A 141,047-nucleotide genomic window follows, 5' to 3' on the forward strand; every position below is an offset into this window, starting at 1 on the left:
TGGGCTCCAGGTTCCCAATCTGCTTGTCTCCGTTGCCTTTAGAGGGTTCAGCTTCTCTGTCCTTTCCGCTCTGGGAGGCCCAAGGACACCTTGGTTAAAATACAGCTCTTCCCTTGGGTCAAGCATTCTGGGCAGCTCTGCAACCAAGGAAGACGTGTTCTCCCCCTGTTGCTTTCCCGCGTCTCTTCTCCCCCCTTTCCCTCTCCCCTCCCGCCTTCTCCATGCTTTGGCCACCTGCAGGAAGGCAGCAGCTGCCACACACATGCACCCCCTCTTCCTTCGCTGCATTCCCCGGTTTACTGCCTCCGGCTGAATTCCTCAGGAGCTGCAAAAGATTCTTCTTGGCCTCCAGGAGGGAAGGAAGGACCTATAGGGCGAAGGGGGTTCCAAGCTGGACTTCCTATTCACAGGCTGCAATTGATTTGCAAAGCAGATTCATCATTTATATGAATATCCACTTGTTAACCCCTCTCCCCCCACTGATAGGCAGCCACCTCTGGAGTGAAGCATGGCAGTAGCTTAGTGCAGGAAGTGAAGAGTAAATGTATCCAACTGGAGCCACAAGGCGGACTTTGGCTACACAGAATGTAATTGCTCGTGTTGGAGTTTGGCCAGCGTGCCCGGGGCTAATCCCCCAGCCACAATGACAATTGCTGCTGGCTCTTTACTGACCCCAAGTGACCAGAGGCTTGGCTTGATGTCTCTTCTGAAAGATGGCACCTCCATCTGCACGGTGTCCTCTCCCCATGGGCTGGGGGCATTGATTCATCAGACTTGCCATCAGCACTTCGTGTAGCGCTTAGGAGCTCTCTGGAGATCTCCATTCAATTTCCAGTGTGACCCACCCATCCTTGTGAAAAAGGGCAGCCTATTCACGGGGGAGAGAATGGCCACTGGGAACTGGATGGTGTTGTCAAAACCACTGGAAAGAGGAGTGCAGGGGGTGGGGGAAAGAATTAGAAGTTAGAAAGTTTCTGAAATTCGTGGCCTTGCTTCTCAGTGGGTATCATGCAGCCTAGCTCTGCTGAATTCAAGGGAGCAATGTCATGTTTCCCCTGCTGAAGATCTGGCCCAGAGAGATGTTTCTCCTACATGAAGAAACGGTGAGCATAGACAGCAGTTTAGGAATGATAACCATGCTTTTTCACCCGTTGCCCCTTCTTGCTGCTCAGCCTGCAGCTCACCCTCCCACCACAAGTCAGACCTGCCATTATGTGCCACCTGATCACACAGAGAGCAAGTAGACAAAAAGAGAATGGGAGGCTTGGTGGAATCTCAATAAATCTGGCCAGTCCACATAAAGAATGCTGTCCTCTGGCAATTAAACACTGTATCCTGTGGGGTACATGGCGCAGGCTTCTTATGCTCATGAGACAAGTAGTCGGAGAAGGAGCTTGGCGATATTGTGTTTGGAGTATCCATCTGTTTGTCTCCATATATACCTTTCTATCTAAGTGTGTAGCTAGCTAGCGAATCTACCAAGCTGATCTCCAGGGGTACCCTATGAGGATTATTATCTGCCGTGTCCGAGCTGACAGTAGCTGCCACAGGGGGAGAGGAGATTGCTGAGCTAGCTGGGTCCTTTACCACTAAGATCTATGTTACGTCATCATAGCTAAATCACTGCGGGATGCCAACGCTGCAGTGTCCCAGGGTCAGGCACAGGCAACAGCTTGGCACCTGCCACACATACTCGCAACTCCTACTCTCAACTCTGGGGATAGGATCAGGGATGAGGGAAAGCGAATGGTGCCCCATGTCCCTCGTGAGCAGCAGGGCTTGAGAAGGAGATGACTTTTGCCCCTACCCTCAAACACATGCCCTGCAGCAATTTAGGGCACCTGTAGATAACAAGACCAGCTCTGATCTCAGCGGTGGGTGGAGGCCCTCAATTGTGCTAAGCGGGTCAGCTGGTGAATGCAGAGACTGGAGTAGGAGCGCTGCCTGCCATCCATCTTGCTGGGCATCTCTCCCCATCTTCCTTCCCACCCTGCCAGTAGCTGGGTCGCATCGTTCCACCTCGAATGGAAGTTTCCTTCTTGGTTGGTTGTTGTGGATCCCATCCTGTGCAGAGTCAGGTGGAAAATCCCCTGTCGTCTGGTTTTACAGCCTGGAGGGGGAGGAAAACAACCTGGGGTTCGAGGAGGGAAGCCGCTTGATATTCCCGCACATTGGGATTAGCAGCTCACTGGGGCGCAGGGGTGTGGGACTGGGTAGAGAGCGTGGGGGGGGGGGGAAATGCCCTCTTGGGCTCAGTCTCCTTTCACAGTTGAGACCTGGAAAACAGCAGAGGGGAAACCTCATAAACAGGCAGGCCCTACGGCCTGCTCTGTCTTTTTGAGTAACTGGCCTTTTGCCTTGTGTGCAAGGGGGACTGGGGTGGGTGAGAAGGCTGCTTGTTGGAGGTGGAAAAGCATGGGGCAGACCTGGTCCCTCAACACCATGATGCCAGCTTTTCCTCTGCATTTCAGCTGCTTCCATTGTAGGCGGCCTAACTTGTGACCCTGGGGGCTTGGGGAAGTGGCTGCCTCTATTTTATGGGGGGGCCCATTTTCAGGCCCCGGAGAGGGTCTTATGTTGAGAGGTGCTGAGCACCCACAGCTCCAGGTGTAGTTAATGGATGTCGGGGTACGTGGCACCTCTGACAATCAGGCCTCTGGTGTTTAAGTCAGGTGGCCCCAGGTGGTCATTATGAGGGAAATATGGCCTTCGGTACTAAGCTGAGGTATACTATGTTGTATGGATACAGGCTTTCCCCAGGACTGTAACCCCCAGGCCTGGTGGTAGTATTATTTGTAAGCACAGATGTCAAGACCCTCAATGCTGGTGGTCAGTAAGGTTTGTACTGAATATTTGAGTACCTAAAGGACCCCTAAAATTACGATGATCTCCTGCTGGGACAGAACGTCTGTGCAGGAAACCAGCTGAGGAGCTGCCGCAAAGGCCTTACAGAGATCGTTACAAAAATGAGCATGATCATTTGTGTGCAGGATGAAAGACAGAGTGGTGTGGATGGAGAAGTGAAGGGCCGGCATGGGGATTGGACCCAGGCAGATCTATCAGAAGGTGCTGCAGGGAAAGGGACCTCTAGCACCTGAGCTAAAGAAGCCACTCCTGGAGCTGGTAAGAGCAGTAGGCTGTTATCCTCGGTGTGTACCAGCCATTAGAGAGGGACGCTATCCACACTTTATCAATGAGTTACACAGATATTGTGCTCACTGCTGCACATAACTCAAAATGGATGGTCTCTGCCCCACATTGTTCACAGTCTAAGGCTTGAATAACTAGGAGAGTGATGGTTTGGAGGATGCGGAAGGATCACCCTGCATAGAACCAAAATGTTGTCTGGTAAAAGGCCTGGAGAAGGGAGTAGGAGCAGGAAATGAACAAGGCAGTGGAGCTAGCATGTTGGAGGGTTCAGGTTAGGGAGAACGTGATGTGAGATGAAGTCCAAGGGGTAAGCTGGAGAGGGTCTATGTAGGGGCTTTAAGACACTAATGACCAAAAGCACAATGAGGCAGAACTTGGTTGACTCCTGTGCCTTCCGCCCCCCATTCTTGACTTCAGTGCCCCTTGCTGACGGTGACAGATTGGTCTATTTCCCTCTCTCTGCCCACTTTTCTGCAGCACGTCCTTGTAGATGGGAGAGACTCACACCTATCCTGTCTGTCTGATCACCATGCTGGCCCAGCACAGGAAATAATCAGAGGTTTCCTCCTTTATCTCTCTCCCTCCTTCACTCCTCCATCCTGGCCCCTCTCTCTCTTTCATCCAGCACACACATCCATGCTCATTTGTGTAGCAACCTCTGTGAGGTCTTTGCTGCTGCTTCTCAGCTGGTTTCCTGCATAGACGTTCAGTCCCAGCTGAATTTTAGGGAGCCCTTAGGTGCTCAGAGACTAGTGGGATGAGCGTATTATAAATGCGTGGATAGATGGGTACTTTGGAACTCCACTCAAGCAGAGGAATTCCAGGCGGGGCTCGGTTTGTCTGAGTTTGGCTGTTAAAGCAAAGCTTGTTTAAAAGACTAGGCAGAGATTAATGAAAGGCTTTTCATCTGCGAAACAAAAGGGTCCCCAGGCAAGCCTGAGTCTGAAATGGTGTCAACAAGATGAAAACAGAGGCCTGGACAAGTCTGCAAGGGCCACGCATGGATGTAATGCCCTGCTTGTCCCTTTACAGTTCAGCTTAGGGTGCAACTAGGTGCACCAAGAGAGAAGCTGCCATCATACAGGGTTGTTCCCTGTTAGGAAGAGAAGGACCAAACATGGCTCTGTGGTGAAGGGAGGTTAGAGACAGGTAATAAAGGATGGGTGAGTTACATAGAGAAAAGGGGAGTGGGATCCACAAAGATGGGCTGAGAATTGTGATCGCTGTTTTACACAGAGGGAAACTAACTTACTCAAAGCCAGAGGATTAGAATCCAGCTCTCATGATGCTGCTTTAACCACCAGACCGCACTGGCTTCCTCAATAGAGTCTCACTTTCCGGCCCTCCCCTCCTGTAAGGTGAGGGGGCAGGTCACAGTCCCTACCTGGGTTCTGCATTGGCCAGGAGTGCCCCGATCCTCCTGCTGTCCCCAGGGTTTCCAGTAATCGCAAAAGAACTAAGGCAACCCTCCAGCTCCCAGTGCCTTTCGTTAACCCTTTTAGGCAAGGGCACGACTTCCCTTCGCACCCCACAGACAATAATCCGGGTCTTTGGGTAACAGAGACCATCCTCTCACTACAAGATGCCTGAGGACAAGGGACCGAAATCAGCCCTGGCGTGAGCAGGCATAGAACCAGGACTAAAATTGGCCTGAGGAGTTAAAACTATTCCCTAAAATGCTGATGGAGTGAGAGAAAGAATGTGAGACCAGCCGTTCTGGAGAAGACGAATGGTCCGTCCATCAGTCCCAGCCCGGACACAGGCCAATAGTGCAGCATCGCTCTCCCCAAAGCCTTCCTGTATGGGGTCTTCCTGACTGGTCATCACGTCCCACCTCAGCCTGCTCCGAATGAAGATGTGAACTCAACATCTCTTTGCAGGGAGAGCGCGGAGATCGGATCCCCTGACGCTGCTTCTTTGTATCCACCCAGCGGGAGACAAAGGGGTCTTGGTAAGCGCTTTGATTCACAGCAGCTAATGCAATGTAGGGAGGAGGTAAATCTGATCCTTCAGTGGTCCCTGTATGGCATGGCCTGACGGGAGAAACTTGCCCCAAAATCAATCCTCAGAAAAGGCACAGAGGCCTCCTTTGCCAGGGATAATCCCTGGTGGTTGATACGCCTCCTTCTGGCCCCCTTGTGTCAGCCTGGCTGGTGTAAAGGAGCTTCAGGGCAATGGTGAACCAGACCCCCAATGAACAGGCAAGTCAGTGCAATGGAGTCCAAAGTAACATAGAACTACGAAGGGCAGGGTAATAGCTGATCTTCCCATTGACTTCAGCAGGAGTTGCACCTGAGTGATGACTGAGTAAGGACTTCAGGATTTGGCCCAATATGCACAGTAGTCACTTAGCCAACCACTAAAATGCAGTCACCTCTGGGATGGAACATGGCACTGGGATGGAACAATAACACTTTAGGATAAGGAGTGAAGGAGAAGGTGGGCGGATTTTAGATGGTGGAATGTAATTATGCGACCCGGAATCTGGCAGCGTTAACACCTGGTCTTGCCTGAAGTGCCATGAGACCTTGAATGACCACAAGTGCTCAGGGTTTCAATTTTATGTCTCACCCAAAAGACAGCTGGGTTGAGGTCAGCTCGTGGGAGGGTCTGTGTGCAAGTCAGAACTGCAGGGTTTCTGGGAGGTTCAGATCCGGAGCGTCTCTGAGGGAGCTGGGGAAGGTAGTCATCCAGTGGCTGGGGATTTACAGTGACTAACACAAAACAGGTGTTTGAGGTGAAGAAGGGAGTGGTGTGGGCTAGTGTAGAGGTTCTCAACCTCTTTCTTTCTGAGCCCCCCCCCAATATGCTACAAAAACTCCACAGCCCACTTGTACCACAATAACTGTTTTTCTGTATATAAAAGCCAGTGCCAGTGTTAGGAGGCAGCAAGCGGGGCCATTGACCCGGGTCCCACACCACAGGGGGTCCTGCAAAGCTAAATTGCTCCGGCTTCAGCTTCAGCCCTGGGTGGCGAGGCTCAGGGCCCCAATCTTCAGCCCCATGCAGTGGGGCCTTGGCTTTCTGCCCTGGGCCCCAGCAAGTCTAATGCCTGCCCTGCTTGGTGGACCCCCTGAAACCTGCTTGTGGCCCCCCCAGGGGGTCCCAGACCCCTGGATGAGAACTACTGGGCTAGTGGACTGAGACCAGACCTGGGAGCCAGGAGCTCCTGAATTCTAATCCCTGCTGCTCTTCCACTGACTTACTTAAGGCTTTGGGCAACTCACTCCTCCTTCACCATCTGTAACATGGGAATGATGTGGAGACTGTAACAAACTGGCTACCTGATACGTCAGTGGCACCTCTTCCCAATCCCGGTTGGGATCAGAGCCGTTCAGCTCTATCATAGGCCCCGTGCCACTAACAGAGATTCTCTTTTGCCTCAAGGCCTGTGGTTTTCGAAGGGCAGGAATTGAGTTCTCCCTCTGGTCGTGCCATGAGGTTGTGTGTGGCCACAGTGTGCAACATAGCAACAGATGGGAAATTCGAGGGGGCCCTGAATGTTACAGTGCTGCGTACCACACATGAGTTTGTTAGAATTAATTAATTCGTTCGTTGGCTAAATTCTGCTCGTACTTACTCAGGTGTAAATCTGAAGCAACTATACCTGCAGTTGCTCCAGATTTTCATGAGTATGAATGAGAGCAGAGCTGGCTCCAGACTTTGTCAAGTGTCCAGAAAGATCACATGCGATTTGGCCTAGTGGGTACTGGGGTTCTCCTCCTGGCTCTGACACGCTGTGTGACCTCGAGCAAGGCTCTGACCTCTGTGTCTTCTCCCACCCTTTGTCTTTCCTTTCGATTTAGATTGTAATCTCTTTGGGGCCAGGGCTGTCTCTCTGGGTTTCTAAAGCATACAGCACAATGGGGCCCTGATCTTGGTTGGAGACTTTATGGTAATGCAAATAATAACCATGAATTGCTTGCTAGCTCCTGCAGGTCCATGCATTGATTTAAACTGGATTAACCCATGAACTATCCTGGTACAGACGTTCTCTGTCCCACCCTGTCTTAGAGAGAGGAAGCTTCCAATTTAGCATCAAGTTGCCTCCTTGCCTGTCCGCCCTTACCCATCTCCTACCCTCCAACGCCCCTAATGTTACCATCCCAAATGTTTAAAGAGAGTTTATAAAAACAGGAGCCCTTTGTTGTCAGAAGGGCAGCCTGCAACCTAAAGCCATCTGAAGTGAAAATCAATCCAAGCTTTGGGAGCTGGGGTGTGTGGATTGGCTCTGGGATCCAGCTAAGGTGCAGGGCCTCCTTTGCCTGCAAAGCTGATGGGCCAGGGGATCAGCCTGACTTCACAAGAACAAAGAGCAGCTTTAGGGGGCTTTATCTGCCAAGCTCCCCTTGTGGAGCTTTGGAAAACTTGTCTGGATTTAAAGAAACGTGTAGTTTTTGAAGAGGGAGGTCCTGTAGTGGAGCAGTGCAGGCTGTTCTCTATGTCTGCGTGTCTGTATACGTTTACACATGTCTGGACGGGTGGGCATGTACATCTGCACATGTGTGCACACACATGTAGGTTTGTGGGTACAGTATATGTTTACTGGTGTTTGTACATGCAAATCTGACTGTGCAAGTGGGTTTACATGTGTGTTTATATGCAGGTTTGCTGTGTGTGTGTGTGGCGGGGGGGGGGGGGTTGCATGGGTGTATGTGCAGGTTTGCCTGTATATATGGGTGTGCATGCCCGTGTATCTGCATGCCCGTGTTTGCATGTGTGTAAGTGCATGCAGGTATTTAGCAGCTTCCTCTGTACACATCGCACAGTTTTACATGGGCAGGTTTGACTGCATACACCTGCATATACAAACACACCATATTCTACCTGAATGCTCACGATTTATAGCAGGTTTCCTAACAGCTTGGAGTGGAAACAGAGTGGGTGATCCTAGAGACCAGATTTCTAATTGGCCGCTGTCTCTGAAATGAAAGCTCCCTGCATTCCCACCTTAAACATAATGCCTTCAAATGTGGCTGTTTTCTTCCTTTCCGCAATACAGAGAAATGGAAACTCTCCAGACAACCCCACCACTAAGTGAAACGCAGCACAAAGGGGGACCCTAGCGCAGAGAGTGGGTTTTCCCCCTGCCTAGCCTTGGAATCGGCAGTGAGTCCACTGTGCAGCACTGCAAAATATAATCGGAATCATCCAGCCGCTTCACTACTGCTCCAATGCAGGGAGTTCCTTGTAATCGCTCCTGGAGGTGACAGAAAGGTCATAGTGAGATCTGAAGCTGTAGGCAAAGGGGAAAGAATTATATTCGCCTGGATCATGTTCGTGATTTGTTGCTGGCAATAGCTTTTTGGGCGGGAGGCAGGGAACAGGATGAGGGAGGTCTGGAATCCATTCTTTTTTAAAAGAAGAACGGCAACAACACTGACCGTCTGCCGCACCTGTCCCTTGTAAATCTCACAGGACTTTTACAAACAGAAATGAATCAAGCTTGATGGTGGCTTCCACAAAATGGGGAAACTGAAGCACAGAATGGTTAAGTGCCTCATCAAGTCAGGCAGAGTCCGGAAGAGAACCCAGAAGTCCTGACTCCCAGTTTGGCGATCACTGGGCCATATGGGACCTATTAAGGATGGGGTGGCCATGTGGGACCGGTTACAATAATTCTAAGGGTAAGTGGAACATGGCCTTGGGGCTTATGTTTTGTAGGGTGCCACTCGGATGGGCTAAAGCCTTCTGAGGGGGTTGTGGGGAGGGAGGGAGAGAGAGAAAGCCCCTGTAAGGGGTCATGGGGGAATAGGCCCCCTGTATGTGGAGGTATCCGTCCCTCACCCCACAGATAAAATACTATAATACATGCCATGTGGTGCCACCTGGTGAACTCCTAAGGCAAATATTTGCCCCATCCCCAAGTGTATCCCTTTCCCCCTCCCCCCCCCCCCCCCAGCTTCATCAGACCTGGCTTGCAGCAGCTGCCCCCTCCCCATTGCCCTCAATACCAGCTCCCTGTGTCTTGAAGGACAGCGGAGTGAAACAAGACCGCCAAGGTGGAATCGGATTGGCTGGATGGTAATAAATATGCAGATCAGCTGGGCCTAGGTACTGTCCCATTGGTGAAAGGCTAATGGTTATGCAGATTAGCTTGGTCTGGCTCTTTCCCTATTTGCTGGAGCTTCACATTTGGAGCTGCCCTCTCGGTTGGAGGCAATTGACTATACGAATTTGGGGGCTGAGCTTTCGGGCCCATTGGTGGCAGGATAATGAATATGCAGATTAGCCTGGTCTGGCTGCCTTCCCATTGGCTGCAGCCTTATTAAGATGCAGATCGCCGGTCTCCCTCTGCGGCTCCCTTGGCGGCGCTGGGGTGAGGGAGGCGGCGGCCGGACCCCGCAGTCTCTCCCCGGCCGGCGGACGGGGCAGCTCTGCTCGGAGCTGGAGGCTCCCGGGCCGATGGCTGGATGGTTATGGGGCCAGGCAGCCTCCCCCCGGCGGCTGTGGAGCGGCTCCGGGGGCCGCGGCGGCGGCCTCTGCTCAGCATGGTGCTGCTGGTGTCCGTGTGCCTGGCCCCGCCGGCCGCAGGTAGCGGGGGAGCCGGGCCGGGGAGCAGGGCTGGATCGGGGCCAGTGGGAGGGGAGCCGAGCCGAGCCGAGCCGGACCGGGGACACTGGGGGGACCCGGGCTGGAGAAGCTGGGGAGCGGGACTGGGGCTGGGGGATGCTGGACCGGGGCAGGTGGGAAGGGGGCCCCGGGCTGGGGATGGTGCGGGGAGCTGGACTGGGGATGCTGGGGGACCCGGCCTGGGGAGGGGGCAGCCAGACCGGGGATGCTGCGGGGCGGTGGGGGGCTGGCTTGGGGATGCTGGGGGGGAGCTGGACTGGGGCAGGTGGAGGGAGGGAAAGCGGGACCCGGGCAGGGGATGCTGGGGGGTAGGGGGAGCTGGACTGGGGATGCTGGGGGACTCGGCCTGGGGAGGGGGCAGCCAGACCGGGGATGCTGCGGGGCGGTGGGGGGCTGGCTTGGGGATGCTGGGGGGGAGCTGGACTGGGGCAGGTGGAGGGAGGGAAAGCGGGACCCGGGCAGGGGATGCTGGGGGGTAGGGGGAGCTGGACTGGGGATGCTGGGGGACTCGGCCTGGGGAGGGGGCAGCCAGACCGGGGATGCTGTGGGGCGGTGGGGGGCTGGCTTGGGGATGCTGGGGGGGAGCTGGACTGGGGCAGGTGGAGGGAGGGAAAGCAGGACCTGGGCAGGGGAGGCTGGGGTGGGGGTGGGGGGAGCTGGACTGAGGGGAGCTGGATTGGGGGAATGGGGGAGATGGACCAGGGAAGCTGGTTGTGGGGCTGGACTGGAGCAGGTGGAGGAGAGAAAGGGGGAGCCGGACTGGGGATGCTGGAGGGAAGGGGGGAGCTGGACTGGGGCAGCGAGGGGAAGGGGCTGGGTAACTGGAGGGGAGCTGAGCTAGAAAGGAGGGGGTCGGAACTGGAATGGAAACTCAGGGGAGGGGCTGGGGAGAGTCAGCTGACGGGAGCAGCTGGAGATGGGCTGGGGGTGTTCCTGGGAACTGGGGGTGCTCATGCCTTGGGTCAGGGGGTACCCAGGCAGGTGTCTCATTTGAGGGGCTGCAGGGAGCACCCGAACACGTGCCTTGGCTGAGGGGCCCCCATGGGGGAAAGGGAGAGCCCAGAGCACATGCCTGGTGGGAGAGGTGCCTCTTTTGGGGACCCTGCTGTCTGGGAGCTGGGATCTCTTCCGGGCCCCCCTTGGTGGTGGAACATGGTTGGAAGGGGGAGTGCGGTCCCAAAACACATGCCTTATTGGGGGACAGTATGGGGGGGCTTCAGGGTGTGCCTGAGTTGGGGACCCCTCTGTGGGGTGTGCTGAGGAGAAGCCTGGATGCTCAGCTTAGTTGGGGGGCGTGTTGTGGGGGTGGATGAGCCTTTTCTGGGAGGTTTGTTTTTCTATGAGGCGCGAACGTGCAGCTCCTGCCAAAGCAAACAAGGCGGCTGCCTGGAGCACAGAGGCGCCTTTCTGCTGCCGGCGGGCCAGCCAGGGACAGCGGCCCAAGGAGGGCTGGGTCAGCTCCCTCTCCATCCCCTGGGCTGGGGACCCCCTTCCCTGGCAGGGGCTGCACAGCGCTGTCTTCGCCACTGCCTGCTTCTCCGGACCCCAAGGCACTAACCAATAAAACCTCCTGGGGCTTGAAGGTCCAACTGGGAGGCCAGGACTTTCCCAGCCTTCCCTGCTTCTGGGCCCAATTCTGTTGCCCATGGGCGTGTGGGCACTGCCATTCCTGGTGGGCAGAGGAATGATCCGCCTGATAGCTCCTGCTGTCCCAGGGGATTTCTGCTAACTAAACATGAAATACAGCCCAGTAGGTAGAGGGTTTGCACAAGACACTCTTGCACCCTGCGTGAAGACTAATGATGCGGAAAGAGAGCTGGGGCTTCATTTGAGCCCTCCACCCTGCAATGAATTTACCCCACAAAGGGGCTGTGTATGTGTAAGATGTACTAACTTTGTTCTTTACAAAGCATTAAGATGTGGTTTAAACCTAAAGTGAGAGGGGGAAACAGAGGTCATTGTATCTTTGTGGTTCTATCTATGAACTTGTAGTTTTAATAGACGTCAGCTGTTTCACCCGTTGCTGTACCTATGAAAATCCCTAGGCCATTGGAATGAAGCGTCTCTCTTTAGTATTGGCTTTTAAGCAAAAAACAGCACAATATGCTGAGCAGAGTCTTTAAAATACAATTAATTGTGCTTGCGCGAAGCCATCAAAGTGCAAACGAGGCAGACTTAGGTGGGGAATGCAGTGAATGACGCACGTTCGCTCCTAGCAGACTTCGCATGTGGCTCAGAGCCCTTAGGAAGGTGGATAATTATCCCTATTTTACAGATGGAGGCAAAGGTCAAAAATATCAAATGTGCACTAATTTTGGGTGCATCAGTTCTTGGGTGCTCCGAGGAGATGCCTAGGGCCTGACATCTGAGATGCTGAGCACCCAGTGCTGTTACTGAGTTCGTTGGAAGTTATGGGTGCTCAGCATTTCGGAAAGTCAGGCTCCAATTGGGCATCCAAAATGAGTGGGTGATTTTAAAAACTTCAGCCTGAGTGATTCCTTCCCCCCCGAGCAGACAAGATGGTGGCAGAATTGGGAACAGAACTCGGGAATCTGAACTCCCATATTCCATCCACAGTTCTTGATTCTAATTGCCGAGAAGCCTATAGAAAGTAACTTTTCCCTGAGAGTATAGAAAGTATAGCTAAAGAAAGTAACTTTTCTTCTTTTCCCTGAGTTGGAGGGAGAGCTGTTTTGTGCCTTAATGTAAAACTTAGCTAAATCTGTGACAGCAGTGTGTTCACACACGGCTGTGAGATGCTTCCAGGGAGGTGGATATTGTGTGTTTAAGATCTGCAGCTAATCAGTACAGATTTGCATGCTGGGTCTAAAATTGCTGCATTGCTGATATCTGCCTCCAGGGAGGATACTGGATGAATTTAATAACTCACATTTTGTCCTTTAACATTTGAGTGCTGATTCAGGGTAGCAAACAGCGGAGCATTGTGTGTATAAGAACACAACACACACACAGTGCAGTGATATTTCTGAATATATGTAGGAAGAATAACAGTAGTCTAGCCGCCTTGAAGATCGTTACAGGCTTGACGAAATGTGGGTGGATATAAACCAGCCTTTCAAAATTCTGTTCACTTGAGGCGTGGAACTTTATTTTGAATAGCAAGTAAACCCTGATTTATTTTCTTTCTCTTCATAATGGCAAAAGCAAGCAGTCAATCTTGTGACTTGGCTGGTAAATTTCAGTGATAGTTTTGCCACTTTTGTATAGTATGTATATGAAAAGTGAATGCAAGTCATTGCATTGCATTGCCTGATGCTGTCTTATGTATGTTTGTAGTATGTTTTTTGCTCTGTCCCACCTTGGGGGGGGGGGCAGGTTATTTAATAAAAAACATAAGAAAATGCTGGTGACACTTAACTCTTGACTTAGTCCTTGTCTGTCTCAGGAGTACTGTGATGGCTGAGGTTGGTAAAGTGCTTTGGAGATGGCGCGCTGTCTTAAGTGCAAAGCAGTACCGGCGTTGATGGGTCACAAGAGCCGGTAGGCAGCATCTATATCTCCGTAAAGCTGTCATGAAGAGTTTGGCTTCTGTGTTTTCTCTACCTATAGGACTTCTGTTTTAAGCCCCTGGATAGGAGCTTTCATTGCAGTGTCGGGAGGAGGGAAGGATCCGTCTTTATATGACTTGTGCTTAGGGCAGACCTTAGATCTCTAGTTGCTAGTTAGCGGGTGGATCGTTGACACCCATCAGCTGCTTGCTGTTGATCAGAATGACCTTTTCTCCTTGCAGTGCGTTGCCAGCAGTGCCGAATCCAGCGCTGTAATGCAGACTACGTGGCTTCCACATCTCCTAACCATGCCTTGCCAGAGGAGACACCGCTGGACGTGGATTACTGCATTGCCTTGCGGGCGTATTCGGTGTGCACCAGAAAGACAGCCAAATCCTGCCGGGGAGACCTGGTGTATCACTCGGCCGTCTTCCGGATCAAGGAACTCTTTACGCAGTACAACTGCTCCAGCGACGGGCCGACCTCCTCAGCGAACGCCCCTGGCACACCGGACCCTCTGGTTTCAGAGCTCTGCAGCTATGAGAGCAGATCTGGCTTTCAGAAGAAATTTGCCCACTGTGGATTATTTGGGGATCCTCATTTAAGGACCTTTAAAGATGAGTTTCAGACGTGTAAAGTGGAGGGAGCTTGGCCGCTAATAGACAATCAGTACCTGTCAGTCCAGGTCACCAACGTCCCAGTTGTTCTGGGATCCAGTGCCACTGCCACCAGCAAGGTAATCAGACCACTTTTTAAACAAACAAACAAACCAACCAGCCCCCCAACTCCCCACCCTTCTCCTTTAGCTTGTGTTAGGAGGGACTAAGTTGCTGTGGTCATCTGCTACCCCCTTGTGGTCATTGGAGGAAGTGAATTTCAGAGCGTGTACTTGAGAAACAGCCTCTGCTAGATGGGGGCTTAGAATTGTGTGTTTGTTCTGTACCTTTCTCGCAGGTCTGTCATGTTACCATGGTCTTCCGTAATTACAGGACTGCATTAAAGGTTCAGCTGGTGTCCTTGGGCCCCGTGGGATGGTGAGGGCCTGCCTCCATAACAGAGCTGTGCAAACCTTCCGTATGTAAGCGCCCCAAACCTGCCGAGTTTTGCGACAAACTCAGGACTGGTTCCCAAACCTTCAGGCAAGCCTGGCTTCACTTCAGGGTTTTAAGTGACGGATGGGAAAAGTGAATCTGATTGCAACTGAGTTTTGTTTTGAGATCTCTAGATCTCTCAGCTCGGGCCCTGACTTGGGGTGTGAATGTGGGCTAGTTAATCTGAAAAGGAGTACTTGTGGCACCTTAGAGACTAACCAATTTATTTCACGAAAGCTCATGCTCAAATAAATTGGTTAGTCTCTAAGGTGCCACAAGTACTCCTTTTCTTTTTGCGAATACAGACTAACACGGCTGTTCCTCTGAAACCTGTAGTTAATTTGAGACACTCCTTCTGTGAAGCTCTTTGAGATCCCCAGAGGAGAGATGGGCTCAGGGCAAAGTATGATTCACTCCAGTGTCCCAGCTAACATCCCTTCTTGATCAAAACTGGCTTTCATCTCCAGCACTGTGTGTGACTGCTGCGATTGTCTAGCTGCTTCGACAACAGTTTCTGCTTGTTGCTCTGGGATAGCATAGCTTCAGTATGAAAATCCCAACAACCACATTCTCCCGTCTTGCTTCTGGAAGTGTTAACTCGTGCATGTGGGTAGCATGGGCCTGACAACATGGCACACCACAGGTTCCCTCTTTGATCTGATGGAAGGGCACAGCACCAACATTAGCCATGCAAGCATCTTTCCCTGGCCGTGCAGGCTTCTCTGCCTTGCTGCATGATCTAAGGCATGAGCACCAGGGGCTGTGGCCATGGTGAATACTGGGGTGTGGGAAGCGGCGGGTTTTGTGATGGACAAATCCGCTTTCTAGGAATAAAGCCATTCACTTGGGTCATGTTCCCTGCACACATCTGATGGAAACGACCTAAACTCTGCTCCCCAGTTTGGGATTAGAACCCATAGGGTTCTCGACCTTTTTCTTTCTGAGGCCACCCGCGCCCCCGCCCCAACATGTGATTAAATACTCCACGGCCCACCTGTGCCGCAGCTGGTTTTCTGCATATAAAAAGCCAGGGCTGGCATTAAGGGGCAGCAAGCAGGGCAGTAGCCCGTGGCTCCATGCCACAGGGCGTCTGATGAAGCTAAGTTGCTCAGGCTTCTGCTTCAGCCCATGGCAAGGCTCAGGGCCCTGGGCTTCAGCCTTGGGTGGCAGGGCTTTGGCTTTCTATCCTGGGCCCCAGCAAGTCTAACTCTGTCCCTGCTTGGCGGACCCCCTGGAACCTGCTCACGGTTCCCCTGGGACCCCGAACATCTGGTTGAGAACCACTGGCCTAAAGGCTCCATACCCCATCTCCAATCCACCGAGGCCCTGCGCCATTCTACCCCTTCTTGCATTAGTGTGTCAGGAGTCGGTAGCTTTATGCAGGAAGGGTCGCCTTTTGCACAGACTAGACCAGCAGCCTAGGAATTGTGCTCCTCTGCGTCTGTGGGCTTCATAGCTTTCTGGCCTCTCCAGCTCCCTTTGCTCTGCGCTTGCAAGGAGGCCGTTATCCGCCCCCTCTGTGGTGTTCTCTGTTTGGTCGGTGACCAGCTGTTTTCAGTAGCCGGGTTGAGCAGAGTGAAGCGTTAGAGAGGGTTGTATCTTTGGAAGTGCAATAGCTGTCACTAGCCAGCTGGGGAACGAGATGGTCGGGGCAGAGCTCAAGACACAGCTGGGAAGCTCTCCTGGCTCCCAGCCCCTTGATCAGTCTGCTAGGCCGCGCTACCTTTCCGGGGTCTCCTGTCTGACAGGAAAACAAGCTGTTTGATCCTGCCTGTGCACCATTTTCCCCCCTCTGTTGGCCATACAGAGCAAACCAAGAGCTTCTCTCCCCTGTTCGCGTGCCTTTGGTCCCGCCATAGAACTCCTGGCCACGGAGACACTCGCAGTGGCTATCTGTGTGATACCACCTCCTTGTTCAGTCCCTCGTGCCCACTTCCCTCACTTTCCTTCCCTTCTTTCAGGGCATTGGCTTTTCTTGGCCACTCGACCCGGGGTTGGTTTCTCCCTCCCTTTCAGCAGATCTTCTCCTGTTTGTATTCCCTTCCAGCCCCATCCTGCTTTCCTGTTGCTGCTGCGGCCCACGGCCACTGCTGCTACTTCTTTGGCACTCATTAAAGGCGAACTCTGCAGATGCTTCCGCCTTCTGTTTGTCCCACTCTGCTCTGCCTCCCCCACATCCTCCGTCCTGACCTCCCTTTGGGTCTCCTGCTGCCGGGGTGAGGTGTGTTTTGGTCTCAGGAAGGTGTCTGCTACCCAGCTGAGCTTGAGAGCCTGGGGGCCTCTGTTCTGTTTTGCAGCTCCGACCTCTCACCTGGGCACCACCTCAGCTGCTTCTCCACCCTCATTGCAGGGGCTCCTGCCAGTGCCGCAACATTGAAGAGTTGGTGTCGGGCACCCGCTCAGAGGGGCAACCCTCCTGTTTCCTCCTGGGTCTTCTCCAGTTGAGGGAAGCTGGGAGGTGTTTTTTTTCTTTCCGTTTTTTTTCCCCTTCTGTGCTTCAGCTTCTTGGTGGATGATTTAGACTCTGGGCCGTCTGCCTGCATTCTGGGTCCAGCTTTAACGGGCAGAGCACCCTGCGTGGACCCTGATACGTTCGGTCTCCTTGTGGCTACCACAACAAAGAAAGGATGAGTCTTAATTGTCGAGGTTAATGCTTACCCAGCAGCCGAGCGGGGGAGACAATCGCTCGGGTGTTGTAGGACAGGAGGGGAGGTCAGGGCATGCTCCATAGCAAATGCTGTTGGAGGCGGGCAGCTAGATAGGTGGTCAGGCTGGGGGAAGGCTGTGGTGCTCGGGTGCCTCACTGAGGACTGCGTCTTTCCAACTCACCTTCCCTTCATTCTTGAGTCTCCATCTTCCCTGCCACGTCTGCAGGGCGTGGCTCCCCGGGAACGGGCACTTCGTGGCAGTAGCAAGGAGGTGAGGGGGGAAAATAAACCAGTTACACGGCAGGGCTTAATTACAGTCACCATCTTTGTATGTCAGCTGCTCAGTTCTTCATGGTGCTGGTAGGGCTTTCCGTTCCTTAAGGACTGATTTCCCTTTGTGGATGACCTACCTCCCCCACCCACGATCTCCTAGACTGCTTATTTCTGCCCTCCTGTGGGTTGACATCCCCTCCTCTGCTGATTGTTTCAGCTGCCCAGCTGGTAATGGGTGAATGAACAGACACCAAAGAAGCCCTCCACCCCCCACAAAGGGAGAGAGAAAATGCTTCTTGGAGTAACAGGAAGGAAGGATTCTCTCTAGTTTAGTTGGTCAAAGTCCCTGGAAACCATGAGGCGTGGATGGGTCTAGAACCAGGAGGAAGAGTGGCTTGTGGTAGATTGTAAGCACCTTGGGACAGGACAGTAAGAACATAAGAACGGCCATAATGGGTCAGACCAAAGGTCCATCCAGCCCAGTATCCTGACTTCCGGCAGTGACCAATGCCAGGTGCCCCAGAGGGAATGAACAGAACAGGACTGGCAGTTTGTTCTGTTTGTGCAGCGCCTAGCACAGAAAGGTCCTGGCCCATGGCTGGCATTCCTAGGTGCTACAGAGACACAAATAATAAGAGGTGGGGGCAGCAGCTTGGCACCCCAGCTTGAGAACGACTAGCGTAGACTGGAGTTTGATAACAGTGTGCCGTGCTGAAGCCTTTAGGGCACTTGTTGTCCTTACCTGCCTTCCCCATGTGTAAGCCCCTTCGTTTTCAGTTTAAAGCGATTTTTATCCGGGCTTTACAGAAAGTATTCTTTTTTCTTTCTGATTTTCACCCTACTTTTGTATCTTTTAAATATAAAAAATAACTGGTTTTATTAGGAACATACAATACATTGCATGAGATATCTGTATTACGATAATACATTAGTCTGTGTGTATACGCAAAGCTGCCTGTTGAAATGAGGCTCTGTATTAGTCTGGAAGATACACACAATAAACAGGCCCGCACGCAAGCTCTGAAGTGCGTGCGCATCTGAATGTACTGATGAATCTCACACCCGCCATGTACACATTTCAAGCTGTTAGCAGATAACGGTTTAAAGATTTGACACACTAAAATGGGAAGAAAATGAAAATCTGTCTCAGAATACATTTCAGAACACAAGGAAGTATTCAAAAGTTAAAAAAAACAAAAATGGGAAAAGAATGAAGTTGAGTGTATGCGCTGCAAATTGTGTGGCCCAATTATTAAATGTAAATATTTATAGGCTAATAGTACACGTCTGGTCTACACTACAAACTTAGGTCGACATAAGCCACATTAAGTGGATCTAATAATGTACGTGTCTACACTACCGAGTCCCTTCCGCCCACCTAAGTGGCCTGTAAAGTCGACTTCTGTACTCCACCTCCATGAGAGGCGTAGTGCTTGATTTGACATCCACACGTTGACATGGGGATAGTGTAGACAAGGCATTGTGTAATTCAAATTAATTGGCATCCAGGAGGTGTCCCACAGTGCTCCGCTGTGACCACTGTGGAGAGCACTTTCAACTCCACTGCACGTTACACAGGAAACAGTCACTCCCCTGTTAAAGCCCCGGGAACTTTTGAATGTTCATTTCCTGTTTGATCAGTGTGGAGAGCTCGCCAGCCCAGCTGATCATGGAGACTCAAGGCCCCAAACACGCTCCAGCATGGAGCACACAGGAGGTGGTGGATCTTATCGCTGTGTGGGGAGAAGAGTCAATGGAGGCAGAGCTCCGATCCAGCAGAAGAAACGCTGACATCTATGCCAAGATCACGCGGGGCATGCGGGAGAAGGGCTACACCAGGGACAGGCAGCAGTACCGTGTGAAAATAAAGGACCTTCGGCAAGCATGCCAGAAGACAAGGGAGGCGAACAGCCATTCTGGTTCTGCCCCACAGACATGCCACTTCTATGAGGAGCTGTATGCGATTCTCGGCAACGACCCCATCACTACCCCAAAACGCCCCGTGGAGACCTCCTGGGCGACCTCAAGCAACAACGAGGAGGACATTGTTGATGAGGAGGAGGAGAATGTGAGGCAGGCAAGCAGAGGATCCATTCTCTCCGACAGCCAAGAATTGTTTTTAACCCTGGAGCCCAACCCTACACAGGACCAGTTGGCGGTGGAGTGTGATGCTGGGAAAGGCATTTCTGGTGAGGCCACATTTCCAGTCAAACTGTAGGGGTTACATGCTATTATATTTTATGTTTAATCTGAACAAAAACGTAGGTGTAATGGGTATCGATGGCCACTCCAGCTACGCAGAGGGTGCTCCCTGAAACAGACTGTTTATGTGCATGGGGATGGCCCGGGAATCCTCCATGGAGATCTCCAGGAAGCTTTCATAGAGGTACCCTGCAATCCTTTGCAGAAGGTTTCTGGGAAGGGCTGCCTTTTTTTGTTCACCCCAGTAGGACGCTTTCCCGCGCCACTCCAGTATTCACTCTGATGGCATCATTGCAACACAGAGCATTGCAGCATACGGACCAGGTCTGTACCCAGATGTTTGCAGCATCTGCTCCCTTGCTGCCTCTGTTACCCTCAGGAGAGTGATATTGCATAGGGTCACCTATGGGAAACAAGGGAAGCTTTCAATGCTAGCCCTTAAACCGCAAATAATTCAGCAAGTAATCCACACCGTTTGGTGAAATATGGGTCACACCACCACACTTTCCCAAACGTGCCGTGGTTGTGATTGGAAGGGATCACCGTGTATCACAAGCAGAATTGGGGCGGAAAAAGAAAGGGGGTAGGGGTGGCAGCTTCTTGTTTGTCTCCCTTCCCCCCTCAACCGGGTGCTGCTTTTGTAAAAAAAAAACCAAACTATTTGGGGGGGCTTTACCCTGGTGCCTGTCCTCAAGCACCATCCAGGTTGCTAAGGGAAAGGGGGCTTTTCTCAAGTTCCAACCTGTGATTCCAAGGATATCTTCACAAAAGCAGTAGCACAAAGCCTCTCGCCCGTGCCTCGTGGCCTTACTCACCCTAGCTGGAGCAGCGAACCAACACTTGCAATAGCCAGCGGTTGCGATTACGTTGTGGCTTGCAGTGAAGTGCATTGAGGGGTGGTTTTTTATTTAAAAACAAAACCAAAAAAGTTTACCTTGCACCAGAAACTATGTAAGCACCGTCAATGTTACCCTTGTGCTTTGCAGCAGAAACCTAGTCCGTCGGCGCATCCTCCACACTGGGACAGAGACTTTCCCAGATTAGAAGGCGGAAAAAAACTCAGGAGGACGTGTTCAATGCGTTAACGCGCGCCTCTGAGAGTGAGAAGATGGCACTTAGAGCATGGAGGGTTGCACTGTCCGAGAACATGGAGCTGGACAGGGAGGACAGGAGAGGATGCAGGAAGAGATGCTGCGGATTATGAATGAGCAGTTAGACATGTTGAGGCGTCTGGTTGAGGTTCATGAAAGGCAGCTGGATGCAAGAGTCCTGCTGCAGCCAATGCTGAACCTGCTGCCCTCATCGCCCAGTTCTACATCCTCCTCCCCCAAAAGTCCTATTAGGTGTGTGTGTGGGGGGGGGGGGCAGGGTGTGTTCTGTATCCCTTGCACTCAACACCAGAGGGTACAAGGACCAGAAGATGCCCATTCCTACACCTTTAATTGTTATTGCAGTGCATCTGTAAGCAAGCTTTCCTTGTTTCTCCCCCCACAGTGTTATCAGCCCTTTTGCCCCCAGGTTATCTTACTTTTCTTTGCTGTCTCTGTGTGCTTGTGTGCATAATAAAACTTAACAGATGGAGGAGAAAAGGCTCTTTATTCATTCAACACATGGTGGTTGGTGAGGGTGGAGTTTTCAGGGGAGAAAATGCAAGGAAGGGGACAGCTTGGTAGGGAACAACACAGATAAGTGTTACATTACTCTGGCTTATTGCTGAAACTAGTTTTCAAAGCCTCATGGAGACACAGAGCTCCTCAATGTGTTCTTTTTGCCCTGGTTTCTGACTGTTCAAAATTGGCTGCCAGGTGATCTGTCTCAACCCCCCCACCGTAGCGGAAACTTTTCTCCCTTTGTTTCACAGATATTGTGGAGCACACAGCAGACAGCAATAACAATGGGGATACTGCTTTCACTGAGGTCTAACCTAGTAAGCAAACAGCACCAGCGACCTTTTAAATGTCCAAAGGTACATTCCACCACCATTCTGCACTTGCTCAGCCTATGGTCGAACTGGTCCTTACTGCTGTTCAGGCTGCTGAACAGTACAGTACAGCAGTACAGCTTTGCGAGCCATAGGAGCAGGCTGGGTCTGCTAGGATCACGATTGGCATTTCAACATCACCAATGGTTATTTTTCAGTCTGGAAAGAAAGTCCCTGCTTGCAGCTTTCTGAACAGACCTGAGTTCCCATGTTGATGTCGGTGAAACAGCCCCTGTGATCCACTAGCGCTTGCAATACCCTTGAGAAGTACCCCTTTTAGTTTATGTACTCTTTGGCAAGGTGGTCTGGTGCCAAGATAGGGATATGCATTCTATTGCCCCACCGCAGTTAGGGAACCCCAGCGAGACAAAACCATCCACTATGTCCTGCACGTTGCCCAGAATCACTACCCTTCTTAGAAGAAGTCTGTTAATGGCCCTGCAAACTTGGATCACAACAGATCCCATGTTAGATTTACTCACTCCAAATTGGGTCCCCACTGACTGGAAGCTTGCAAGGCCAGACTGCTACCCCAGAGCTATCACCACGCGCTTCTCCGCTGTCAGAGCAGCTTTTATTTTACTGTTGCTGCACTTCAGGGCCGGGGAACGCTCTTCACCCGGTTCCTGGAAAGTGGCCTTACGCATTCAAAAGTTCTGCAGCCAGTGCTCGTCATCCCATAGCTGCATAACGATGCAGTCCCACCAGTCAGTGCTCGTTTCCCAGGCCCAGAAACGGTGCTCAACCGTGTCAAGGTGATGCTTGACTGTCACCAGCAACTGTGAATTGCTTTGCTCTGTGTCTTCCAGCAGGGTGGCATCACATTGTGCCATGTGGCAGCTCTTGTATCAGCTGTGTAAATACTGCAGGATAAGGCGCGAGATGTTTGTAATGCTCAGAACAACGGAGTACAGCTCAGCGGGGTCCATGTTTCTCGTGCTAGGGCGTCCACGCAGCTAACCCAGCCTTATGAAAAAGGCTCGATTGTTTGCCATTGATTTCAGGGAGGGAGGGAGGTAAGTGCGTCACGGGAGGTTAACGCCCTGTTCCCCTAACCACCCGTGCCAATGTTTTGGTCCCATAAGGCATTGCAAGCCCAACCCAAAATTCCCCTTGGCTATGTGCCCTGAGGATTAGCTACCCACAGTGCACTGCTCCGGGCATTGATGCAGGCCCTGCTAGTGAGGATGCACTCTGCCGCCACAATGAGCATGGTGTGGACAAGCAAGATCGACTTGCTTCAGTCGGAGGCTTAATGTCAACTTCCATAAAGTCAACTTAACTTTGTAGTGTAGACATGGCCTAAGTCTACTGCAGTAAACTGTTTATTCAAATGAAAAGTTTTAGTTGGGGGTTAGAGAAATACTGTTTTCTTAAACACAGAGGTGGCAAACCACATTGATGAACAGAATTCAAAGCCTTAATCTAAAATAAACCCCAATATTTACCCAGAAAAAATTATTAATATTTTTTTGCCCCGATTTTCACCTGTTTTATAATAAACACTGATCCATTCCCGAGAAAAATTAAATAAAATAAAAACGGAAAATGAAGGGCTCTACCCATGTGCTAGGCCTTGTTCAGAGATGAAGGCAAATATCCTGTCCTGTAGCAGGTATCCGGCTGGCACCTGGCTTCCCTTGCCGCCAGACAAGGGCACGGTGCTGACGGCCTCTTGTTGCCTAAGTTTAAACCTGTTCTGGAGCCTTGAAACAACTGCTGTCCCTAGTGAGTTCGGGGCTGGCCTCACTGGACACTGACGGTCTCTAACCGTAGAAGAGGCACAGCAGAGTCTGGGAAGCTTCCCCTCTCCACACCTCAACGTTGGCTGGGATAGCTCAGCTCGGGTCAGCCTCCGCCCGCACTTAGCCCTTCTGCTGAGTGAGCCGTTGTGAACACGCTTGAGGCCGTGGGGACATCTGCCGGCCCAGAGACTCGTCAGGTTGACATCCCGCCGGTTACCAAAAGTGACGTCGGCTCTGACGGCAGACGAGGTCGGAGTTAGAAGCAACAATGAACTTTGTGATTTATTAGCACTCGCTGTGCTCGGTAGAACCCTGTCCTGGCAGCTGGATGTGCCAGCGGAGGGTTGTGGTGCCCGGAGGAGAGCTGCAGCTACGAGCGGGTCTTTAAGGTTGTGTGCGGAAATAAGTAGTTCTGGGCCCAGTGGCCTCAGCAATCCGGCTGCCAGGTTTGAAGCGACTTGAGCCAAGGTGTCTCGAGCAGAATAGATATTCTGGGGGCCCTGGGTTCCTCACGATCCACCCCTATGGCTTTTAGAGCACAGTGGGGGGGGGCAAGCTTCAGCTCTAGTGGAATGTGTCACTGGGAAGTAGAGAACAGATGGCTTAGGGCAGAGGTCCCCAAAGTGTGGGGCGCCGCACAGCTGGGGACCAGGCCAGGCCCCATGGGGGGGCGGGAAGGGAGTGCCACCCAGGTCCATTCCTGGCCCCGGCCCCAGCTGCTGGCTCCTGCTGCCAGCCCCGTGCCCAGTGTCCCCCCTAATAGCGCTGCACCCAGGGCTCTGCGCCCAGCCTCGGCCCCCTTACCCCTGTCCACGTACCCCCTTCCCAGAGCCGTGACCCTGCTCCTGGCCCCAGCTCCCTGATCCTCGTCGGGTGGGAGGCACTGGGGTGGGGGAGAGGGAGGAGCTGATTGATGGGGCCCACCGGTGGGGGCTGAGCACCCACTATGTTTTCCCCGTGGGTGCTCCAGCCCCGGAGCACCCATGGAGTCAGTGCCTATGCCCGAAGCCTTATTATGAGCTGCCACATCGCCCGGTGCCTTTCCCTAGTGGACATAGCTGCAGTGGGAGGTGGGGACCAGGCTGCGTTTTCACCAGGCTGATCTCATTGCTTTCCGTCTCCTCTGCAGATCACGCTGATCTTTAAGAGTTACCAGGGCTGTACGGAGCAGAAGGTTTATCAGGCGACCACAGAGGACCTACCGCTGGCGTTCAGTGATGGCACAAGAACCGGAGGGTGGCAGGAGGGAGCCAGCAGCCTGCGCATCCTGGAGAAGCCGGACGCCGGCCAGGTGGAAATCCAGGCCAACTACATTGGCAGCACCGTCATCATCCGCCAAGTGGGCCGCTACCTCACCTTCGCCATCCGTGTGCCGGAGGAGACCCTGAACCTCTCGGAGGAGAGCGCCGGCCTCCAGCTCTGTCTGCATGGCTGCCCGAAGAACGAGCTGATCCAGGAGCACAGGCTGAGCCTGGCGAGCTCTAGCCCGCTCTGGCCCAGCTCTCGACGGGCCTACACGGTGGAGATGGCCACCGAGCAGTGTCGCCACATCCTGCAGGTGGAGGACGTGTATTTCCAGTCCTGCGTCTTTGACCTGCTCACCACGGGGGACCCCGAGTTCTCCATGGCTGCTTACGGGGCCTTGGAAGACTTGAAGGCGCTGTACCCCAGCAGACTCAAGTTGCATACTGTGTCCAAGGCTATTAACGTGGCCACTGGTGCTCCGGAGCCTGGGCAGCCCGCTGCCTCGTTAGTCTGGTGCGGTCTTGCCTTCCTAAAGCTGCTCTGGTGCTGCTAATGAGTGTGGATCTTTTGCCAATATTGGGCCCCAGTATAGGAAGAGAGAAGCCCCTGGTACCTCCCAGCCTTGGAGCAGAGTGGAGGGTCCAAATTCTCCTCCCACCAAGCCGGCCTGCTTGGTCCAGCTGACTCCCACTCTCCATTGCTAACTGAAGGCGAAGTGCGGCTTGCTCAGATATTCTGGTCTCCACTGAAGCCCATAAGCCACAGCTGCCCCCCCGCCTTGTGAGCAAGAGTTGGGGACCAGCATTGGCTCTTGCTTCGCCAGGGCTGCTGCTTAGGAGGTTGGCCAGACTCTCAACTGGCCAGCTCCGAGGGAAATGCTGCCCCCATCCATAGCACCTGCTTACCGACCCCTTCTCCGTCACTGATGTGCGAGCAGAAGGCCCCTCATTCCTTCCCCACCCCGTCCTCCAGATAGAACCTCCTCCAGCTTTCCCTACTGCTGGCCCTTCGAGGGATTTCTCTGCCAACTCATGGCTGCCGTGCTCCTAGGTTGACCCCATGCTGACTTGGTGTTCTTACCAAGTGCTCAGCTTCCCTGTGCCATGATGAGCAAATTGGGCGGGGATACTACACGGCTGGGGCTGTTACTGGGAGTGGCCCCTTGTTTCCTCTGCGCTCCAAATCCAGAGCGATGGCTGTAGAAACAAAGCAAACTAAGAAGCCCTCTCTGCAGGTAGCCACGTGCCTCAGGAAACTACGCCCTGAAACCTGGCTGCTTTCCAGTGCCCCTGAGGAAAGCTGCCGGTTGGGGTAGGAAGGGGCAGGGGGAACTCTCGCGCTGTTCCTCCCACAGAACTGTCTAGCCTGTGAAATGGTCACGATGGCTCATGCCCGTAGCCTGCTCCACCCCAGACACACGCTCCGTGGCTTCAGCTAGCCCAAGCCCAGATAGAACCCTTTGTGGATTTGGGAGCTGCTGACCCTGAAGAAGCAGCTTCTCTTATTATCACTGCTAAGATGTGTAGATTTGTGCTCTCCAGCCTGTAAATGTCTGTACGACTGGTGTTCCTCCACGCAGCTGTTCTTTGTGGACTTCATAAACCTCCCCCCAACCAGCTGTTAATAGCATTTTAACCTCAATTGTCATTAAACCGCTGTTTTTTAAAGGGTCAGTGGTCTCTTGCCTGTATGCAGGGAAGGAGTCAAATGGCCTGAGCCTGCAGCCTGATCCCCGATGTGCTCAGGTACAAGGGCTGCTGGTCCCGCAATATAAAGGCATAGATGTAATGCCCTCTGCAACAAATGGCATAAGAAGAAAGGCAGAGTGAGAGCTTCCCTTCTCAGCAGGAAGCAGCCTCCACGCTTGGAGCCTGGTCATTCATCGGAGGCCTTCACCAGCCCCTAGCCCAGTTTTCCCCTCTGCCGCCATGTCACTCTGTACCCTGCAGCGTGATCTAGGCCAGGCTAAGCAGGTGCCCGGGCTCAAGCTGCATTTTTGCAACATGCCTGAAGTAGCTCTGCACAAGCGGGTGGACCAAAAAGAGCAGCGGTGGCGAGAGGGGCTGCCCGCCCTGTGTCCGTACCTATAGTCTCTGGCAGGATCCGATGGGGGGGTGGCCCCCCCTGCCACTGCACTGGGCTCTCCCTTGCTACCCCACCTCCAGCCGAGGGTAGCAAAACGTTTTGCTAGGTGAGCTGGTCTTGGAATGAATGCTGCAGCAGGCAGCGTGTTGCTTGCACGTTCTTGCCTCCCCTTGCAGCCCCTTTTCCTCTGTCCTAGGCCGGTGGCTGCAGCCCTAGAGCTGTGCCCGTGTTGCTGTGTGAGGACATCTTGCCCGAGCCAGTGGGTGGAGTATTGTACCAGGCTGCATGGTAGGGCTCCAGTCTCCCCTCTCCCTCCCTCCCGCCCTCCCTTTTCACCGGGATTCTATTCAGCTGCTCACTGTCAATGGCGAAACCGCCCAGGACTAGAACATGCAAGAGCTCGGCTGGGGCTTGACCCGGCCAGTACGGGACAAGCGTCCAGCCACTCTCGGCAATAATTCTTTGCCTAAGGACCTCCAAAGTGCTTCATACGCAATCCTCAGTCTCCCCTATGAGCTCCGTGACGGTTGCAGTAAACAAAGGCATGTAGATGTGAGATAACTGACCGATGCAAGTGGTGGATTAGCCACTGGGCCAACAGGGCCAGGGGCCCTGGGCAATTGGGGGGGCCCTGGAAAAACTGGCACCCCTATGCCTCGACCCTGCTCCCTCCTCCCATCTGGCTCTCCTGCTGGGGAGCAGGGTCAGGGCACGGGGGCTTGCCCCTCTCCACCCACCCACCTGGTGCTCCTGCCCCAACCATGCACCCCGGCAGGAGTGCCGAGTCTGGGGGGGGCGGGGGGGCAGGGCAAGCCCCTACGCCCTGACCCCATTTCCCTGGCAGGAGCATGGTGGGGCGGGGGGCGGGAATGGGACTGCAGACAGAAGGGGTAGGGAGGGGGTCCCACTTGCTCTGGCCCAGGGCCCCACAAAACTGTAATCATCCTTTGAGTGCATCACACGGCGATTGGAAAAACGGTCTCCATACTGTTGCTTTTGCTGTTTAAACATAAACTAGAACAATAAGTGCACGTAGGAAGCCTCGGCCAGGAGCACCATGACTTTGAGGGGAAAACATTAAAAGCTAGCCTTATAGAGCCCTTATTTTCCCATCAGCCTTTGCTTTCCTTGCACACCTTTCATTTGAGTATCTCAAAGCACTTTATAAACAAGGCCTGCCTGGAAAATAAATGTCAACTCCATTTTCAGAAGAGGAAATTGAAACAAACATGCAACACACCGGGCTGAGCTAATAGCGAACACAAGATCCTGCTGCCCTGGTCTGACCACAGGCCCGCTTACCTTACGCTACAGATCAGAGGAGGGTTGAAATTGCTTTTTTCCCCTCTCTCTCTCTCTCTCTTGCCATGCTCAGATATTCTGGTCTAAGTTAATAGATGGGCCATCTTCGAGGTTGAGTCCTAAAGGGCTGGTCCATTTTATGTACAGAACTGCTCTGGGAAATAATCACAGTTAAAAATAAAACAGCCTTACTTTGTAACTAACAAATTAAATGAGTGAGAGAAGACAGGTTTCAGAGTAGCAGCCGTGTTAGTCTGTATTCGCAAAAAGAAAAGGAGTATTTGTGGCACCTTAGAGACTAACCAATTTATTTGAGCATGAGCTTTCGTGAGCTACAGCTCACTTAAAGAACAGCCCATTAGCCTTTTAGCTGATGTAGCTTATTGTGTAGGTCACTGAGCCTGGCCCGGTTCTGCTTCACTGGGGCATGTGTGATGCGGTTGGGTTTCAGAGGCAGTTCAGGTCCTTTTCTCCATGTCCCCAGCTCTGAAACACAAATGCTGCCACTCCTGGTCCTCCAGCATTCACCAGGGCTGGGGGCACCAATACAGTGAGAGGTGCTGGGGCAGCATGCAGACATTAGGGGGATGGTGCCATCGAACATCCTAGAGAGCTACTGCTCTTTAGGGATGCCTGTTTATAAGGAAATTTGCTGGCATACAGCCCAAGTTGGACCCTACTTTCTGTTCGTTTCCAATTCTCCAGGTCTTGCTGAATAGAGAGGGACCTTAAGTACATGCTTGACTGTAGCCGGGTGCTTAAGGGTATCGTGCCCCTGCAGCTGGCTGACGTAAAACCCAGCTTGGGGTGACACACATGCGCTAGCTTTGATCAAGTGAGTGTGCTAAAAACAGCAGAGTGGCCCTGGTGGCTTGGGCTAGCAGCTCAAGTGTAAGCCTGTTTGAGGTCCTAGGTAGGTGCTTTGGTGGCTTGCCCACATCACAACACTCCTGCTGCCATGGCCATGCTGCTATCTTTAGTGCACTAGCTCAATTAAAGCTAACGTGGGTACATCTACCTGAGCTGAGGGAATCACATCTCCCAGCTGCAGTGCAGATGTATCCCAACTGATTTGCTGCATAGGGATGGACTTAAGCCTGTATTTAAATGCTTTATTAATCTGGTGCCATCCTGTCTGTCGTCAAACCATTTGGACACAACCAACAGCCAAAAACCAGTTACTTAACAAGTAAAACTTTTATTAAATAAATTTCAGATTCTTTCAACCAGAGCGAGGAGTTTGACATTAAGACATAGCTTGAATCTCACCTGCAACACCGGATCGGTCACATTGGTAACTGTGAGGGAAGAAACTGATCTTAGACACTTAGTTCAAACCAGCTCAACCTAAAATTTCCAAAGTCCTTTTTTTTTTTTTTCCGTTTTGTTGTTTGTTGGTAATTTTTTTTGTTCAAAATTTGATTAAAGTTCAAACTTCATGAAATCACTTGTAGCAGAAATAAAGAACATCGTACAAATCACGTACATAATAGATGTTAAGTATAAAAATGGTATTTACAATCAGTAAACATGGACGATAGAAACGCACAAGCTTTCAACACTTCATCCTTTCTCTCATGTGCTCTCAGAATCAGACAGCGCGGGTTGGTGAAGAGCCACAAACGTACCTTCTTAAAGAGCATGGGGAACATCGGCACATGGGAATCTGGAGAATGACGACTGATTATAAAGGTCCCAAGAGAAACTTAGTCCTCAGAGCTCTCCTCTAAAACTGCTACATCGGTCTTTCCCCACCAACCCTCTGCTGATGTTGTTTAAACACACGCAGACACACACAAACACACGCAGACACGCACAGGAATGTTCTTCGCACATTATCAAACTCTGGAATAGTTGTTCAGAAGTTGTTTTTTTCTTTTGCTTAAACTTATTTTGGTAGAACCTTAAAGGGACTGTTTCAAGTTGTTAAATGGATGCTGCTTGTCCGTACGATCCCTACTTTAGGGGAGCTCCAATTAACCAAACTCGGACCTGGGTTCTGTGCTTAAGTGTATCTATATCTATATCTATATCTATCTATATATGCTGCATACTGTATAATTTGTCCTTGGATGGTTGGGGGGGGGGGAATGCTGAAAAAAACAAAACAACCTCTTTTACAATGTTATCCTCCGTGCATTTGCTCTGAAAAGCCTTGCGGAGGGGCTAAGAGGTCATCAACTGGAGTAAACATCATCGCCAATGGAATGTTTGGTTTGGAAATGCTAACGCTTGATAAACAGCTCTATGTTCTAGCCGGAACGTGGAGGCCATTTCAGGCTTCCATCTCTCTGCTGTAGGATTACAGCGCTCGCCTTTGATAGGTTGGGAAAATTCCCTGTTGCCATGGAGAACGATGAAAGTCAAGGGTTCTTTGCTGAGCACGGGGAAGGTCTGCTGTTGCCGGAGATGAAGGGTAAAGGTAGCTTATTTCCCATTCCAGGAGTGCTCAAGACGGGCTTCAGAGCCAAATTCCAGTGGCCTGGTCTGCAGAAGCCCTCTAAGGAGTAAGACTGAGAGCTCTCAATATCCTTAACCAAGCTGGTGCTAAGGTTGATGGGTGAGTGAATCTTGAGTTGGCCTTGCCCCATTCCTGGAGGTATATAGTTCGCTCTCTCCTCACCGCTTGCTAATACCAAGTGGAGAGAGGATCTCCCCGTGGCCACATTCTCTGACAGTGTCCAGGCCCTTGTGCAGTCCCCGTAGAGGAGGCGCTGTCCCAGCAGTAACCCTAACCCCTCTAGAGGTGAGGAGGAGGGAGTCTCTGAATGGAAAAGTTTGGTCCTGTGATTTACGTTAAAAAAAAATAGAGACTGTATATATATATATATATTATATATATATTTATATTTATATATGAAAGGGTGAAAGCCAAAATCCCGTGAGTTGCTGTGGTGACCTAGAGACGCAACAATTGTGTTTTCTTGGTCCACGGCACTCCACGCCTATCCCGAGCAGAAGGCAGCCTGGTCTTCTACTTCTCTGGCCCCTTCCTCCCCCAGTAATGGTGGTGGCGGCAGCAGCTGGGCCGATGTCAAGCCTTCCAAAGTGTCTCTTCTCTTCGGAGCATCACGTTTTCGGGGTAGGGGGCGGGGTGGGACGGAAAGGGGCGGTGTCAAAAGAGTTCTTAAATTTACTGGCCTCTCCTGAAATCAGTTTGAAGCAGAAATTCTTCTTCCTCTGGACGGTTCCTTTGCCTGCATGAAAAGAGGGTGGGAGGTTAGGAGGCTCTAGGTTAACACCAAGGCTTCTCGTTGCCCTTGCTCAAATGTATCCTTCCTCTCCATTGGAGGAACGTGACCCCATGTTATTAGGGGTCAGCTGCAGATCTCCCCACCCCTCCAGCCTTCCCTCAGCTCAGCGGTCTGAAGGCACTGAACCCAACACCACTGGATCCCTGTGAAGGGACAGCTTCATTAGCTGAAAGGCTGTACCGGACTCATAAGCCTTCATACATGGTCTAGACCCACACTGAGGGAGTATGGCTGACGCCGGGCTGAGAACCGGTTTGGCTGCCAGCGTAGACAGGGCTCCATTGCCTTCAGTCCTGTGGCAGCACGAAGTGCCCGGAACATGCTCTGTGATGGGGGTTAAACCGATCGCCCCAACCTAGTAGACACATATGACTCGAGTGTTGGAGAGGGACAGCCCCGCATGGTGCAGTAACACTAGTGCAAGTGGACGCCTCTGTGCTGGCAGCCGAAGCAATTACCAAACCCAGTATGAGAGGACGGCCAGGCATGAGTGGTGGCTGACGTCCATCATCCGCTAATCATGTCCCTGCTGAAGCTGCGGCGTCCCTCGAGTTCCTACTGCAGCGTCCCAGGGGAGAAGGGTTTCTCACATGGGAACGGCTGCAAAAACCAGCATTCGCTGGGTCCCTGATGCCAAGCAAACTCCACAGTGCTCCAAACCCTCCCACCGGGGCCCTAGCTAGCAAAACCCCTCCATCCTAGGGTAGCCAAAAGAGAAAAACAAGCTGTCACCACAGACGTTCAAACCACGTCCAAACTAAACAGCAGAAATGGTGCTTCATCCCAGCTCCCTGTTCCTAACCCAGTGTATTGCCCCAGTGTCCACAGAAAGCAGAGATGGATGATTTAGTTGGGGATTGGTCCTGCTTTGAGCAGGGGGTTGGACTAGATGACCTCCTGAGGTCCCTTCCAACCCTGATATTCTATGATTCTGTGAAGCTCTTTGTCTTGCTGGCTGTATTAGGACATAAGAACCCTTGGTCCCGTCTACTCCACACAGCTGGATTGTTCCCTTCAGTCAATGCTTCAGGCCATTTTTAAATGACCCAAGTGTTGTGGCTTCCACCACTTACCTGGGGAGACTGTGCCGTAGTCTAAGCCCATGTCACGCGCACCACCTGAAAACAATCTCTCGGGGTTCATACCCAGCTCTACGGCAGGGCAGTCAGGATGAACTGGGGCTGCTGAACAACTGAGAGCTGGTTCACATGCTTCTGGCACCGATCTCTCAGCAGCAGAATCACAGGGCCGCGGTGGAGGTGGACCTGGGTGGAGGAGCAGGAGCTGGGAGGTCTGATGCTTTACCTGTGCTGCAGCACTGACTCCTGGCTTCGCACGCTGTCAGTAGGGGTGGCTGGCGTCCTTGGGCCGTTTTAATTGAACCTTCAACCTCTTCATTCCGACCTGGAAGCCGTTCATGGCCTGGATGGCAGTCTGGGCACTGGACGGGTTGTCGAAGCTCACAAAACCTGCAGGATAAAGACCGGGGGGATGGAGAGTGTCGCAGTTTCCCACGGATCTAATGCCCCCGCGTCTGACCAGAACTGGTGGGGTGCACTGGCCCAAATCCATCCACCCTAGGGTAGCCCGGCCAATGGAAAACATCCCCCTTCCAGCTGCGCCTGGCTGAAAGGCTGCATCCCGGGCTACTAGATTTAGGCTCTGCCACAGTGATCGGCACCTTTGCGTGCTCCAGGCCTGACTGTTGAAATTCAGGCTATCTAGGAATGAGGCCGCATGCCTTGAGAAAAGGCTTCAGCTGGGGAAAAAGGCAGCAGCCTGCCTGGTGCGCACCCCGGGTTCCACTCTGCATGGGCTCCCCATTGACTACAGAGTCCAGGTCCAGGTTTCTGCCCTGCTAGTCCATAGGCTCAGCCTCTGCTGGCCGAGAGAAACCTCACGCCCGGCAGCCATGATCCCCGAGTTCCACGGACGCTGCTGAGCAGAAGCAGGAGGCTGGTGAGGGCAGCAGACCCAACGGGCGCAGGAGCTGGGCCTAGACGGTGACATCTGCCCCCAGCAGAGAGGAGAGAAACCCCCAGATGTCACCGTACGCCGAGCCACAGTCAGGGCAAGTCCCAGCCTCCCCGCCATAAATTCTGCGCACGCACAGCAGCAGAACGCCCCCCCGGCCCCGGCCAGTTCACACTCACACACAACACCGAGCACACACACACCGATAAACATAGCGACCGAAACAAGCCCCTATAAACTAACCGTGCCCTGTCTCCTCTAGGCTGGTGTGCTGACATATTGCTGGGGGGGGAGGGGGGCATGTAAGTACCTACACTGATAGCATGGACACACACCCACACCCACATTGACTCCTTATAGATACACACCTGCACTCCCATATCACCTTGCATATACACAGACACATCCACAAGTCCATACACATATATCCCTTGGTGTGTACACACACACCCACAACCAGTCTATACACAGCCCCAGTCCGCATTGGCGTGCACACACGCACACGCACACACACACGTTGCTGAGCTACTCTCTCACACTTCCGCTGTGGCCTCCACTCCACCCAGAGCCAGGGGCAGAGACTTCGGGTGCCCCAAACGCCTCTAGATCACCACGTGCCGGGCCCCAGGGGAGTTCATCCCCTTCCCACCTTGTCCCCCAGGTGACTGCTGGCTCACCCAGCCTTGCCCCGCTCCGCCCCCCCAGCGCACCCTGCGGCTGCAGGAAAGGGGCTTGCTCACCAAAGCACTTGCTCTGGTTGGTGGCTCGGTCCATGAACACCTTGGAGGAGATAATGTTGCCAAAGGGCAGGAACATTTGCATCAGCTCGTTGTCTCCAAACTCCTGAGGAAGGTGGTAGATGAAGAGGTTGCAGCCTTCCGGACCTGCAGTCAGGGACGGGGAGGGGAGGACGGGACACACAAGTGTGCACAGCCCCCGGGGAAAAGGGGAAAGAGACGGGCTCAGCTCAGAGAACAGCTTTGTAAGAGAACCTCTGATAGGCCACCTCCCCCTCCCAAACGTCCCTACAGCTCGGTTCTCACTGTCTGCTAAGCTCTGGATCAGAAGGGTGGGCGGGGGGGGGGGGCGCTCAGAGGGCTGCCCCCACAGCCACAGTTAGAGAACTACTTATCCCAGCAGGGCCCTGGGAACAACATATGACTGCAGGATTGTGTAGAGCAACTTTAGGTATCACAGCCCCCGGTTCTCCCCAGTGACACTGGACAGTCCCCTTCAGTGATGTGCCAGAGCCTGGGCACTGATGGGTTTGTTCCATTTGCATGAACTTAGCACTGGTGGAAGCCGCTGGGTTGAGAGCCCTGGGGATTCATCGTCGCGGTCTGGACCTTGGATTTGAAGTCCCAGCTGAAAGATGACCACATGGTAAACCTCAAAGATTGCGCTGAATACACCCAGGGAAGGGCTGAGCCGGCACTGCCAACTCAGCCACTGGTCCCAGGCAGCCTACAGATTACAAACCTGCTGATTAAAGCCGTGAGCCAGGCCCTCGATGGAGTCTGCTGCACTGAGCAGGGATGGCCAAGGGAATCCACCAACGCTCCTCCCAGACCAGCCAGGAGGAGCCGCTGCAGAGCGATGCTGGGGCTCTCCCCCCATGCTGGGCCAGCTATGCATGCCAGTCTCAGGCATCAAACCTTGGCACGGCAGGGCAGACCACTAACTGTGCACCCAGTGCGGGGTGATAACGATATCCTCATCCCTTTCGGGTCACATGATTGCAAGTGACAGGATGAGAAACAAATCCCCAGGCTGGGGGCCCAGAAAGTCCAAGAAGTGCAGAGACTGCTTTGGGAGTCTTCTCTGGGGGTGTTTGATGACCGATGGAGTGCAAAGGGTTAAACTCTTCTTCCCCCTCCCTCTCCACTCATCAAGGACCTGATCCAGGCTTTCGGCTGACTTCCACAGGCTGTGGATCAGGCCCTGTGTGACTGGGGACGACCCCAGAAGGGGGCTTGTGCACTTGACGTGGTTTGGTGGCACCAACGCTGCCAGCTTTGAAGCCAAGCCGTGGCTCATGTGCTGGGCTTCTCCAGAGCACTGTGTGGTGCCTGCTCACCCTCCACGGGGGAAGATCAGAGCCCACAAGGCTCAGCTCCCCCCAGGGGGAATCTCACGAGCATCAGAGCATCAGCCCCCAGACCGGAGCTTCCCGTTGTCCCAAGTCCTCACCTTCTCGCTGCTGCTGCTGCAGGATGGGATGTGGCTGGGGGATGGTCTGGGCTATCGGGGTGATGGTCGTGGTCGGATACATGGCTGTGGTCAACGAGACGTAACAAACCAGTTATCCAACGGAACGTGAACACAAGGGAAGTCTAGGGGAGGGCCGTGAAAGGGGACAGGTACCTGCATACTGCTGAACCCCGGTAAAGGCTGGGTGCAAGGTCTCTGCCACCGAGGGGCTCTGAGCTGGAGCGAGGGAGAGAAAGAGAAAGGAATGAAAAGGGAATCCTGGGAGAGCTACATATGCGCTCCCTGACTCTGCCGCAAGCCCAAGGGACCCAGAGCTGCTGCCAGGAGCTATGAGAAACTCCTTGTTTGGGAAGCCAGGGAAGGTTACTAGTTCTGGCTCCCCGAGGTCTCTGGCTTGTGACGTGTGGCTAAGCCCGGACACAGAGAGGGTGAGAGAGAGAGACCTAGAACAAGCAGGGATGGGTAGCGGGAGGAGAGAGAACACATAATGGAACAAGAGCCAAAGCATTTCATTGGGGAGATGGTGGAGTTGATCGGATCATCTGGCCGTACGAGCCAGGAAGATGGCAATCAAAGGTCCTCCCCTTCCACCGTACCTGGGTAGGGCACAAGGCCGTTGGCGTAAACTGTCTCCAAGGTGGGGTGGCTACTTGGGAAAGGCACCACCCCAGTGAACCCGTTTGTGATTGGCGCTACCAGCCCTGGAACTGCAGCTGTGCCCAGAAGAGGAGGTGAGTGTAACCCTGAGGGAAAAGGCAAACAAATCCCACATTAGCTTGGCCTCCACAACCCACCAATGACTCTGCACAGCGATTCATTATCCTCTTCCGGCTGGCACTGCTGCAAAGAAGCTCACAGCCCTAGAACCACCGGACCAGGAGAGACCTTGAGAGGTCTCCCAGTCCCCTGCTGGAGCCTCAGCTGGACTAGACAGGGCAGTGCCATGGGGAATAGGTACACAATGCCACAGGCCTAAATAGCATTGGTAGGGCACTGCTGTAAAGAAGCTCGCAGCCCTGGAGCTCTGCAAGCCAGGCATAGGCTACTGCTCTGTTGCCTAGCCCAATGGGGCACCGTTCTTGGTTGTTACCTAAACACTACGTGGGTAAATAATAATAATAGTAACTCTGCTCTACTCAGAGCTGAGTGTGATGGGCACCTACCTGAGGTTGGGGCAATAGGGGTGGCTGGTAGCCCGTTTAGACTGACCGCGCCGATCTGCTGGATATGGCATGGGGAAAAGGTGACGCCTGGACTCAGGTAGCTGCCATGAGACGTGGAGAGAACCGTTGTCTGCTGCTGCATCAGCTGTGAAATGAAGCAAAGAGACGTCCTTTCAGCCTTGGTGCCAGGGTCCGTCTAGTAAGTTACTCAGCCCCGGGCTCCAGGGCCAGACCCCGACCCGTTCACACAGCGCCCACATGCTAACCCCACCCCAGCTACTAACTCAGCCACAGGATCTGATAGGCAGGTTTCATCTCCCACCAGCCACGAGGGGGCGCCAGATTCCAACAATCCACCCCAAATTCTCGAGCTCAGAGGGCTGCTAAGGGCGGGAGCAGCCTGGCTGGCGAGGCCCTCCCTTGCGATGGGGCGAGGAGCAGCAAAGGGAGCACTGGCCATCCTTGCACCCCGGATACTCACCTGGGCGACGGCTCCTGCAGGGACAGCTCCAGGCCAGCAAGGCACCACAAACACAACCTCGCAGACAAACCCCTCTGAGCTTCAACCCCAAATTGGCACCAGTGGATTTGTTCGTGGGTCTGATTCAACAGAGGAAGGAGCCGATTCCCTGCAGCTGGGCTGGGACGTGACCGGACAAGCTCCTGGGAAGAGCCGCTCCGAAGAGGTTTATGTCAATGTCTGACCCAAACCCTGGCCTCGACTGAGCTCCCAAACTCCAGTCTCAGCCAGACCCAGCTCATAACAACCCCCCCATCACCGCCCCAGCCCATCTCTCTAGTACTGTAACAAATCCACGGCCTCCTGGGCCGTTTCTGGGCTGCACACCATGACCCCTCATGGCAGCAGCAAGGCTAGAACTTGAGGATCCTCCTGTTCTGAAAACATGGGTTCCTAGAGTTTGAGCTAAAGGAGAATCACTGTTAGCAGTATGGGGTCAATGACACACAGTTGAAAAGCTCTGATTCTGTTCCACAAAGGGCAGCGGTACCGCATACATATTCGCCAGCTCATTACAAGAGAAGCCCACAGGCACTTCGATGCGTTGTGGCGACAGAACTGCCTCCACCCCATGCTCCTCCTCCCAACCTTGTCTTCATCTACTCATGAAGGGAGACCTTATAAATGAACCAGACAAGTTAGAGATGCTAAAGGACTAGTAAGGCATTTCCTCCCAGCCCTCTCCCACCAGTGGACCAGTGCAAGACTGCTCTCTAGGAAGTATTCCTTAGTGTAGGGTCCAGTATGGTTTTCAATAGCTCAAAGGATGGGAATTCCACTAGGCAGCTCTGTGTGATCGCTCCCCTCACACCCTGCCCATTGCCAGGAGCTGGCTGTTTATACATTGGTATTTTTCTCAGACACATGCAATCCCTTTTAGACTCCACACTAACACCACACAGTACTCGCTGGTGCTAAGATCACATCACAGACTTTGCCATACAAAATCAGAGCAATTTTGCCTCCAGAAGCAGCCTCCACCTGGTGCCTCAGAGGAAGGCAAAACGCCTTGCCCTGATAATGCACCTGGATAACTAGGCAGTGATGCACATTGGGGGAGAGGAGGGGGAGGAAGGGAAAATTCTTCCTGACCCCAGCGGCCTAGAACCAGCATCCGTTGATGCTCTGAAGCATGAGATTTGATTACGTAGATCTTAGCGCAAATAGCTGCAAAAGTTATTAATGACCACCAAATTATCCAGCCCCTTTATAACCCTGTGACAGCATCGGACACCATCGTTTCGCACAGGCAAGAATGACAGTGAGTAAATTGTTTGACATTTGCAGGGAGGAAGACCTTTGTGTGACGATCCAAGGTGCCCAGGCTGGGTGCTAATGAGCCAGAGAGAACCCCAAGGTCTGTCTGTGTCCAGAAGCCTCAATAGAGAATCCCCTTATATGCACTCCCCTCCTGTCTCTTCTCAACTCTAATGGATACTGCATCAACTTAACTCACCCCTTAATAAGACTGAGCATATACAGGGCCTTTGCAACCAATGTGGCCCAGAGATCAGCAAACACAGGGGACCAAAGCAGTGAGTTCTAGAGTCAAGGGACTGGTAGCTCCTAGACAGATAAATCTAGCTTGGGCACTTCATCCGATCACTGCTGTTGAGTCAAAATAGGAGTTGGCAAAGTTGTGGCGTTAATGTCTCTTTATAGTGGCACGAGCAAGGCATGCTGGAGCAGTATTCAGCTCAGCAGGGCAGCAGTGGGATGGGTGGGAGAATCATGGAATCACAGACATGTTGGGCTGGAAGGGACCTCGAGGGTCATCTAACCCAGCCCCTGTGCTCAGGTTGGACCAAGTAAACCTCGTTTTGTAGCTCCCATGAGATCTACGGAGGATGGAAGGGGAATCAATAAAGCGTTTTGGCTTCTGGGCAGAAAATTCTCTTCCCTGAAGGTGCCTGCACCCCGCAGTGGGAGTCACATCACCCGTGTCGCTTATCCATGCAGGGCGCAATATTAGTGGGAAAGAGGGTGTCGTTTGATTGCCACACCCTCCCACCCCAAAGGGAATGCCACAGGTGAGGAGAGTGAACTCCTGCACCATGGCTACCACCCCAGGACCTCTGTGCAGATCCCTCGACATGCTAATGGAAAGACCACCGAGCCGCTGTCTGGAACGCCACATGGACACTCCCTGGAAGAAGCTGCTGGGTTGTCACTATTCCCACACGTGTGCTTCTTCCAGTGGCTCCCACTTCTAAGCAAAGCAGGGATAAGCCTTGTGGTTACTGGACTGGGAGACCTCCTAGGCCAGGCAAGTCAGGGTTGGGAGTGTCGTGGCTATCTCAGTAGGTAGAACAAGAGAGGGTATCAAACCAATACCCCAGGTTGGTGCTACGTGGCGCTGCTGTCTTTGGGAGGCGATGTTAAGCCAAAGTCTTAACCACTCATGGTCCTTACGCAGGGTCACAACTGTTTTCCTTCTCTGCCCTGTGTAGGGGATTACCATCCCCATTGTTCTAACCCGTCTGATCGCTTCGGCCCAGAGACCCAGCGAGTCACAAGCTGGCAAAAGACTGCCAGCGTATTATGGAGCAAACAGATCAAAAGAGGTTCCCTTGGGATCATGCAGTGCCCCCATCACTTGCCGCACTGATACATTCTAATAACGGCGTCCACTTGGCCAGGGGCAGCTGCAAGTGTCAAGTCTTCCACATCAGGGCTGCCCTGGAAAAACCTGTAGCCATTCCAGAGATCAGCCGAGCTCTAACTCAGCACAAGCCCTGCCACTTGAGGCTGCCCACTGGATTAACATTCGGAATACTTCTACAAGGACCCTGCTAGCAAATCCCTCCCCGTTACCACCCCTTCCGCATACGATGCGGGGTGCTTCAAAGGGTGACCACTACAGAGACTCGCGACACCCTGGTGCAGTGAGGGCGAGAACAGGCCAGGATCCAAACTTCCAGAGAGAGGAGAAGCCAAAGATCAGGACAAGCCTAAGGTCCAAGGCAAGCAACAATCCAAGATTAAAGGCCCAGGGCTGGGCCACAGTCAAAGAGAAGAGAAAGGGGAAGGATGAGTGTAAAGCCAAAGGGAAGGAAAGCAGGCCAAGCCAAGAGTCAAGGAGGAAAAGGCCAGGAATGAAGTCAAGGAGAAGGAGTGGGAGGCAGGGCCAGTCAAGAGTGAAAGAGAAGATGAAGGCCAAGACTAAAGTCAAAGACCTCTCACACCATGACCTCCCTCCACCCCCGCCCCTGCCTGCCCCACAACCTAACACACAAACCAGAAACTAGCATGGACAAAAGCCCCACTGTGCCAATGCTGGCCCCCTTGGCTAGGATCTTGTTACAGCTAAACTAGAATAAGGGTGGCCAGTAGTTGGATGGGGGAGCTTGAAGCAAACCGTGGGGTGCTGGAGAAGGCGATGCTGGTAACTCAGGACAAGGCACTGTCCCGTCCAGGTCCTTACTGAACCCGTGTCCCAGCAGCAGGGTGCTGGTGAGAGGAGGAGGAGTCGTCATTTGAATGGCACGTAACACCAAGGTCGTTATAGGTCCTGCAATCGTTTTCCATGAGAATCGTCCCATGAGCCAATCCTGGCCAAGGCCCAGCTCACTCATGTGCTGGCTCCCTGAACTCCCCACTGCAGTTCCAGTTTGACACGGATGGTGTTCTTCCTCGCATCCTGCCCCGCCTCCTTGGGCGCCCCATTCAACGGCTGCCGTATTCCCGAGCACAGGTGGCTGCGTTTGGGGGAGGGTGAGGAGCGAGTCCCACGCGGGTACAATTTGGGATCCTTTGACATGAGATCCACGTAAACGACTGACATCAATTGGGGTTAGGTCTAGGCAGCTTTTCCTCCCTCCAAACTCAGACAGTGTTCTTCCCTCATGTAGTGTTCTTCCCTCATGTGCATGGCAGGGAGGGGTCCATGGGACAAAGGAGACTGAATGAAGGTTGCACCTAAGTCCAAAGTGAAAGGGGCACCCGTGGGTACAAACTCTCTCACTCCGCTCCCAAGTGGGCAGTCAGAAGGATGACCCTACCCTGGGATTCAGGAGGCCTGGGTTAAATTTTTTGCTCCAGCGTAGCCTTGAGCAAGTCACGGAGGGGACATCTACACTGCAGTAGAAGACCTGGGTCAGCTGACTCAGGCTCATGGGACTCGGGCTGCAGGGCAGGGTGGACATTTGGGCTTGGATTTGAAACCCCACGGGGGGGCTGGGTTCCAGAGCCCAGGCTCCAACCTAAGACCAAACATCTGCACTGCAATTTGTAGTCCGGCAGCCCAAACTCCACAAGCCCCAATCAAGCCGGGCTCTGAGACGTGGCGCTGTGGGTTTTTTATGACAGTGGAGACATATGTAGTCTCTCTGGGCCTTTCTATCTTACATGAGGTGGTCAGCTGACCTGAAGATGAAAATAACCAACCAGAGTTGGATGCTTCACAGGAAGGTAGGATTTGCATTGTCAGATGGGACCTTTGGTCCCTCAGGCTTCAAATCCTGCCTCTGAGAATGGCCCAGATCCCACTGAAAATAACAGTACCGCCATCACGCAGCTCTTGGACAACAGCCTTTTGCTCTGGTAGCCCTGGTCTGCAGCCAAAGACCTGAGACCCCGTACAGTATTAGGTCTTGAGTCTGAAAACATCCACTCAATGTGCAGTGGCAATCACAAAAGCGAACAGCATGCTGGGAATCATTAAGAAAGATATAGACAGTAGGACAAAAAATATCATGTTGCCTCTATATAAATCAATGGTACACCCACATCTTGAATTCTGCGTGCAGATGTGGTCGTCCCATCTCAAAAAAGAGGTATTGGAATTGGAAAAGGTTCAGAAAAGGACAACAAAAATTATTAGGGGTATAGAACGGCTTCTGTATGAGGAGAGATTAATAAGACTGGGACTTTTCAGCTTGGAAAAGAGACGGCTCAGGGGAGATATGATTGAGGTCTATAAAATCATGACTGGTGTAGAGAAAGTAGATGAGGAAGTGTTGTTTACTACTTCTCATAACACAAGAACTAGGGGTCACTAAATGAAATTAATAGGCAGCAGGTTTAAAACAAACAAAAGGAAGTATTTCTTCACCCAATGCACAGTCAACCTGTGGAACTCCTTGCCAGAGGATGTTGTGAAGGCCAAGACCATAACAGGGTTCAAAAAAGAACTAGATAAGTTCATGGAGGATAGGTCCATCAATGACTACTAGCCAGGATGGGCAGGAATGGTGTCCCTAGCCTCTGTTTGCCAGAAGCTGGGAATGAGAGACAGGGGATGGATTACTTGATGATTACCTGTTCTGTTCATTCCCTCTGGGGCACCTGGCCCTGGCCACTGTTGGAAGACAGGATACTGGGCTAGATTGACCCTTCGTCTGACCCCGTAGGGCTGTTCTTATGTTCTTATGAGTCTATCCAGGCACAACCAGCAAGGAGAGAAATATAGCAGAGCCAGGTATGTGCTCCTCAATCTGAGGACTCTCCTAGTCGTGTTAGGCCACGTGATCACGCCAGCAAAGAGAGAAACACTCCAGATCCAACTGTGTTGGACTAGATGCTAGGATTTTCCTGAGCACTGCAGCAAAAGCTAAGAGAGAAACCCGCGAAGACCCGGATTGCTAGGACTCACAATGCACTGGGGCACAATCATTCCCAAGGGCTAAGAGAGCAATACACCCAACCCAGGGACACTCCCGGATACTAGAGAAATACATCACAACTCGAAGACTGCATATCCAGGGGACAAGTCCCAGGCATCCAAACAGCCCGCAAACCTAGGGAACGTCTACACTGCAATCCCGGGGTGTGATTGCAGCTTGAGCTGACTTCTCCAGGATAAGATTTAATCTAGCTAGGCTGGGTCCCGGAGCAGTGAAGCGACAGCACGCCCGTCAGCACGGGGTAGCCTGGAACTGCAGCATAGACAGACCCTACGAGAGAACTGCACCAGGGCACGCTTGAACTGTCTCTCAGGACTCCCAGACACTTCAACCGGTCCACTAGCTACAGCAGACAGCGTACCGAAGCAATACGTCTCAGCTCAGAAATGAGACCAGATCTCTCCCGGGGGCCTGTCGGCCAACCAGTCACACCCACTAGGAGAAACGCACCAGGGCTGGATTGTGTGTCTCTCTCAGGCCATGCAGCACACCTAGCACGACAGGCTAGGAAGGGAACCCAGGAGACCACAGCTGACCGCTCCGGGAGCTGGTTGGTCTCCGCCAGCCCTGGTCTCCGTCGTGTCACGCCACGGCGATAGGGCCCCGCGATACTCACAGCCTGCGCGTACGCGCTGTATGGGCTGAACGGCAAGGTGAGAGACGGAGTGAAAATCCCCAGCTGCCCCACCATTTGCTGCATCCGACGTAGAGTCCTCTCCTTATCGGTGTCAGCAAACTTCACGACTAGACTGGAGGAGGCACCCTAGGCACAGAGAGAGGAGACAGAGAGAGAGACAGAGAGAGAGAGAGAGAGAGAAGAGCACAGCAGTGAGGGCATCGGGCGGCGTTGGCAGGAGAGGCAGGACAGAGCGGAAGAGAGGAGGAGTGTCAGCAGAGCAGCAAATGTCAGAGTGAAAGGCTCAGGCTGAGATCTGAACCCAAGAGCTAGGGGGAGCCCTGCCCAGACACACAAGCTGGTGGACACAGCTACAGACACGCACACAAGAAAACACAGTGGCTGCAGGAGGGGTGTACAAGGGCGCCCAGCTGCAGGTGCAGCGCTGAGCATCCGGCTGTCCTCACACCTACACGACACACGGCCACAGGCGCTGGCAGTGAGGTGACAGGAAGGCACCGGTACAGCACTGACGTACAAGGCACATACACACAACTGTGTATGCAGGCAAGTAAGTGACACATGCATCCTAGAATAGCAATGCAAAGTCCCACAATACCCGGGGTGACACAGAGAGAGAATGCACAACTTTACGGCAGCCATCGCTCCGGCACTCAGAACAGATGTTGCTTCCCACCCCCAAGCATGTACAAAGCATGTACACCCATGCACACCACACCCCAGAATACTCACAGTCACACCCACTCTGGACACAATCGCACACTCCTTTCTACACCCCTCCCCCCACCCCCGGGTGACGGAAAGGCAGACAACAGGGCAAGCACACCGCCATATGTATAGGTAGGTAGATACAGATGTACTCTGTCCCCGGGCACCCCTAATCACACCAACCCCAAACCAATCACAGATACACAATTGCAAACTCTAACATCCGGGTAACGAGGCGGCACATCGGGTCACACACAGCCACATGCCTATAGGAGCCCAAATACACACACACGCCCTGCCCTGTCTGCTCACAGTCAGACCTACCGCGGCAAACACGCACCACGACCGCCACCCCTGCCTAAGATAGTCAGGATGACGGGATGCACTGGGCACACACAATTGAACGTGTAGGCAGAGCAGTAACACACACTCCCATGCAGTCCCAGCCACACAGGACACAACACACGCATGTGCTTGTTGCTCTGCTGAGCGGTGATGGGGGTTCCCAGCCACAGATGGATGGGGAGTGGTCACTTGAACAGAGATGGGGAGCAGGGGGTGTGACGGGAACCTTGGACTCATACTCACAGGCATCGTCTGGCTGCCGTGCAGTGCGTGGATTGCTGCTTGAGCCTCTGTGTGAGACGAGAACTTTACAAAGGCACAGCCTGGAGAGGGACAGAGAGCAAGGGAGACTGCAGGTGAGAGCAAACCCGCGAGGGAGGCCGGGAGCCAGGCGCCACCTGCGTACTGGGGAGCGGGCCCGAGGCTGGATCTGAACAGTCCCAGAATCTGAGATCCGGATCCTGCTGCTCAGGCTGATCCCTACAAAGCATTCCAGGGCCAGGGCCAGGAGGACAGATGGAAGCAGGCAGGATGGCTTGGCAGGTGCTCCAGCTGATTCAGGCAGACAGCTGGGCACATCAATGTCTGCCGACCCCGGGACTCGCCTCAAGCCATGTTCCCCCTCTCCAAAGCAGGCCTCTCCTCCTGCCTGCCACCCTCCGTCTCTGGCAGGGAAACAGCCCTGACATACAGACCCGCCCAGCGCAGGGGTTGAGTTGGGCACACCCCAGCACGCAGAGACAGCAGGGCAGAGTCCTACCTGTGGAGCAGGCATGACAGACAGAGGAGGCTCGCACCTTTACTGTTGCCATCAGGTCCCCGGAGCACGGTACATTCGTCAATGACCCCAAATGGTTCAAAGAGCCGGAGCACGTCATCCTCAGACTGCTGCTTATTTAACATCCCCACAAACAGCTTCCTGTCCCCTAGGGGCAAACACAGAAACATCAACCTTCTGTGAGTCTCGCGGCTCCGAGGACAAGGACACGGGGCATCTGGCCTTCGGCATGTAACACACGGGCAGGTAAGTTACTTTCTTTGGGCCACAATTCATCCCGGACATCAATCCAATGAGGTTCCTGTTACACCAAGCAGGGATCCAGTCCCCTAAGGGTTAATAACTCTTTGCGTTTCCTTAGCTTCTTCCATCGGAGGATCTCAAAGCACACTGCAGATGTTAAAGAGTGAAACCTCACAGGCCCACCCCCTGCAAGGTAGGTATTATCCTCCCCACATGACAGGTGAGGAAACATGATTTGCCCAGCGGGTCTATGGCAGAGGTAGGGAATGGAACCCAGGAGCCCTGACTTCTAGTTTCCTGGCTCTCACGATGAGGGAGGGACTAGCTGTAGCTCCCAGCCCACACAGACTTTAACCACTAGACCCCTCTCCTGCATCTTGAGACAGAAAAAGAACCCAGGTGTCCTGGCTCCCAGTCTCCCGCACTCTAGAAATGTTGCCAAAGGGTTGGCACTCATGCCAGGAAGATGGGGGGGGCAGAGGGAGTATGAAGATCCCCTCCCCTCCCTCCCTCCCACTGTCCACAGGGCATGGCTTGAGAGCTTAGCACACTCTGGCCCAGGGCGGATGAAAGGCACATGGCTACATTCACGTTAGGCAGCTAGTCGCTTTAGATTATTTAATTGTAAGGGAAAAGCTCAATTCAAGGTTACTCTGGGAGAGTGTATGTGGACGTGGGGGGAGCAGAAGTGATGACAACAACGGGGTGCCTTCTTCCTGCTCCCACCCCGCCCTACTCCCTTCTCCATCACCCCCCACAAAACGGCCCCCGATCCGGCCCGAAGTCCAGGCGCCGATCTTAACGTCTTACAGCCGGGTGTCATTAGGCCGGCGAGAAACATGGCGTCTGGTTGCGTTGGCAGCGTGGAGCTCTGGTCTCTGGATCACACCAGCTGGTTACTCACAGGGCCTGACCCCAGAGATGATCCTGACCCCCATCCCGCAGAGGGGTCGTGTCACCGAAACGGCTAAATACGGCCCCTGGAACATGCATAGGAGAAACGCCCCACAGGGAATGACTGTGTCAGGATGAGGTTTAGGAGGAGCAGCGAGGGAGGGTTCCTTATTGTTAGTGACAGGATCAGAGGGGCTGGCTTCAAACCAAACCGATTGAATGTGACGTGTGTCAGGGAAAATAGCGAGGAGGCTGCTATCTGCTTGAGAGTGCAGTGACCTGAAAAACAACGGGTCTGCAAGCTACAATAGCACAGGGGGGCAAGGGTGGGGGAGGCTTTCACGCTGTGGGCAGCACCCACCGGCTTAGAAAGTGGCTCCCCATCTAGGTAACCCAGTGCTCTGTTCCCCCCCACCACACACACATGCGCACACATGGGGACACGTGAGGGGAGGGCCCACACGTGCCGGCACACACTTACACAAGAGCGCATTGGGAGACACATGCGCACACCCATAAATAATGGACGTGACCACACACAGGCTCATGCATGCCCGGCAACATGCGTCGCACGGTGACTCCGCGGATGCTCTCAGAGCCACGTTTCCAGAGAGAGAGACGTGCAGACAGATACGCACTCCTGCCGTACGGAGACAGACGTACAGCTGTGGGCACACAAATGCATTCACTCACACAAACACACAGGTCTCATTCAACGTCAAGGTATTTTCATGGGACAAGCTGCCCTCTGATCAACTTGATTGAAAGGGTTAAAAGTCACGGGTCTGGCTCTTGATTTGCAACAGGGTGGATGACCAGAGAAGACAGCCCCATTTTTTTTAAGACAAAGGTTCCTGACTAATGCTGTTTGCAACGCTCCAGCTTCTTAGATCTGCGCAGAGTTTTAAACATTTCCATTTGCTTGTCACCGTTTTACCCTCCTCTCTGCCCTTGGACAATGAAAATAAATGGGACAGTTTCACTTTGGAGTGGCTAGTCAAGTTCATCTTATTGTGAGTATTTATTATTTGTATCACGGCAACGCCTAGCAACCCTAGTCCAGAATCAGGACCCCATGGTGCAAGGTGCTGTACAGCCAACTAAGAAGGAAGACAGCCCCTGCCCCAGACAGCTCACAAGCTAGGTGCTAGTCAGGAAGCAACAGGTGGACAAAACAAACAAGTGGGGTGTTGAGGATGAGGTAATAAAATGAACAGAGTTTAACAAACAATGGAAATGTTCAGGGTCTCATGCACATGTATTAACGCTGCAGTGTCAGGGTTGCAAACACTGCAGGGCAGATCTTCTTTAAAAACACATCCGTGCTGGATCGACCGGGGGAAAATATCAGGGAAATATTTCTATTGATCTGAGACACTGTAAAAAGTCTGGGTGTAAAACACCTAAACTTTGAGACAAAATTGACCTGCTGGAATCCCTTTCAATACATTCCTCAGACACCCAGTACAGCAGACCACTGACCAGTCCCAATTCCTGCCCACCAAGCTATGCTTCGTGCCCAGAGATGGTCAGAATGGGATGGGGCAGCAACTGGGGAGGAGATTTATATTTTTTTTTAAAATGTGTTAGGTTCATAGATTCCCAGGCCAGAAGGGACCATTGTGATCATCTAGTCTGACACCCCCCGCCCCTCTCCCCCCGTATAACATGTCCCCCAATACTTCCTGTTGAACGAGAGCAGATCTTCCAGAAAAACATCCAATTGTGATTTAAAAATTGCCAGCGAAGGAGAATTGGGTTGGGATTTGCTTTTGCAAGATGATTGGCCGTTTGGATCTGAATCTAATTTTATCCAAAGTGGGATTCTGTTTGTCCAGGGAGCGGGGAACGAATGGGGAAGGGGAGTGAGGATTTCAGATAAACTGTTCCCTTTTGGGCCTGTCCCATATTTCAATACAAATGCCTGTTGGTTGCAATTGTCCCAGCGAGAATGATCCTGGGCAAAGCGATATTCCTTTGGAACCATGAGGCACTAACTAGCGTTGGACGTGTGTCAAAAGGGAACACCATCAACTTGAAAGCGGTCAGTTTTAAAAATCAATTGCAAGTCGTTTCAGGTTCTCCACCAGCCCCCTGAGCCCACTGGATATTTTGTTATGTTTTCACTATCACAATTTCCTGTTGTTTTTTTAAAATAAATGTTCCTCTTTCTCTTGTCACTGCAGGAAAGTCCCACACAAACAACACTGAATGTTTCCCTCTCTCTCAATTTTATCACAAGTCTTGCAATATTTGCTGGGGGCATTTCTGAAATCTCCAGCTCTTGGAGTCCTGTGATTATGTGTGAATCTTGCTTTCATTTTTTTTTTAATGTAAGCTTCTATCCCTCCTAGTTGTGGCATAAAGCTTGAAAACATGAACCCTTAAAGACCCAAACATCTGAAAGCAAATAAAACAATCTCAACTTTTTTTTTTTGGGAGCCTAACTTATGAATGCTGGGAATTGGCAATATTGCAACAGGGGAAACTGACAAAGGACGATACATGGGAAATTTTATAGTCATTTTCACTCAGTGCTGTCCAATACGCAAACTTGGGGAAGGAGAGAGAAATAAATATTTTCCCCCTTTAATCCTTTTCTGTTAACAATGGTAGGTTAACAATGTGGAAGACTTTTATTTCGATGCCGTCGCTTTAATTAAAAATATTTTAATGATTAAAGCAAACCTCTCACTCCCCCTTGCTGCCCAACGCCCAGCCCCAAAGTCGCAGCTAATGTTCTTGATTGCATTTTCCTGGTAAAAGCTGCAGCTCGTCCCCCAAACTCCTCACCTGGCTCCTAGTCCCTTCCTATTATGAGGGCGTCAGCAAGCACTTTGAAGCTGAGCATCAGTGGCTGAGCTTGCACCGCCCACAGTTCTACAGCTGGCCAAGCCACCAGGAGCCCCTGGCATCTTGCAGTGGTTAGAACAGTCCCCTAGATCTGAAGCATTGAGGCTGCTGCATTATTGCCCTGGCCTGTGGAGCTATTGCAAGCCAAGCTGCAGGTCTCCCTCTTTCTCTCTGTCTCAGCCACATAGGGCTCCCCCCCTCACTTTCTCCACCTTCTTTCCAGCTCTTCTTTTTCACCCTCTGATCAGTAATTTCCCAGGCTGTCCAGCAACCACGAAAATTGTCTCTTATCCCCGACTGTTGGAGTTTGAGTTCCCATGGAAACCCATTCTCGGGCAGGCCGTCGTTCAGGCAGGTTGGGGAAGGGAGGGCACGAGGAGGGGCCTAGCACGGAGTGGATTTCTGATGGAGCGATGATGAGGAACACTGGAGGGTTTTAAGGCTGAACGGTTCAGCCATTAGAGGGAGAAACAGCAGGGGATGCTGCTCCTGTTTAAAACCCAGTGGAATTAGGTCATCTGGCCAAACAGCTGTTGGCGGGGGCGGGGGGGGGAAGAAGAGCAAGGATGGCTGTGGGAGAGGGAGGAAACCCCCTTGTGCAGCCCGTTACGGATGGGATGGTTCCCACGATAAATCTCATTGGGAACGCAGGGAGCTTCCTCGTCACTAATACAGTGCTAATGGGCTCGGGTGAGCAATGACTATCAGCTCAGAGCAGCAGAGCGTTCGGTGGCTCATGGGAAATCAAGCCGGCCCCTTCCGCTGGGCTGGGAGCGGAGGCGGGTGGGGAAGGGGCTGGGAAGTGAAAACCCATGATCCCTGCCTTGCAAAGGACCAGGTGATGGCAGTTGCCAAAGAGGGACCAGGGTGCCCCCTCTCATTCAGGGCCCTCCTCTCAGCTCCTTGCCCCCAGCAGCGGTGGGATTCAGGGGACAGGCCTAATCCCAGGTATCCCAGGCCACGGGGGGCGGCAGTCTCTGAGCCACATGAGGCAGAGAACAGGGCGTTCCTTCCCCAGCTGCATCCGGGTGGTTAATTCACTGCGATGATGGTTTTAAAGCTGCCCCAGGCCTGGCTTTTGTCCTTTTCTTCTTCATCATCATCATCATTACTATTATTTTCTAAAATCCCTCAAACTCATGTAAATTGCTGATTATTTCTCCCCTGCTCCGGCCTCCCTGTCTCGGTCTCATTAGCATTTCCCTTCTCCTCTGACCCTCTTTCCCTTTACCGTTTCTTTCCTCTTCCTCTTGCTCCCTTCTTCTCACTCTTCTCATTTTATTCCTTCCCTTTTTCATTTATTTTTTCCTGGTCCTGCAATTTATTCGCTCTTCTCCCCTTCTAGCTCTGCTCTAGCTCATCCTTCGCTCCCAATCTTTCTCATCTCTCCCTAGACAGCGTTCCTTTCCAACTTCCCCAGACAGATTATCAGCAGCTTGATTTCACCCAGCTCAATTTCTCACCCAGCCCCCTTTAACCCCTCCCCAGCCACGCCATTCTGTACAGGTTTTTATGCCGCCCTCATCACCACCGCGGCATTGGAGCACCTTCCAGCAGTGCATTAAGCACCATGACTCACATCTGTCACATGTGGTTTGTTCTCTCTCTCATCCTCTCCCCAGGGGGAGAACTGGGTGTGCAGAGGATGGCTTGCTTTGGGGGTGGGGGCGGGGGCAGGGGGTTGTTTTGAAATGCACAGGGTGCTGCTGAATGTCAGAGCAGGCAGGTCAGAGAGGCATGCGGTGCTGGCCACGTGGAGTGCAAGGTGGGGAGGTTTATGATGACCCCTAATTCCTGGGGAATTCATGCCACAGCTTTGGACTGCTTCCCAAGAAAGCCCTGCCTCCTGCCCCGACGACGAGCTTCCCCCCTGCACTAGCCCTTGCAACTCTGGAAAAGTGCCTTTCCTTTCTCAAGCTCCAAGTGACTGCCTAGAAGATGTGTTCTGTAGAGGTTTAATAACATCATCTTTGCAGTAACTCCCATCCGAATACACTGATCTAACCCATACAAATCACTCGGCGTGGGACGGATGGGTGGCCAGGAGTGAATTCAGTTCCACCAGTGGACAAAAGGTGTCCTCAGTTAACCTGGAGGGCTTGGGTATGCTCTGCAGCACAGAAGGATCCTAGGGCATTGGATGTGCCATATCCAATCACACCGCTAGTCAATCAACCCCAGCGTCCTGCTTTCTGTCATGGCGAGAGTAGGGGAAAGATTCCTCTCCCAGTCAGACTGCACCTAACCAGTTATGTAATGTTCTGGGGGCATGGCTGTATGTTTAACAGTGCACATATGCTCAGTATGTCACTCATGGCTGCGGCCCGTTGGAGTCAGGAATATAACAATAACACTTAGCACTTCTTCAAGCACTTTTTATCTACAACCCCTCGGTCAGAGAGGTAAGTATTCTTATCTTCCATTTTTTTAACAGCTGGGGAAACTGAGGTACAGAGTGATTTATTAAAGGGGCAGTGTCAGGACAACATGGGCAAAAAAAGTAGAACACCCATAGAAACATTTTGAAAATTTTTTTTAAACTTCCAGGGGGAAACTTTTTTAAAAAAAATAACAACATTCTCCCCCTCCCCCTCTTGTGTCAGAGGCTCAGACCCTATCAATATTGGGAGAGCACCAAAGAAACTGACTAAGACAAAAGTAAAATGGACAAGCCCAGAGGTGCCAGACCCTTTGCGCAGGAAGGGCTGAATGCCAGAGATGGTGGTTCAGGCTCTCGGCAGACTCAGGCAGGAAGCACTGCATCAGGTTATACCCGGTCCACACTGGGAAGGGTACCTCTACAATCATGAAGACTAGAAACTTTTTTTTTCCCCCCATGAAAACCGGGATTCTGCAGAATCTGAAAATGTCCTGAGCGTCACCCATATTCACCAGATGGGCCAAGTGTCTGACACTCCTGGACTAGTCCGTTTGCAGAAAGTGAATGAAAGGCTAAAAGTCTTAAATAATGAAAACCTCATTAGATTTGAATTAGTTCCCCCTCCCCCGCTTTAATAATCTACGGTGTTCAAAGAAACAAACATAAAACATAACCTGAGATTTGCACTTTAAGTGACTGGTCTAAAGCCACTGAAGAGCTGGGATTAATTAGAGGTAAGTGCTGTTTGGGGTAGGAATCAGTTTGTGGTGTTTGTAGCAGTGCACAACAGGGTCTTAGTTCATGACTGGGGTTCCTAGGTGCTACCATAATACACCTACCAGTAACTCAGAAGTTCCTAGCTCCTAGTCTAGAACTCGCACCGTTTACACCACACCTCTGAATGGAGGATTCATGCACACATCTGTATCAGATGTATGCAGGGAGCTCTCAGTGCCCAAGGATGGCTGGAAACCTGGGACAAAGGCCCAAACTGATAGTCACAAGGAAAATAAACAGCTGGGGAAGATTCAGAGCATAGACCTCCCTGTTTTGCAGGCCCCCGGTTCTGCACGGGTGATGTCACTAGTTTACAAGAGACAATGTGAGATAACCCCAGGCTTGCATGGGATGTGGTAAGTTACGGCTGAGTCGAAAATATGCAGTCCGAGGGCACCAGGCTAGTGGGAGGCAGAATATACTGAAACATGGTGCCTGCCACAATTCAGCCATGAAAAGGCCAATCCCTGGAATCCCATGGGGCAAGTCGGCTTTGGTGTGACCGCAGGAAAGGTTTTCTGGGGTTTCTTTCCAACTGATGGTAATAAATGAAACAAGACTGCCTGGCCCACACTCCGTGTTGCCGCAGATCTTTGCCTCTCCAAGGGGCAGCATTTCTCCATCACTGTGTAAGATCGCTCTATCCTGATCTGCAGACCTTGTTGTGTCTTCTCCAAGAATGGGGTTCCCTCAGAAGACTTGGTGCTCTGATCGCCAGTTCCTAGCTGGGATGAATCCAAGAGTGTGGCCCGGTGGGAAAGGGTCTGAGGTGCAGCTTTAACTCTGCCAACTGGCTGGATCCATGTTGCCCCAGATTTGCACAAGGAGCAAGCTGTGAGGATGTCAAGGGGCACCCACGCCTGGGGTGTTAACATGGTTAGAAACCACAGAGGTGAGATGCAGCCTTGGAACGAGAAAGAACAAGCTGGGGTCCAACAATGACCCCAGGAGCTGCCCCAGCATGGTGCTTGGGGATGCCCTGTTGCTGGGAGACACCCTGTTTAGAATGAGAATCAAAGCTAATGTCCAGATCACTTGTGGTCATTAATGATCCCCTGGCGTTCTTCAGAAGCTCAGGGCTCTTAGCCCCAATATCACGGCCAAATCCGTGTAGCAGAATCTACATCCTGCCTCCCTAGATTTCCCACGCCATTTCAGTTAGATACAATATTCATCTCCCTGCCCTACACTGCAGTGTGGCTCTTAAACAGCTGCTAAGTTCCAGAGGTGGCTGCATTTCAGTGGTGAGTGAAGTGATCCCAGGACATCATCATAATGTTTTGAGCTCCTTGCTATGGAAATGCAAGTTATTATCCCTACCCTGCAGCTGAGAGAGAAGCAGCCCAGTTCCCTGTTTCAGTTCTGGTTCCCCAGCCTTCATCCTCCTCTCCATCAAGGTCTCTTGCAGGAGGCCAGGCATATCTGGGGGTTGCTGTTTCAGTCCTTTCGCTGGGGGATGGAGTTTCTCTGGTCCCTGTGTCCATGAGGACAACAGACAGTATCCTTTGAACCCAGTTCCTGCTGTATCCATATGATGCATGATCACTGGAGAAGCAACCTCAATGGGACTGTGCCCAGGTGGGAGGCTGGAGCCTGACAACAAGTGTGAGGCAGCTGGGATTTCATTCTAAGAGCATTAGCTTTGTTTAAAAGGCCAGGGCCACGGTAGGTTATGACAAGCTGCAGTGACTTTTTGCAGAGGATTTGCATTTATATTGGGGGGCTGCTTAGTATTCCCGCCCCTCCCCCGCCCCTCACTCCCTGCAGACTTGGTAGTAAACTCCTTTGCTTGAAACCTGACAGGGAAACAATGAAGTCCATCTCCTCCTGCCGTCTGCACGAAAGGAGCTCGGGGCATCTCAGACAGATGGGAGCTCTGCTGCCCCTGGGCTGATGGGAACTTGCTCCCGACTCCTCATTTATTCCTGCACTGTCATTCCCAGACAGGAAGGAAGATTTGCAACGTAAATACAGGGAGGAAGAGGAAAGGAGGGGACATTTCTCCGCCTCCCTTGCAAGCCCATTGGCATTAACGGATAAAACTCAGGACAGAGTGGACTGTTGGACTCAGGGAACACCCCAGACAAATGTGAGACTCAGAAGGGATGAGAGCCTCCCTGGTGGGGCTGGGGGGTGGTAATAAAGGAAAACATCTAGAAAGGAAGTAGTGCTGTGCTGGAAAAGGGGAAGAAAAAGGTGGCTTTATACCAACGCTATGCCCTCTACGTTGTGGGCTGCCCCAGGCACTGGTGTGGAATACAGCCAGGGGTCAGTATGGAACTCCTAAATGAAAGCAGGACCTTGGATTAAACGGCCATAGTCTTGTAGGATGGATCTAAGTGGAACCTAAATGAGAATCACTATTCTTCTCCCATGCCACATGCACACACTTCATTGCAAACTCCTCATTACCTCTTAAACCTTGATAGCAAATTCTCCTTGTCCCAGCGAAAAGCTGCAGGCTAGTTCTTGGTCTCCATCAGCTCCGCCCCAGAAGTGGCTGTGTTTCTGTGGTGTCATGTGTATATCATTTGTAGATTTATTGGAGAAAATTTGAAACAAAATTCAGAGACCTTGAAAATCAAGACTTCTGCTTTCTGGCTTTGAATTTCCAAAAATGGTTCAAATTTTCAACAATAATAAAAAAAAGAACAGGAAAAAAATGCTAGTGAATTTCTTTTTCAGGTTTCATCTTGGAAAAACTGAAGCCTTTTGGAATGGAAATAGGTCCCACACCCAAAAAACGGATCTTGTTTCCAATGCAAAACAACTTCCAGCAGTTTTGAAATGCAAAATCCTTTGGGCTGAAAATCAATTTGCATTTAAAAATGTGAAATCTTTTTATGTTGCATTTTTCTTAAAATATGAAAAATGGCCATTTTGGCACCAATATCATGGGTGGGGGGAATCCTCCTCTGTTTCAGAGCTGTGAAATGGAAATAAACTTTTTTTAAAAATACACAAATTAAATAAACATTTTTAACTCCTTTCTCTCTTCTCTAACAGGGACGAAGATGCTTTGGGATGGAAGTTGCTATAGAAATGTTAGATAATATTAATATTTAATAAAACAGTCACTAGGATATTTTTAAAGTAATAAAGATATTGCTGTAGGGAAGGCAAAAATAATTAAGCACCCGATTGTGATACTCTGACTCCATTTGAATAGTGCTTTCGCCATGAGCACTGGCCCACCAAAGTCAGTCTTCTACTTGTGGAGTAATAGGCTATGGGTTGTAACAGGATCATATCTGGTCCTGCACACAGAAAGAAATGTCTTCTGCAAACACCACTGACAGCTTTGAACTCAATTAAATGGTCTAAGAAGCAGCACGTCTCCTTTTGCTCCCCAAGGAGCAAAGTGGGGACATTAATTATTATTATTATTATTTTGACCAGCCACCACAGCGTACTTAGTGCTTTTACAAACACAGACAGATGCACGGTCCCTGCCCAGAGGAAGTTATGGTCCAGCACAGATGCAACAAGCTGAGGCACAGATAGGCCCTGATCCTGCACTCGGATCCATCCAGGTGGATTCCTGCACTGATGGGGCCCTGCATGGGAGGGCAGCAGTAAGTCTCAGATTGCACCATCGGGGCCTTAATTAGGCACGGCAGGATTCGATTTTCGATCGGTAAATGTCAGCGATCATTGTCAGCTTCTCTCCCTACTCATGTGTTGCGGTACTTGGCAGAGATCCCTGGGCAGCTTGAGAGGAAGAGCTGGCTGAATATTAACTCCACCCTTCCCAACACACCAGCAAACAGCTCTCTAGCTGCCTAAATCCATGTGAGCTCAGTAGCGCAGGTACATGGTTCTAGGCAGTGCAGCCTAGAAGAAACAATCTTTTTCCTTCTCTCAGTAGGAATTTCCATCACTGATAAGGGACATTTACAGAGCGGGGAAGTTATTTTTTTTTTTAATATGGCTTGAGGGCTTAATAAATGGGTATGAGTTTATCTTTCTCTATATTTGTGCATGTGTATGGATGGACTTGTGAACGTAGCTATGTGAATGCACTCATGCCTACCAGTGGTGTATGTGGATGTTTTGATGTGTCCCTGTAGTGTCTGTTTGGGTGTCCATAAGCATGTGTATCTGAGTATTGCTATATATTAACTGTGTACCAGAATTTGTGTGTGGTGTCTGTGAGCATCTACACATGTTTACTAGTGTGTATTAGTGTGTAGCAAAGACTTTCATAGCCAAAACCAATGGGAGTTAGGCACCTAAAGCCCTTTGAAGATCTGGGCCTAAGTGACTTAGGTCACTTATCCCACACCTTGCTTCCTACAGGCTTAGATTTTCAGAGCGGCCTAAGGAAGTTAGATGCCTGATTCCCATTGAAATTTGGAAATCTAACTCCCTTAGGCTCATCTGAAAATCCCAGCCTCTGGTTGGAATAAATGACTATTAATAGCGGACTTTTTAATTTTGATTTTCTGCTGATGCGAACATTGAAATGAATTCAGACAAAATACTTGGAAATAATCCTCGAAAACAAAAATCAACTCCTTTCAATCCCAGACACAGTACATGCAGTGTTCTATTCTAAAGGGGAAAACAGCCCCACCCAAATTCCACCAGGCCTACTAAATTTCTTGATAAGGCAGCACAAGCAAATGAAGAGAAGAAAGGATAGATGCAGGAGTGTAGGAGGAAGAAGAAATGCACGGTTAAGGCAGGGAAAGGCAACAAAAAGGATGTGTTCATTTGCGACACCAGGGGGTTACACTTGCTCTATCTGAAGAATGGCATCTGACAGGGGCGTGATCTCCAGTGTAAATTAACGCAGCTCGCCGCATAGTCCAGCTCATAACCGCTTAGCATATGTTACTGCTGTCATGTTAATGCTCGCTAGGCCAAGGGGCTGACCTGCATCGCTGAGGAGAGCTGTGCAAATAGCTCTCGGCCGCACCGAAAAACCCGTTTCGTTCCATTTCTGAGTGTTTTTTACTTTTAAAAAAAAAATAAAAGTAAAACCAATTTCTAAACAAAAAATCATTTTGAATGGAAAAATTGAAATGTTTTGATTTTTTCAGCTTTTATACTTCGATTTTTTTTTTTTTTTTTTTTTTGGGGACTGAACAATTTGGCGAATTTGACTCAAATTCGCGAAGTGGTTTGGTCAACGCAAATCTGCATTTTTCGTTGAAAAAAAGGTTCTGATGAAAAAATTGGCCAGGTGCTATGCCTGAGCCTCCCCCAAATGCCCCATCATGCTTCCTGTTCCTCCAGGATCCTCCTGCTAGGCCCCAGGGCTGATGCTCTGCACAGTTCCCAAGTGTAGCACATGTAGCCTCAGCCTGGGCCCAGCAGAGAAGCGGTGAGCTTGGCTGAGCCTTGCAGTGGCATACTCGAACATGGAGTGTTTCACCATAACCAGGAGCTCCCAACAGTAGCCTCTTTGTTCTATCCACAACCCAAACCCAGGCCACAATCACCCGCAGGTGCACAGCAAGGGCAGGCCCGAAACACTGGGTCTCTCTGCCTAGCAAGAGCGGGCCAGGAGGGCACCTCACAACAGACCAGCTGCCAGCAAAACGACAAGGAGGAATAACAAGGAGAGATGACAACTACCTCCACGGCTCTCACTGTCCGCCGGCTTCACCTGGATTGGACGGGCCATCTGCAATGAGAGAGAAAGACAGGGAATGAGACATCGCTGCCCGCCCGCCAGTCACATGGTGGCGCCAGCAGCACCAGGGAATTCAGCAGCACTGCCCGAGGGTGGAGAGATGCAGCTAGGAATATTACCTCCTCCCCTTAGTGATGCTCTCGGACCTGCGCAGCGGAATAAGCCCTTGGGCACCCATTGCCCAAGTACTCTCCCATTAGGAGCCCCTCTTCCCGCTCTGCCAGTAAATGCCTCTCATGTCAGTGTGGAGGGGTGTCCTGGGGATGTGGAGATGGCATGACTGCAAGCCAAGACCCATGACATGATTGCAAGCCAGGACCTGCAGAAAGGAGCCAAAGCAGCTTCTTTCAGATCTTCTGGGAGGAATGCAGCCCCCACCCCTTCCTATCCTGGCAGTGCAAAGAACACACCTCCTTTAAATACATACAGTCTATACCAAGGAAACCTGCATCTTCCAGGCAGCGGATTGCTGGCTGAGAAAGACTCAGGCCCCTGAAGCAAACACTTCATCATTTCAGAATCTAATACCCAGGGGACAGTGTGGTCCAGTGGTTGAAGAACAAGCCTGGGGACCTGTGAGCTATTCCTAACTCTGCCACTGACTCAGCATGGCCTTGGGCAAGTCACTTAATTGTGTTTCCATTTCTCTCTCTCTCTTACTGTAAAATGTGGGGAAATAAGACGTTCGTATCAGACAGGGGCGGTGTTTCATTAATGCTCCTTCAGGGAATAGAGATCCATGAGGGAAAGCTCTAGAGCAGGATGATTATGAACATCTTTTAAAGACGGTAGCGACACCTCAAAGCATCATCCGCACAGGAGAGGAGGTGGTTACCTAGTGTCACAAACCCCTCCAGCTCCAAATGGCGTTTGGGCTCTGCACTCATCTTGCTAATGCTGATCTAACCTGGAGTGACCCCCTCCCAACCCCCAAAGTCAACAGGATGAGAGGACAATTAGGTTATTATGGGCACCAGGGTGGAAATTTTCAAAGCACCTAAGTGACTAGGGAGCCCGAGTCCCTTTTTCAAAAGCACATCTTGTGATTGGGAGTCTGCGCCTCACTGAAAGTGAATTCACAAGCAATATACCTTCTCCTCCTTCAAGGAGCCCCAAATCGGAGTCCAATGGCCTCCGGTGTTGGGATCTCTTGCACAAGAGGCTCATTTCCATAACTACGTGAAAAAAATTCAGCCGCCCCAGTCCTCACTCAGGAAAAGCTCCCATTGACTTGAGTCGGTAACGTTTTTTTGCCTGAGCAAGACCCGCTCACATCCTAGAGGATCGGGTCCTCAACTAAGTTCGGTGGTTTAAGGCACAAGCATGATGAGAAACGTAGAATGAAGTCGAGTGATAAAAAGTGATGAACTTTTTATAAAGTAGATGCGCGAGACTCCCCCCACTCACACCCCCCCTTTGCTGAGAGATTCCAGCTCCAAGTGACTGACTGACGGCGTCCTTCGTGACTCCCAAGAATTCAGTGTTCTGGTGCTTCTGCTCCTGGGTCACATTTCCAGCTGTGTCAATGTCCCGGATGTAACTGCAGAAGACCTCCCTTACCTGAGCAGAGAAACGGAGCGCCTGGCTGCAGGATTGTGTCCAGTCATCCAGTATGCATGCACAAATCTGATCTGTCTGCACAAAGGCTGCACGCATTTATGCAGGCGAACCTGCTGGGGCCAGTAGTGGAAACCACTGTTCCCAGCCAGCACCCCTGAGATTAGTGGTTTCAGCTAGACACGTGCACCTCTCTTTCCGGCACCTGGTCAAATCGGGGAATGAAGAGTCTGCCTCTGACCAAAGGGGTGATGATTTGGAGATGGAGACCACACAGAGGGGAGCTATTGGGCCCTTTCTCCAGGAATGGGGATTCGACCTGCTGACTGACGGAGAGACAGATGCACAGACTTGTGTTGCCTCCTCCATACCATGCGCCAGCTCCCAGTGCTTCAGCACGCCAACTTGGAACGGTGCTTTTCCCTCCGCAGGCAGCACTACCATCAAACCCCAAACGCCCCCTGTGCCAGCTGACTGGTGCAGTCCCATGTGGCATCCCAGGACTTTGTTGGCTGGTCTTTGCACTAAACCAGTGACTGGGCACCAAACCCAACCCACCCTTCAGAGGCTGTTTCTTTCCCAAGACCCCGTTCGCCATCTGCCTCATGCTGCTTTGTCATTCCAAGGAGACTTTAGCGCAAAGCTCCTTCCCTTAGCTTGGCCTGTGATTCACTCATCTCCTTATTGCGATGGATTGATTGTATTGATTTATGGAGCGCCTCTGGCCATAGCCAGCCTGCTAGGTGTCTCTTGGGTGTCTGTTCGGGTAGGCGCAGATGTAAGCGGGATTCCCAGAGTAGGACTCTCATCCAGACAGTCCCCCCATACACCCCACTGAGAGACCTGAGCAAGGCAGTGGCTGCTGCGTGCCCGTCCACATCAATAATCCGTGCAGCGTGGGCGGTGGCGTGGGAAGCTGTGTGCCGACCCGGAGCATGGTTGGGCAGCACGGTCCAGATGTGCGCTCGGGAACAGGCTCAGGGGGAAGGGCAACAGCTGTACTAGTCTCACACACACACCCCTCCTGCCCCCGCTGCAGCCTCAAGAACCAGCTTTATTTCTCGCCAGGAAGAAAACCTGGGATTAAGATAAACAGATGGGGAGGGAGATGCAGGGACTGGACTCTGAGCTCAGCCCCACCAGTGCAAATCCAGCATGGCGGGGAGGCTTCATTGAAGCGCATGGCTTTATGCCTGCATATGGGAGAATCCAGAATCTTTAACGGCAGCAGTGGGAGGGGGAAGGGAGGAGCGGGAGAGGTTCAGGAACAACCCCAAGGGGAATTCAGCACCTGAGAACATCCTGCTCCCCCCCTCCCCACCCGCCCATCCCCCCACAGGCCTGTCACTCCAGCTCGTGGCACCTTGGGTAAAGGAGTTGTCGTCATGGAAACGGTTATTCACCACATGGAACCTGACATTTGTGGTTGCCATGGTAACCAGCTCTTAGGGGCATTCCCTCCGCTTTGCACAAAAGAGACATTTTGATATGATCTTCAGAGAGGGGGCTGGCAGGAGGGAGAAGGAGGAGAGTCCCCCCTCCCCGCCATTGCGCCCAGTGACTCTCTGGGCTCTGCCAGCGGGACGCGACCCTCGCGGGATCGGCAGGATAAACTGGCGTCTCTCTAAACAGGTCCCTTTTTATTGCAATGCCTCCAAGGCCCCAGCTGCTCCGTATGGGAGCCCCAGTGGGGCAGAGCTTGGCCAGGCCCCTCTCCAGAACCAGCGCCTGGTGGGAACTGCAGAGCTGTGGCAAACAAAACCCTCTGAGCCCATCGCTCACTAAAGACGCCTGTAATAGGGGAATGGGGTGAGATGTACTAAGGCCTGCGAGTAAGCCCTGGGGTGCATCCAGAGCCGGTTTCAATGGAGTTGCACCAGGATAACTAGGAGCAGCATCTGGCTCTGGGATTGTGACCAAGATGGCCTGGGGGGCTCCCTGAGCCGCGCTGCAGACCCCAGCTCGCTCTCATCCTGCCCTCTAAGCCACACTGAGGTCTCTCCTCTGCTCTCGCTCATCCCTGGGAAGCTGACCCAAGCACTCCTCAGACTCACTCACAGTGGCTCGGGGCTGCAACCAGAACCAGCCTGACCACGAGATGACAAGGTTCTGGCCAGGCTGAGCGTCCCCATGTAGCTCACAATCCCTAGCGAGTTCTAACAAGCCCCATTTACCGCTTCCACTCCCTCCAGTTGATCTGTTGTCAGCCAAGCCTGGCTCCATGGCAGAGCCGTGAAGGGGCGGCTTGGCTTGTTCTCACCTGCTCAGGGAGACGTGGGTAGAGACGAAGAAGGCGAGATACAGAAACCTCTCAAAGCAGCGAAAGGCATTTATGTTTGGAGAAGAAATTCAGACTCCTCTGCTTAACGTTTGCAGCGAGAGGTCTCCACCACTGGCCCAGCCATGGAGGAGGCATCATGCTTATCACATTTTCTGGCAATGGCAGCACAGATCTAAGGAGGCGACATGACCTTAATTCCAGCACCACCACGGCTATAATGGCAAACAAACCAAAAAAGGCCCCACAAGCAGAGACCTAAACGCACAAATGCCAGGAAATTCTATAGCAGCTTTATCTTGGCCCAGGTGTGTGATCAAGCTGCATAGCCCAGAGACACTCCACTAGGAGGGGTGACCAGAACAATGAGCAATCTAGAATAAGTGACTTACTCTTCATACAGGGTCTCAGGTCCCAGCACCTTACGCTGACAGGTGAGCATTTGCTCCTCCCATTTTCCAGAGGGACCGAGAGAGGCATGAGGAGGGGAAGTGACTTGTCCAGGGTCACCCAGTGAGTCAGTGGCAGAGCTGGAGATACAACCAAAATCTCGTGCTCCTCATGCCTGGCTTTAGCTGCCCTGTCACACTGCATTAGACATGATGTGTCATATACATCCACACACGTACAGACCAACGGGCACATCTATGTACATCTATGTTCACGGTGCCCAAATGAACACAGAGATCCACCATGAACACATGCAGTCCAGACACATGCGTGCGCACACACACAAACATACAGAGCCAGGCACCCCTGCAGACGTGTGTATTATGCACACACATGCCCTTACACAGACATGCATGCGTCTACCACACACAGACGTGTGAATCCTCTGAAGCATCTGACCACTGGTCTGGCCCAGGATGGCCGTTCTTATCTCCCACATGCACGGACATATGCATGCATGTACCGGACCCACCCAACCAGACACATGCATGCACTACACACACCCACACCCATGTGGCTCAGAGGGTTTTTGCTAGTGATTTAAGAGGCTGAGCCTACTTTGCAGACTGAGCTTGATTTTCCTCATTAAATTATTTAGATGAGCATTAAAAATTAACCTATTTATTCATTTCTGAAGAATATCACATTAACATTTAGCACACGCTGCTGGGCCAGCAAGGGCCACGCTCCCCCGCCCCTCACCGCCGGTGCCTTGCAGCGCTTCCTACCTGCCGCTAATGATAGGCAGCGTTGTCAGCTCTGTGACCCACCGGGCAGGGGACCAATGGCCTTGCAAAGCGGTCCCAGCGACATGGTGGTGGTGTGGCCAGACACACCAGCAAGGGAACATCACCTGGTTAAGCAATCCCTCCCTCTCTCTGTCACACCACCCCCCCCGACACACCCACTGAGTGTGTCTCTCTCCCTTACCCTCCTCTCTCTCTTACACACACGCTCTGTGTGTGTCTGTCCCCTCACCCTACCTCTCACATACACACACCAATCTGTGCATGCATCTCTTGCTTTCTTTCCCCCACCTTCTTTCTCACACTGTCTCTCTCTCCAGCACTACCTCCTTCTCTGTCACATGCACACATACCAATCTATCTGTGCGTGTGTGTGTGTCTCTCTCTCTCACACACACACACACAGAGTGCCTAAGCATTTCTCTCCCCTGGGCTCCCACCGGGCAGCGCCCAGCTGGCCTGGCTAGGATTGAGGGGTGCACTGACCGCAGGTGCATTAGCAGGCTATCTGCATTCGGACGTTAGAAAGCTCGTCCTTCAGAATTCATGCCGATCCCCAAGTGGTCAGGAGCTGCCTTGTGGGAGGAGCAGAAGGACAGCCCAGAGCAGCCAATTCCTTTCCCAGCGAGGGAGACAGTAAGAGGCCTTTACGATGCGATTCTGTATAAATTACAATATAAATTGCACCCCGCTCCATGCTCCTGTGGGGCTTGGAACATGAAGCCCAGTTGGGAGAGGGATTTGGTGGCTACTCCAGCTCCTTTACTGTGACATTCCTGCTCCTGTTTTCCGATGCAATTGCTGGGAGTGAGGATGCCTGGGATGAAATTCTGCCGCATGAAGGCAGTGGGAGTTTTCCCATAGATTTCAATGGGGCCAGGATTTCACCCCTGGAGCCCCCCTACCTGCTGCCCGTCCAAGGGCCAAATCCTGAGCCAAACCAGGCAAAACTCCTGTTGAAGTCAATGGGACTAAGGAGCACAAATCAATGGGAGGTTTTCTAGTGAGCAAGGAGTGAGTAAAGCCTCTGGGCTTTGATTCCAGCTGATTACAATTTGCTCCACAAAATGAACCGTTTTCCCCAGAGCATTCCTGGGGATGAGCAGCCCCCACATGGCCACACTGATGCACAGAGTGAGCGGCCACCCCAGTGACCCAACAGCCCAGCCCCCATCCCGCAGCCATCCCCTCCTGCTTCCCGGGATGTTAGGCTGCGATGCTAGCAAACCATGTGCTGCAAAGAGGGCGAGAGTCCCAAGGGAGGAGCCGGACTCGCTCTGTATTAATTAAGTGTAAGTGATGTAAAATAGCCCCTCAGGTGCAACACAGGGTAACCTAGTGGCGTTAAGTGGGTCAGAGGCAGAGACCATGAAACAAACACAGTGTGTGCTGGCTCCGTAGGGCCCTCACTAGAAACAGGGGCACTCAGGCACTTGCCAGGATCAGGGCATGAGTCTTCAGCATTGACTCATTGGTTCACTGCTGGCCAGTTTAGAACTCCCTGCCTCCTGGATCACAGCCACTAAACATCCATTCAAAGCACCAGGGTCCGGAACCTGACTGGCACGTTCAGCTCCTATACCTGGGCAGGTGATGATGGATCAATGCCCTGGAACATGAAGGGTGAACAGTGGCAGAGTATGTATCTTTCTGCATGTCCCCACATGCTACTCTATCAATGGGGCTCAGTCCTGACCTGGCGGATGAAAGGGGAGAAAGGGAAGTTTAGTCTTCATTGATCTTTTTAGTCCTTGGTGGTTTCCGTTGAGAGCATCAATAAGGTTGGCCATTAAGATGGTACTAACCGAACGCTGCTCTGGCACCATCCAGCTGAGTATCTCAAAGCACTTTAAGAATGTTAAAGAATTTACTCTCCCAACTCTCCTTCTCAGTCACACAGGAAGTCTGTAGCAGAGCCAGGAAAAGAACCCAGGGGTCCTGACTCCATGTCTCCTGCTGTAACTGCTAGACCCAACCTTTGTGGAATAGACTGTCCTTTGAGAACCGGACTGAGAATCCCCAACTCATTTCACACGAGCCCCTTCTGAAGGCCATCGTTTCAAGCAGAGCAGGACCATTGTCTTCCTTTTCCTGGCCCAGCCGGCTGCGAGTGACAGGCAGGTGGAGAGGGAAGCTGTCCCCATGCCTCGGGAAGACAAGCACTGAGTGATGACAGACAGCAGTGTGCAGACATCCAGGCAGAGTGAAGGACAACGACATACAAGATCAGTCGCTTCGCCTCCTCGGGTGCTCTGCAGCTTCTTACTTTTTCCTTAACGCAATCAGTCACCCCCGTCTTCACTCCTGTTCCTGCTACTCCGCCAGCAAGGCGAGCTCCTTATCACTATGACTGGGAAAGTCTTTGGCTCTCCTTGATATCCCTATGGAAGTGACAGCACCATTACTGTGCATTATCATCAGATAACCAACAGGGGAGTCCATCCCATCGCAGCAATTACGAGCCTCTTCGCACAGCAGGCTCTTGGGCAGACACATCTTGAAGTGGGCTGTTTGATGGGATGAGGCACTGGCCATTCTGCCCTCACTTGACCCTCTCCTTTAGCATGCCTGAGGGCAGCACAGCTGAGACCACGGACATCAAATGAGCTCCCCAATCATTCTGGTCATTCCTTGCCCTTTACGATTGGTCTTGTTGGAGGTGAGGGTCTGAAAGCTGGTAAGAGGAGTGCGCCAACTCTCCTGGAGTCCTTTCCACATGCTGCAAAAGAAATCTAAATCACATTTCCCAAAAGAAATCTAACTCACGGAAAGAAAAATCCAGGACCAGATCCAGTTGACATGGGTGTTGAAGTAACGCCACTGACTTCAGCAGGAGTCAGTCTGGATTTACGCTGGGCTAAATAAGAGTGGAAGCTGGCCCATAACCTCTCGTCCAAGCCTGCACTGATGTAACTAAACACACTGAAAGCTTTTCTAGAGCAGATTCATTGATTTGAAGGCCAAAAGGATCCATTGTGACCCTCTAACCTGACCTCCTGCATAGCACAAGCCAGAGAACGTCATCCACTGATCTCAGCATCAAGCCCAGAACTTCTGCTTGAGCTATAGCCTCTCTTTTACAAAGACATCCCATCTTGATTCAAAGACTTCAGTTAATGGAGAAGCTACTCCATCCCTAGGTGAGGTGTACCAATGGTCAATTATCCTTTCTGTTACAAACGTGCACCTTATTTCTAGTCTCAATTTACAGTCGCCCCCCGATTTACATAATCGTTCTGTTCCGGAAAGCCTTGTATAACTCGAATTTTGCTTAAGTCGGAAACGTATACCCATACGTTACACAAAAATTTCCGCAACTCGAAAATCCTGTTTCTGGATTATGGAACTTTTTCCATAAGTGCGAATTTGCATAAGTCGGGTCTTGCGTAACCCGGGGAGCGTCTGTATCTAGCTTCAGCGGAGTTCCCAAGACCCTGTCCTTCAGGGTTTTTGTTTTGCTTTTGTGGTTGGGATTTTATTATTATTCTACATGCATATCTACAGCACCCATTGCCATGACATCCCTTAGACCACCCCCACCCAATCTTACTTGAGTGGCACCTCTGTCTCTCCTGCTCTCTGCCTGTGGAAAGGTCTTCTGAGGAAATGCTCTGGTTTAAGTCCCTGGGCTTAATATAGGGGTATTTGGGTGAAATTTCATGGCCTGTGATACACAGGAGGCCAGACTAGATGATCTAATGGTCCCAGCCTCTGTGCTGGGCTCCTGGCCACTTGTTGCCCCCTCTCCTATTTGACAGGCCATGCTCTAACCCACAGGTCTAGATCGCTGCTCAGAGCAAAATGAAACACGTCCGGCAGGACCGGAGGAAGAGCAGGCGAACTGCATTCACAAAACACTGTGGTGCAGTCACCCCGTTACTCCCAACACATAACAGAAACGAGGCGGAAGGGAGGGGCTTGGGCGCATAGCTAAGCGTGTTGGTAACACAATGAGAATGGTGCGATCTCCATCTCCATAGGTACAATGCCCTACCCTATGCATTGCAAGGGAGCAGGCATGCAAGGGACCTGAGACTCACTACTGCTCTGTGTATCACATACACTTAGTGCTCAGCCTCACTTGAGCTGGTGCACCGGAGCCCCATCGTCTAGTGAGCCCAGCTTCACACCACTCCAGGATCTGGAAGATCATTATCACCAGGCTTCTAAAAGCTCCCGTCTCATGACTGGGAGCTGCCCACAATGCCAAGTAGACTAAGGCACCTACAGCTAGATGGGCAGCGGCAGGCAACTCCAGCTCAAGTCTTCACCTGCCACTGGTACAGGTGCACCAAGAAAGTTTGTCCATCCCCCCTGACCAGGATCCCAGGCTCCCCTAGGCCTGGGGAGACACACCCCAGTCGGGTAACTCACCCCAAGTATTTTCAGGTGGTCTTTTACTCCATGCCCTTCTGGTCTTGACAGCTTAGTAAGGGGAACCAAACTACCCCTTCACCCCAACTGAGGCTCTGGGGGGCAGCAGCCCGGCCATTCCCCCATCTCCTATTTTTCAGGGTATCACTAGGTCACCTCCGCTCAAATCCAGGATACTGCCCCCATTTAGCAGAAACAGAACAAGAAAGAGTTCTCATGCCAACTTCATCTGAAACCCAAGATGTCCCATGTTGCTGCACAAGGATGGATTGGGTGTGGCGATGAGAAACCGCAGTACCTGTGCTGTTCAAATGTATTAAACTCACCCAATCCTACTGGTAACGAATAAAGTTGTCTGAGCCTGTTGGGGGACATCAGGCAAGGGATCTTCCCTAGTGGGGAATATGAACATCAAAGCAGCCTCCTGTATGAAGTTTTCCTCTGTACTCTTACCAACAGCACCCTTTCCTCCTCTCACCCACTCCTAGTCCTCCCCTCTTGGATGCTTTCCATTTGCATAAGAAGGGTCATCACCCCTTCTGGTCTTACTGGTACCCAAGAGGGGGCGGGGCATTCCTCTAGATGTGTTCGGGGCAGTCCTGCCAATGATGCGTAATGGGAGAACCCTGATACTTCCCTCTTGGCTAACTCCATCATCCACCACCTGCCCCATTTTCTCTCTGACCCTTGCAAAAGAATTAGCCAATCAGATACATTGATTCCCTCCTTCCTGGAAGGAGCCTGGATGACAGCAGGGCTAGGAACTGACTGGACAGGACCCAGCTCTCCACTGCTCCTCTAGCCTATTCAGCATCACTGACAAGTGTCGAGATGCCCTTAGACATTCCACCCGCAGCCCCTGGAGTGATGCTGAAGGTCCTGAGACCTCAGAGATGGGCCCAAGGGCCTGAGAAATTCCCCAGAAGCTTTAGTCTCAGGCCAAGAGGCTGAGATCAGGCAGGAATGGTTAGAGGATTTTTACTAAAGCTGGGAGAGGAGTGGGACCCATAGCATCCCCCTCCAGAACAACATCATTCAGACCTGTGAAGCAAAACTTGGCTCCTGTTTGTAGGTATCTGCTGTTCTCCAAAGAGTTCAAACCCGAATGGCTGCGGGACACGGCAGCACCTGTTACGCAGTCACCCCTCCCCCACTGCAGCTTAATTACAGTGATTTGGGAGAGATGGGTCCCTGCTAATTTAATGTTCTTTTGTTGTCAAGAAACAGGAGGCCGGTGGTTCTGTGCTTCAGAACTAGGCTGTGATGGGGACCTCTCCACCCAGGCCTCTGCGTACAGGCCTTAATTAACTCCCAGTTCCCATGGCAACCACTAACGGTGCCGCTCACTTCCTGACAGCCAGGCTGCTGCAGCTCCTCTTTCCGAATGATGCAAATAGAGAGAGATAGAAAACCCTCCTACAACAACAACGCACACATGGAAAAACCAGGCCTGGCTGGAAATCCTCAGCAGAGCAATGATGAGGGGCCAGGGTTTGAGTGGGGAAATTTGCAGTGGGCTGAGCACGTGTGAAGGCTGGTGTGTTCCCGCACATACGTGTGTATACGTGAGGCTGGGGAGGGCCCACATCTGTGCATGCCTGGAGAATGCATGTACTCATGTCCGTGTATTTGGGGAGAGCATACGTGCCATCGCATTTGGGAGCGTGGGCGTGTTTGGGAAGAAGTGTGTGTACGTGTGGGGGTGGGTGTCTTCGTTCACATGCGTGGGTGTGAGCCTGCTCAGAGAATGATACCTCCAGCTGAGCAATGTGCCTACACTCGGCCATAGGCACGGCATATGTACTTGTGCATTTCCGCTTGGAGGCGCGCAGGAAGAGAGCGCAGCCATGCCCTTTTAGGCAGCATGTGGAAGCTGGTGTCGACCTTCAGTCTTATGAGCTCTCCAGTTCCCAATGTGTGTCCTGGCAGCCCATTCTCCCAATGCCCGTTCTATGCAGGCTTCTGCTGCATCCTTCAGTTAAGCCCCTCTATTCCCCTGCACTCCCTTGGGCCAGATTCACCAGTGGAATAAGCTGATGGAATTCCCACTGAAGTGACTCTGAATTGCAGTCCCTTGGTAGCCAGGGCTGAATCTGGCCTATGTCTTCATGCTGTGGCACTGTCTCACTGGGCCAGCCCTGGTGTGATCCCTGCATTGCTATGTTCTAGTGCTTGAATATCTGTGATTAGCCCCCACTCTGGTGGACTCGGGGCTGGTGAAATGTACGGCAGGCTGAGGATTTCTACCTAAAAACCCCACAAAGAGGGGACAGCACAGGCGGTGGCCATGCAAGCTTCCCTCACCCTGCACCGATGCTGGTCCCAAACTATGACCTGCTGTGACCGCCTCCGGAATGGAAGATTGGAGTCCAGCCTTCATCTCCATTCAATCTTCAGGCCCTAAACCTCGCTCCTGGAAGTCTCCCCAGCAGGCACTGTCAGTTGCAGCATCCTGGATGAACACAGCGGGCTTGGTAGGTCATGCATGGAGAGGCAGCTCTGGAGATCTTGGCCAAGGCCAGATTCACCCCCAGCATTAGAGGTGAAAGTCTGGTGACCCCATGATTAGCTCCCTTCAAGCCAGCCAGTCCCACCGTATCTCTGTTAACCCCGGTGCATTGCCTTCCTCCTGGGCAGGCCTGATTCAGCTCTGCTTCGCATCAGCGCAAGATCAGGAGTGAGAGGCAAACCAGATGCTGTGTCCTTACGGTCTAGTGCTGCTGCATCTCTGCGTTAATCCTTGTGCACCATCCACAGGAGCCAGTTCTGCTGCATCTCAACCCCTGGTGCATTCCCAGCGTCTCTCTGCTCTAGTGTGGCTGCTTCCCTGTAATTTTCCGTTCTCGTGTCCCTGCATTCCCAGGCTCTCACCACGTCCATGCGTTGCTCCCCAATCTAGCAGCATCTCAATACCCCCACTGCTGATCTTCAACCTGCCCCTATTCCCAGCTTGGATCAATACCAATTTCTGCCACTTATTTGCCTACCTTTCAGCAAGCCCTTCTTTGTTCTGCATAGATATAAAACTGTAACTGTACCTTGCCAGAAGAATCACGCTTTTTTTCCCCCTTCCCCCCTTCTTCTTCAGGAGCAATTTTATGCAATTTGCAACTGTCTGGCTGCAAATGAAAAGCGACACAAAGCGTTTCTCCGAAATATTGAAAAGCTGGCTGCTTTTCCCTCAAATTTCACTTAGCGAGAAGCTTTAACTTTGGCGCGTGTGATCACTGCATGTCATTAATAACCTCTTCGGTTCCTTTCAGAAGTCTGTAAGTGAAGGCACAATCACGAATCAAAGGCATGGGTTATTGAGATATAATATCTCTTCAACCAGCCAAGGATAAGTGCACTGGGGAGCAAAGAGAGGGCAATGGACACTGCACCTACATACTGATTGGCACCCTGTGAGTACAATAGATTAAGTAGAAGGCCAAGGACCTGGTGCTCTGCTGTTTAGAACCAAAGATCCTGTCTCCATCCGGACCTCCTAGAGATACATTTCTGAGCAACATGTAACCCTCAACAGCATGATCTTGGGAAAGGAGTTTAGCTATATCAATTTCTTTCTCAGGATGATCCGCTCCCACCGGGGTTGGAGCAGAGTCCCCAGGGCTCATGGGACTTGCCTTATGGAAAAGATTCCATCTTGGCTCAGAGGTTCCCCAGTCAGTATGCAGGAACGAGGGCTGGGGAATTCTAAGTGGGAGGTTTGCAGAGCAGCTGTGGAATCCAGAGGCCAACTCCACATCTGGAATAACGGGCAGAGTTTTGGAGTGCCCTACAGCTCTGTGCCTGGCATAGATGGATGCCTTATGGGACATCCGCCTTGGCTACTAAGCCAAGGAACATGGAACATTATAGGTCAGAAGCTGTAGTGCGTGTGGGGCGTTGGGGCCAGGATGAGCTGTTTAGATCTCTTCGGTATTTGTGATGCTCCACTCACTCTAGATCCCAAACACAATCAAAGAGGGCCCACTTAGCCCATCCTGGTATTATTTGAAGTTACTCTTCCTATCTGAGCTAGCCTGCCCAATGCTGTTCCCTGAGTACCAAGTGTTGCTTTGAATTCCACATAGTCGAGCCCTGTGATGCCTTAAAAATAAACCCAGATCCTCCAAAACCTTCCACTAGCTGGAAGATGGACCTCTCTCTATATTCAGTGCCATGCCACCAGGATCTTGACTGGTTGAATCGTGTTCCACTTGTTTAGGAAGAACTAAGCACATATTTGTTTAATGACAGATTTCAGAGTAGCAGCCATGTTAGTCTGTATCCGCAAAAAGAACAGGAGGACTTGTGGCACCTTAGAGACTAACAAATTTATTAGAGCATAAGCTTTCGTGGGCTACAGCCCACTTCATCGGATGTATAGAATGGAACATATAGTAATATATATATACACACATACAGATAAGGTGGAAGTTCCCATATATCTGTATGTGTGTATATATAGATATATAGATATATATATCTTACGATAGGTTCCATTCTATGCATCCGATGAAGTGGGCTGTAGCCCATGAAAGCTTATGCTCTAATAAATTTGTTAGTCTCTAAGGTGCCACAAGTACTCCTGTATTTGTTTAAGGTGATCTAGTCTCACCTAGCTAAAGGAGTTTGAAATCATCTCTGGTTGATTTGAGATTTCAAGAGCCTAAGAGGAAAATTGAGAACCCTGGTACCAAGGGTGACTAGATGTGACTCTATGGCACAGAATTGCAAAAACTGTACAGCAGTGAGAGATGAGACTGGCTTCTAAATACTACAGAAGGCTCTGGAAAGCCATCTTGGTTGGGATTCTCAAAGCATAAGGGTCTTTGAGATATTGCCAGTTTGGATCATGGCCATGCCAGGGGACAGTTTTGAACTTTTTCCATGTAGAATGAGCTAAAATCATTCCTGGTGCAATAAAGTTGACCAGCAGGGTGTTATACCAGGGTGAAATTTAGGCTGTCACAGTGCATTGTATTTCCCGGGAGCATCTAATACAGCATCTCTCTGAAATGGTACATGTGAAAGGTTCAACTATGGGGATGAAGAAAACATTTTTATGTTGGAAATAACAGAATATTTTGCCCTTGTATAACACTTTTCTTCTAAGGATCTCAAAGCACTTTTCCTTGCAAGCCAGGCAAGTATCATCACCCCCCGCACTACAGTGGCTCCAATCCTTCCTCTCCAATGGTGCTCAGAGAGAGGCAACAGATAGTCAAAAGCCCCTATTCTGTGGCGTCCCACTGGGATCCATACTATCCCCTCTTCTCTTCAATATCACCACTGGAAGAGCTAGTGAGATGCATGCACTCAGCTACCAACAATATGCCGATGAGATTCTACTCTTGATCTCATTCTGAGCTGATGCAAACACCACGACTAATGTGTCAGAATGTCGACTAGAAATTAGCTGTTGGATGGAGAACAGCTGGCTCAAGCAGAATCCAGCCAAAACCGAAGTGATGCCATTCAGAAAAGCAAAAGAACTGGCCGAGATGTTGAACTGGTTTACACCTAAAACTTAGGCTGACCTAGCTACGTTGCTCAGGAGTGTGAAAAATTCACCCCGCTGAGAGAGTTAAGCTGACCTAAGCCCTGGCGTAGACACTGCTAGGTTGACAGGAGAACTCTCCCCGCCTCTTGGAGGGGTGGACTAACTACAGCACTGGAAAAACCCCGTCCGTTGCTGCAGCAAGTGTCTACACTACAGTGCTACAGCGGCATAGCTGCAGCCCTGTAACTGTGCTGCTGCAGCATCTGTACTGGAGACAGCCTGTTGTCTCCATTTTCCAAGGAACGCACATCGCCCCCATTCATCAAAGTGGGGTGAAAATCTCGAGGTCCCATTTGACTCCTCACTAAGCTTGGATGACCAGGCAGCACCAGTAGCTAAAAATGCCTTCTTTCCCCTCCAGCTCGCTAGGGATCTCCACCCCTTCTTCCCAGACCAGGATCTGGCCACAAGGATCCACGCACTGGTCACCTCCAGGCTGGATTACTGTGAATCACTGGATCTGAAATGGAATGTGCAGATGATGCCCAGGCTCCGGCTGGTACAGAATGTGGCTGCCGGCCTTCTCCATGGCTTAGTGCTGGCCTGAGGACGTCAGACCCATGCTCCAGGCCCTCCACTGGCTCCCAGTCAGCTCCTGAATCCAGTTTAAGGCTTTGGGTTTAATTTTCAAAGCCATTCATTGATCAAGCCTCGGCTACATTAAAGACTGCATGTTGATCATGAACCACTGCGACAGCTGCACCCCTCTGGGACAATGCAGACCACAGAGCTCAGATCAATGCTCGCGAGAGCATTCAGTCGAGGGGGATCCAGCTATGGAATAAACCCCCAGAGGAGACCACGTGAACCCACAGGCTGACCATCTTTAAGGAATGCTGCAAAGCCTTCCTCTTCAACTTGCCACCATACGAATGACACTCAGAACACTGGCTTCCCCCGCCTTCTGTCCCCAGCTAGTCACACAGAAAAAATCAAAAACCTTACTGCGAGCAGAGTTGTGACCCCAAAAGGAAAGGACTGCCAGAGACTCCAGGAAGTCCTCTGTGGACTTTGCTATTGATTTTAAAATGGAAGCTGCTCAGATACTACAGTGATGGCCAGCAGAATAAACCCCCAATAGATAGATTTTACTTATGGATAAGATGAGATACCATGGGCTGGATTCCCATTTACACCAGGAATGCCTTACACTGCCAGAGCTGTGCAAAGGGGCTTTAGCGTAAGTCAGAATAAAGCCCAGAGGGGGTTAAGTGGCTTGACCAAGGGCACAGAGCCAACCAGCAACAGAGCTTGGAATAGAACTCAGGAGTCCTGGTTCCCAGTTCACCACTCTAGCCACACCGCACTCCAGAGAGCTACAAGAAAACAAATCAAGGCCATTCCTCTTTGATTCCAACCTTATAACCCTAGCTCAGGCTGAGAAATCCACAGATTATTACTCGTGATTCCTAACGGTCAAGATCTATCATTGTTCTCTGTGTTGAGAGAGCCAATCAGGGGGCCAATTTGTGCCAGCTGTGGTGAGAAGTGGACAGCTGTCCTCAGGGAGGTGGATGGAAACCAACTAAATGCATTTTAGGCAGGCTACTAAACAGCCACCAGACAACAAAAAAATTCAACCACAACATGGACTATATTAGAACCATGGACCAGGAGGTGAAAGGTTCCATATTCTGTCCTCAGCTACCTCTCCCTTTTCATTCTGAAGCTGAAGCCCTTTGACTCTGGATTTTGGCTAATGTTAGAGGAACCCTGCACTGATGCCAGTTCATCCCAGCGTTAACCCTGAAGCCCAATGATGACATTGTAATTGTTAACCATTTTGATATTGATCAGTTTAGGGACAGCCAGCAAGTGTGCATTTCCCACAATCCCTAGCAGCTCCCTATGCCTCCCGAGTACCAAAAGATTGAAATATCCTCACATCCAGATGCCAACAACCTTCAGCTTCTCTGACAAAGCAGTTTTGCCTTGTCAATTCCAAATAAAATCCGCAGTTCTGTCAAAGCACGGGGATAGTATCAAATAAGTTGCACTTACTTTCACACTAAACAACACAGGGGCTACAGCTCATCCTGGTCTTTTTAGCTTTAATTCACTAGGAATCTCCATTTTGAGTGTAAAGAAAGCTGAAGCAGAATCCAGAGGTCTTGCTGCCAGAGCTAAGCCCAGACATTGAGCCTTGATTATACTGTATGGTGCTGCAGCTACTGTACTGATGAAGTTCTTGTCCATTGCATGTTGAGTTACCGCACTAAACCATGACCTGTATAATTTCTATACTGGTATAATGCTCCCTCACTCTCTAGATCCCATGCTGGTCTAATGCTTGTGGAAGGTTATTATGCCTTATCCTGAAATGCTAACTTATCCCCCGAAGAAAATTAAGTCAAATAATATTTAAGAATGTATTTCTCTTCGGCTCTCATCTGTGCCCTAAAATAACCTGGAACACCCACAGCCAATAACAGCAATGACAGCTTCCAAAAAAGACTCCATTAAGCTGTAATTAAGCCATGTGAGCTTTCCTGCCTATTGCAAACACAGATCCATGCAGAAAGCGAACAGTAAAAACTATGGATGGCTCTAGGGGCTGGGAGAGGTGAGGGGAGCTTTTTGGTCCTGCAGGAGTTAAAGGGGAAATGTTATGGATAAGAATTCCTAACCCCTCTCCAGAGATCCCTGGTTTACATTAATTATCCTGCTGCCTTAAGCACTCAGGGTCTCCGATGAGCTTCTGTCTATAAGTACCCGAGTCCTCCGCCTACTCACCTACAAAGGAATCTTTTCAGCGCACTTGTTCAAACCCCAGAGCAGGAAGAAAACAAGCCCCGCCTAGCCAGGTTCTTCTACCATCAGAAAATGGGGATGCCAAAATTTTTAAAAAACCCCAATAGCATCACCTTGCAACAGAGAGTGGCAATCTGTGCATGAATATGGGTGAGCTGAGGGCTGATCCCCCCACACCTCAGAGTGTATCCATGTTGAACAATCTCTCCAGTCTCTCCATAGAGGTTTCATACTGACCATAGACAGCAGAAAAGGCACAGGGTATGGACGGCTACCTATAGGAGTCCAGAATTCCCAGTCTCACCCGTTCAGTGGATTTCTCTTCTGAACGGTGGGATGGGTCTGTGTATAAGCAGGGACATGTTTCCTCCACTGTCTAGTCAGCATCGGTAATTGAACTCAATGTCATGTCAGGCTCTACACCGTGACCCTGAACAACCAGGCCAGTCGCTCTGGCAGAGGAAACGTACGAGGAGCTGTAGCTGATGTGCAAATGAGCCTTGGGGATTTAGGAAAAGGGTCCAGCATCACATGCCATATCTTATCTCCTTCCCCACCTGACTCCTCCTCACAGGCTGCCCATATAAAGAAAGTACCAACTTCCTGTGTCACATCTTCCACCCTGTAACATGACCATTTCCTGGTGATGTGGGTAAGCAGCATTAGACCCTGTTTTACAGATGGGGAAACCGAGGCACAGAGTAGCGAAGCGACTTGCTTGAGGTCATACAATAAGTCTCTAGTAGGGTCAGGAATCCAACCCAGAGGGTTTGCCTCCCAGCTCCCTGTTGTAACCACCAGATCAAGCTCCTCTTTGAGAGAGAGAAAAAGGAATCAAAGCCAATGCTCCCTCCAGTTCGCAGCCCAGCTCAAGCCAAGAAACCCACAGATCATAATTCAGCAACCACCGGGACTTACCCCTGGCAAAGTCTTCTGTTCGTGTAGCGCAGTCTGGGCTTTGATGGCAGAATCTCTGGCACAGTATGTGAGAAATGCACAACCTGCGGTGGAGACAGCAAATGCCAAATTAGACACACAATTGCCTACATGTAACAACATAAAATCCCTCACCCCAAATATCCACAATAACAACATGTTCCATGGGTTCATGGACTATGTGCCTTACCATCCCCCCACCCAGCACCCTGATCTAACTTTCCTGCACTGAGTTCAGAGAGGAGGTGTCAAGCATGGTGCAGGCAGCCCTGGTAGGCCCAAGTTTTTATTTAACTTCTTTATTAATTACCTGCAAGAAGAGTGAAGACTTGTTAATTAAAGGTGCAGATATTACTAAATTGAGAGGTGTCACAAAACACCAGGAACGAAACTAGATAAATAATATAAAGGGGCAGAGTGGCCTGGGCCAGATTTTTAAAGCTATTTAACTCAGTGTTGTAATTCCTAACTGATTTAGGAACTCAAGTCTCATTTTTAAAAGGGATTTGGCTAAATCCCTTTTGAAAATGAGACAGGCTCCTAAATCTGTTTGGCATGCCTTTAAAAATCTGGGCCTTCATCCAAAGCCCATTGGAGTCAAGAGAAAGGCTCTATGGGCTTTGGATCAGATGGATTAACATCGCAGGCAGGAGAAACACAAGCTGACACAGCCAGTGGAAGAAATAACCTGAAACACAGATATTCAATGGGAGGGTGAGGCTTGGATCAGCAATTCCAAAAAATACCTAAGGGGTCAGAGCAGGCAGCAGTTTAGAGACCAGCATGCCATGGTGTATGGGAGTGGAATGCGATTTTAGGCTGTCTGTGCAGAAGTACCTTGTCCTGGAGCAGGAAGGGAATATATGGCAGCAATGAGTCGACGTAGCAAGAGCAGTCCTGGCTTTCGGTACCATATACACATCTGTGTACTCTACACACTGATGGAAATTCAGAGAAAAGCAAGCACTACAATTCTTGCAGGGATTGATTTATGAAGAAAGATTAAAAGGGCCAAATAAGGATCCGAGCCTAAAGTCCTTACTCCAGATTTGACCCAGCATCTTTGGCTAAAATCATGACGAAAGGGGGAGAGAGGCTAGCCACCTACACTTAGTAAAAAGGTGTCACGCCCCAGGAGAGAGAGGAATTGTTTTAGGGTGCTCTGAGGTGGCAATGCTCAGAAAAACGGGATGAAGCTGAGCAAAGGAAAAATTTGGCTGGGTATCAAGAAACGTTTCCTATCAGAGAGATTTATTAGACTGTGGAATAATCTCCCCAGGGAAGAGCTGGAAGCCCTGTCACTTGAGTCATTTCAGACAAAGCTGGGCAAAGGACTGAAGAATAGACTCCAATACAGGAATGCATATCCCCCCACCCATCCCAGTCCCACTGGCATTTAATTTTTGTCCTAAACGAAGGCAGAATTCATTCCTGTGTTAGTTAGGGCTCTCAGATTGCTACAAAATGTCTTCAGGGTTAACCTGCAGCGCCAGTCAGTATCACAGATCTCCACTCACATGGCTTTGGCCTAGATAAGAGGCCTGATCTTGCAATCCAATCTCAACAAGCTTCTATACACCCCAGCATCGATCTATTCTCCCATGCTTTGCCCAGCTTAGTCGGAAATGATTCAAACTCAGGTGAGTAAGAGCTGCAGGACTGTGTCTTCTGGCAGCCACCCCAGAGTCCCACATTGACTCAGATGATTTTTCTACCAGGCGGAAGCAAACTCTGCAGGACAATCCCCACTCTTGAGTGTCTTTATCCCACATATGGCAACAAGAGTAAGCTGCCCTCCTTGCATTCTGCATCCAATAAATTGCCTCTGCTAAACAAATTATACCTGGCTCCGTAGCACTTGCTAGAAAAACAGCACATGAATATTAAACATATCTGACAGGTAATTAAGACTCCTTGCCCAGCCTTCAAATTGACGCTGCATTGTGCCAGGCTTGGTCTCAAGATTACCAACTAATTTAACTAAGGGACATAGGACTAGGAAAAACACACACACACACACACACACTCTCTCTCTCGCTTCCTATGCCAAATGCAGTATCTGGCGGGATCCTTAGTGAAAACACAAACTGACAAGTATCCCAAGGTTTTTGAATCCACCCGTTCCCCTGACAGCTGTAATGTGGACCAAAGGTGAAATACTCAAAAGTGTCTGAGTGACTTAGGCATTAAGTTCCATTTTTAAAAGTAACATAGACACTTGGGAGCCTAAATCCTACATATGTAGGCTCCTAAGCACTTAAATCACATGGACTTAGATTGCTAAAGTCATTTAGATGCTTTTGAAACCCTCCCCCCAAGTTTATGGGTGAAGGCCTGTTCAACCTGCGTGTTCAAAGAGACCCTGCGTCCGCTTGTGTCTGACGGTATTATAATTATCTGTATTGCTGTAGCAACCTGTGGCCCCAGCTGAGTTTGGGCTCCCATTGAGCAGGTGCTCTACACACATATAGCGACTTCCCCGAAGTGTTTACAATTGAGCAAGACAAGACAAAGGGTGGGAGGGAAACCAGAGGGCAAGTGACTTGCCCAAGGTCACCCAGCAGATTGGTGGGAGCATTGGGAACTGAACCTACATCTCCTGACTCCCAGTTCAGTGCCCCTACCCCCATCGGACTACTAGGAAGCTCTGGAGACAGAGGCAGAGCAAGAATTATGGAAAGTGCCAGCAGCTGTAAAACTAGATTTTCCAAGTGCATTTTAAAGGCCTAACTCCTGATCCCAGTGAAGTCAATAGGGAACTAACGGCTATAAGTCAAGGATTTGGGCCTCGGTGCCCAGTTTAGCAGTGATAACACACGGAATTCCATGCGCAAAGCCAGAAACTTATTTCTAGGGGCACAACTGCAGCACTGGATGCAGCTAAAATACGGGATTTGCAAAGCCCAGTTGCACATCCTAACCCTAATCCTAATCCTGAGAGGTGGCGAGCACCGACAACTCCCATTGACTTCAGATTCGGGTTCTTACGTCTCCCGCATTGCACATGTGCCTTACAGCCGGCTATTTATTCTATCTTAAACGTTTCAGGGATCTGTGTATGGAATTAGCACTAGTGATAGGTGTCTGGAGACTGAAGCCCTCTTTTTCTACAGAATGGGTACAGTATGGGCAGGGACCACATGAGTCTTCCACAAACTAGCCAATCACCATGTCCCAACCCCAAGCTAGAGGTGCCTTGGAGAAAAGGAAGTACAATCACCATGGCCCAACTTCTGTGGTGATTTTTGCAACACGAGTATTTGTTCAATGAGAACTGGACTGAGATCAAATTCATTTCACATAAACCCCCGAACAGCAATCATATGGTGCGTAGCAATTTCCAGCATCTGCCGGCTGGGGCTGGAATTGAACTGCCAACCAAGCGGCAAAAGACTCAACAGTCTGTTGCCAACTCCCTGAGCAATCCTCATCCAACGATTTCACGGACACACTGGTGCATCTGCAGCTGCATGCTGGCCAACACCCAATTTGATTATGAACATATATGCCCCCTTATACTCATGTTGCGGGGCAAATAGCATTGACCTCCTCTTCTATCACACAATAGCCCTATTAGCTAGATCCATAGATATCAAAGTACTTTCATAAAGGAAAGCTGGTATCATTATTTACAGAGTGGGAAACTGAGGCACCAAGCGGGGAAGTGATTTGGCCAAGCTTATCAATGGAGTGGTATAGAACCCAGGTCTCCTGCATCCATGTCTAGTGCCCTCTCTCCTGGACAGTGCTGCCTTCAAAGCTAACTGGACTTTCTAAGCAAAACACTTTGTTCAAATTAGCACTGAAACTAGCCTCTTGTTATACTTAAAATGTCTATTGATCTGGAACATTTTCATAGAGTCTTAGATTCCAGGGCCAGAAGGGAACAATAAGATCATCCAGTCTGACCTCCTTGAGACCTTCCCCAAAATGGTTCCTACAGCAGATCCTTCAGAAAAACATCCCATCTTGATTGAAAAATTGCCCGCCACCATGACTCTGGGTAAATTGTTCCAATGGTTAATTAGCTACCCTGCTAAAATTTTAACCAACCTGTCACAGCAGTATGGAGGTGTTGGATAGACTATTGTCATGCAGTCTTCTTCCCCCGCCTCCTCTAATTCCAAATAGACATTAGATTTTGTTGCTTGCCTCTTAAAGTACTCAGTTCTCTGAACCAGTATTAAAAAGCCTTTCCCCTCTACCTCTGTTTGTAAGGTAAAATACCAGCTGTTCATCTCTCCCTCCACCACCCACAAATCACAGGAGTTCACTGGAATTTATATAGGCAGATTTGGTCACCTTTTTGTATTTATTTGAACTGCAACATATAGATCAATCTCTCTCCAAAAATAAGCTCTCTCTTATCTGAATAAGTATGTGTGAGCGGATCAGACACAGATAAGGGGTTTCTGTTATAACTGTGTGTTGGATGTGCAAATCACATTGTTGGACAATGTTTCTCCGCAGCGATGACTTAATTTGCTTCCTTTCCTTCCCCTCCCCTCCCGACCACTCCCCCCACACCCATGCACTTTTTAAACTAAAGGTGCTGCACCAACCCTTTCTCCCTCTCATCTCTAGACAGAACCAGCCCCCAGACTCTGGCTAAGTTCAGAACCTACTTCAGGATCTGCAGCCCCAACTTTGCCGGCTCAGGCCTGGTGACTATTTTAAACTTAGGATAAAGGAGATTTTAAAAAGCAGCAATGAAAACATTTTCTAAACATGTTTGCAATCCAATCAGCCCCTTGGTAATTTGATTTGTAGGAAATGGCAAGTGAGGCACTGCAAGCAGAGGACTGAAGGTACTGAGGTCACTGGGAGTTTTGCCAAGGGCTTCAGTGGGAGCAGGATTAAGCCCAGATACCTAGGTGAGAGGTACTTTATACATGTGTATTATAATACTAAATAGTGAATTTTCCTACACAGATGGTCACATCCCGCCAGGGCTGCCCACTTATTGTTGCTCCCTACTCACAGCTGGAACAGATTTGGGGCTGCCTGTTGTAACCATTTACGTGCTCTTGTGCTCCAAAGTGGGGGGGGCACCCTTGCCTTTTGGGGGGCACTAGCTCAGCAGCATCCTTTTCAAAAGGCTATCCTTACCATACCTTCCACACCCAGGGCCCCTAGGAGTCCCTGATCATTTTGCCCCAACATGTGGAGGCAGGATTGACTTCTGAGGTTCAGGAGCTAACTCTACTTCGGTTGCACCTAAGTCCTGGTCAGGAACACCGAGGGGGATCTTGCCAGGATGTTATATTCCTTGCTGCTCAATTATGTAAATATTAGGGGAATGAGAATCGCCCCTTGTCCCTAGAGAGACATTGCCTATTGCAAACCGATTCTTGAGCTACACCTTCAATGCCATCCCCAGTAAAACTCCAGCTGCGTTGTATCCCTCTGTTTGGTCTCAGAGTTCGGGAGAGCCTTGGGAACACAACAAAGCCTTAGGAAAACAGACATCTGGAACAGGGAAGTTCCTCTGCCCAAGTCAGGGATCCCAGTTTCCTTGTGGAAGGCAGGAATCTCTGGCTCCTAAAACTTCAGTCTGAGATGACCACCTTGGATTTGAGGAGGGAACCACCCCCCGTCCCTGGACCGACTAAAAAGCCAGAGTCAGAGGTGATGTGTAAAGCGGTATCCGTGGGGGTGAGTCTAAGTCTAAGCCAACTGATGTTAGGTTTTCTCAGATAACATTTCCTACCATTGCTAAGGCCAATACCACCAATCCCCCTCCCCCCCCCCCCCAATCAAGGGTAGGGCTCACGCAGCTGAAGGCGGTTTTAACAGTGTGTCAGCTAACCGTGCTCAGCCATGGGCCACAGGATGTGGTGCTAAAAATGCTGTTGGCCACGGAAGCCGTTGCTGTACATGGTTTCTATGCTTTTCTCCCGTTCTGCTACCACTAGCTGAAACACTGGAGGATCCGCCAGTAAGTGGCCTCATGTAGACCAGGCTGCAGTGGGAAAAAGAGACATTACATTGCCTTAGACTCACCTCCGAATTTGACCTGGAGATTGTATAGGTAAGTCTCTGATTTTCCTAAATTAACCTTCAAACCAGACAGCTTGCCCAAACTCCTTCCACTCTTTGGTTCAGGGCTAGCTTGTGGGTGTAATAAATAGAACAGCACTTCACGTGTGGAACACGGCACGCTCTGTATTTGCCCTTAGCACCACCCACCAGCCGTAACAGCAACCACCAGCGGCTCAAATACCCCGAGCAAGTGAGGAGTGGCGAGACCAAGAAACCCTGCCCCTAGGATGCAGGAACTATTCTGGTCTTGCTGCTAGTTGTTATGAAGGCCCTAGGAAAAGAATACAGCAATGCTCCCCGTCCCCGCCCCCGGTAGCCAAACGCTCTCAGAGCATCCAACAGGAAATCCCAGTCCAGGCTATCAGCGCCCACTGAGATGAACAGAGATGGTACATCGCTGGGTGGTGCTAATGCTGAAATGTTAAGGAGTCCACTAGATGCTACTGTAGGAGTGCTTATGAATAAGGGTACTGGACCCGGCTGCCCTACAGCACCCACTGTCTAAGATCCTCAGAGCACGTTACAAACGTTCGTTAGTTAAACCTCACAGCAAGAGAAGGGGAGAAAACGTCACCAGCCAGTGAAACGCAGCAGCTGTTGGACAGCCTGCAGCAGTACACAGAAGTTTGGGGCAGCAGGTGAGGAATGGGGCATAGGCCTGAAACAGCGGGCTGGGGGCTACGCAGGCAGAACATTGGAATGCGGCCAGCCCAGAGAGGTTACCTGCCTGGCGTTTATAAAGCGTGGCATGGGATCTTTAATGATGACAAGTGGTCAGAATCTCAACTGTAGACAGAGGCTCAGTACTGATAGAGGGGAACAGTGGCCCAGACTGTGTGACACCATCAACACTTCCTGTAGTGCTGAGGTCTTCCAGGGACGGCTGCATCCCAACTCGATCTAACCTTGTCTAGCTTGCGAGCTCTGTCTGGATCACAGCAAAGGATGGCTGGCTCCTCCCGCACTGGCTACTGGAATGACGATCCCCGGCTACATCCTAACTGCTACTGCTGTCACCGATAGCCTAATGCCTGTATTAATAAAGGCTAATGGCATGTGTGAGAGTCAGATCTCCAGATCTTTGGTTTGCTCAAGGAAAGAGAGTATTCATGCCTCCATTGCTGCATAATCAATCCCACTGATTTCTTTAAAGCTCTTAAGCATGTAAACCTGGCATAAGGGGTCAGGTTTATTAGAGCAGCCCGCTCCTACCAACACATGGAACATGGGCTGAGAACACAGCGGTGGGAGGGGCTGGTAGGCAGGGTGTTGCTGCCTCCTCTGCCCATGGCCAAACCATGGCACCGTCTGCCTGTTCACACTCCCAGGTTTAGACTGTTCCTCTGCCATTTCCTCCCTGGGGTCCGGTTCAGTATCTCATGCTTCACAGCCTCTCTCCTTCCCCTCCCATAGACTCTTTCATGAAATCCACCCAGGAAAGCACGCAGCAGATGCTCTCACAGAAACCTCCGTGAGCCCCGTTCTGGAATTTAAGGCCAACGATTTTCATCGGACTCCCCCTCCTCGTTCACCTCCCCCAGCGTATGTGAAAACACTTCCCTGCTCTTCCCATGGAAATAGCAGCTTGATGACAAATATTGCCATTAATATGCAAATATATCTGCCATCATTAACATAAATAGAAAAACTGCATCATGAATAATATAAGGGGGAACTGGAGCAATATCAACTACCGAATAGGTTGCTGAGGTATTAATATTTAGCCACTAACATGAATATATAACCATTTCATAATTGCATTGACTTTAAGGCACTAATTCTTATACAGGAATGAAAGACCCTCCTAGACCAGCGAATTTGTCAGTTCTCAACAGTAAAGGAAGGTGAGGAGAGTGCTGAATATGAGCCCACAAGAAAGGTAAGGTGCCCTGCTGCTATAAGGATGGGTGATGGCCCAGGCCTTCCACTGATTGTGAGCTATGAAATCTTGGGCACCTAGCCTCCTGCCCCTACCTTTCTTTGCAGCTGCAGTTCCTGCTGGGCCCAATCCTATGAGATTCTGACTGTCCTCAATTCCCACTGAAGTTGATGGGGGTGGAGGTTCAGCAATTTGAGGGATAGCCCTGTTATTATTTGGGGAGGTGAATGACCCAACTTAAGCCATGTGAAGTCCACTCACATCCCACGCTTATGGCGACCTTATAAGCAAATGTATCAATAATAACAGAAAAATGAGTGACAGTGAAACCTGATACAAGGAAATCAACCAAAACTTTCTATTTGTATAAAACAGGGAAGGAGGAAGAACTAGAAGCTCTGGAAACAACCACAATGATAACCTGAACTTTCAAATGTCTTTCCCTGGAAAGAAGAATCGAGAGCTAAACAACATCCCGGCAATGCCTGCATCCTCTCAAAAATGTCAAAGCCAGGGGGATTTTTTTTTTTTTTGGCTACTCAAATCCTGTGTTTAGCAGCAAGTTAATGTCACAAGGCTTTGGCTAATACCAGTGCTGCCCCCCTCTAATTTCCATATCTGAGTGGCAGATCCCTGGAATCTGCCTTCTGCCTTTAGCCTGACCTCAGCCTACAAACACAGACTATATTTAACATGTCGATTGTAATGAAATGTGCGTTTGAGTCGTGCCCCCACCCCATCCACCTCCTCGCTGTGTTTTAAAGGCAGGTTGCTGTCAGATGGTAACAGGTTTGTTCAGAGGCACTCGCGCGCGCGCACACAGACATATGACAGGTTTATTCTGAAATCCTGATTGAAGACAGAAACACTCCCTGGGCTAAAGTCAGCCATCGCAGCTCCTATTGGCTTCAATGGGAGATGATTCCCCCTTTACACTGGAGCTGAATTTGGCCCTTTGTTTGGACAGATACTTGTCTTCTGTTAATAACACTTCCTTTTGTCACCCTTTCCTCTGTAGGGCTTGCAAAAATCAGATGTCCCTGAAGGAATGTTGGCACTTGCAGCTATAGGGTGTTTTGCTTTTCAGAGCTACACCGTAAACTCTAAACCAGCTGCATCAGAACCCATCTGGGCTCCCCTTCCCTCCAATGAAAACCCCCATATGATTACACCACAAACCTGTGTCAGGTCTTTCAACAAACAGGCTCTTTGATTTCTCTACCATCCCTTTAGTTGTGGTGATCCAAGTATTCTAAACTTGGAAACATCTACCCAGGGCCAGGCTTAGGGTGGACATGAATTCAAGCCACAGACCTGATACTCTGAAAACAACAAGCTTTTAAAACATCAGATTTAAAAAATAATAATAATTACAGCCTAAACATGCTTTCCAAAACTTGTTGGCATCCTAAAGCTTCTAGGATAATCAGAAGCTCAGGATGGCCTTTCATCCACTCTAGATACTGCTATGAAGAATAGATTTGCAGTTTATAATCTTTGTGGTGCAGATTTTAAAACTGCAGCATTATAGCCTGGTAGGAGGTTCAGTCCCATAGTCTAGGGACTGCTGATCTTCCCCTTTGGAGACCTGTTTCCACATCTGCTCCAGGCCTTAACTGCAATGAGTTTTTGTGATCTCAGCCTAGTCTGTCCTGTACATCTGTCCACATAAAAAATCCCACCCATGCCATTTGTCATGATTGCTTGTCACCAGGCCTGGTAGCAAAACACAGAGGGTGCTGCATATCAGGACTGAAGGGACTGGCACAGCTATAAAGAGGATGGGGGGCTAGGAGAGCAGAGGATGCTGCAGGTTGGAACCAAGGAGTGTTGGATTATTTATGTGACACAGCTTTTCCTTGCTACCCTCAGTCAGGGGAGCCTGGGACTAGAATAAGGGTTTGGCGGGCTGGGGCTGAGGTGGATGGGCAGAGCAGGGGGACAAGGGGAGCCCTGGGTACCTCCCACACAACCACCACTTGGCTGTCCCCAGCACTATCATTCCTTCATTTCCAACTCCCTAAATCAAATTCCCACAAATCCGGAAAGGGGAAGTGGGGTGAGAATCCAACTTCTCCATTTACCCTATTGTAAGAAGATGACTGTGTATATCATTCATGTACACTGAAATATCATTGTCTAGGAAAGCCCCACACATGAGCAATCAGAAGGCTATAATTGCAGACATAAGTTTGACAATAAACAGTTTTACTGGTATCTATTGAATGTACTCAGACAGAATTCCCATTATACGCATGGTGCTGTACAGTAAATGTCTATAACCGTCTATGTATAAAGAGAGTCATTTTTAGCACTATATAAATATTGCCTAGCTAGATAACATGATTTCAAAGCTATAATGTGGCTGCTATTTTCTATAAGTTTTAAGATTACGAGGGGTCTTCCACACACCCTCCTCCTTCCTCTTGTTATACTACTATATTCTACAGTAGTGGACCAAAAAACTACAGCTCACAGAAATGTTACTGCAGCATCTTGGATCAATAATATTGAGGGGGGGATTGGAATGAGGTTCATCTATGAAATCATCCAATGGTTCACCCTAAATTAACTTGAGTATAAAGGGGGAGGGGGATATTCCTCTTCTTTCAGAGGAGATCTTTGGCCAGAATAGGACCTGGGGAAAGGAGCAAGATAAACAAGGAAAGGCATCGGGCCCAGAAGGCATTTGAAGAAGTATTAATGAGATGTCACAGATTTCTCCAGACCCCATTTCTTTGTGGCTCCAACCTTGCCTAGAGCAGAGAGGGAGAGTCTGATAGTCTTAGCCTGGCAGCAAGAGGAGGGTCGAAGCCACCAGGGCCCCTTTGTGAACATTACAAATGTAATTCTGTTAGGGAGGATTAAAAGTTCCCGGGCGGCTCCTGTCAAAAGCCTAAATGAATGAAAGGAACCGGCTGAAATCTGCCAGTGCCCCAGAAAGGAGAGGAGATGGGGAGTGGAAAGGGGCTGGGGACGCAGGGGGGAAGAGGGGGCTCTAGGAGTTGGGGGGGGGCAGAGGGAGACAGGCGAGTAGGCAGGAGAAGCTGGGGGAGGCTGGAAGGAGGGAGGGTAGAAAAGAGAAGGGAGACATGAGGCAGGAGGATGCTGCGGGGGGTGTGTGGGGGGGGGCTCACCCTTGTGCATGCCGGTGTAGCGGTCCTTGAGCACGGTGAGCTCGTAGATCTTGCCGAACTGCTCGAAGAGGGGCTTGAGGTCCTTCTCCTCCAGGTTGCGGGGGATCTGCCCCACGAACAGCTTGATGGCATCCAGGTCCTTCATGCTGTCCGGCTGCGCGGGGGGGTCCGAGCTGCTGCTGCTGCTGCTCATGGGGGAGGCTCTGGGCTGCAGGAGCTGCTGCTGCCTCCTCGCCTCGCCCTCGGTGAGTCTGGCCATTCCCCGCGCCCGGCGCAGGATGCCGACGGAAGGAGCGGACGGGGGAGGAAAGAGCTCTCAGCTGGAAAGGGCTCCGCCGCCAGCGGCGGCAGCATCAGGACCACAAAGAGCCGCTCCACAGGGACACCTGCCGGGCGCGGAGCGGAGCTGCAGCCTCTGGGAGGCATGCCCCCGTCCCTGGGGAGGCCAAGCCTGCCTGGGGCTGCAAACCAGGCAGGGACCATGCCCCAGGGGCGGCCAGTGCTGCTAGCCTGCAAACCCTGCAGTCAGCGCACGCTGTGGAGGGAGGGAGGCAGGGACCATGCCCCAGCCAAGGGGGGGTGGGGAGAGGGGCAAGGCTGCCTGGGAGCACCAGGCTGCCAACGATGCAATCCCTGCAACCTATGGGATGGGGATGACGGAAGATGACTGCGTCTTCGCTCCCCCAGACTGAGAAGCATTGTACCCCCAGGGAGAATAAAACCCGCTCCTGCTTCCTAGGAGAGAAGAACTGGCACAATGCCTCTTAGGACCCAAACACTCCATCCAGTCTCCCGGGCAGGGAACAATACTGAAGATGGGGGGAGTTGGGGGGCCAAGTCCTGCCCCTCACAAACTGGGGAGAGGAACTCATGGTACAGCAGCAAGGAACAGAGATCTGTAAAGCGCAGTCCATTTCATGCCATTCTAGAGAAAGACAGATGGCTAGTGCTGGAAAAGAGGTCTCGGAAAACCCAGGTACATTGGGCAGAACAGAGATGCCCGAACCTTATACTGACTGGAGGAAGGGTACAATCCAGAACAGGCTGGAGAGTTGCATAGCCAGTCTAGAATTTTTCAGACTGGGAGGAGGAAGATGCAGTCCAGGAAGAGGATGGAGTCCAGACGCACCCTGGAAAATCAGATAGGCTGGGGACAGTGAAGGGCGGGAAAGATCTAGTACTATGCTGAGGAGGAGCACAGTCCAGAATCATGCTGACTGGATGGGAAAGAGAGTCCAGAACCTTTCAGCCTGGGAAGGGAATGCTGTCAGAATCATCTCAGCCTGGGCCAGAGAGACAAAATCTAGAACAGTGCCATGCCGACTGCACTGAAGCCATCCAGGCCTATTCAGACTGGAAAGAGGAACCATGTACTTCAGGGATGGGCCCAGCCCACAACTCTGCAAAATACTGGACAACAATTTACACCACAACACAATTCAGACTGGATTGAAGCCCCACAAGCCAGACCCATGCAAATGGGAAAAGAGGACCACCTTACGTAATCTAGACACCTGCAGCTTGGGTAAGAGGGACACAGAAAAGCAGGCAACCTGGCACAAAACATATTCAACTGCCTCCTCCTGGACAAGTAGGAAACCTAAAGATTTTTTTTTGTCAGTGGAAAGCAAGTATATGTTGAAAATGGAGAGCTTAATTTTCAGAGGCACCAAGCCCCAGACAGAGCCAGTTGGGAGTTGAGAGTGCTCAGCCCCAATGAAAAATCAAGCCCACAGTTCTTAGATTGTGAGAGGGGCTGCTGTGTCTGGTGTTTCTAAGGTTCCTAGAACCAGTGTCTATGCTCCAGCTGTAGGTGACACAGCAGACACCAGCGTCTTCTACAAAATAAAGGTCCAATCACAATTTGTAGAGGAGCTGTGAGATAAAGACAGAGGAGAGAAATATCTTCCTACTGAATCCCTATCTGAAATTGATTGTTCATACCCTCCCCACCGCCACTGTAGCCCCAGTCTGTAGGTGGAGCGGTAAGTCAGGCTAGAAGGTTTATTTACCAAGTCCCTGCCCAAAGGAGGAAGCAGGCGCTAATACAGTGAAATCATGCCCTGTGACACAGAGCAGCTTCGGTGTGTTATGTTCAGGCTGAAGGGGGCTGGAAACCAACTTGCTCTGTGCAGTATGGGATATAGTTTCCCTGGGGACATTTGATTCTCTTTATAGCATTGGTCTGCCCCTGCTAGGCCCTGACCAGACTGCACCTGACCGGTTGAAGCTGGTAGCGCTAACCATGTTTAAATGCAGTTTCACTAGCAAGATGGGTTCCCCTGACCAATGTGAACAGGGATTTTTTAAAAATATAACTGTGTTATCGGACTCACATGGTAGACTACCTAAGGGATACAGATCTACCTTCAGCCTGGCAAATGTATCTGCTAGCCCTAGTGTGCAGCCCAGCACACATCCTCAGTCCCCTGGGGACCTGGCCTGGTGTGCTTCCCCATTACCTGTGGATACAGCCCCATTACCACAGGACAGCACCCATATGCATTGCTTCTGCGGCACTGCATGGCTCATATCTCCATACCCATGCGTTCCAGCCTGGCATTCTTCCATAGCATTGCAGAAGATAAATGGCTTATCTACCCTAGGGTTGGGAAGGAGGGAGGGAGCCTGATTGTTTTACACACAAATGGAATGATTTGCAGAGGTGCTGAGCTCCCATTGACTTCAGCAGGGGCTGGAGGTGTTGAAAATATCAGTCGAAAAGGCTTGGCAGAAGGAGTGTGAGGCTGGCACCAAAAAACCCTGCTTTGTGGCTCTCTTAGCAGCTTTTTGTCACCTTCCAGGACTCTCACCTGAATCCTGCAGATAAACCGAAGCAACGATTTGAAGAGGGGAGGAGGGGAGCACATTATCCAAAATGTAGCAAATGCAACACATCTTCACACTAGGAAACGCAGCAGCTTGCTCAGCAGCCTCCCGTCCCGTGTACGTACACACACACAAACACACACCTGCCCACTCATCCTGAGATACCCTCCCCAAGTGCAGGCAGGATCAAACACTGCCAACACTTTCAAGTCTGATTTAACCCAGAAAGCAAGAGGCACAGGCCCCTACCTCTGTTGTGGCCTAGCCTCAGGGCTGATTCAGTGCTGTCAAACCTGCCGCGGCAGGAGGTGCCACCCCACCAGGTAGAGGGTGAAGTGCTAATGTGATGTGCAGTACCCAGGAAGACACAGCATGGGCTGAGAGCATGGTGAGGATCATTACTTGAGTCACCTGTTATTTCAACGTTGGTCGGAGCACACTACAGATTGCCCTCTCCGCATGCTTAACAGGAAACCTCCATTTACTATTCCGCTAGCTCCCAGCACAGACACATGCTGCAGGTCTGAACGTTTTCCTTTCAGCCCTGGCTGCCCCTCGCCACATGAATCTCCTATCTCCTGGGTTGGCAGGTGTGAGAACCTCGCATAGTAACTGGGGAGTTTGCAGCTTATATATTATCAAATGGAGCCAGGCAGTACTACCATACTTAACCTGACCAGAGTCCATGGGCCATCTCTCAATGATGTTTAGTAACAGAGCAGCAATCAGGACAGCCTCCATAAAGGCACTTTGACTTCAGAAGCCAACATCATCCTTAAAAATTGGAGTAAAAATGAAAAGCAACACCCTGCACACACATCATCCACTTCTCTTCAGTCCTTTGTTGCATAGGCCACCAGAGATCTGCCATCACAAGCCTTGCCACTAATCCAAGCAGTGGTATCCATAGGAAGACTGTACCTAGTGTCTTTTGGGGTCACTCTGCCCAAAGATGGAAATATTTACAATCATCCCTGACCGCAGAGTAAGACAGGAATGAGAATAGTGCAGGTAAATAATAAAATGTAGCAGCTGTCAATTAGTGCCCTGAAACAGTTCACGGAATAAGGTACAGAATTATATACCAAAGCAACAGGATTAAAGAAGAAATAATAAAAGATAACAGTTGTGAAGTTTCTTGGAGTATTAGAGGGAGACAGGAAATTAGTAGGCATCTACAAAAAGAGACAAGGTATGGTTGGTTTTCAAATGAATTTGGAAAATCAACAAGACAAGGAGATTCAGAAGACTCATATAGGTGCCAGGAGTTACAGAGGGCAAGTCTCTCATACCAGACAGCGGCAAGGTTGCAGAGAGACACAGAAAAGGAGGCTAACAAATACATGTGGATGATTGTGCGCTGAGGAGGACAAAGCAGATCCCAAAAGGAAAGGCAGCCCTTTAAAAAGTTGTTAAAGGAAAGGAAACCCCGCACAGTGCAGGTGAAAAGTTTCACAGCTAATAGAGGGACATGTGCAGATGATCGAAACCCAGATTTGATCCCAAGTTCTTTTCAGCATGTGCCAGCAATGTGAGGGTAAGAAAGCATCCAGTTACTTTGATTTACAGGTGAGCTTAAGCCAATAGATCTAGAGGCCCTACCCTGTGCCATTAGTCATTGAGACTTTGGAGATCAGGTTCTAGATTTGTAAGATGCACTTTACATTAGAAAATCCTACAAACATCCCCCATATCTTTCAAGACAGACAAACAGGCCATCTTCCCTCATCCACCAGTTCCGAATGAAAGAGGAGGTAGGAAGAAAGTATGTACTCCTGGCAGAAGACATCCAAGCAGGGTTGTTGTATCTCAGTAAAATACCAGCTCATTCACACAAAACACTGTATCTATTCCAGAGCAAAGGTACTGCAGGGAAATTGATCAAGAACCGCCAAGATGATAGCTTAGAAAACATCTTTGTGGAGGAGAGAATAGGAAATACAAATATGCTTATATCTTGGCTTATTTACCGAAGGTCTACTGGTTTCAGAGTGGTAGCATGTTAGTCTGTATCAGCAAAAAGAACGAGTCCTTGTGGCACCTTAGAGACTAACAAATTTATCTGGCATAAGCTTTCGTGGCCCATGAAAGCTTATGCCCAAATAAATTTGTTAGTCTCTAAAGTGCCAGAAGTACTCCTCGTTCTTTTTTCAAAGGTCTACTGTTTATTTATTTCTGGTCTCTATTATTTATTCTGACCAATTTTAAATGGGCTTTTAAATATTTTTATCTATGCCACAAACCAAAAACAAGCCAGTTTTAAATCCTATGAGGTTATAAGCATAAATTGTATTTTTACAGTGGGTGGATTGGAAACAAACATCCGTCAATAACTCTTGGGCATCTTTCTGACCAGAAGCAGCTGTTCCTTGAGGATTTTTAAAAAATCCAAACGTTGTTACATTATAAACTAAAAGTACTGGGCTGTTCATGGACTTCAGTAATTCACTACTTTTTTAGCGCTCCTTTCAGTTTTGGATTGAGGAAAAAGCCAGCCAACAAAAACCAAAACAATCTCAAATCCATCAAACACCCCTCCAAAAAAAGATAAACCTTCCATGCTTTCAGAACTGTGAATTTTAGTGCTCTTCAGCATTTCTTTTGCTAACAAAGTTTAGTTTGGGGCCATTTTACTGAGTTAAATTTTAAACCATACTTATCTGGTTTTGCTTATTTCCTCTCTCTGACTACAATAAAATTCCTACAGGAAGTACAGGGAGGAAGGATGGTCTCTTGGTCAAGACACATTTTGAAGCAGCAAGAGAGCTGGGTTCTGTTCCTAACTGCTACTACTTTGCTGTATGACACTTGTGCCTTGGCCCTGCTGCTCTAACCTATAGACAACGCTGATGCCTGTATTCATATACACAAAGCGTCTCCCAAATTCTTGCCTCCCACAGGTCCTTGTTTGGAAGGCAGTCAACCAACACCTCCAATTAGTGTCTTTCTGCACTGCCCCAAATACAGGATCACTCTGGGGCAGGATGCCCCAGGGCCACTAACTTTTGCTGAGAGCTACATCAGCCATCTGAGCAGGCCAGTGTTAGGGAGGTAGAAAAATGGATTAAAGTCACCTTGACCCTACCCCAACCTGGACTCTGACTTTTGTGCAGCACCTTCTAAGGGACACAGCAAAGCATCAGCATACTGCCCATTTAGACGGTAAGATCCTTGAGGTGAAGAGCACACCATTTTGTCGAGTACCTAGCACACGGTGGGTGCCATATAATGAAACTTCTGCAAGTGCTGCACCCACCCGCCTCCACCCGCACTTTCCTATTCATCTCCCTATCCAATTCAACTGCCATGACTACTCTCAAAATCACCCAGACTCACTCCAGCTGCTAGTCATTTTTTTCTTTTAGACACTCACTTCCCTGCTCTACTCTGAGCATTCTCGGTTCCCTTCCCATCATTCTCTCGGCAATTTTCTTTTCCCGCTCCTCCTCCATCTTTTCTTTTACCTTTGGCTGCTGACTGAAGAGTGGTTTATGACATCATGTACAGTATTAGCAACGGCTGCAGAAGTCAGATTGCAGCATAAGACATGGTGGCTGTTGAATATGCTGTAAATTGAGTCTGGTACCAAGGTGCATTCTCTTGATTGCTAGAACACAAAAGTGTTGAGCGGGGCTAATATCTGGCCGGAGGAAAGATGGTCCAGTAGGTAGGAGGCTAGTTTAGGCTTTGAGAGAGCCAGGTTCAATTCCCTGCTCTACCAAAGCCTTCCTGTGTGGCCTGGGGCAGTCACTTAGACCCAGGTCAGTGTCTAGAACCATGTCTCCCATTGAACTCATGGAAGTTAGCAGCTTCAGTACATTTGACCCTTGTTCCCCATCTGTAAAATACAGATAGTATTTCACAGGGGGGTTGTGAGGATAAATATATTCAAGAGTGGGAGGTGCTCAGATACTATGGCAACCAGGGCTAGATAAGTACCTGAAATAGAATGTGAGCACTAGATGCTGAGAGGCTTTGCTTGTCCCCCTGTTGATTAACAGTATTCAAGTTTGTTTAGCCTTAAATAATGGAAATACTCAGGATATCCGTTCAGTGTTGGGCCCAGGTAGTTTTACTGTGATTTTCCTCCACAAGAGGAAGGAAGGTTCTCCCTTCTTAGGCTTTTAATTTCCCTCTTTAGTAATCTGTACGCTTATTAAGTAATTACTGCCCCTCTGACAGAATATATGATCTAGTTGAGGGCCTCCTGTGGCCTGCACGATTTATTATATTCTGCCAAGACAGGTATCTCATCAATTCTACAGAGCAAAAAAGTTGTTGGTTTTTTTGCGTTTAAAAGAAAGAGAGGTTACACTTTAAGGCAGGGCCACTGCTCAACCACTTATTTTCCCTGTAGAAGGAAATCTGATACCAGTACACAAAACAGGGAGGACAAAACAGGGAGTTAAGTTACCACCAACAGGGAAGACTACACTTTTTTTTTTTTGTTGTAATGCAAACAAATTTATTGGGCATATTCATCCTCTACATGCTATTTTCCCTGCTGAAGTGCTGCAATCCCCTTCTTCAAGGGGGGGGGGGGGCGGGGAGGAGCTCCAAACACAAAAGCTACTTGAAATAGCCAGAATGCTGTATGCAGAGTTTCCAGAGCCTAGATGAGGTGGAAGCGTGGCAAGCAGGTAGCTGGACTAAACTCCTTACTAAATATTCAGCCAAGTGGAAGATCGCAACAGATGTGGAGCGGCTAGACAGCTCTGCATGATAGTCAATAGCCATTTAGCTCAGGAAATGCCAGTTAGAAGTCAGACTCTTACATGCAGCAGATCACTGATGGGATCACTCGCTATACAAAGATTTAGGGACAGGCAGGGGCTGAAGATGCTAAAGGTTCTTTTAGCAAAACTGAATCTAGGTTCATGAATTTGTTCCACATTATATTTTAAAACCTTAAAGCAATCTCTAGCCCCTTGAGCATTATCACAATCTAAAAACAAATGAACCTTTCCCTTGGATGGGATCCAATGCAGAATAGCAATTAAGAAAAGAAAAAAAAAAGGAAAAATACAGGATTTTAAATAAACAACATCTTAGAATTTCTTGACTGCAGCATCAATGTCTGGAATGATCTCCTTCAAGTGGTTCCACTGTTCGGCAGATAGGGCAATCCCTGGAAACAGCAAAGGAGAAGGATTACAGAGACATGCCTGCAGAGCCAGGCATAGCATAATCAGCAAGTTCCACAGCCAAGGTGGCTCCATAAGGGCAGTTATAGAAGGGAAATTTATGATCTGAATCAGATCCCAGAACAGAAACTGAGGCAGCCTTTTAAGCAAAGCGTCTCCATGTTAACACTCTAGCAAATATGAAATGTGTGCTTCTGTGGTCCTCCTCTAGTACTATAGAAATATGGAAAGCTTTAATGCTCCTGTGAGACGGTATCCCACATTTTACAGATGGGGAAAAGGAAGTAAAGAGGAGGAAACTGCTAAATGGTCCAAGGTCATAGCAAAGCTGTAAATAAACCCTAGGAGCCCTCACTCCCAGTCCAGCAATTAGAGTACCGTCCTTTGTGCTGGCCAAATGGGTAATGCAAACTCCCATCCCAGCAACCGTAATTTCAATTACAAAATCTACCGCTAACATTCACTATGATGGCTTAAACTTGGAGGAATTGGCTTCTTTTTAGCTCCTTAGGCAGGAGCTAAGCCACCCGCAGAGAAAAAGCCAACTTGATGTAACTGGCCTTTTCCATGGAAAAGAAACATGGTAATGGGCATGCCAACTTGGTTCCACCCAGATGCTGTCCACTTGTTTCCTGAGCAAAACCAAAAGTAACATGTCCTGACACTTAGTCACAAATTTTATTAAGTTTTAGACAAACATCAGTGGCTAGAGACAGTACATCGAAAAAGAAGAGACCGCATTCATATGAACATTCCTCTACAGACCCAAGTTCTAAGTAGCAGATGAACAGATCTTCTGTCTTAGAATCATAGAATAACAGAGTTGGAAGGCACCTCTGGAGGCCATCTAGTCCAACCCACTGCCCAGAGCAGGACCAATCCCAACTAAATCATCCCAGCCAGGGCTTTGTCAAGCCTGACCTTAAAAACTTCTAAGGAAGGGGATTCCACCACCTCCCTAGGTAACGCATTCCAGTGTTTCACCACCCTCCTAGTAAAAAAGTTTTTCCTAATATCCAACCTAAACCTCCCCCACTGCAACTTGAGACCATTACTCCTTGTCCTGTCATCTGCTATCACTGAGAATAGTCTAGATCCATCCTCTTTGGATCCACCTTTCAGGTAGTTAAAAGCAGCTATCAAATCCTCCCTCATTCTTCTCTTCTGTAGACTAAACAATCCCAGTTCCCTCAGCCTCTCCTCATAACTCATGTGTTCCAGTCCCCTAATCATTTTTGTTGCCCTTCGCTGGACTCTCTCCAATTTCTCCACATCCTTCTTGTAGTGTGGGGCCCAAAACTGGACACAGTACTCCAGATGAGGCCTCACCAATGTCGAATAGAGGGGAACGATCACGTCCCTCGATCTGCTGGCAATGCCCCTACTTATACACCCCAAAATGCCATTGGCCTTCTTGGCAACAAGGGCACACTGTTGACTCATATCCAGCTTCTCGTCCACTGTCACCCCTAGGTCCTTCTCTGCAGAACTGCTGCCTAGCCATTCGGTCCCTAGTCTGTAGCGGTGCATTGGATTCTTCCGTCCTAAGTGCAGGACTCTGCACTTGTCCTTGTTGAACCTCATCAGATATTGTATTCTGGGCAAGTTTCCCACATGTGCCAAAAGAGTTTAATCCCCCTTCTGTCTCCCACTCCCCCTAGACTGGCACAGAAAGGTTTCAGGGATCTGTTGCCTTTCATTATAGGATAAGCTGTTTGCTTTAAGTGACTTATGTACAGTGGTAACTTCTTTGAAGGAAATTAATTTCTGGAGGGTAAACCATGCTTAGTGTTCGAGGGGCAAATCAAGCTGAAAGAAATTCATCTGCACAGACACAAAATCAATAATGAGAACTGAACGGTTCCTGGGAAATTTCATGTAACTGAATCTCTGCTGAATACCCCAACACATAGGGCAGAAGAGGGGAATAACTTACAGACGTGGCCTGGGAACTTAGAGTCAAGTGAGTCAACTAAGCAAATCACTGTCAGCCGGAAAGTTGCAACGTAAAGGGCTATGAACGAACATTAACTCAGTAGTGGGAGAGAAGTTCTGGAGTGAATGATGCCCCTGTTCCACAGCAGCCTTTAAATTACTTGCTGTGCTGTTTTCCTCTTTCCTTTGTGTCATATAAAAATTACGTCAGATCATGTTATTCCAAGGACTGCATGGCTCTTTAATAAAGGGCCACCCGAACTCTGTTCCACTGAGGGTCACACTGGGCAACTTGCCAGGAGCCTCAGATATGCACCTTATGTGGCACATTGCAGTCATCCTGGCTTTAATATGGAGGTATAGCCTGGAGGGATTATAGAATTCCAGTTTCCGTTCAGATTGAGATGGAATATCATATTCTGGGATCCTGCAGTCCCTGCTGACTGCACTTCCACTGTTAAAAGATTAGGGTGAATGCACATTACACTTTACAACCCCAGAGTTCTAACAGGCCCATGTGCCAATGTATGTTGCTTCAATATATATTTAGTTTTGTCTGTCAATAGCCAGACGCTGGATAGCAATGTGAGAGTTACAATTTTCTACTTTCCTTTGGCCTGTCTTATTTTACACCCACAGAGGTGCTGTTTATAAGAGAAATAGTTGGATGGGAGAAAAAGGGAGCAGGAAGGGTGAAGTAAGGTCAAATTAAGGTACTACATCCCTGCATAGTGGAGCCTTATGCTGGCTATCAGAATAACCCCATCTTCGATCATGTTCCATCTCCTGTCTTTTATCTGATATTCAGTTTACCTACTCTTCATGTCCTTCCTCAGTTGAAGTCCCCCTTCAGAAATGGGCAGGGAGCCAAGCTTCATAGACTAAGGTCACTGTGCTGGTTGCTCTTTCATTAATAGCCCATCATGGGGCCGCGCAGCTCACTTTCCAGCATCAAATGGCAGTGGGAATATTGGAGACTTTCAGAAGTTGCTGAAGTCAGTTATTTAAAAAGAATAATGTAAAGTTTCCAACTCCTGGATACAAGACTGCCCTAGACTCATTCATTATTTTAATTGTATTGGAAAGGAGATGGATATGATGCATTACTGCCACCTAGTGGAGATGTCTGGTTACCTTTTCTCCCAGGTTTAGTGTCCCCCTCCTTATCTATGTAGAATTCTCGGATATCCACAAGGACTTTCCCCTTAAAGCAGGACACTCGGACATAGCGCATCTTCCCAATCTGCAAAGATATTAAACCACAGTTAAAGAAAGGTCTGGATTTGAGTTGAGGAACGCTGCAACCAGCTTCATATACATGAATATCATCCATATTACTTCATCTCATTACTTAAAACTCCATTGGGTCGACACAAATTGTATTTAACTGGAGAGAGAAAGGACAAACCTATGCAAGAAACCAGGAAAGAATTCCGATTTGGCTAGAAAATTAACAAATAGAAATTTGTGTGTGCATGTGGCGGGGGGATTTGAAGGAAGTGACAGAGGTAGATTTGTTTGTAATACCAGATCCTCTCCCCTCCCACCAATACCTGGAACATGCCCTCCTCTTCACTGTCTTGCCCTTGACTTTTGGTTGCCACCTTTGAAGTTTTGGCCTCAGTTTTTGGCCTTTTCTCCGGCTTGGACGGCATCTCCTTTTTTCTTTTCTGTAAAGAAGAGGTCACAATTGGACAGTTCCCCCTTCCCCTTGTGATTAATCTAGTTCTCAAGTCTATGGGGCTTCTAGATAGTTCAAATGATGGGACTTACATACATTTCATCAGATGGGATCTGATAAGTCACTCACAGCCTCTTCAGCAAGACATACAAACTGCAATAATACTAACATGGCACTCTACTGTTAACTACACTAGCAACCAGCAGTGCTTGGGCTAAACGTGTCTGCAACCTCTTAAAACTAGACTGCAGCCAGTAGAGTGGGACAAAACTATGAATAATTACATTAAAAACTACACTAAAGGAACATTCAGGCTGTAAAGTCAAGCCCTCAAAATTTAGGAAGTGCTAGAATTAAAGTTGTTTGTGCAACCGTCACTCACTGCATTATGATATAGCCTTTACATGGCTCTACAAGGCTGAACGCCATCCAGATCCGGAAAGCAAGGACGGAAACTGCTCTCCCTTCACCTGCTGTGACTTTTCAAGTAACATTAGAAAACCCCCAAAGCCTCTTCTGCTTGGCATGGATGCAAAAAAATGATCCACTTGTTGTAAGCATAGGGTTTGCCTCAGTGCCAACGAGCACCCTAACTTGCACAGTGGTATGACATGGGAAGGACACTTAGTTGCTGACTTTCACCCCAGAGTTCACTCATGACAATGATGCCCACTAAGTGAGTACCCTGAAATTCAGGTTATTATTTGCGTGCCCTTAGAGGATTAACTAAAGCACCTAGAACATTGCTCCTTTTTTTCCACTGGAGGGGTGTATGTATAGGAGGGGAATACCCGATATGTGGAAGCAAAGTCAGACTCATTCCCCAACTACTGTATACCGATACCTTTTCATTCTCAGCATCAGATCCACTGTCTGAAGTGGTTGTTTCCACAAGCTCCTTGGACTTGGGCATTCTGGAAGACAAACACCAAAGAAGAAACACTGAACCCTTCACTTGCAACCCCACACAACATTTATAGCAAAATAACCCCCTCCTCACACTACAGATCTTTAGCTGCTAGCACAGATAGCTCGCTCCTCCCTCTAATGGCAGAGTCACTAGGCTTCACTTCATGTGGAGTAAATGACACAGAGTCATAACAATGCTCCAGTTCCAGTAATCTAAATGGGCAATTCAGTCTTCAGCAGTTGTCTCGGAACGATGATTAAATCAGATGTCGTGTTGTAAAGCCACATAACATGGAAGATGGGCAAGAAAAAGAGGGATAAGAAAATACAACACTCCTTTGATCTCCCCAACATTTCAGCATCTCTCAAATATTTCTAAAAAAACCACAAGGAGTCCTTGTGGCACCTTAGAGACTAACAAATTTATTTGGGCATAAGCTTTCATGGGCTAGAACCCACTTCATCAGATGCATGGAGTGAAAATACAGGAGCAGGTATAAATACATGAAAGGATGGGCGGTTGCTTTACCAAGTGTGAGGTCAGTCTAACGAGTTAAATCAATTAACAGCAGGATACCAAGGGAGGAAAAATAACTTTTGAAGGAAGGTGCCCAGCAGTGCACCAGTCACCTACTCTGAGACGCAGAGTAAGAACTCTGCAGTCATCACAGAGTGCAAGGAATAATTCCAGGGATTTTTGCCCAGGCTCCTTACCACAAGGACGACTGAACTGAGGCTAGCTGGGGTGAAAGAAACTTTGGTGCCCTGTGCTAATGGACACCCATTACAGAACTAGACAGAAGGAAATGGAGAGAGGAGAGAAAATGAGGGAGAAGGGTTGGAAAACTCCAGGTGCTGTGTACAAGCCCAGGGGAACTGGCAGTCTGAAATCCCCATGCCCAAATCAGATCCAGTAAGTAAGAGGATGAGCAGCGTGGTTTCATTGGGAGGGGGATATTAAAGCAGGTCCCCAAAGTTGCTCTTTGAGGGGGTGAACACTGTCTCCGAAGCTGTGAGCAGCAGCGACCAAATGGTCGCTTCAGGGTACAAGGTGGATGGGACAACCATGGGAGCACCCCCAGAAAGGAGAGAGGCAACAGGAGGAGAAGGTGGGGACTGAAAACTCTGCTGCCCTTCAGCAAGCCTTGCCCATCCTCCCAAAGGGAGCGAGCAGCAGAGAAGGACAGAGGCTGGGATCCCAAAAGGCCAGGGGTCCCCAGAAGGGACCATGTTAGCATTGGGAGGAGGTCCCTGTATGAGGGGTAGGGCACACAGCCCCTTCCTACACAACGCCTAGCGATCCCCAGGAGCCTGGGGCATGACAGGCAGCATCTCAGCCTCGAGGGATTGTGGGCCAGGGGAGGAATATTGGGGGGTCTGAGGCAGAAGAGACAGGGGACACAGTGGGAGCACTGAGGGAGGTGGGCAGACATGGAGGGATCCAGGGCAGGGGAGTTGGGGTGCTGTTGAGGGGGGTCAGAGGCAGGAGGGTTGGGGGCTGGGGAGATGGGGGCTGGGGCTGTTGGGGGGGGTCAGAGGCAGGAGATCCAAGGGGAGGGGGCTGTTGGGGAGGGTCAGAGGCAGGAGGGCTGAGGCCATGGTGGGGGGTCAGATGCACGAGGGGCTGTTGGGGGGAGGGGGGTTCAGAGGCAGGAGGGCCCCGGCATCTGGGGGAGATAGGGCTGTGTGTGGGGGGGTCAGAGGCAAGAGGGCCAAGGCTGCGGAGGAGGGTCAGAGGCACGAGGGGCTGTTGGGAGGGGGTCAGAAGCACGAGGGGCTGTTGGGAGGGGGTCAGAAGCACGAGGGCCGGGAGGTTGTTGGGGTGGATCTGGGGGAGATATGGAGACGGGGGCTGTTGAGGGGAGTCAGAAGCACGAGGGGTTGTTGGGGAGGGGTCTGGGGGAGATAGGGGCTGTTAAGGGGGGTCAGAGGCACAAGGGACTGTTGGGGGTGGTCAGAGGCACAAGGGCCAAGGCCATGGGGGGGGGGTCAGAGGCACAAGGGCCAAGGCCATGGGGGGGGGTGTCTGGGGGAGATAGGGACTGTTGGGGGGTCAGAGGCACGAGGGGCTGTTGGGGGGGGGGGCTCAGAGGCATAAGGGCCAAGGCCGTGGGGGAGGGTCAGAGGCACGAGGGGCTGTTGGGAGGGGGGTCAGAGGCACGAGGGCCAAGGCTGTGGGAGAGGGTCAGAGGCAGGAGGGGCTGTTGGGGGGGCATGTCTGGGGGAGATAGGGACTGTTGGGGAGGGTCAGAGGCAGGAGGGCCAAGGCTGTGGGGGAGGGTCAGAGGCACGAGGGGCTGGGGGGGGTGTCTGGGGGAGATAGGGCTGTTGGGGGGGTCAGAGGCACGAGGGGCCGTTGGGGGGGTCTGGGGGAGATGGGGCTGTGGGGGGGTCAGAGGCACGCGGGGCTGTTGGGGGGGTCTGGGGGAGATGGGGATGTGGGGGGGGTCAGAGGCACGAGGGGCTGGGGGGGGGGTTGAGGGAGATAGTGGCTGTTGGGGGGGTCAGAGGCACGAGAGCCAAGGCCGGGGGGGGGGTCCAGAGGCACGAGGGGCTGTTGGGGGGCGTCTGGGGGAGATAGGGGCTGTGGGGGGGGTCCAGAGGCACGAGGGGCTGTTGGTGGGGGTCTGGGGGAGATGGGGACGTGGGGGGGGTCAGAGGCACGAGGGGCTGGGGGGGTTGAGGGAGATAGGGGCTGGGGGGGGGGTCCAGAGGCACGAGGAGCTGTGGGGGGGGGTCTGGGGGAGATGGGGATGTGGGGGGGGGTCAGAGGCACGAGGGGCTGGGGGGGGGGTTGAGGGAGATAGTGGCTGTTGGGGGGGTCAGAGGCACGAGAGCCAAGGCCGGGGGGGGGTCCAGAGGCACGAGGGGCTGTTGGGGGGCGTCTGGGGGAGATAGGGGCTGTGGGGGGGGTCCAGAGGCACGAGGGGCTGTTGGTGGGGGTCTGGGGGAGATGGGGACGTAGGGGGGGTCAGAGGCACGAGGGGCTGGGGGGGGTTGAGGGAGATAGGGGCTGTGGGGGGGTCAGAGGCACGCGGGGCTGTTGGGGGGGTCTGGGGGAGATGGGGGGGTCAGAGGCACGAGGGGCTGGGGGGGTTGAGGGAGATGGGGCTGTGGGGGGGTCCAGAGGCACGAGGAGCTGTGGGGGGGATCTGGGGGAGATGGGGATGTGGGGGGGTCAGAGGCACGAGGGGCTGGGGGGGTTGAGGGAGATGGGGCTGTGGGGGGGTCCAGAGGCACGAGGAGCTGTGGGGGGGGTCTGGGGGAGATGGGGATGTGGGGGGGGTCAGAGGCACGAGGGGCTGGGGGGGGGGGTTGAGGGAGATAGTGGCTGTTGGGGGGGTCAGAGGCACGAGAGCCGAGGCCGGGGGGGGGGTCCAGAGGCACGAGGGGCTGTTGGGGGGCATCTGGGGGAGATAGGGGCTGTGGGGGGGGGTCCAGAGGCACGCGGGGCTGTTGGGGGGGTCTGGGGGAGATGGGGATGGGGGGGTCAGAGGCACGAGGGGCTGGGGGGGTTGAGGGAGATAGGGGCTGTTGGGGGGGGTCAGAGGCACGAGAGCCGAGGCCGGGGGGGTCCAGAGGCACGAGGGGCTGTTGGGGGGCGTCTGGGGGAGATAGGGGCTGTGGGGGGGGGTCCAGAGGCACGAGGGGCTGTTGGGGGGCTCTGGGGGAGATGGGGATGTGGGGGGGTCAGAGGCACGAGGGGCTGTTGGGGGGGGTCTGGGGGAGATGGGGATGGGGGGGGTCAGAGGCACGAGGGGCTGGGGGGGTCTGGGGGAGATGGGGCTGTGGGGGGGTTAGAGGCACGAGGGGCTGGGGGGGGTTGAGGGAGATAGGGGCTGTGGGGGGGTCAGAGGCACGCGGGGCTGTTGGGGGGGTCTGGGGGAGATGGGGATGTGGGGGGGTCAGAGGCACGAGGGGCTGGGGGGGTTGAGGGAGATGGGGCTGTGGGGGGGTCCAGAGGCACGAGGGGCTGTTGGGGGGGGTCTGGGGGAGATGGGGATGGGGGGGTCAGAGGCACGAGGGGCTGGGGGGGTTGAGGGAGATGGGGCTGTGGGGGGTTAGAGGCACGAGGGGCTGGGGGGGGTTGAGGGAGATGGGGCTGTAGGGGGTTAGAGGCACGAGGGGCTGGGGGGGGTTGAGGGAGATAGGGGCTGTGGGGGGGTCAGAGGCACGCGGGGCTGTTGGGGGAGTCTGGGGGAGATGGGGATGTGGGGGGGGTCAGAGGCACGAGGGGCTGGGGGGGTTGAGGGAGATAGGGGCTGTGGGGGGGTCAGAGGCACGCGGGGCTGTTGGGGGGTTGAGGGAGATGGGGCTGTGGGGGGGTCCAGAGGCACGAGGGGCTGTTGGGGGGGGTCTGGGGGAGATGGGGATGGGGGGGTCAGAGGCACGAGGGGCTGGGGGGGGTTGAGGGAGATAGGGGCTGTGGGGGGGTCAGAGGCACGCGGGGCTGTTGGGGGGGTCTGGGGGAGATGGGGATGGGGGGGTCAGAGGCACGAGGGGCTGGGGGGGGTTGAGGGAGATGGGGCTGTGGGGGGTCAGAGGCACGAGGGGCTGGGGGGGTTGAGGGAGATAGGGGCTGTGGGGGGGGTCCAGAGGCACGCGGGGCTGTTGGGGGGGTCTGGGGGAGATGGGGATGGGGGGGGTCAGAGGCACGAGGGGCTGGGGGGGTTGAGGGAGATGGGGCTGTGGGGGGGTCAGAGGCACGCGGGGCTGTTGGGGGGGTCTGGGGGAGATGGGTATGGGGGGGGGTCAGAGGCACGAGGGGCTGGGGGGGTTGAGGGAGATGGGGCTGTGGGGGGGTCAGAGGCACGCGGGGCTGTTGGGGGGGTCTGGGGGAGATGGGGACGTGGGGGGGGTCAGAGGCACGCGGGGCTGTTGGGGGGGTCTGGGGGAGATGGGGACGTGGGGGGGTCAGAGGCACGAGGGGATGGGGGGGTCTGGGGGAGATAGGGGCTGTGGGGGGGTCAGAGGCACGCGGGGCTGTTGGGGGGGTCTGGGGGAGATGGGGATGGGGGGGGTCAGAGGCACGAGGGGATGGGGGGGGGTTGAGGGAGATAGGGGCTGTGGGGGGGTCAGAGGCACGCGGGGCTGTTGGGGGGGTCTGGGGGAGATGGGGGGGTCAGAGGCACGAGGGCCTGGGGGGGGTTGAGGGAGATAGTGGCTGTTGGGAGGGGGGTCAGAGGCACGAGAGCCGAGGCCGGGAGGGGGGGGTCAGAGGCACGAGCCCCCCCCGTACCTGGCGGGGAACGGCGCGAGCGAGACTCTCCGACTCCGAGCGCTGGGCCCCGCCCACGGCGCCCGCGACTCCCTCCTAGCGCCGGCTCCTGCCAATCACCGCGCCCCGCGAGCCAATCGCTGGGCCCGATTCCACCAAACCAGTCCCGCCCACAACCGAGCCAATCGCTGGGACGTCGGTCAGGTCACACACCCCCCCCCCCCCCCAGCTGGGCAAGGGGCGGGCATGAGCTGGTAGAAGCAGGAAAAGCTCCGACTCCTGGGTTCCTCCCCTTCCCTGGGAGGGGCACCTGCCCAGAGGATCAGAGCAGCAGACCCAGGACTCCTGGGTTCCATTTCCAGCAAGGGGGGAGCCCCCGGGTGGGCTACAGCATCCCTGGGACCCATTTCTCCTTCCAGTCGAGGGGCAGAGTCCGGGGATTAGAGACCAGGGCTCCTGGCCAGCCTGACTGGAGGGGACGGCTGACTCGGGGGTGAAACTCCTGGGTGGCCTGCAGGCCCTGGGTCAGCACCGCCCTGCAGCCATGCTAGGTAGGGCCCTACCAAATTCAGGGTCCATTCTGGTCAATTCCACGATTGTAGGGTTTAAAGAATGGTAAATTTCATGATTTCGGCTATTTAAATCTGAAATTTCATGGTGGTGTAATTGCAGGGGTCCTGACCCAAAAAGGAGTTGTGGGGGGGGGGGGGGGGGAGGTTGCGGCATTCAGAGCTGGGCAGCCGGAGAGCGGCGGCTGCTGGCCAGGAGCCCAGCTCTGAAGGCAGAGCTGCTGCCAGCAGCAGCACAGAAGTCAGGGTGGCCTGATGGGGTTTTGCCACCCTGACTTCTGCACTGCTGCTGGCAGGGCGCTGCCTTCAGAGCTGGGCGCCCCGCTCACATCCACTGCTCTACAGCCAGCCAGATCTGAAGGCAGCGCAGAGGCAAGGGTGGCAGTACTGCAACCCCCCTAAAATAACTTTGTGACTCTCCTGCAACTCCCTTTTGGGTCAGGACCCCCAGTTAGAGAAATGCTGGTGTCCGCTGTGAAATCTGTATAGTACAGGGTAAAAGCACACAAAAGACCAGATTTCACATGGGGACACCAGATTTCACGATCTGTGACGCGTTTTTCATGGCCTTGAATTTGGTAGGGCCCTGATGATAGATAAATCCGGTAGGGTAAAGCTGTAGGGTGAGGCCTTCAAAACCAAGGACCTCCACTCCACATGGACATCAAAGCTCCCATGGTATTTTTCATGAGGAAGAGCTTGTCTACACGGAGAGTTATTCCAGAATAGCTGTTCCTGATTAACTCCCTGTGTGGATGCTTTTATTCTGGAATAAGAATATTTTATGACAAATTAGCTTTGTGGATTTGGAATAAGGTGCTCCTTTTCACACCCTATTTTAACCCAAATTAATTTCCTTGTATAGACAAGCATCTGTAATCCCCACTCTGATTTGTGCAGTGTTTGTCCATGTGACAGCTGGCTGTCACCCCAGAAGGGGTTGCATTTCAGGAACGCTGTATGTAAACAACATACAGCTATTTGGTATTGCAGGGTTGCTGTGGTGGTCCCAGGATATTAGAGAGACAAGGTGGGTGAGGTAGTATCTTTTATTGGACCAACCTCTGTTGGTGAAAGAGATGAGCTTTCAAGTTTGTAAACTCAAAAGCTTGTGTCTTTCACCAACAGAAGTTGGTCCAATAAAATATTACTTCACCCACCTTCTCTCTCAAATATTTGGTGTGTAAGACACTATAGCAATGGAAGATGTTACAACACCCCAGGTGACCAAAGTCTATAACCACCAGGGAGATTATATGTTTAAGATTTATAAAAAATATTTAGCTTGACAAAGATTGCTCTGAAAGTTCCACACTGAAGATTTTTGGCTCATGTAGCTGCAGTGTTCAGTGCCAATGTTAAAATCAGGTAGGTAGAAATCTGCAAATATCCACTGGCACCAGTGGTAAAAGTTTGTGGGTTGAAAAATTGTCTCAAACACAGGTGATAAGCATTCCTGTTTGTGGCACATTCTCTACAGCTGGAAGTGTAGATTGTGGCCCCAATCCAAAAGAAACTAAGATTGGCAGACTATACAGACACCCTTTGGGTCCCACCATTGTAATATCTGCTAGTTATATAGCAGTTTGGAGACATCCAATTATAAGCTTCTCAGGGCAAGGACAGTCTGATTCTCTCTGGACTGTGCCTGTGACATTAGGGGTGCTAGGGGAATATAAATAATAATCTCATGTAGAGAATCTCCCAAGGTTTTAACATCCCTGTTTTACAAAGGGGGAAACGGAGGCATTCACACACTTACATGACTTGCCCAAAACTAGAGAATAAGAAAGTGGCAGAACTGGAAACACAACTCAGGGAGTTCCTAACCTAACAGACCAGGCATCATCAGGACAATTAAGACACTTTTGCTCAGTCTTTCTATGCAAAACCAGTACCCACTAACCCCCAGTTTATACTGGGCCCAGTAAACCAGTTTATACTGATCTTCAGCACATGGTGCACAGCCCATCTTACTAGAGCAGCATATTGCTGGCAGCGGGTGTTTATGTGTGTGTCTCCTTACAGTGGAAGCCCAGGGAGGGCCATGCTGTAAAATATTTTTTGTACTGGGTACCCAGATGCATGACCGATGGGCCTCAGGAGGAAGGAGAATTAACCGCAGGGACTGCACTGCTTCTACTCCAGCTGCATGGTCTCTGTTTCTCCACTATATTAAAAAGTAAACTGGTGGTTAAAGACATCTAGCACTCCTATAGTGCCCAAAACACACAAGCTCACTAAAGTCAATAGAAAGACTCACATTGACTTCAACGAACCCCAGAAGCCTTATTGCCATATAAACTCAGAGGCTTGCTGCTGTAGCAGAGTTAAAGTTCTCAGCTCATATACACACTACAGCAGCAGAAATGGAAAGTTGCAGCTGCTCCTCTTTGTAGCCTTTTGGCAAAAAGTTTCATATGCTGACTGCACTGGTCTGCTATGCATTTTGGTTACAGCCACCTCCTGCTCGTTGGTTGTTTCACCATACCAGACATTGCCACAGGCAACAGGCTCACCCCTTAGGCACACAAAGAGTAAACAGACATGTCTACTGATAATGATTTTATTTTTCTTTTCCAGAACATTTTCTCTCCATAATGTACGTCCCCTAATTAAATGCATTGAGTGATTCCGGAAAGAGACACAAAAAACCCAACAAGTCTCTGCAGTAAATTAAAAAACATCTCTGGCAGTGAAAATAAAAATTCACCATTGTGCCTATGTGTATTGATTGTACTCCTTCCTCCAATGGAGAATGGCCAGAACTGAGTGGTACCTGCCAACCAACAACAGATGCACAAGTCTAGAAGAACCGTTATCATGAAAACCGGCTCACACAAAAAATGCAGGATTAGTGTTACTGTGGAACAGCTCTGTAGCCTAGTAGTGGTAGCACAGGAATAGTCTGATGAACTAGAGCTAGTGCTCTGCACTTGCAGAGAAGCAGGCCCGTGGCCTAGCACCTTTTCCATTTATGTGCAAAGAAATCCAGATTTGGGTTTGCAGGTTATAGGGGGCTAAGAATGTTAGTGTGCCTCTAATCATGCCTCGACAGGAAGAGAGCAATGCCTCCCGTGGCTCACTGACAGCTGCTCCAAGACAGCCAAGGTGAGGTGGTGGAAGGTTATGTTGGTTACTCCTGAACTGGCAAATTGGTAGATACAGATTAAGCGTTAATAGATGTAGGATGTTAGAAAAATCAGGGTGTTGCTCAGGGTTTTCACAAGCAGGGACAGGGACAGGATCTTCAATTACTGAATTATATGGGGCAAACAACATGCAGCTTTCGGTTGGAGGCTGGAAGACCCACGTCCAACGGGTAGCTGAGAGGCTTACTTTTAAAAGCAACCGGCAAAGCCACAACAGAAAGTTAAGCACTCAAAATACATTGTGGCTAGCCCCAGAACTCAAATAGAACGGCATTAAGATTTAACTAACACCTTTAAGCATTCTTTTTGGCCTTTCAGGTAATGTGCTGGATCTGCTAGATGGAAGAAGTCTTTATGCAATTGATGACTCGGCCAGTAGTTGGGTTATCCTAGATGAATGAGTTCTGGGGGCTTCATTTAGGAAGCCAGAAAAGCCAGTGAATTGCACAAAGCCTAAAAAAGAATTATAGTAATGAGCCAAGTAAGTTGAGGCAACCATCAAGACTTTAATTTAAACCTCATTTTTACATGCTCAAAAGATAAATTCAGCTGAAATTATCCATTCTTCATCACAACACAGATGAGACCGTTTTGGAATTTATAAGCAAAAACGTATCCAGATTCTTTTGTGTTATGGGTAGCTGAAAAAAAGCATGCACTGCTCATTTTAAGCCAATTTGTTTTGGTGCGTGTTATCGATTTTCTGTTTGTTTTTTGTTGGTGGTTTGTTTGGGTTGTTTTGCTCACCCCCTCCCCCTAAAAAGTAGCAGAAATCTACAATTTAAAATGTTCATATTGGCTCATCCTCAATTAATAGAACCCCCTTTCAATTTGCACCTAAATATAACCAAGCTCAGTGTTTGAAAAGTCCTTTTTGCACGTGCAGAGTATTAAGTTTGGTAACACTAGAAGGTACAAGCATAGGATTAAGTATTGGAGGTAGTGTGTAGGTGGCAGGTTCTCAAGATAGCCAGCTTTTCAGCACAGTAAACTCTCTTGCCTGGCCAAATTCTGCCATCCTTAAGTCAAGCAAAATTCTTACTGAATTCAAGGGGAGTTTGCTTAAAGGGATTAGTTAAATCTTAATGCATTGCTGTCTGAGTTTCAATTCAAGATTGCAAAATTTGGCCCATTATATGTAAACTTTTTCTACCGCAATTATTATACACCAGACTCCACAGGACAGAGCTGCGGTGATAACTTCTAGAGTTTCTTCCCTTCTTGCAGAGATTATAAACTCAAAAACAGTGTGGGGATTACTAATTCTACTGGCAAAAATCAATCACTATTGTTCAAGGAATCTATCCTCCTCAAACCTAATCACTCTGGACTGATTCTCTTGTGTGCAAAATAGGGAAGTTAAAATAAAAAAATTCTTAAATGTAGTAACACAGGCTGCACGGGAGCAAGTTACGTGCGTATAGCCTCCCCAGCAGTCTGTGTGAGTGGAGAGACTGAAAAATGGTGGCAATAGACAAAGCCTGTTTGGAAAGCGTAAGTAAGTGCTGAGTTTCTTACGATAGCAGGGAAAGTTGAGAAGGATGCTAGCAGCACTGTCCCAGAGCTGCATTTTAGCTAAGGCATAATCTTGTCCCACCTGTATGAACTTGGTTACCTATTTTAATTATTACTTCTGCCAGGCAAACCAAAATCCTTGCAAACCAAAAGCAGACAGGGCACATGGGCAGGCTAAGGGTGAGCCATGGCCCATGCCCTGCAGAAATACCTGAGAGATCACAGTGGTCCCTTCCGGCCTTGGAATCTATTACGTTCAGACAAACACTGGCTGGATTTCTTCCTGTATGGTATTTTATGGTTGGGAAGATTAATTTGATTAATTGGATTTCTTCCTGTATGGTATTTTATGGTTGGGAAGATACTGTGAAATCTGAAACTGCCTGGTGCAGCATCATCACTTTTCGTTGTTACGAAACAACGCAAGGGATGGCACACGGATTGGTTGGAAGTTTCCAGTTTGACTTTGCAAGGGGAACCCAGCAAAACTGACAACTCCCAGCAATAAGACATTCTAATTTCAGCGACCTGCAATAGTGGGATGAGAGTACAAGACTGCATTCATACACTGATAGATTCCAAGGCCAGATGGGACCACCGCAATCACCTAACCTGACCTTCTGTATACAGCCGGAGAACGTCCCCAAAATAATTCCTAGAGCAGATCTTTAGACAAACATCCCATCTTGATTTTAAAGTGGTCATGGGAAATCCACCACAACCCTTGGTAAATTGTTCCAGGGGTTCATTACCCTCTCTGTTAAACGTTTACACCTGATTTAAATAGATCAAAAAGTGGCAGCCACTTTCTGCTTCAGCTGTGAGGAGGCTGTAATTCTGCTATCGCACATTGAGGAATATATGAATGCTTTGGTATCAGCAGGAACACTTTGATCAGCAATGCAATGCCCCTAGCTGCAATAATTACCATGAGCTGAACTTACTTTCTATAGTGACAGGATAGGGCTAGGCATGCCTAAATGAGATAACAGGGTAAATTGCTTTGACTATGGAGAGAACAGGTCATTGTTCCACCAACGCCTTTGAATATGCATTGTAACCATGTGGCCCTACCCTCCTTGGTTTAAGATAACTGCCACTATGTTATTTCACATTATCAGGAACTTCTGGTATTGATTTCCCACCATGTAAGGAGCTGTAAACAGTTGGTTTAATACTACAACCGTGAAGGGATCAGAGCTGCAATCAATTGTTCACGCTGGCGGAGGAGATGTTTGTTACTCTCAGGCTTCAGCAGATGCTGGAACAACTTGTATAGGCAGGCTGCTGAGCGCCATTGAACCAAACTGTAAACCCTGAATATGATGGAAACCACTTCAAGCTGCGACCCCCATACCCCTAATTCCAGCACCTATGAGCTTCAGTCTCTTCTTGTCTTGAAGACGCCAGAATGGGCTTTTCATTGCGCATGCGAGTACGCTGGCTCTGTTCGCTTCTGCCCACTATTAGTAAATATTACTTATATTAAAGTGAATTAAAGCAGGATTGCTCATAACTTACTTCGTATTAGCTGTTCTAAATGGAGTAACGGTGTCCCAGCAAGCCTGGTTCAGTAATGAGCTGGGATGGGGGAAAGGAGACATTCCTTGGGGTGTAGAGCACTAGCAAGTTGCAACACAGTTATAAGCCTCTGAACTGTCTTCGTTTGCACATGCTCAGTAAGGGTTTACAATCTTAGGAGCATCTACCTGTCAGACTATCTGTAATGGGCATGCTCCATCCTAAGGCTGAGCAGGACTCTCCGTGCAATTGCTCCTCCCAGCTGCTGCACGCAGGGCATAACATGTTACAAGGCATAAAAGCTAAGGGCAGGCAAATTTTTCCTCCAACTATTCCAAAGCAAGAAGGAAACAGGCTTCAAATCCATTAGGAAGGGCTTGTCCAGAGGTGATGCTAAAACCACCAAACGCACAGTGGAACCTATTTTAAGGAAGCACCCAAGAGCTAGCAAAAGGCACGTCTCTCGAGGGCCTGATTTTCAGAAGCACTGGGCACCTATGATACCAATCGAATGTCACTGGGAGCTGCAGTAACTCAGCAAGCGCTTCTGCTAATCAGGCCTGTTAGAGTGAGCCACTGTGGATTGGAAAGCTTGGCAATAGCATGAAGAGCCTTGGGCAAGGTGCATTTTCTCTTGCTTTTTAAAAAAAAGATGGTTGAAAAATAAGGGTTTCAATCCCTATCCAAAGGACAATACTACTAAGGGCACCTGGCCACAATCCACCACTTTTTCCTAGCTAATCCATGTTCAGTGAATAATGCAAATAAGGACACTCAGCTAATGTTTTTCTTGCTTACAGGAAGGTGGATAGTTCAACTCCAAGCCACAAAAGATCGAAATTCAGCCTCAAATGGAAAGTGGTATTTTAAATAAAGAGAGTCATCTTGGCTTGTAGAAGTACCAGATCTATGCATGGAAGTCAGTAACTACAGAAAGTATTTTAAATGTTAGATTGCTGTTGCCTGCAGGAGATTTGGGTCTTTAAAGTGCCATCTACAGATGCCATTAACTTACAACTTTTGGGAAAGGTCTTGAGAGGTTTCCATGTAGGAACATGGTGGTTACCACACTGATGCACCTACTCTGCTAAGCAGCCTGGGGAATCATCAGAAAATGATTGCAAGACACAGTGTTCCACTTACCTGAGGCTGTGAAATTCAGAGGGGTTTAAAAATGGAGAGAGAGCACACTTTGGCATTTGTCTGTCTAGACTGGAAAATTCCCAGGCCTCTGCACATGCATTAACAACAGTTTTGGGCAACAGTGTAATTTCCCCATAGTAATGTATTACCAAACAGAAGTAGTAAGATCTTGCTTGAGAAAAAAAGTACTGGAGAACAGGTGAGCTCCAGCTGTAACACGTGCTCTTAGCTACAATCTGAAAACAGTAACGTTTAATGACATTTTCATAAAACCTTCTTAAAAATCACCACTAACATCCCACCTCCCTCCAAACACACCACAGGGTGCATGTAAAGGAAGCAACAACACAGCCTTGGCAAGTTACCAATACTATTAGGCTAGGACCAGTGTTTTATAAAGAATAGTGATGAGAAATGCTAAACAAGACCCTGAGATGAAAGTGAACAGGACTAAAATCTGCCCAACTGCAAGTGGAAAGAGACAGGAATGGAAGCGAATGGATTACTGACCAGAGATCATGGCAGGAACTAGGTCGCTCCTGCTTATATTATTAATCTAACCATCGAAGTGTTTAAATATACAGAATGGCTTGAGACCTGATCCGGCAGCAACTATAAACTTAGGAACCCCTTAAAAAAAAAAAAAAGAACACCACACACCTGCACATACCAATGAGAGTTAAGCACAGCGTGGCAACAGCATCAAACTGAGGGATATCAACCTCAAAGGAACCTGGGCACAGCGGAATGCAGCCTCCAGCTGAGGGAGCAAAACATGCTATGGAAGGAATCCTACTGTGGCAACCAGTTAATGATCCTTTCTCATTTCCCAATCAGATTAACAGTCAAGATCGTTTACAGTGCACTTCCAAAAGGAGAACCGGTTATTGCACTGTCCAAAGAAAATGCAATAAGCGGTTTGCTGGAGACACTGCTTGCTGAGTGCTCCCTTCCTGGTTCCAGGGAGGGAGCAGAAGGAAGAGGTGCAGTATGAAACGCGCTAATAATTATCTTTTAATTTACATGTGCACATTTTTTAAAAAACGAGTGCTCTGAGTCCAGTTGGCTGGGCCGAGCTGTCCATCCGCTTGCCCCGTGGATTCAGCCTCCAAGCTGGCTGTATGGCACATGCCTGTGAAACCAGGTTCAGCACCTTCACACTTACAGAAACTTCTTGTTCAGAGGGAACTTTGCATCAGCCATTCAGTGTTTAAACAATCTGCAGGGATTGACTGAGTCTCTGCGCATCTCCCTCGCCACAATATGAAGGAAAATGGACAAGTTGGGGGGAGACCCAAAAAACAGTGCACAAGAGTTGAAAGTTCAGTTAATCTCTGCTTTCCTCCAGGATGGTTAGAGGAGAGAGGGAGAAATGGCAGGAGCCGGTGGAAGGCAGAAGCTCCTGCCGGGCTCACCGGTGGCTCAGTGCTGCTCGATGGGTTGGTGATTTGCCACTTCACTGCTGCTTGGATTTAAGGGATAATCTCTGTACCGTCTTGTAAAGGATACCAAAGTGCTAGAAAAGGGAGGGGGGAAAGAGTAATGAGTCCATGACAGTGCTAGCAAACTGGCAATGTGTGTTCTTCTCTGCTCACAGGGAAGAAGAAGCTCATTAGGAGGCTGGAGGCAGTGCTAGCATATAAATGCAATATCTGACTCAGGGCTGAGTTCACACTCATATCCCTACCCTAAGGAGAACTCTGCCTCCTTCTGGATAGATCTGCTCAGGGCTTGGCAAACTAGGCTCAGTTGTTACAGTACAGCAAGTGAAGCCAGGGTTATGAGGAAAGAACAATGAATTACCTACAGAAACACTCACTGGGCCTGCCCGCAGTACCATTATCAACTCCTGTTTTCATGGAGAATTGCCATAAGTATTTGCTGTTGATCTGCAATCAGTACTTTTGGAACCTGCTCCAATTGAAATGGATGGCAAAACTCCCACTGACTTCAGTGCACATGATCTGGCCCACTGATAGTAACATTTGGCTTGTAGTGATTTGGGGATTGCAAAACAGGTAAAACCACAGATTAAGGCCAACCGCTAATCCTTTAACACTGGTCTTATTTTTTGCTGTTTTAAAATCATTGAAAAACCCATGTGATTCCTATTTTCTTTTAAATGATCTTTGCAGATATTCAACAAACCCTGGTTACAAACCCTAACCTTAGCAGCAGCCTCCAAATGACCCCTCATCAATCTAGCTAACTAATAAGAAATAAATGGGTGGACAGGACCATTTAAATTATACAACAGTATTTTGTGCTTTTCTTTCTATTTAATATTATTGTTAATATATAAAAGACATTCATCAAATGGTGGGCATTTCCTGAAGCATCTAACTTAAAAAAAGAAATAAAAGAAAAAGCTTGTTATGAAACAAGAGGACTGTGACCCAACATGGTTACCTTTTATTGAGCATTTAACCCAAGATCAGGAGCCAGAATCACAATGGTCTCTGTGACACAGCACCACATATTCTTCATGGTGATATTATACGATTATGGCATAATTATGATGTATTTTATGCAAGATAGGTCATGTGAGATATTGGAAAGGTTATGATTTACTGAATATGATTATCTTATTTGCATGCACGTATCATTTTTGTATCTGAAGCTAGGAATACTGACTATGTATCAGTATTACAAATGTGTTTACACCTGGGGAATGCCCACTAGTCAAGATGCTTTCATTCTGAAAACCTGAGTGGGGAAGGGCCATTAGCGAAAACAACAGGCCTTAGAAGAAGCTTATCTCCCACCTGGGAGCCTTCCTGAGGACGCTGCAGACAGACTCCGACTCATGGCTGCTGTGACCCTACAGGGACATTTGACCAGGTCACCTGGTGCTGAACTCCATCTTGGGGTATCAGTGCTTTTTCACTGACTGGTGTAGGAACCAAGCTTTGAAACAAAGGGTTCCTGCCATATGCAAAAACTATTTAAGGCAGGGAAGTGATATCATCTTGGTTCTTCGCTGACTCCTCACCCAAAGAGACCCCTGGAAACACCTGAGGAACAAAGAGTGGACTGGGGGGGGGGGGGGGGTGCTGGACCCACTAAAGGGATTTTTAGCCTGTGAATTGAACACCTGGGGATTCCAAGCTATAAACAAGTGCAGCTTGCCCCTTCAGAATCTGCAGCCTGCTTGTATCATCACTTAGGGTGAGGATTTGCTATTCATATTGGATCTACGTAGTATGTTAAGCTCAGTTTGCATGTTTCGTTTATATGCTAGGTAATCTGCTTTGATGTGTTTGCTATGCCTTATAATCACTTAAAATCTGACTTTTGTAGTTAAAAAACTTGTTTTTGCTTTGTCTAAAACCCGTCTGTGGGAGTCATAACTCGGGGCAGAAAGCTGTTGTATATTCCTCTCCACATTGCGGGAGGGGGCTGAATTATGAGCCTGATAACACTGTGAAGACACCCATGGAGGTGAAAACACCAGCACCAGAAGAGTTAATGGGTCTCAAAAATCATGGGTCCTCTCTCATCCAGAGAAGAGTCTCTCTCTCTCACACTCTGAATTTGACATGAATGCCAGCAGAGCATAATTGGCTCATACATTCTTATAGCTTAAAGAGGAAGTGAAGGAATAGAAGGATCGCTCCTTTTTTCCTCACCTGGACTGCAACATAGGCAACTCCGAGGTAGACTGCTATACAGAGAGCCAGGAGCAGGTCAAAGATTGCTGGCTTCACCCTGAAATGGATCAACAAAGGGTGAGGTCACCAAAGGAGTTACAACCCTAGAGAAAGATGAAATATCCAACCCCTGCCTTAATATATACCTGTATGCGTTCATCACCTGCTTCAACTGGTCATAGAAAACAAACTCAGGGTCCCTGTGGAAAGAATGAGCTCTTCAGATGGTGCAACATTTCCGGGCGCTGGTTCCAGAGGAAATAAAAACAGCCCCAGAACTCACTCATCTCCTGTCCCCCTCGTCACACAAGCAATCAACCAGCGACAGGCAAGCTTGACAGCCTCACATACCCCTTTAAACCAGTTTACAGCTCTCAGCAGGTACCCGGATAAACTAGTACTCATCTCCTATCCCAACCAGAGAGGAAACCTTGGAAAGCTGAACCCATTCCCGGGGTGGGGCAAAATGCTGTTTATTTACACACAAGAACAAGACCATTTGTCCTCCATTTCCACACAAATTTTCAGCTGTCTCAAAGAGCCGGTGCCCTGGAGACACCTCACTGGGCTCACAAGCATCTTCATCCCAAGCAGCTAAATCAGGATGAGAGACTGCCTTTGTTTTAAAAGCAGGCAATGCTCTCCTGGTGCCAGAAGACTGCTGCTCCTCTCTCACTGCCTTCAGACAGGGTACCGCAGTATTTAACAAGGTGGACTTCTGGGGAAGAAGGGGGCTGAACAGTGAAAAAACAAGCCCTCCCTCTTCTCACTGATGAAGATACGACTTGTAATTATGCCCACTGGAATTCTTGGGAGTTCCTTAAAGAAGGCAGAACGTCCTGTTAAGAGTGTAAAAAACATGTGACCAGACTGTACAGGTGCAGCAGGAAATGCGGGGTACAGGCACCTCACACACTGAGGAGAACATCTGAGAAACTGTTACTCTTGGAGACAGGAACGCAATAAGGGGGAAGTCAGTTTAAGCATGTCAGGAACATACCACATTTTCTCCCTCTCCCCATTCACCTGCCTCGCTTACCGTTTATCTGCCTTCACATGATGCTGCTTGACATCCTTCAGATAGCGGCTCATGTAATATTCTAAGGTGTTGAGGAAGGTGCTGTCTTTATCTACAAGCTGGGCCGCTCTGGGCTGACTGGTCAGCCAGTCCATCACAGACTCCAGCTGCTCCTGCTGAATCTGCTGCAGAAAGAGGACGCCAGAGAGAGAAGATGACAAACTTATGCTGCTGATCAAAGGTCTCCAGAGCCCTCTCCCCCCAGGCTACATCTATGCCCCCCTGCTCCCTTACCATCTGCTCTGTGAAGATCTGCAGGTCAGCAGGCGCTCCCTGTGAAGAGAGAAAAGGGACGCAGTTGCAAAAGTAGGCATGGTGGTGTAGGAGAACCGAAAAGCCTGGACAACGGGCAGCGGGTGCATGTGGGGGGACAGTCTTACCTTCTCAGTTAGGTTGTAGATGACCCGAGTCAATGCCTCAGCAATGATCCTGGTGTTACGGGTTAGAGTCTTAGAGTCAACTCGTGACCTACAAGAGAAGGGAGGTGTAAATCTGGCTATGGTAACAGCTTTCTCTCAGGAAAGCCCTTTTCACTGCATACAACTATGGTGAAACTTCATCCATAAAGGAGGAAGAAGAGGCTGCCCAATCAAGACACAGTTATAGACCCAACACTCCCAGCTCTTGGTCTTGATTTCTCAGTGTTCCTGATGTGGTGTTAACGACTTGAAAAAGTTAAGACACCGGAACAACCATGTTTGTAAGTGTCTCTAGCCCACATGTCCATTCAACAACTGATCTGCTGGCGCCTTCCCCTCAGAGCCACTGACCTCATGTCCATGATGCTGTTGCGTGGGCCATCCCGGTGGCTCTCCAGGTGGGAAATGGTGAATGCAGGCAGGCGGCGGATTGCAAAGCGTTCATGCTCCCATGCGAGCATGTCCTCAGCCAGGTTTATCTTCTTGTGCACCATGGAGAATTTCACTTCTGGAAACTGGCTCGCGACCACCTGTGGGAGAAGCCAAGCAGCCCAGAAAAAGGGTGACCCGTAGGTCACGGAACAGATCCCATCACTTTAGAACACATTCCCCATCCTTCCTTCTCAAAACCCAGGCTGGAGTTCTAGTGTTATAGATGGTCACACCTTCCCTCCCCCGGGCGTATTCCAGCAAGGGTATGTTTCTGCCAACGTCCTTCAGGAAGGGCTGGTTAAGCCAGATGCATCCGGAAAATATGTAGCAACCCTGAAAACCTGGCTTACAATATTAAAGCAACATTCTACAGTCCCCAAGCTGCCAAGGCAGCCGTCTGCGGCAGGAGCTGGCTAGTCAGTTGGTACAAGCAAGAAGCTCTAAAAGGAGCCATTGTTTTAAGGAAAGGGGGATTCCCAAATGATAGATAACTCCTTGCACCAAATCAAGGCCACCAGAAATGAGGCTTGGATGATATCAGGGCTTCCTCCCCTCATCACTTTTAGCCACGTTAATTTCACACCCTCTATCCTTTATAGAAGCAGAAGAGCTCCCCATAGCAACTCACCCCAAATGCCCATCCATGAGCACGTGCACGACCCACCCTCCCCAACATGCCCAATGAAGTTGACGTTTTTCGTTACCATTTCCAGCTCCCTCAGAAAAGCATGCTGCAGGGTCCCCTCCTTAGGAGGTTTTGAGACGTGGAGGTGAAGACTGTTCCCTCTGCCCAGGGTGTCAAGGCACAGAACAAACGCCACATTATCCTGCAGCAAACTGGAATCTGAAACAGATGCATCCAAACCCATGAAACTCCACCCCACGCTTTCGGGGCTAGACACATGTGCAGGACATATGGAGAGGAGATCTCCCAGCATGGTCAGATATGACAGATGCACAGTAAGGAGGCCAGTATGCACCCTATAACTCCTCTTACAACAGCTGCAATACAAATAGCATGGAAGACACTTTACAATATATACCTTATTATAGTGGGTCAGTATGGATTCAGCTGATATTAAAAGCCCATCCAACCAAACAGAACATGCACACAGGCAATAACGGATATCTTCCGCCTGAGGATCTCAAAGTACCTTACCCAAATATTAATCCCCATAATCCTGTAGGGATACATCAGTAACATTATCTTGATTTTAGAGGGGAAAACGGAAGCAGAGAAGTTAAGTGACCCATCCAACGTCACACAGCGAGTCAGTGACAGTCAGGAAGAGAATGATCTCCCAATCCCAAGTCATGCTCTAAACACTAGTCTGGGATTCCTTTGTGCATACGCACAGAAGATAACAGTTTCTCTCTGGAATGTACATTTGCTGGAGGAGTTCACTGCAGGTCCATTTTCCTAGTCCTGACGCACATACTTCTCATGTCCCCGACATGTTCCTCAACCAAACAGCCCCAAGAGAATCACATTCCCTCCAGAGAGCACAGAACACATACAGTGATCTAATCTTTGGCCTGCAAATGGCATCACAGCCACTGAAGTTAGTTTACCACCCCACTCCCTATCCTAACTTATCACAGCACAGATAGCGGATGTTTTCACGGTTGAAGTTGCTCCACCCAGCTAAGCTTGCAGTAAACTGTTCCCATCCTAGGTGTCTGTCTCACCTGTGTGATCCAAGTTGTCTTCTAACCACCTCTTGGTTCCTTGATAGTTAAATTTACCGCCTCCAGATGCAAAGAACAACATATTATACCTGCCCACCAAGAAACAGGGAAAATATAGTTAGCAGAATTGACTCCTTGGCTGTGGCGGCAGCATGCCCAGCCTTGGGAGAAGTAAAGAAGGACAGAGCATAGAATCCAAGTCAAACTCTGCCCAAAGACTAACTTTTGCTCGTTACTATGAGCTGTATCCCTCAGTAAAATCATGAGCGCTTTTCCTTTATATACCATATGCACTTGACTGCAACATCTATACATGAATATGACAGAATCCACATACTAACAGAAGGCAAGGAAATGCCTGCTGGAACACACAGTTCTTACTGAATATTTGGCACTTCTGTACTTTACATTTCCAAGGCACTCTACACACATTAACCAATCCCTTCTCCCAATCGCCTTGTATCTCTAGCCTCACTTTGCTGATGGGGAAACCCAGACACACAAGTTAAGAAACTTGCCACGGGCCATGCAGTAAGACAGTGGCAGAGCAGGGATCAGAGCACAAGAATTCCTGGCTCTTATCCTACCCTCAGGTCCACTAGATCATGCAGCCTCTGCCTTGCACAAAGCATAAACTGATAAGCCACTCCAAGGAGAAGAAAGGAAAAAGCATGATAATTCATGAACAGCAGACGTGTAGGAAAAAAGATGAAATTTTAGTTTTATTTCATAACAGAGCTTGTGACAACAGCATACAGGCAGCCTGGTTTCACCCTGCCAGCCCTGTCACTGTGCTAAGGGACTTTGCACGTATAACACTTCACAGGTGCAGGATTGTTCACGAGTCCCTCTTACAGCCAAAACCCCTTCCACGTGCCCACTCCCGCCCAAGCTCTCCAGTGGAGAGAGCAGCTTCTTACCCAGCATGGGTACGTTTGTAGGTGTAGAGTCGAGAAAAGAGCCTGGCTAGCTCCAGTAGCCCAGAGATGCCACTGCCGTTGGAGTCTGCACCATGAGACAGCCACTGCAGGAAGAGAACGGGAGATGTAAAGACAAGCCTACGTGACAGCGCTCACCCACCCCACAGAGAACAACTTCCGTTGCAACACACTGACTTTACAGGCTCCTGTGGAAAGCACCCCACTAGCAAGAGGGTGGAGAAGAGACAGGGATACAGGTCCCAGGAAGTAACCCATTAACAGAAACAGAGAGCCGCAGGAAAAAATAATACTTACTGGGGCCACGCCGAAAGAATCATAATGGGCAACTATTACAATGGTGGGCAGATCCTCTCCTCCCAGACCAGTCAGCCTCCCCTAGGGATGGAACACACAGGAGCATTACCTAGCATCCCCTCCTGCATCACTCTATTGCCTGGAGTACAGGAGCACAACAGACCACTCCTAACCATCACCCAGTCAATTTCTAACAGCCCCAGTGCTGAATCATACTCCCACTGACTTCCAGTATTGAGCCCTTAACCTGCTTTCTGGTTTCTGAATCCAGAAAGATAGAAAAGCTGCCTCTACAACATGGCTGAAAAATCTCTGATTTCCTCTGAAGAGGCTTTAACTTCCAGTCTTTAGCAACGCACCACTCAGTGAATTCCTGGGCTTTCCTATAAACATTACCAGCCCAGATCCCAGTTCTGATCCATCTAGAACTCACCTCCAGGCTGGTTATGAGCCAGTCACTGACAGCTTTGCTCTGAGCCCCACTCGTAACCATCTGGAAGCCGTTGGCAGTCGCTGTGTGCAGCAGAACTAGAAAAAAAGAAATATACTGGGGGGAAAAAAATCTTATCCCTTTAATTCCCTTGATAGCTGATTCACAAAGAGTCTAGCTTTGTCAAATAAGCCCATAACTTCTCTGCCTCACTGTTTAAATTTCCACATCTAGTGACAAAGCATTTTAATTTTGTACAAAAATCTGAATACTTTGAACTTCTACAGAAACTTTCACCCCAGGATCCAAAAGATGTTACAAACTACTAAGCCCAACACTCTTGACAGATAGGTAAATATTAAAGCCATTTACAGTGGAGTAAACTGAGGCACTAAGTGTTTAAGTTACTTGCCCAAACACAGTGATTAGTGGCCGAGCCAGGAATAGGGCCAAAGAGTTGTGAGACTCAGTAACCCGCTATAACCACTTAGAAAAAACAACTTTCCACCAAATTTTACTGAATTTGGCCCCTAGGCTGTTGCAAATGAGATGAAACAGAAATAAGGATTTCTATGGAACTATATTCCTAAATCATGTCACTCCAAGTAAAATAATAACTTAGCCCTTATATAGCCTGTTCGTCCACAGACCATTATCTCCAATTTGCAGATGGGGAAAGTGAGGCAAGGAAAGATTAAGTGATGTTCCCAGCTCACCTAATGTGTCACTTGGGCAGAAAACTCAGGACTCCTGGGGTCTACCACCCTAGCCACTAGATCACACTGCATCTCCAGAATTTTGTGGAAACCTTTGCCTACCATTCTTAGAGACACCTGACTGAGGAACATTATTATGGCTAGTTTTCTTCCTTTTAAACCCCCCTTTTGCTGCAACTCACCTTCAGCAGCTGAAGCCGAACCCTGTGATGTAGAAGCAACCCGTGTTTGTTCATAGATGGAGAGCAGCTCTTCATCCTCTACTGCAAAATAGACCGGCACAATGGTTTCCATGGCCAGCATTTCTGGCTCTATCTCCATGAATTGCTGAGAATTTAGAAGGAGAGGGGCACACTTAGGCTCCATTGAACTTGCAAGAAGGCAGGCATACTAATGGCCAAAGCAGAGGGGCATAAATCAAAGTTTTAAACTTAACCTTGACAGAGTAAAAACCCCATCAAACCACAACTGGGAGTTTCAGTCACTATATTGTACCTGAATCTTTGCTCCCTTTCTCCAATATCATCTCTCTGTCTGGAGCGATATTTACCCTGACAACATCCTGCGGCACTGCTGACATGGCCTTGGGCAAGATGATCACCACGGCCCCAGCTGACTGGCGGAGAGCCTTCTGGTACTGCTCATATGAGAAATCCACTAGCCGCATCATCACGCAGCGGCGGCTCAACACGTCCGCCTCTACAGTGCGGGCCTCTGTGTTTAACACTGCATTCCTGGTGCCTGCAGGGAAGGAGAGGACAAGACCATCGGCTAGATCTCGTCAATACCAGCATCCGGTTCCCAGAACACTCTCCATGCTAAACAGCCTTGACTATTTCCACAGTCATCAGCAGAGACAGGTATTTGTAATCACTTAAGTTATTCCTTTCTCCCTTCCCATTCCTTTTGGGCACCCTCAGTTTTCCCCCCTTTCCCCTGTGGGATACACTAATCATCTGCCCCTGGGTTCCTAAGCCCACGATGGGCACGTTAGAGACAGTCACTGTGCACTCATCTACATCGGTTACAACCACATTTGTGGAACCATATTCTGACATGCTCACCTGACCCCATTACTGATATAGTACAGTCAAACCCACACAGCACAACGATACACGAGATCTGTTTGCTACTCTGCATCTACCACCTATGTCTGTATCAGTGCTTTCTGGGAAAATCTGGGCAGCAGGTTGTTCAGGCAGCTGCATCCTCTGGCTTTGCAAATAGCTTCCCTGAGAGCACAGGGCTCAAGCTGAACTGAAATGCTAATAGACAGCAGTCTGAGATAATATATGAAAAGGTGTTGGTTATACATGCATAACTTATTCAGAATATAAAATCAGAAATTTGAAATTGTGGAAAATTGATAAGCGAAACAAAGGGACACAAGGAGAAATATATGGCCAGCAGAGTTAAGGACAAAACAGAGTTCTTTAACTGTAGTAGGAACAAAAAGAATCCTGACAGTGGCGTTGGTCCATTACTAGATGGAATTGATAGAATTGTCGATAAAAATACAGGAAGGCAGAAGTGTTCAATAAATATTTCTATTCTGTATTTGGGGAAAAACATAATCCAGTCTCATCATATGGAAATGATAGCACTTTCCATTCCATTAGTATCTCTGGAGGATGTTAAACAGAAGCTACTAAAGTGAGACATTTTTAAAGCAGCAGGTCCAGATAAACTGCATCCAAAAGTTTTTTAAAAAGCTGTCTGAGGAGCTCGTGGGGCCATTAATGTTGATTTTCAATAAGTCTCGATGCACTGGGGAAGTTCAAGAAAACTGGAAGAAAGCTAATGGGCCAATTTTTAAAAAGGGTAAACGAGATGACCCAGGAAATTATAGGCCTGTCAGCCTGACTTTGATCCTAGACAAAGATAATGGAGTGGCTAATATGGGACTTGAGTAATGAAGAATTAAAGGAGGATAATATCATTAATGCAAATCAACATAGGTTTAGGAAAACAGATCCTGTCAAACTGACCTGATATCTTTTCTTGATGTGATTACAAGTTTGATTGACAGTGTTTTGACTGACAAAGATAACAGTGTTGATATAATATATCTAGACTTCTCTAAGGCATTTGACTTGGTACCACATTACATTTTGATTAAAAAACTAGAACGATATAAAATTAACGTGACACACATTAAATGGATTAAAAACTGGCTAACAAATAGGTTTCAAAATTAATTGTAAACAGGGAATTGCCATCAAGTGGGTGTGTTTCCAGTGGGGTCCAACAGGGACCATTTCTTGTCCCTATGCTATTTAACATTTTTATCAGTGGCCTGGAAGGAAAAAAAAATCATCACTGATAAAATTTACAAACGACACAAAAATTGGAGAAGTGGTAAATAACAAAGAGGACAGTTAACTGATTCAAAGCTATCTGGATCATCTGGTACACTGGGTGCAAGCAAACAATGGGTTTTAGTATGGGTAAATGTATACATCTAAGAACAAAGAATGTAGGCCATACTTATAGGATGGGAGAATGTATTTTTAAGTCAGTCAACATGCTTGAACGTGGCAGTACCCCAATTCACATTAGTCTTGCCTGCATGGATCATGAAGGTCAGGGCTAGCCCGGCTTACATGGTTACTTGTTTACAGAGGAAAGGCCAAACCTCTTTACAATGTAAGCACAGGGTTTTTTGTTTTTTACTGTTTAGGCCCCAATGACAGCAGCACATCCAGGAACCGCATTAGACCTTTACACAACAGTGTTTAAACATGGTCTTCGTTAGCGGAGTTCTGCCACAGTTTCGCTGAGCAGCGGGAACACGAATTTTCATTCTTCCCGAGAGCTGCACTTCGTGCCCCACTGCATGAAGGTACGCAGTGTAGTGTGTAATGCAGCCTCAGTCCCGCAATCAGATCCATAGAGTTTATGATCAGAAGGATCATCTAGTTTGGGCTTCCATATAACACAAGTTACCCCTGCTTGAGCCCAACTAGTACAGACCTCTGCCCCTACACAGACACAGGGATCTACACCAGTGGATCAGATTGCATGATCAGAGGGGCCTATATCTAGAATATACCTCCCAGACAAACATCTGCCTACACTCATCGGGAAAACCATGCAACAATCCCAAGAGCAATGACCGTTTACAGGGTTGTAACTAGCATATTCTGTTCCCAGCATGGACCTCAATTTAGATGCTGCTGGAGAGTAAGCTCAACATTGTTTTCTGTTGATACTACAAGAAAGAGCTACTTTTTATAATTTCTCAGACAAATTAAATATGTATATTGTTATTCATAATCTGAAGGACTCTATTTTAATAGAATTAGAAACAAATCAAACTCTGTTCTTAACCTGCTTCAGGCTCCATCTTTTAAAAAACCTAATTGATCCCATTGGAAAGGAATTTGAGAGTTTGGAACAACAAAAAGCTTTTGCCCCAAAGGACATCTGGCCTCAGAACACACACAGAATGGGAACATTAGCTACCCAAAGCATTTAGCAAGGGATAAAGAGAATACACAATTCACTTAGGTAACCAGAAAAAGAAACAGCATTAAAAGTTAATCGCAAGCATCTAAAAAATCAATATGCTGCTTTTCTAAGAGTCCAAGAACTTGGAATCAGAGAGAGCTGTGGTGAACACTTGCTTGGATTTAATATTCTTATAGCTGAAGTCAAGGCCAACTGAAATTTGTGCACAGTGCCTCCTATTAAACCTGCCAGTGAAGACTACTGCAGTCTGAAGAGATCTAGCTCGGTAACTCCATGAGAGAATACAGCTACGAGCTAATGAAGTTCTCAAGAATGGAGGTTTGAACACTGGCAATTATTAAACCTGCCAGTGAAGACTACTGCACAATGACAAAAAATTGTAAGATCCACACAGGAGCAGAATATAAACCCTAATTTGGCTAGGAACAGAGCCCTTAGAAACCATACTTGGTGCCGTGTTAATCAGCATATGAGAAGGGAAAAGGTTATAACATTTAAGAAATTCATGCCGGATATTATATTTCTGACTCAAGACAAGATGTTGAGCAACCAATAAGAACGTAAAGTTCAAGAACATCAGGACTAAGAGAAAGATGAGGGAAATGTAATGTGAAGAAAGGGCTGGGGAATAGATTGGAGAAGGGACTAGAACTTTCAGACCAGGGAGCAGTGATGCATATGTCAGGAGGAAGTAAAAAAGTGAAAACGGAATAGCTCAGGAAGGAGGAAAGTTGACCTCTGAACAGAAAGGAGAGGAAAAGTCAAAGGCATACATGAACAGAACAATTTAGATGCCAAATTCTCCAACATAAGAGACTGCAACTCTACTGAAGCCAGATCCGGGCTGGATTTAGCCCTAGGAGCGGGAGAAGAACTTTGTAATCACAGAACTGAGCTAACTGCAACACTGAAGTGTTGTGCAAGAGGCACCCTGGTGCAGCATTACAGGAAACTTCAGTGGTGGCCATGCAGCCTGCGCTCACTTTCTCGGTGACCTCCGGAGATGCCCTTAACCCTTCTCCCGGCTTCTGTGAAAGCAGTTATAAATCTGAGTGAAAAGTAAAAACCTCACTGGAAACCAGATGCTAAATCTAAGCTGGGTTCCTCAGCTAAATAAAGTTAGCAGCACAGACAGGACATCAGCTGATGTGCGACAGCGATTAAAGCCCGTGGGTGGTGGATGCAGGGAAGAGAGAAGCCCCCACATGTGCTCACTGGAGAGAATATTGCCAAACAAGGGGTTTCCTGTCTGGGCCACACCCACTAGAACGCAAAGCCATGTCCAGAAGCTGGTGCTTGAAGTACTGCCCCGTTCTCTGACAGAGCCCTCTATGCCCAGGGACACCTGTTCGTTTCATTAGGCCAATGCAGTCAACTGAAAAAGTGACTGAGCTCCAGGTGCAGCAAGGCTGCCATGGGATGAGACCTGGCTCTGGATCCCCAGCCTGGGGAGCGGCAGGATGTGCCAAGGCAGATACCATGGTGACAGGCCAGGTGGGCCTCGGGGCACGGCTAGGATAGACAGATCAGGGGGCAGTGAGGAGGCGGGGCAGGGCTCCAGGGAGCCGCAGGCCAAGGTGCCCTGACAAGGAGCACGCAGGCAGCGGGGGTGCAGGCCACAGCACTGTCTCTGAGATGTAGGTCCGGGCCAGCGTCGCCCAGCACCCGGTGGGGTGTCGCCCGCCCCAGGCCCTGCACCCACCGGCCCGGTGCAGGGAGCAGAGCTGGGTCCGGCCCCTGGCGGGGAGCGCAGGCCACCCCACTTGCACAACCTGGATAGGCCTGGGGATGGGAGACGCCAGCCCTCAGTCAGTCTGGCGGGGGGCCAGGGCGCCTCGGAGATCAGTGGGAAGCGCAGCCTTGGGTGGACGGAGGCCGGGCCAGATTCACCCTAGGGCGGGCTGGGGGCGCAGAGAACCCCGCAAGCCGGGCCCCGTGGGGGGCGGGGGGGACGGAACTGACACTCACTCACCACAGGGCCGCCCCGAGGCTGGGGGAGGGGGCGCGAAGCCAGGCCAGGCCCGGCCCGGGGGAAAGGGGGCGAAGCCAGGCCAGGCCAGGCCCGGGGGAAAGGGGGCGAAGCCAGGCCAGGCCAGGCCCGGGGGAAAGGGGGCGAAGCCAGGCCAGGCCAGGCCCGGGGGAAAGGGGGCGAAGCCAGGCCAGGCCAGGCCCGGGGGAAAGGGGGCGAAGCCAGGCCAGGCCAGGCCCGGGGGAAAGGGGGCGAAGCCAGGCCAGGCCAGGCCCGGGGGAAAGGGGGCGAAGCCAGGCCAGGCCAGGCCCGGGGGAAAGCGGTCGAAGCCAGGCCAGGCCATGCCAGGCCCGGCGCTCGCTCGTTCGCTCACTCACTCACCGTAGGGCCGCCCCGGGGCTGCGGGAGGGGAAGGGGGTTAAGCCAGGCCGGGCCCGGGAGGGGGAAGCCAGGCCCGGCCCGGCCCGGGGCTCACCCACCCAGCCACCCACTCACCGTCGGGCTGCCCCGGGGCTGTGGGGGGGGGGGGGGGAAGCCAGGCCAGGCCCGGCCCGGCCCGGGGCTCAGCCACCCACTCACCGTAGGGCTGCCCGCCCAGCTCGTACTGCTGCATGCGATAGACCGTGAACTCGTGGGCGGCCTCGGCGGCGGGCGGCGGCCCCAGCAGCAGCAGCACGGCCGGCAGGAAGAGCAGGAAGCTGAGCGGCAGGCACGAGGCCTTCAGCACCGACTCCAGCACCTCGCCCGCCTCTTCCAGCATCGCCCCGGCTGCCTCGCACCCGGCCACCCGCCGCAGCCTGCAGGCACCGCTCGGACAGCCCGGCACGGGGCGGGGGGGGCCTCGCCCGCAAGCGCTCACGGGAGATGGAGTCCTGCCAGGGGGCGGGGCCCGGATGGGGGGGCTGGAGGCCTCGCCCCGGGGGCTGCTGGGAGGTGTAGTCCTCTGGAGTCGCGTTCGTTGCCAGGGCTGCTGGGAGTTGTAGTTGAAATAAGAGCAGGAGTACTTGGGGCACCTTTAGGGACGAACAAATTCGGAGCCCCAATTACTCCTGTCCTTTTTGCGGCGGCTACTCTGAAACCTGTAGTTGAAATACTTCCCTCATGGATTGTATTTTCTGAAGGGACAAGCTACCATAACGCCAAAAGAACGGGAGGACTTGTGGCACCTTAGAGACTAACACATTTATTCGAAAGCTTATGCCCAAATACATTGGTTAGTCTCTCCGGTGCCACAAGTCCTCCTGTTCTTTTTGCGAATACAGACTAACACGGCTGCTGCTCTGAAACCTGCCATAACGTCGCAATCCCTGAGGGACAATCTCCACTCGTTGCTATATTTGCTTTCCAACAACCAACTCTCCGTATCACTTTTCATGAGTGATGTACCCGAAAACTTGGATGCTCATATCCAAACTGTATTCTTAAATGTAGTCACCTAAATTTGAGTTATTGCTGATTATGCACTATATGCATCTTGAAGAAAAGGAGTACTTGTGGCACCTTAGAGACTAACCAATTTATTTGAGCATGAGCTTTCGTGAGCCACAGCTCACTTGAGCTGTGGCTCACGAAAGCTCATGCTCAAATAAATTGGTTAGTCTCTAAGGTGCCACAAGTACTCCTTTTCTTTTTGCGAATACAGACTAACACGGCTGTTCCTCTGAAACCTGTCTATATGCATTTTATGATTTTAAAAATGAACTTTGTATTTGTGGATAATCTAAGCACTCTACCCAGATGTACAGACACTCGTTTCTTAACCTGTCTGCTTCTTAATTTTTTAACATTAGCTTTAATAAAATATTTATAGAGAGCTGCAAAGGCTGCTGGGAGTTGTAGTATTTCCAGGATCTGTTGCAAGGGCCGCTGAGTCCTCTCACAACCTTCTCTGTTTAATGTTCTTCTCTAGTTTCTATGCGATCAAAGTTTCCCCCCACCCACTGGCTCAGTTCGTTAAGCCACCATCAGTTCATAGCCAACAGCACAGGAGAGTGTGATGTGGTCAGCATCCCATCCGTCCCCCTTTGGCTGCCCTAACCCAATGGATCGGGTACCCGTTTCACAGCGGGGTGGACTGAGGTGGCCTTTCAGTATGAGATTGTTAAACTCACAACCTGCCTCAACCACTCAGTCACCCCACCTCAGTTGCATGACACGCACAATGCACCAACTTGCCAATAGGGAGGGTGGCCACTCACACATTCCAGTATCTCCAGGAACAGCCTCGGCCTGACCCCACCTCATTGTTCTGATCTCACACAGGGTGTGTATGAGGTCACACCACACGGAAGGGGTGCCCTTTTGAAGACAGCCCTGCTGGAATGACCTGGCATGGATGGCATGTGCAAGGTCACACCGGCGGAGGGATGCTCTTCACTATGGCGTCCCCCATTTGACACCGGACAAAACCACAGCCAGTTTTGGCTGAGTATCAGACAGGGGACAAACAGCAGAACTGTCCAGTTTCAAACCGGACAAATGGCCTGTCTATCTCTAGGCCTCACCTCTCTTTCACAGAGACCAGCTCCAGGGCCAAGGCTGAATCATTAGTCCGCATGGACCAGTTAGTGGCAGCTTACAATGAGGACTAGTTAGTGGAGGTGTGTTTTTAGCAATGGGAGCACCAGTCCATCACACTAGTACCCACTAAATACTCATTTCACACAAGTGGCAAACAGCCATCAGATGGCAGGGATTGTCCATTTACAAGCTGGGCCGGTTTTGACCAGTGACCCAAAAGGGAAGGGCTCTGTCTCCCAGTCCCCTGAGTCATCCCATCCTCTGTTTGGGCAGCTGTGCCTATGATAATTCGTGGAGGTTATACACGGTGAAACCCATGAAAGAAAACACTCAGTAAACTGCCACCTGTCTAAAGAGTAGTTCCAAAACACACTAAGGATCATTCTGCCACCCCCCTTTAAAGTAATGATCAGATCGCGATGGGTATTAAATACAAAACCCTGCGACAGAGAGAGATTTAACTGGCCAATTTTATTTAAACAGCTGATTTTTGTCAGTCCGTTGAGTAGTCACTCAAATCAGATTTTGCTGTAGTTTCTTTCTGGGGATCCCAGCTGCTAATGTAATCTGATTAGAAAAACAAAACAGATCACCAGTTACTAATTCTTAGCCTAGGTGAAAGTCAACTGTAGTTTGTCTGAGTCAAAAACTCAAGACTTGACCCCTTTAATGAATTGAGTCTCCCAACATCCCTGTGAGAGGTCCCCATTTTAAAGAGGGGGAATCTAAAACAGCAATAGGTGACAAGATAATCTGGGTTTGTAAGGGGTCCAAGGTATATAAAGCAACAGGAGACCACTTCTCATGCACCAGCCATACAATGGGTATGATAAAGCCCTCGGGGTCAGCTCAGCCAGCCACAGTACTGACTAGCCCAACAATCCGGCTGCTGTAATTCTGCCTGCTGTGGGTATCTCGTGTTGTGGAGCTTGGTCCATCCAAGCGGCAGAGGTGACCTCTGTGCACTGAGATGGGAAGAAAGGAAACAGCTTTATTTATTTATTGGTCACTTTCTCGTGTGCATTTGCAGCTGGAGGAATAAGTCACACTTTATAAATAGTTAATGGAGGATTAATAGCAGCTTTCATAAATGGTTAATCAACTGTTATAGATTGTTATAGAGTCCAATAGGTTACTTAGAAGCACAGTTTAGAAGCATCTTTAACACCTTCTGCTGATGGGCTTATTATCTAGAATACATATGACCTGCACATGCTTGTAACAGCTATTGGTCATTTCATAGTCCTTTATATATGGAACCCTAATAGAAAGTATGACTGAGAAAGGGTGCCAAATCCAGGGAAGACTTCCCACACACACTGCCTGCCTGCTCCAGTCCTGATCTGGAGGGACCCTCCCAACTCTCGTGTAAGTGGGGAGCTCAGTTTCAATGACCCATTGGTAGTGTGACCTAGTGGATAGGGCAGCAGGTTGGGATTGAGGAGATCTGGATTCTATTCCTGACTCTGCTTCCACCCTAAGCTTGGACAAGTTGCTTTCCCTCTCAGTGCCTTACTTTCCCCATCTGTGAAATGGGAATAATGGGATTGGCCTTTGTAAAGTGCTTTGGAGTCTATGGCAAAAAGAGGTAACTGTTATTATCACACGTTGGCTACTCTGCCTATAATACCACCAAAGAGGCCAACAGTGGTGAGGGTCTTTGTGCCTGTCCACTAGGAAATGGGTGAGAGCCACCCAGGGCATCGAAACAGACCCACACTCGGTCTTCACAGAGTGGTTGCTGTTTTGTTATTTTTCCAGTTAATAAGATGGATGAGCAATGAATGGTTTCATCGCTGTGTAACGTGGTACAAGTTCATTGCCATGCCTCGAGTCCATGGCTGTGACTACGCTGTGTGCCCCAACCTCTGAGAACATACCAGTGACACCACAGATGGAACTCCAAAGCCCCCTTCTGCAAAAGACAGTCCTCCACCTGAGCAAATAGAAAATCTCCCTCAGCTGTAGCAGTGTAGAGCCTATGAAACACAGGTAGGCAGTTCTGATTCTACCCTGTAGAGGGCAGAGGTGCATCAGACAGACAGAGAGAGTCTGTATTATTATTGAGGCCCCCTCTGTTTGCATTGCAGGGCTCCCACTTACAGATCCTTTTGAAGTGAAGCTGAGAGTTCCGTTCTCTCGGCCCTGATCCAGATCCAGAGCTGTTCCTGAGACACCCTGTCATACAAACATGGCTAGTCTTGGTGCTCACTCAGTTTTCACCTGCTGGCTTTGCCAGTGATTCAGAATGACACCACTTACCATGGCACAGAAAAGAACTCAGAGCATCAGACAACCAACAGTAACCAGACCTTCCCCTCTAGCTTCTGGGACACAGACCCCCCCAGCACCAGCCCACTACTGGGTGGGATCAGAACTGCCCAACTGCATGCCACGTGCCCTAGACTGCTAAGGGCTAAATGGAGATTCTCTCCTTTACTGCAAGCTGGGGAGGGGGAATGTCAGTTGGAAAAAGAGAATCTGAGCTCTATTCCTGCCCAGGTGTGTGTGCGAAGAAGATTTCCACCCATCAGAGGAGGGAGGCTTTGGGCATAGCCTTCCAGTAGGGTAGTGGGGGCAAACAACCTGCGTAGTTTAAAAGTGGAGCTTGATACGTTTTTGAACGGGATTATAGGAAGGGGTTGCCTGCAATAACTGGGACTGGGCTCAGTGACCCTCCCAGTCCTTTGTCCTCTGAAAGAGCAGACTGAGTGTGGCTATGCAGCTGGGGGGCCACCAGCCTTGCAGGTGCCCGGGCCCCAGAACTGCCACTCCACAGAGCTTTAGAACCAGAAGAGAGTTTAGGGAGCTTCCAGAGGGACTATATGAGGCCTGGTCTCCATTAGAAAATTACATTGGCTTAACTACGTTGCTCAGAGGTGTGAAAAATGCACAGCCCTGAGAGAAACAGCTCTGCCAACCTAACCCGCAATGGAGAAAAAAAGGGGAAAAAAAATCAAATGCACACCTACGAAATGGGAAATAACTGTCCACGTGGTCCTGCTGCTGAAAAGGATCTGGGGATTACGGTGGATCGCAAAAAGCAGATGAGTCAACAATGTGATGTGGTTATGAAAAGGGCTGCATATAAGACACGAGGGGGAGTTATCCTGTTCTGGACACCGCACTTTAAGAAAGATGTGGACAAATTGGAGAGTGTCCAGAGGAGAGCTACGAAAGTGATCAAAGGTTTAGAAAACCGGACCTATAAGTAGGGTGACCATCCGTCCCGTTTTTAAAGGGACAGTCCCATTGTTTGGGACTTTTTCTTATATACACCCCACCCCCTGTCCCGTTTTTTCACAGTTGCTATCTGGTCACCCTACCTATAAGGAAAGGTTAAAAGTGGGCACGTTTAGTCTTGAGAAAAGAAGAATGAGAGGGCAGCTGCTAACAGTCTTCAGATGTTAAAGATTGTTAGAAGGCTGGTGATCAATTATTCTCCATGTCTGAAGGTAGGACAAGAAGTAATGGGCTTAATCTGATTCTGCAGCAAGGGAGATTTAGGTTAGATCTTAGGAAAAGCTTTCTAGCTCTATTTTAGGGTAGTTAAGCTCTGGAGCAGGGCGGTTGAGGAATCCCCGTCATGGGAGGTTTTTAAGAGCAGGTTGGACAAACACCTGTCAGGGACGGTCTAGGTTTACTTGGTCCTGCCTCAGCACAGGGGACTGGGGGTGATGACTTCTCACGGTCCCGTCCAGCCCGACAGTTCGATGATTCCATACCAAACCCACAAGGGGGCACCAAAGGCCACTGAGCCTCAAAGTTGAAAATTTAGGCTCTCCAACATGCTGAGGAATATGATGTACGGTGGTTCCTCTCCTGCCCTTACAATCCACATGGTGTGTTTGACTCCTCAGCCAAAGGCCAGATCTGAGCAGCACCTCAAGGGAGGTGGGGTGGGAACAGCAGTGCTGCCAGGTTGGCGTCCCACCCTTCGACGTTTCAGGTGCTGGTTTTTCAAAGCGAAACTCACGAAGCCATCATGTGGTTTGCACGGGAAGCCGTAAAACCACCCCAGATTTCCCCGAATGATCCCTGGGCTTTGGTGACTCTTTCCAGAGCTCCAAGTTTGCAACAGAAGCCAGAACCAGGTGAGTTTTAGGTGGTTTGGCTGGGAACATTGTGTTAGCTCAGGACCAGACCCAAGGCCTTTCCCAGCTCAATTAGCAATAGGATAATCCCTCGTCCTTCTATAGCCCAGGGCACTGGAGGATTTGTCCCATGAGAGGCCATCTCGTCTAATGCTTAGTGAGAGGCTGTCAGGAGTCCTGGGTTCTGCCACTGATTCTCTGTGTGACCTTAAATTTCACGCCTCTCTCTCTGCCTCGGTTTCTCTGTAGAATGGGGTTTAATACTTCCCTGCAGCGCAGGGGGCTTGTGAGGCTTAACTGATGCCTCAGATGAAAGACATTAGGGAAAGGTAGGGTAGGGTAGCTCCTTCATGTTCTGCATCGGGGATGCTTCATAGATACATGAATGTGTTATTGCAGGAGGGATTATTCTTTGCATCACAGTAGCACCTCTAGAGTCCAGTGGAGATCAGGGTCCCCTAAGAATCATAGAATCATGGAATATTAGAGATGGAAGGGACCTCAGGAGGTCATCTAGTCCAACCCCCTACTCAAAGCAGGACCAATCCCCAACTAAATCATCCCAGCCAGGGCTTTGTCAAGCCTGACCTTAAAAACTTCTAAGGAAAGAGATTCCACCACCTCCCTAGGTAACGCATTCCAGTGTTTCACCACCCTCCGAGTGAAAAAGATTTTTCTAATATCCAACCTAAACCTCCCCCACTGCAACTTGAGACCATTACTCCTCCTTGAGCCTGTGCAGACACATAAGAAGGAATGGTGTCAGCCAAAAACAGCTTGCAGCCGAAATAGAGAAGGCAAACAAAGGGTGGGAAAAAGGAAGGAATCTGATCCCCATTTTACAGATGGGAAACTGAGACCCAGAGAGAGTCAGGAGTGTATTTTCCAAAGGGCCCAGCACTCGCCTGAATTAGATTGATGCGAAGTATTTCTGAAGATAGCCCGTAGGGGCCTCAATTTTCAGATGGGCTCAGCTCTCCTTTAGGCACCAAAATAAGTGACCAAATTTTCAAAAGCAAGCTGAGCACCAAACTCTTTGAAAAACTGCCCATGGACATCACAGGGGGAGCCTGGAGGTGGTAGTGGAGGGGGGTTGAAAACCCAGTCCCTCCTGAGGGCACTTGAAAATCTGCCCAGGAACTCTTTGGAAATGCCCCCCCCTTTGGTGACTTGCCCATGGTGACACGGGAAGTCAGTGGCACCTTTCACCAGCACCGAGTTCACTTCCCCCTACTAGGTCAGAACCTCTCCTGTGGGATGTGCTGCTCAATTGATGGGAGGAGAACAGAAGGAGGTGTTGCCAAATGAGTGACTTTCTTGTAAAAAAGTTTATTGCAGAAGAAGTGGACTTACAAAACCCCTGCCCCTCTTTCGTTAGAGGCTGCTCAGGCCAGCTGGAGTCTCTTGAGAGCAGCCCTCAGAGCAGTGTATCAAGTCACACGCAAGGAGGAGACCCTGCTTTTCATGCTGCAGGAACTTGTCCTTCTTTGGCAGTGGGGATGCTCTCAGCCTCTACGGTCGAACAAGGTTAGCTGGTTCCTCTTTCATTTGCAACAGGGAATGGAAAGTAAGAAAGACAGGTCTCCCCCGAAGAAATGCATCCCCCCCACCCTCCGCACACTGCTTCTCATAGTAGCTACAAGAAGGCACAGTCCCACCTTGCTTTGCTGGAGCAATGCAGAACAGAGCTCTCTGCCCACTAGTACCACACCAGAGACTTGCTTTCCTACCCCAGAACCCTCTCCCCCATCAGCACCACCGACACCACAATGCTCAGCTGCCAACAGGGGGGAAACACCCCCTGTGGTGTCCTTCAGCATGTCCGCTTGGCTTGATGGACCCCCACTGCAAGCAGCCAGAGTGTGGGAGGGGGCTCCGGGCTGGGGCGGGGGAGTGGCGTGCAGGGGCGGGGTGAGGGCTCCAGCTGGGGGTGCGGACCCTGGCGTGGGGCTGGGAATGAGGGGGTTGGGGGTGCAGAAGGGTGCTCTAGGCTGGGACCGAGGGGTTCAGAGGGCAGGAGGGGGATCAGGGCTGGGGCAGAGGTTTGGGGCATGGGGAGGGGCTCAGGGGTGCTGGCTCCAGGCAGGGCTTATCTCAAGCGGCTCCCGGAAGCAGCGGCATGTCCCCCCTCTGGCTCCTACATGGAGGCACGGCCAGGCAACTCTGCGCACTGCCCCATCCGTAGGCGCTGCCCTGCAGCTCTCATTGAAGCGCCGGAGGGGGGCCATGTTGAGGCTTCCAGGAGCTGCGTGGAGCAGCCTCCGACCTTGCTCCCCAACTGGAGCACCAGAGCAGAACAAGCCCCAGATCTCGCTCCCCAGCGGGAGCTCAAGAGCTGGCTTAAAATGGCTGGTGGGCCGGATCCGGCATGCGGGCCGTAGTTTGCCCACCCCTGCCCTGGAGCCTCAGTTTCCCCTCTGTAGGTTGGGGACTGGCCTTCATTACCTGAGCAAATCTTGTACTGCTTCTTTCAGGCAAATTCCCATTGACTTCAGGGGAGGCAGAGGGTTGAGTAAAGTCCTCAGGATTGGGCCCATAAATGCCTCTCTCTTTCGCCCTACACAATGTATCGCAACGTTTGGGGCACAGATTCTCACACACACACACACACACACACACACACACACACGGTCCCTTGGTGCGGCGAACTCTGCTCCAGGCCATTGCACCGAGTCTTGTAAGTTGCCTGTTGCAAAACCCTGTTTGCAAAAGGTTCCTGGAAAGACGCAGCGTGGCACTCGCTGTCATTTCCATTCCAGGTTGGAGAGGAAGGGGAAATGGAGCCACGTCCCTAAGGGCCCAACCCAAAGCCCACGGAACTCCCGGGGAGTAAGTGCCCTGCTCGTCCGTTGCAGCTCACACATCCGCAGTTCAGCACCCGGAGCCAGCTCCTCTGCTGTGACCAGGGCTAGTCCTTTGCCTAGCTGAGTATAGCTGGGTATAGCTGAGCGGGTGCCAGGCTGGCAGGTGTGCTGGAAGAGCGCCCGACCTCGCTAAAGGGGCACGCCCCGAGCTGGACCTTTCAAGTGACAGCTGCACCCACCCCCCGTATCGGTGCCAGGGCTGTCCCTGGTCTCCCATCCAGCGTGGTGGGCAGCCCATCCAGCCTGGAACACTGTCTGGCCCCTAATTGCAGATGCACCATACGCCGTGGGACAGAGGCGCTGCAGGCCTGTAAGTCACTGCTGCCAAGACTGTGACACATGCACCGTATGCCCTGGCACAGCCCCAGGCCCACAGGCGTGGAATCAGGCCAGCAGCTGCAGCTATGCCCCCGCCAGGGGTGGTTAACCCCATCACACTCGCAGATTCACTGGCTGCTTGCCATGAATCTGAGGGCTGCACCTACACGGCTGATCCATTTCATTCAAGCGCCCTGCCAGGCGGCCGGGTTCTCACTGCGGGGCTGCATCGGCCTGGCGAGACAGATGGGAAATCGCTGGATGGCTTCGCTCCCCAATTCATCAGCTGCATCACAGGGAGGGAGAGTCACTGCTCGCCATAATCTGTGAGCGAGCAAGCTGCCCTCAGCCCTGGGTGCACCAGAGCCCGGAGCAGTGCCCACCCCATAACTGTGGACACAGCCTACACCTAGACGCAGTGTCCAGCCCATAATTACATGCACAGTCCAGACACACTGAAACTATAGCTCAGCCGGTTCTTGCTGACAGCCTTAGGCTGTGCGGAGCCCAAGTCTTAGGGGTGTCATACTCCTTCCGGCACCGGATCCACCGACATCTAGTTCTCTGCAGTCGTCTCATTTATGCCCCCCCCCACCCCTTCTGAAAGCAGGTGCCCAGCGTCAGGGACCAGGATATGGGCAGCCATGTCTAGTGGTTAGATCAGCTGAAGTCAGAGGCCAGAGGGCAGAACCAAGGATCACAGCTGGAGTCAGAGCCCAGGATCGGAACCAGAGTCAGAAGTCGGGAATCAGAGGCGAGGGTCAGAACCAGATTATCTGGAGTGAGGGCGGCAGGTCAGAAGCCGTTGCAAATGCTTTGAGCAGCCAGCATAATTTCTGCTGCTGCTTCTGGGCTTAAGAGCAAGCCTGCCAGCTGCTTCAGCCAGTCAGGTGGGGCGGTCATGCAGCCCAGCTGTTCCCATGAGGAACCTGAGCAGGAGCAGCTGCCGGGCCTTATTCCTGACACCCAGTCCTGGCCAAGAGGGCACGTCCCCAGGGGCAGGCCCCCTCCTGGAGCCTGCCGCTGTCCCCTCAGTTACTGGTAAGGTTGCTCACCATGCTGGAGTTGCTGGAGAGAGGTTCCCTAGACCGGGTCTGGGGTTTGAGCACCATGGAGCGGTGGAAGCTCTCGCGAGCCCGCAGGGAGCTCTCAGTCGAGGATCCCGAGTTGATATCGGCCATGAGCAAGCAGTCCCCGGGCCCACGGAGCCCGAGGCGGATGCAGCAGCAGCAGACGAAGCACAGCACGGCCCGGCGCACCTCCAGGCTGCGGAAGGAGTAGATGAGGGGGTTGATGGCTGAGTTGAGCAAGGCCAGGGCCAGGGCCCAGTCCATGCCCTTCAGGAGCTTGCAGGTCTGGGACTCGCAGAAGACGTCGAGGAGCAGCAAGGCGAAGAGCGGGCTCCAGCAGAGAATGAAGGCCCCCAGGATCATCAGGACGGTCTTGAGCAGCCGCAGGGACCTCTTGCGGCTGTGGCGGGTGATGACCTGCTGGGAGCTGGCCCGGACCAGGTGGTAGATGGAGGCGTAGAGGCCGATGATGCCCAGAAGGATCATACTGAACATGACCACGCAGAAGAGGATGTAGTTCTTGGAGTAGAGGGGCAGCAGGGTGGAGCAGCTGCGGAAGTCACACAGGCAGTTCCAGCCCAGCAAAGGCAGCATCCCAATGAGGATGGCCAAGGCCCAGCAGGACACGATGAGACTACGCAGGCGTATGGTCTTACTGGCCTCGTTCTCGGCAATGGGTCTCACCATGGTGCTGTAGCGCTCGATGGCCGTCACCAGCAGGCTGAAGGTGGAGGCGGCCAGGGCGATGAAGAGGACGCCCTCCCGGAGGAACCACAGCTCAGGCGTCAGCTGGAAGGTTCTGCTGCCCGACAGGCAGATGTTGCAGATATAGGCCACTCCAGCCAGCAGGTCGCTCACCGTGATGCTAGCAATGCAGGAGTAGACCCACCGGCGGACATGCAGGCCCCTCACGATGGCCATCAGCACCAGCAAGTTCTCCACCACGATGAGGCAGCTAATGGTGATGAAGGCCACCTTGAGGAGGCCCATCCTGTCCTCCTGGGGCCGCCGGCTGCCCAGCTTCCCCGTGTAATTGTAGTGCTGCAGGATGAGGTTGATGTTCTGCCTGGCTGCCAGCTGCAGACAGGAGTCCACGCTGTACAGCAGGCTAACCCTGGCCTCGGGACTGACAGTTAGGAGAGGAGGAAAAGAGGGATCTACTGAACGGCTTAGCCCTGGAGCAGGCATCTTCTGAGGAACCGGCAAGCCCGGAGGAAGGGCAAAGCCCAGAGCTAGAGAAGGCATGAAAACAGGACAGGAGCGGGCCCCGCGTCCAGTCGATGGAGCAGAGGTCAGAGCCGGCGCCCCCGTCTGGCAGCCCGGGATTCTGCAAGAGAGTAAACGTGAGATGTTTTGAAATGCTCACAGTTGTATGGGCATGATAGTGAAGGCTTCCTGTTGTTCAAGAGGGTTTCCTGTTGTGAGTGAAAGCATCACCACTGCCCAGTTCAGCTGAAATCATTTCTCAGCAGTGAGGGCTGAGCTACTGTCCACTGGTTCATTGGTAAACGGGAACACGTGCGGATAGAACATGGATGTAGCAATAGCCCGGCTTTTCTGCTTCCACAGCTGGCTTGATGGTGACTCTAGCTAACCTGGTTGGATGGTGTCGCTCCGGGCTGAGGGAAAGCTCCTTAGCCAAGGGGGCAAGGGGGCACTGCCATTCCTGCACCTACACAAAGTCCTCTACTTTGGGATCTCAGCGTTTCTGTTAAAGTGTTCCCAATGCCTGGCCTTGCACGGAGAGCTTGTTCCCTAATCTCCAGCCTCCCTCGGCCACCAGTGCCCAGACACCCTCCTTGCATCCATCAAGGAGAAGCCCTCCAGTCTCCGTATGGTCTCAGATACATTAGCTCATTTCTGGGGGTGCTTGGCGCAACCTGCTTCTTTGTGCACGGACACGTAGAGGTGCAGTGGGGTGACCAGATGTCCCGATTTTGTAGGAACAGTCCCAATATTTGGGTCTTTTTCT

At 50.5% G+C, this 141,047-nt stretch overlaps 5 protein-coding genes and 1 long non-coding RNA gene across 8 annotated transcripts in view; 2 read left to right on the forward strand and 4 right to left on the reverse strand.

The window, feature by feature from the left end:
- Positions 1–9,437: 9,437 nt before the first annotated feature.
- On the forward strand, positions 9,438–26,084 carry LOC125626999 (repulsive guidance molecule A-like). Its single transcript, XM_048830647.2, has 3 exons — positions 9,438–9,684; positions 13,475–13,968; positions 24,302–26,084. Exons 1-3 carry the CDS (start codon positions 9,564–9,566, stop codon positions 24,968–24,970), a joined length of 1,284 nt encoding a protein of 427 aa, XP_048686604.2. The 5' UTR covers positions 9,438–9,563; the 3' UTR covers positions 24,971–26,084.
- Positions 26,085–30,863: 4,779 nt separating this feature from the next.
- CELF5 (CUGBP Elav-like family member 5) lies at positions 30,864–88,013 on the reverse strand. Of its 2 annotated transcripts, none has more exons than XM_048830646.2 (13): positions 87,505–88,013; positions 76,429–76,511; positions 57,749–57,797; positions 45,038–45,166; positions 44,484–44,563; positions 43,167–43,313; positions 36,407–36,551; positions 35,840–35,986; positions 35,397–35,459; positions 35,223–35,306; positions 33,773–33,916; positions 32,364–32,527; positions 30,864–31,001 (listed from the first exon to the last, which is right to left on the reverse strand). In XM_048830646.2, the coding sequence occupies exons 1-12, from the start codon at positions 87,761–87,763 to the stop codon at positions 32,400–32,402; spliced, it is 1,458 nt and encodes a 485-aa protein (XP_048686603.1). In that variant the 5' UTR covers positions 87,764–88,013; the 3' UTR covers positions 30,864–31,001; positions 32,364–32,399. The 2 variants fall into 2 exon arrangements, with proteins under 2 accessions (XP_048686603.1, XP_048686602.1); XM_048830645.2 differs by having other exon boundaries at positions 57,746–57,797.
- On the forward strand, positions 82,310–86,584 carry LOC142070133 (uncharacterized). The gene is made up of 3 exons (XR_012666103.1): positions 82,310–82,477; positions 84,278–84,367; positions 84,743–86,584. It is a non-coding gene; the product is annotated as an uncharacterized LOC142070133 (long non-coding RNA).
- A 6,755-nt stretch (positions 88,014–94,768) lies between the features above and the next one.
- On the reverse strand, positions 94,769–105,340 carry LOC125627001 (activated RNA polymerase II transcriptional coactivator p15). Its single transcript, XM_048830654.2, has 5 exons — positions 105,242–105,340; positions 99,938–100,007; positions 98,966–99,082; positions 98,547–98,655; positions 94,769–95,461 (listed from the first exon to the last, which is right to left on the reverse strand). Exons 2-5 carry the CDS (start codon positions 100,004–100,006, stop codon positions 95,382–95,384), a joined length of 375 nt encoding a protein of 124 aa, XP_048686611.1. The 5' UTR covers position 100,007; positions 105,242–105,340; the 3' UTR covers positions 94,769–95,381.
- A 3,001-nt stretch (positions 105,341–108,341) lies between these two features.
- On the reverse strand, positions 108,342–129,047 carry NCLN (nicalin). Of its 2 annotated transcripts, none has more exons than XM_048830643.2 (15): positions 128,789–129,047; positions 123,320–123,510; positions 122,952–123,096; positions 122,057–122,151; positions 121,624–121,704; positions 121,309–121,412; positions 120,389–120,477; positions 119,404–119,543; positions 118,619–118,797; positions 118,229–118,316; positions 118,083–118,121; positions 117,810–117,970; positions 116,917–116,970; positions 116,750–116,828; positions 108,342–114,636 (listed from the first exon to the last, which is right to left on the reverse strand). In XM_048830643.2, the coding sequence occupies exons 1-15, from the start codon at positions 128,967–128,969 to the stop codon at positions 114,577–114,579; spliced, it is 1,686 nt and encodes a 561-aa protein (XP_048686600.1). In that variant the 5' UTR covers positions 128,970–129,047; the 3' UTR covers positions 108,342–114,576. The 2 variants fall into 2 exon arrangements, with proteins under 2 accessions (XP_048686600.1, XP_048686598.1); XM_048830641.2 differs by having other exon boundaries at positions 117,810–117,973.
- Positions 129,048–136,141: 7,094 nt separating this feature from the next.
- Positions 136,142–141,047, reverse strand: part of S1PR4 (sphingosine-1-phosphate receptor 4) — a 5,476-nt gene continuing 570 nt past the window's right edge. The window contains exon 2 of the mRNA XM_048831242.2: positions 136,142–140,402. Coding sequence (XP_048687199.1) covers positions 139,037–140,320 — 1,284 coding nt within the window. The 5' untranslated portion in view covers positions 140,321–140,402 and the 3' untranslated portion in view covers positions 136,142–139,036. The remainder of the gene's footprint in view (positions 140,403–141,047) is intronic.

Source organism: Caretta caretta, chromosome 25, assembly GCF_965140235.1.
Source record: "Caretta caretta isolate rCarCar2 chromosome 25, rCarCar1.hap1, whole genome shotgun sequence".
NCBI classification, from domain to species: Eukaryota; Metazoa; Chordata; order Testudines; family Cheloniidae; genus Caretta; species Caretta caretta.

What these genes read in the sequence shown, in the direction of transcription:
- LOC125626999 (XM_048830647.2), top strand. Translation starts at nt 9,564, where the DNA reads ATGGTTATGGGGCCAGGCAGCCTCCCCCCGGCGGCTGTGGAGCGGCTC. An exon ending in CCTGGCCCCGCCGGCCGCAG is followed by an intron (nt 9,685 to 13,474) that starts GTAGCGGGGGAG and finishes TTCTCCTTGCAG; the next exon opens with TGCGTTGCCAGCAGTGCCGA. An exon ending in GTGCCACTGCCACCAGCAAG is followed by an intron (nt 13,969 to 24,301) that starts GTAATCAGACCA and finishes TCTCCTCTGCAG; the next exon opens with ATCACGCTGATCTTTAAGAG.
- CELF5 (XM_048830645.2), bottom strand. Translation starts at nt 87,763, where the DNA reads ATGGCCAGACTCACCGAGGGCGAGGCGAGGAGGCAGCAGCAGCTCCTG. An exon ending in ACAGCGCGTACGCGCAGGCT is followed by an intron (nt 36,552 to 43,166) that starts GTGAGTATCGCG and finishes TTCATTTCACAG; the next exon opens with CTGATGCAGCAGCAGACAAC. An exon ending in CCCTATTGCCCCAACCTCAG is followed by an intron (nt 35,987 to 36,406) that starts GTAGGTGCCCAT and finishes CTTTTCCCTCAG; the next exon opens with GGTTACACTCACCTCCTCTT.
- LOC125627001 (XM_048830654.2), bottom strand. Translation starts at nt 100,006, where the DNA reads ATGCCCAAGTCCAAGGAGCTTGTGGAAACAACCACTTCAGACAGTGGA. An exon ending in AAGAGGAGGGCATGTTCCAG is followed by an intron (nt 98,656 to 98,965) that starts GTATTGGTGGGA and finishes ATATCTTTGCAG; the next exon opens with ATTGGGAAGATGCGCTATGT. An exon ending in CACTAAACCTGGGAGAAAAG is followed by an intron (nt 95,462 to 98,546) that starts GTAACCAGACAT and finishes TGCTGTTTCCAG; the next exon opens with GGATTGCCCTATCTGCCGAA.
- NCLN (XM_048830641.2), bottom strand. Translation starts at nt 128,969, where the DNA reads ATGCTGGAAGAGGCGGGCGAGGTGCTGGAGTCGGTGCTGAAGGCCTCG. An exon ending in TTCTGAGGGAGCTGGAAATG is followed by an intron (nt 118,798 to 119,403) that starts GTAACGAAAAAC and finishes CTTCTCCCACAG; the next exon opens with GTGGTCGCGAGCCAGTTTCC. An exon ending in AACAGCATCATGGACATGAG is followed by an intron (nt 118,317 to 118,618) that starts GTCAGTGGCTCT and finishes CTTCTCTTGTAG; the next exon opens with GTCACGAGTTGACTCTAAGA.